The sequence below is a fragment of the Mustelus asterias genome, chromosome 11 (assembly GCF_964213995.1).
Source record: "Mustelus asterias chromosome 11, sMusAst1.hap1.1, whole genome shotgun sequence".
Lineage (NCBI taxonomy): Eukaryota > Metazoa > Chordata > Chondrichthyes > Carcharhiniformes > Triakidae > Mustelus > Mustelus asterias.
Genome location: NC_135811.1, coordinates 43,531,950 through 43,676,128, shown reverse-complemented (window position 1 = coordinate 43,676,128; position 144,179 = coordinate 43,531,950). Strand labels below are relative to the sequence as shown.

The following is a 144,179-nucleotide window of genomic DNA, read 5'->3' as shown; positions in this document are numbered from 1 at the left end:
AAATCCCGCTGAAAAAACCAGCAGGATTTACTCCAGTTTTTACGTGAATTCGATACATAGAATCTTTTTGGGAGAATCTCACCTGCAGTTTGAAGTTGGGAGCCAAAGAGAATGAAATGGGAGAATAGAGTTCAAATGGTCAAAGGCTACACGTTAGTTCAGTGATACCTCTCTGGATATCCTGCTGGAGGCTGTGAGGAGCTTTGTTCCCATGTGTTAGCAGGAGGAAGCTGTTTGGAGACCTCAAGAAAGCATGGCAGTGGAGAAGGTCAACAGCAGGAATGCGAAGCCACCCCCATGGATACAATGCAGGAAACAGTTTAGTGATGTAAACAGGGCAGGAAAGATGTGTGATAGATTCACTTACATCCAGATGTGCATACGACCCCAACCCTCACACTTTCCCTTCTCAAGCCTGATGCACATCACAAACTTGCCTTGCAGCCCCTCAATCTATGCACCTCCTCACGTCTCCAACCATCCATCCACCACTGGCGCTCACCATTCTCCTTGTGCAACGCCATTGCTTTTCCCTCATAGTCCCCTTCAGCAAATGCTCACAATCCATCCATTCAACGCATTCCATTATTCTCACTCCTAAGTCTCCCCTTCCCCTCTTAACAGGAGTGGGCAGAGAACTGGGTGTGACCTATTAATGACCCCGCAGCCGACAAGTGAAGAGGAGGTGCTGAAAGTCAGTAGATTCCTGTCTTGCTTGTCCAGTGGAGATGAGGAGTCGGGAGTTCCTCGGCTACCTAGTAACAGAATTGAATATCAGACAGATGACGTACAGCACTCATTCATGCTGAGTTGATGCAAACAGTGAGTGAAATATCATGTGAATAACGTTGGCTCAACATTCAGACTTGGTAGTTCCAATTCATATCTTTAATCACCAATCAAGCCTTTAAAAGTCCCACAGGATGTAGATCAGGAGGATGATGCCAACTGCTCAGAAGAGTTCACTCACTCTAAGGCTGCATCAGCCTGGAGTTCATGCAGACGTAGCCCCAGCTTAGATACACACACTTCAGTGGAATCAGTAAGGCAGACAATTAGGTTTTCACAAGTAAACATTAGCAGATGGCAGCAAAAGAGACAACAGGAAGAGGAGAGTTCACCTCCCGGGCGACAGGACACTCCGTTCTGCTGAAGGTGGATGCTGAACTTCAGGAATAACTACTTCTGGAGAAGGATCAAAGAATGTTCCAAGTGCACTGTGCAGGCTTGCAGGGAGATTGAAGAGAATCCCATCTCCAAGTTTATGTGGAATCATGATGCAGGCTTTTACAATGATGTCTTCATCCATGGGAAAATTGGCCAGCAGCATGGAGGATCACAGCTTGTAGGAAGGGACTAAAGAAGGAAATTAGAAGAGCCAGAAGGGGTCACGAGAAGGCCCTGGCAGGTAGGATTAAGGAGAACCCTAAGGTGTTCTATAAATATGTGAAGAGTAAAAGCATGAGACGTGACGGAATAGGGCCTATAAAAGGTGAAGACGGGAAGGTCTGTACGGAACCAGTAGAAATGGCAGAGGTGCTCAATGAGTATTTTGCCTCGGTTTTCACAGAGGAGAAGAACCTGGGTGGATGTACTGCGGGCGTGCGGTGGACTGAAAGGATTGAGTATGTGGATTTTAAGAAAGAGGTTGTGCTGGAATCTTTGAATGGCATCAAGATAGATAAGTCGCCAGGTCCGGATGGGATGTACTCCAGGTTACTGTGGGAGGCGAGGGAAGAGATTGCAGAGCCTCTGGCGATGATCTTTGCGTCGTCGATGGAGATGGGAAAGGTGCCGGAGGATTGGAGGATTGCGGATGTGGTTCCTATTTTCAAGAAGGGGAATAGGGATAGCACAGGTAATTACAGACCAGTGAGTCTAACCTCAGTGGTTGGTAAACTGATGGAGAAGATCCTGAGGGACAGGATATATGAGCATTTAGAGAGGTTTAGTATGTTCAAGAATACTCAGCATGGCTTTGTCAAGGGCAAATCGTGCCTTACGAGCCTGGTGGAGTTCTTCGAAAATGTGACTAAACACATTGACGAAGGGAAGACGGTAGATGTGGTTTATATGGATTTTAGCAAGGCGTTCGATAAGGTCCCCCATGCAAGACTTCTAGGAAAAGTGAGAGGGCATGGGATCCAAGGGGCTGCTGCCCGGTGGATCCAGAACTGGCTTGCCCAAAGGAGGCAGAGTGGGTATAGATGGGTCTTTTTCTAAATGGAGGTCGGTCACCAGTGGTATGCCCCAGGGATCTGTTCTGAGACCCTTGCTGTTTGTCATTTTCATAAATGACATGGATGAGGAAGCGGAGGGATGGGTTGGTAAGTTTGCCGACGACACGAAGGTTGGTGGGGTTGTGGATAGTCTGGAGGGATGTCAGAAGTTACAGAGGGACATAGATAGGATGCAAGACTGGGTGGACAAGTGGCAGATGGACTTCAACCCAGATAAATGCGTCGTGGTCCATTTTGGTAGGTCCAATGGGATGAAGGAGTACAATATAAAGGGAAAGACTCTTAGTACTGTAGAGGATCAGAAGGACCTTGGGATCCGGGTCCATAGGACTCCGAAATCGGCCCCGCAGGTGGAGGAGGTGGTTAAGAAGGCGTATGGTGTGCTGGCCTTTATCAATCGAGGGATTGAGTTTAGGAGTCCGGGGATAATGATGCAGCTATATAAGACCCTCGTCAGACCCCACTTGGAGTACTGTGCTCAGTTCTGGTCGCCTCATTACAGGGAGGATGTGGAAAAGATTGAAAGGGTGCAGAGGAGATTTACAAGGACGTTGCCTGGATTGAGTGGCATGCCTTATGAGGATAGGCTGAGGGAGCTCGGTCTTTTCTCCTTGGAGAGACGAAGGATGAGAGGAGACCTAATAGAGGTGTATAAGATGTTGAGAGGCATAGATCGGGTGGACTCTCAGAGGCTTTTTCCCAGGGTGGAAATGTCTGCTACGAGAAGACACAGGTTTAAGGTGCTGGGGGGTAGGTACAGGGGAGATGTCAGGGGTAAGTTTTTCACAGAGGGTGGTGGGCGAGTGGAATCGGCTGCCGTAGGTGGTGGAGGCGAGCTCAATAGGGTCTTTTAAGAGACTCCTGGATGAGTGCATGGAGCTTAATAGGATGGAGGGTTATAGGTAGGTCTAGAAGGTAGGGATGTGTTCGGCACAACTTGTGGGCCAAAGGGCCTGTTTGTGCTATAGTTTTTCTATGTTTCTGTCAAACACAGCAATCAAAGTGTATGCGAGCCTCGCCCAATGAATGCCAATTACAACAGGATGAATGAAACCCTAGCCTTGGCCATTCATCACCTCACTGCTCTGCAGCAAACCCCCCTCTGGCTCATTATGAGCAGGGAAGTGTGGCTGGGCCATTGTTAGGGGTGATGTGAAAGGATGTAAGTGGAGACTCAGCTGGGCCTGCTTCCACTTTTTGAATATTGCCCCCGACCCAGTTGGTACCCGATATGTTGCCTTCATGCTCCATTAGCTGAGTCTGCCCCTTGTGCAAGTGACATAGTCCTTGATGGAGCCCTCACAAGCTCCAAAAGGATATTGGCCAAGGGTACCTGAGCAGAGTCCTATCTCCATCACTGCTGATGCCACAAGGATTGCACGAGGTAACAATTCTAGGAAGAGTCAAGATTTTTATTGCACAAAGATATGCATGTGGGTGAGTTGTGTAATAGAATGTTTAGCATGTGTTTTATCTGTGAACCAATTAAATATTATTCTTTATCACCACTTTCCCATCTTACCCATTCTTGGTTGCTAATTAGCAAATGATTCTTTCAACTGTGCAATAATGAATGGGAAGATGTGGTTGTTGACACAAAATGGAGGCCTGTGAAATGGAGGCTTGGTTGTTTGTACAGCTACTTGTTTCAGTGGCTGTGGAGGGGAGAGGGATGCAAATGTCCTTTTCCATGTGGTTGTCAGATGGGTGCATTGGTGGAACCTGAGTAAACCTCATGATGATGATAAGGGAATCCAGGCTGCAATGTGCACTACTGGCTGTGCCCAGAGGATAATCAGCCTCCCCTGCTCTTCCTCACCCACATCATCTATCTCCTCCTCCTCAGAGACACTCCGACATCTCAGCACCTTGTTTCCCCCTACAGGCTAAAATCTCATTGCTGTGTAATGTTATTCAAACCCCAGCGCACCATGACTACTCTTGGAGACTCTGGCTGGTGTGTACCGAAGAGGCACCTTCAGATCTGGCCTGGCACCTGAAGCCCACCTTCAGCATGCCAATGGCTTGTTCAAAACACATCTGGTGCTCTAGTATCACCCCGAGCCTTATTTATCAGGTTTCCAAGAGATGTCACCAGCCACGTTTTAAGTGGATATCCCTCGTGTCCAAGCAGTCAGCCAGTAACATTGTTTTGAAGCATGACGAGATCAGGGATGGCGACTGTTGCAAGATGAAAAGCTGTGACAACTGCCTGGGAATCTTTGTACACCTGTACAAAGATCTGTTGGGGTTGTACACCAGTTGCACTTTGGCGTGGCAGCTCTAGTCGTTACTGAACCATCCTGGGAAATTGATGGGTGCCTGAATGGCCACGTGTGCAGTCAGTGCCACCCTTTACCAGTGAGAGGCCCATCAGTGCCTCAAACCTGAGCATCTACTCATTCCGACTAACATCGTTGGCTCTGGAATTGAAGGTATTAGGCTGTCATCTTGTAAATTTTGTATGCTGTTGACTTGAGAGTCCGGCACACAACTCTGGCAAAGCCCTAGAGGGATCCCGAGGCTAAAAGGTTAGTGTGGTGGTGTATTTGACAGCCACTGGTCAAGCATGGCCACAGGGTGCAGTTGCCAGTAGCTCTTGTTTCAGGACGTCCTGTTGCTAATGCTGAGGACCAAAGTAACACCGTGTACACAGTCACCCATTCTGATCCGATAGATCCAACCTCCAAATTACAGATTACATCTCAGAAAAGTGTAGATCACAGCTTCAAAGTGTGTAAGGTCACCACTCAGCAGAAGTACCGTGAACCAGCTCTTTCACATAAGCAGGTAAGAAAACTGCTGTGAATACTCAGTGCTCGTTTGCACATTTCCCTGCCATGGCTTCAGATCCCTCCAATTGCCAGTGTCATCTTGCCTTGCTTTCACTGGCAAGTTCCAGGAAACCTGGGGAACCAGGAAACTGCAAAACCAATGCTAATATTGCTCTAATTGAGCAATTAACATACTGAAATTGGCAATCCTCCGGGAATTGCACTGCAGTGAAATGCGGAAGTTGGCAAGTTGGAGTCTGTGATCACATTTTTTCCTGAATTTCACCACTTACCTGCACTCAAACCCTCGTACGCATCCGTTAAAATTCCTAATGCTCTGTTGCTTAAGTGAGTAGATGGTGAACGATGATCTGTGGATGGCAATAACCTTGGCTTAATACTGCATTTCTAAGGATGAATCTATCTTTTAAAATTTTAATTGTTCTCCGGGTACCCCTTGCATTATATTACCCACTGCTAATTGCCCTGACAAGGGGTGAAATCTTGAGCCTGCGTTTGCTGTCTGCGAGGTTGTTGGCCAAGGAGAGGGGTTGATAGTTGCTGGGGGGGGGGGGGGGGGGAGAGAGGAGAGAGGGAGCCAATGATTGCAGGGGGGGGAAAGAGAGGGAGCTGATGTTCAGAGAGGGTGTGGGGGAGAAGGGGCCGAAGATCGCTGGGTGGTGGGTAGAATGGGCCAATGATCATGTGGGAGGTGGAGGGAAGGGGCCGATGTTAATGGGGGGGATGGTTAGAGTGAATGCTGCCTCCAGTCGGGAGTGAGGAGGCCTTAGTGGTGGGGTGGAGGGACGTTTATTGCAGTTCTGATCGGTTTGCCCTTTAAATATAGCACCCCGATCTCTCAGCACCCAGGTTTTGCCGGTGTGTTTGAGTTCCGCTCCCCTCAATGACAGCGTGAATCATGCCCCGTGATTATTTTAGGCAGTGTGTGGTAGAATCTGGAGAGAAAACTGACCGGTTTTCCCGCCAGAGAGAATGGATTTTTTTTTTGGTGAGAAATCGTCCGAAGTTGTCCACATGGTAATAATATTCACGCAATAGGGTTGGGCAGGCCATTCCAAGGTATCAGCCTCGTTGCAATGAAGGAACGGCAGTTTTTGGCCAAGTTAGGATAGTATGTGACATGGAGAGGAACAATAGGACGATGATTACTGTGTGCTAGGTAAATCTAAATTGCAAAATCCTTAATAAAAAAGACATTTGCTGCACCTTGGAGTAAATACGCTTGGATTTCTGTTTGATTATCTTTGGGAACCAGGGAATATTTATACAGACCTCTGCCTCAGGAAGATTGAAAGCATGGCGTATAGTTCATGATGGGATGACTTGTACATGGCCTGTGGAAGAAATTGGGTATTTTCCCATTCCGTGATTGCAATGGTGATGTTTTCCTCCGACAGTCCTAACAAATGATAAAAGCCATTTAAATTCCTGATCAGCAAATGCTTGCAAAATAATTCAAATCCATACTGAATGATAATGGACTAATCTATTGTCTTTCAGTTGGTAGCATTATCGTGGTATTAACATGAAGTGATCGTTGGTAACTCAAAACCAGGGTGTTGCGCTAAATTTGTAATCATATAGCAACAAAACTTTCTACACCAGCGTTTACACACATTATTTAATTATCCTCCATCAAATAAGCCGATTTCACAGAATTATTAAAATTTTTCTCAATTTTGTACCTTTATCTCTGCCTGTTAAAATAAGCTAATAGCACACAGCTATGAACAAATGATCACCACTGGTAATGGCAGGAGGTAATACACATGCATAATGACAGATCCTGCTCAAAATTTCAATTACATTTTATGAGAGGCTTAAAGTATATCACTGAGAGTGTGAATAATGTGCTTCCCAAAATGATTAAAGGAGTACATTATGACACTTAAAAGTTTTATAAGCGTATGATTTTTTTGCTGAAATGATTTGCCTGAATTATACAATTTACTGCTTCATGAGAGAAATTGCACCCTGTAAAACACAAATGCTGTATTATTCACAGGTAGAAAGGCAGAACTCTACCATTTTTAAGCCGTCGTGTTCTCTCTAACAATAAAAGTGTGTCATTTAACAAACCAGAATAAAGATCTCCCATTGTTCAAGCTATTATTTACTTTTGTAGGTGAAGATTTTCTGTATCATGATTAATTTAAATTCACTGAGTATTAATACATTATCCAAGCAATTGAAGGTAGAAAGCACGTTGTATTGATTGCAGAATGTAATGTCTTTAACATTATAAAACCTCACGAGGCACTTCTTACAGAGACTTTGTAAAGCAAACTATGACACTGAGCCTCATAAGGTGCCATTAGGGCAGATGACAAGTTTGGTCAAAGAGATAGGTTTTAATGAGTGCCTTAAAGGAGAGTACAATAGGAAGGCGCTTCTTGCCTAAGCATGGCCACCAATGATGCAGCAATTAAAATTTGTAGATGCTCAAGAAGCTGGAATCAGAGGAGACCTTGGCTGGAATCTTGCCACCTTTCACGCTGGCAGGATTTTTCCATCTCGCCACAGACAACCGAGATTTTCTGACCTCGCTGCAGTGGGAGCGTGGCGTGAACGGCAGGTAAGATCGAGTCACTTTTATCTTGGAGGGCTGTGCAGCTGGAGGAGATGACAGGGAGGGTCAAAGCCTGGAGGGGTGGCATTGCGTAACTGGGAGCCAATGTAGGTTAGTTAGCACACATAGCTGATGGATGAATGGGATTTGGTGCAAATTAGGAGAGTTTTGGATGACTTCAAGTTTACAGAAGGTAGAATGTTGGAGACCAGCCAGAAAAGCATTTGAAAAACCAAGTCCGGAAACAAAGGCCTGGAGGAAGGTTTATTTATTTAATATTTATGCTGTATTGGAAAAAAATATTTAATTGGTGGAATTAATAAAAATGAAGGTGGAAAATTGAATGTTGGTGAAGACACAGACATAACCACACAAGTCAAGAACAATTAGTTCTTTGATTCCTCCTTGTTGTAATTGTGAACTGCCCAAATCAAAATGAAGAAGTCCCTTACAATGTCAATAAAATGACACCGAACCAATTCAGCATTTAGTTCTTTCATTGAAACAGAATTCCCGTTTTTGTGATTAGTCTTACTTTTTGTTTCATTAAGACTCTGAAAATACGCAGAGAGAAATTTCAGGCCAATAGATTAAACATTTGTGTACTAACATCCCGCGGCAGGATTTTAGAATCAATTCATTATTTATCCAATGTGCCAATACAAAATGTGCTGTTATGTTGTTTACACTTGGAGCAGTCTAAAACCAATGCATAAATCAATATAGCTTGCGAGTAAAAACTGCCGCATTGTCTGCTACAATGTTAGTCCCAAAAGTACCGGCCAGAGAGGGCATTTACTGATTTGAGTTTCCCCCATTTATATAAATTTGTGTTTCCCACATTATAGCGTCTAAGTACCCTTTAAAAGATTTCTAGGGTTGTGTTTCCATTACCTACTTTGGTCAGTGTTTGCGAAGAGAAGTGCTTCCTGACAGTCAGGAATGTTCCTTTTTCAGGTTTGTACCTATATCCCAGGCAGATCTTTCAACCTGACAAAAAATTTGGAATTAATTGATGTAAAGATGGCATCAAGCATGGCTCAGTTGCTTTCTCTCTCGCCTCTCATACAGTAGGTTATGTGTTTAAATACCACTCCAAAGACTTGAGCAACAAATCAAAAATATGCTAAGCTGAGGCCCTATTTGCCCCCGTAGTTATGTGTAAAAGATTCCATCCTGCTATTTTGAAGAAGAGCAAGGGAGTTCTCCCCAGGGTCTTAGCCAATACTTATCCTTCAACCACCATCGCTGAAAGAGATGATCTGCTCATTATCGTACTGTTGCTTGTGAGATCTTTCTGTGCATGAATTGGCTGCCATGTTTTCTACACTACGCAGTCACTGCAATTCAAAAGCATTTCATTGGCTGTCAGGTACTTTGTGAACACTGTCACCTTCAGAAGTTGGCCTGATTCCATCAGAATTGCAGGGGATTTGGGGGGTGGGTGGAGACAGTGGGGAGGGGTGATGTCCTAGCCGCGCAATGGAGTCAGCAAGGGTGGGAATGCTGCATGCAGGCTCATGACCAAGAAATTTCCCCACTTCACTAAAGATGGTGCCAGGAATGGGGGTGAGACTTCAGTGTACTGGACCCACCTGACTCTCTTTCAGCTCCTCCTGCTCAGGTCTACCCTGCGTCAGAATGGGAAAATCCATTTGTGTTGAGGCCTGGTGAAGGTAGGCCTGAGAGAATTGCTGCTGCAGTTCCCTAATCTTTCATTTGACAATTAAATTGTACACTAGAAGTCGTCATTTCTATCCTATTTAGTATCTTCTATATCTTATAACTTTCCCTTTTGTTCATTTCCTCTAGTATTGGAAAGGGTTTCTACCTTCTCGTGATCTTTTCCTCTGAGACTGAGGATATGTCAAATAGCTGGTCTATGTATTGCCTCCAGCGCACAAGTCTTGCTGACCTCAATGGTAAGCTAAGGACACAGGGCCATGTTGTCAAAATAAGCGGTAAATGTATAAAGGACAATATTAGGGAGCACCTGACATGTCAAGATTTATCATAATGTGGAATTGTCTTTACAAGTGACAATCAATGCTATTAAGGAATGTGCCGGATGATTACTTGAGGACTGAGAATATTTTGGCGGAAAACAGAAAAATGTGATTGTATGAATCCAGTCCCTGAGTGGATCCTTAGTTCAACGATGGCAAGAAAAGTGATCACCTCCTGGGCAAATACTTCCAAATTCCTATCGAACGGTACATGATGCTCTGGGGTAATGCTCTGGGTGATTGTATCATAATGACAAGCCACCTCTCACTGCCATCTAAGAACACCCACTATCAATACGCAAGAAACATTGATATAATAACTGGGAGTTCAGAATACCCCTGAAGTTTACTTGCATACTTTAGGGTTTGATTGAAATCTCTCATTTCTATTCTTGTAGCACACACCAACAGTTTTCCAATACATAATCCAAATTTATTTTGTTGAGGTGAATATACTTACTTTAGCGTTTGAAAAGATCTTTCTTACACTCATTGACAGCCATAGCAAACATTAACTGCAATGAATTAACAATAACACACTTGAGAGCAGGCAAAAGGTGGACCCTGATGTAGTCAGCACCATCTAGTTGAGCAGGAGAAATTGTTTGGAAGTTAGAAATTGAAGTTGTTCCCTTTTGATTTTTTTTTTTAAATGCTGTCGAATTTTTAATAAGTTAAGCTTTGTCATTTGTTAGTTATATTTAAACTGTGTTATTAAATAAAGATTGATTTTTACTATAAATGTTCCCTAATTTATTAACAAAATTTACTCCCTTGAGTGAAGAATCCTACCCTTGCATTTATGCCAAAATAGAAAATCTGCTGGGGTCTAGTCTGGCTTTATTATGTACCTTGGGGTTCAGTTCAAGTGCCCTAACAAATGGTAAATTAGGGCAAAATATGAAAAGGAGACCAAAAGCTTCTATAAGTATGTGAAGAGGAAGAGAGTAGCTAAAGTGAATGTTGGTCCCTTGGAAAACAAGGCTGGGGAATTAATGGTGGGGATCACAGGAATGGCTGAGACACTAAATCAATATTTTGCCTTGGTTTCCATAGCGAAGGACACAAATACCATCCCAATAGTACCAGGTAATGCAGCCATTATAGAAGGGGAGGAACCTAGAATTATCATCATCATCACTTGGTAAAAGGTACTGAGCAAACTATTGGGATTGAAGGCTAATAAGTCCCCAGGGCCTGATGGCTGACATCCTAGAGTCTTGGAGGAAGTGGCATTGGAGATAGTGGATCCATTGGTTACAATATTCCAAAATTCTTTACATGTGAGAATGGTTCTGATAGATTAGAAAAATGATAATGTCCTTGTTCAAAAAGGAAGAGAGGCAAAATGTAGGAAACTATAGGCCAATTAGTTTAACATCGGTCATTTGAGAAATTGTTAGAATCCATTATAAAGAAAGTAATAAAGTAAAAAGACTTAGTCAAAAATGCAATCCATCAGAATCGGTATGGTTTTATGAAGAGTAAATCATATTTGACTAATTTGCTAGAGTTCTTCAAAGATGTAACAAGCAAAGTGGATAATGGTGATCCTGTAGATGTAGTATATCTGGACTTCCAGAAGACATTTGACAAGATGTCGCACAAGATTAGTTCATAATGGATTAAGAGTAATTTATTAGCTTTGATAGAGGATTGGCTAAACAGAAGGCAGAGAATCGGGATAAATAGTCTTTTTTTTGGGTTGGCAAGATATAACTATTGGAGTGCCACAGGGTTGAGTACTCAGACACCAACTATTTACAATTTATATTAATGACCTGGATGCAAGGATAGTAGGTACCATGGCCAAACATGTAGATGACACTCAAATAGGTGGGATAGTAACTTGTGATAGTGAAATAAGAAATTTACAAATGGATATGGATGGGTTAAGTGAATGGGACAAAATTTGGCAGATGCAGTTTAACGTGGATATGTGTGAGGTTATCCATTTTGGCAGAAAAAATACAAAGACATTCTCTCTAAAGAGAGAGAAACTTTGGAGTGCTTCAGTGCAAAAGGGATCTGGGCGTCTTCCTGAATGTATTGCTGAAAAGTAGTATGCAGGTAATAAGGAAGACAAATGAATCTTGGCGTTTATATTCTATTCTTTTAGCAGTAAAAATAGTGAAGTGTTGCTGCTGCTGTACAAAGCATGAGTGAGACTGCACTTAAAATATTGAGTATAGTTTTGGTTTCCCTTGAGGAGGGATGTAGTTGGATTGGAGGCAGTTCAGAAGAGGTTCATTAGATTGACTCCAGAGATGAGGGGTTTGTCTTACGATGAGAGATTGGACAGTTTAGGCCGACACTCCCTGGAGTTTCGAAGGATGAGGAGATCAAATTGAAGTATGTAAGATGATAAAGGAATTGACAAAGCAACTGTGGAGTGTATGTTTCCTCTCGTAGGGCAATCTAGAACGAGAGGTCATTGGTTTTAGGATAAGGGGCGGCAGATTTAAAACTGAGATGAGGAGAAATTATTGCTTTCAAAGGGTAGTGAGTCTGTGGAATTCACTATCCCAGAGTGTGGTGGATGCTGGGACATTGAGTAAATTTAAGGAAGAGATGTACAGATTTTTAATGAGCAACAGGTCTGAAGGGCTATGGTGAAAAGGCAGGAAAGTGGAGTTGAGGCCCAGATGAGATCAGCCATGATCACATTAGATAATGGATCAGGCTCAAGGGGCTAAATTACCTACTCATACTCCTAGTTCTTCTTAAATATAAAAACAGTGTGAGTTTCTACAGATATTTAGAAAGGAAAATAGTAAGTAAAATGAACATTGGTCCACAGTGAGTGAGAATGGGGAATTACTAATGGAAAATAAGAAAATGGCAGATGAATTGAAGAGATTTGGGTCTGTCTTCACTTGTAGTGGATACAAATAACATCCCAGAAATAATTGTGAATCAGAAGAACTTTTAAAAAATTACAATCACCTGGGAAAGGGTACTGAGAAAATTATTGGGACTAAAAGCTGACCAGTCCCCAGGTCCTGATGGACTCTATCCTCGTGTCCCAAAAGAAGTGGCTGCTGGTTAGTAAGTGCATTGGTCTTAATTTTCCTAGACTCGGGCAAACATGACTCCTCTATTCAAGAAAGGCAGGAGACAAAGTAAGAAACTGCAGGCCAGTTAGTTTAACATCTGTGACAGGGAAGTGCTGCAATCTATTATTAAGGAGGTTATAGTACAGCAGTTCAAAAAATTTGAAGATTGGCTAGCCAAGTGGGGATAAATGGGTCTCTTTTGGGTTGGCAAAATGTGAAGAGTGGAGTGCCACAGAAATCAGTGCTGGGGCCTCCACTATTTACAATTTGTATCAATGACTTGAATGAAAGAATATTCTTGCTAAGTTTGCTAATGAAACATAGATAAGTAGGAAAGGTGGTTGTGAAGAGGACATAATGGCAAAATTCTCCAATCTCGTTCACCCCGCCACCTCTGCCAGCAAGACCCGGTGAGGGGGTGTGTTAATAAAATATATATAAATCCAGTTCATTCCATTATGGACGTGGACCTGATAATATCACTGAGGAGTGGAGAATGTCCAAAATCGTGATCTCGCTGGCAAAATCTGCGACTTCCAGATCTTAAACCCATCACGACATTCCCACAGACAGCGGGAGTGGGCTAAAGATTGCCCCTGTAAATTCAAACAAACACAATAGGTTTTATTAAAGAGCTGCTCTCTGCTCTGCACAGAATGTAAAACAGCAACCTGAGCACACAGTCGAATGACATCACCATCGAATCATGTGATCAGCTCTTAAAGCAACCTGCACCCTTTTTAAATATGTAGCAGAGAGGTGATCTTATTGAAACATAAAGATCCTGAGGGAACTTGACAGGGTGGATGCTGAAAGGGTGCTTCCTTTTGTTGGAGAGACTAGAACTAGGAGACATGGTTTAAAAATAAGACAAATTTAAGTCGGGTGAGAATATTTTTTTTTCTCTTGAAGGGATGTAAATAATTGGAACTCTCTTCTCCAGAGAGCAGCGGAAACCGGGTCAATGAATATTTTTTAATATAGATGAAATTCGCCAGAGGACCATAGGCTGCTCTCCCCTTTGATTTAACTTGAAGATCACCACACCTCAGGCATGGAACAAGTTTGTGGATAACCTTTATGGATAACCACAGCTGGTATGGGAATGGAACTGTTGGCGTCACTTCACATCACAATCCAGCCAACTGAGCTAACCAGTCCACTCTTTAATATGGTTATATGGATTTACAAATCTCTGACTGAGTCAAAGGCTATTGCACAGAATGTGGAGTTGAGGCCGCAATCGGGTCAACCATGAACTATTGAATGGTACAGCAGGCCGGAAGTGCCAAATGGCTTCCTCCTGATTTGCATGTCCATATGCATTTACAATGATGCATAATATTTGTAGCTCACTTAATAATCAAAAAATCCTCTGTGCATTATTACCTCACTTCCCATACTGCAGAATTGAGCATTAACTATAATTAGCCTGTGATGTGGTAAATCATTTTTAACAAAGGAATACTTTTTATGTCTTTTACAGACACGAGGGAAACTGGAAATCTGACTCTTAGAACCACATGGGGACACATTCTGCAATACTAAGATTCCCGTTATAAATAAATTAGTTCTATGGTCAGAAGCACAGATACAAGTGAAGGAGTCTCATGAAAACAAAAAAAAAACAACTTGGCTAACCATTCCCCACAGTTGATATTAATACTTTTGGTAATGATGATGATCAAGATAATATAACTCAAAGGGAAGAAGCTAACTAGCGCAGTGTCCATTCACGTTCCCTCTGAATGAAAATATACTTCCATTATACAGCCTGTTAAAAATGCTAAAAGTCAAATGTATGCGCACTCTCTTTCAAATTGTTGTAATTTAATGCTTTAATCAGATAATAACAAAATTATATTCTTCCTCACTCTTTGAACAGTGTAAGAATTGGACCAGTAACTCAACCAACTGTGAATTTAATGATGAAGATCATTAATTCCATCAGAATTTTTATGGGATAACTTGGACGAAAGAATAGGGAGTTGCAGGTTAGATAAAGTAACCATAAAGGAACAGTAAGTTGTGTAGATGAAAGCAAAAAAAAGTCATAACGGGCCAAAGACAGACTAAGTGAGTGAGTAAAATTGAGATAGATGGAGTTCATTGTGAGGTCATCCTCTTTGGATCTAAACGAAAGATGAACTGGAACATTTTCTTAATGTTGACAGAGTAGAAAGTGTGGAAGAGGAAAGGGATTTGAGCATTCAAAGGCAGGGATCACTAAAAGCTAGTGCACAAGTACAAAACATAATCAGAAGGGTTAATGGAACGTTGACCTTTCTTGCAAGAGGATTGGAAAACAAAGGGGAGCAAGTTGTGTTTCACTTGAAAAGAGCTTTGATCTGATCACATCTGAAGTGTTTCAATCAGCTCTGGGCACCACACCTCAAAAAGGATGTATTAGCCTTGGAGGCGATGCAAAGCGGCATTGCCAGAATTATAGCCATCCCAAAAGGTTATGAGGGCAGGTTGCATAAACTGGGTTTGTGTTCCCTGGAGCTTAAAAAGTTGTGGAGTGATATAATTGAGTTGTTTAGCAGGATAATTGCCTCCTAATGTGTTCCCTTTCCTCCTGGCTTCGCAAAAGCATTAGCATTTAACCTTCTGTTGTACCATTACGTTTACTAGCATCTGCAGGTACTTCACCAATTAGGCAAATGGCAAAATGGCACCAAGCTTCTTTGAACATCACAAGACTCCAATTTGCATAGATTAATGAAATTCCCACCTGATTCAGAAAGGCATCTGGGTGCCCTAGCTGACAGCTTCGGGGGAAATGGCAGTGGAGTGAGAACGGAGCGATGTGTATAACACTTACATTTTAACTCCACTACCTCCCCATAGCCATGGAACAAAAGGTGTCACATTTCCTCTTGTTCCTAGTTATAGAAAAAGGTAAATCTAAACTATCGGTGCTCTATAAATAATCTGATTTTATTACTCTGAATAAACAACTGTCGAGTTATACAACACATCCAGTGTCTAAAATAATCTTTCTCTGACAAGCCCACTTAAAAGTTATCATTTTTTCCAAGTCTAAAAGCTGGCATTAGCTAAACGTGCTTGCAAAAATCAAAAACACTCTCAAACACTGAAAAGGTAACATAACATGCATTGGGTGAACCCTTCAGAAATTAAATCATTAGACATTTCAACAGTTATTCATATTACCAAAGAATTGTCAATTAAAATTCATCAAATGGCTTGGGAATAATTAAAGAAATTGTTGGGATAATTACTGCATTTCTTCCCGACCAGTTTTAATGAAATGCTGTCATTAAATCACAGGCCCGGAAGCTGTATTTAGTAGTTTCTGCTATGAATTTAACTACTCTTTTTTTAAAATTGTGATGGCCCTTACAAAAGGGAAGTTTTGAACTTTGAAGTGCACACAGATGCCTGTGCGGACATTAAAGACGCAAGCCTGCAGTTCCTACTAGGAAGGGCTGATCATCCAGGATATGAAAGGTAGCGGCACAACATGGGAGCCTAAATGTTACTGTTCGCAATACTGAGAGTCAAGTGTGTAACACATCAGGGTGACATGCCTCTGTGTCTCAGTCCATTGCAGGCGTTAACCCATTCTTTTTCAATGAAAAGTCTCTCAACACCAGATTAAAGTCCAACAGATTTATTTGGAATCACGAACTCCGATAGCTGTGCCCACCCCCAGTCCAACTCTGGCATCTCCACATCACGGTTTTTCAATGAAACCCACTTACCTTAACATTGCTGTTTAAACAGCAGACAAATGAGAATTTGCACCTAGCGATATGGCTACCAGGCTCATGTATTTTAATTCTGATACTCTTCATCTGAACTTTATCAGTGCAGATTTTTTTAAAGCACTTTCCCTTCTGGCAGAAAATCTTGCTGATGTTCATAACCCATCTGCTAAAGCAACACAGCTACCTATTTTAGTCTGTTGGGAACACCAATTAGACCTACCTCTCTACTCCCACACATGGAGGAGTTTTGCACTCGAATCCAATTTATTCCAGGATCATCTATCCCAGGAGTTGAAATTGGATGATTTCCAGATGGGGCTTATTGTGTCTCTTGTCTCCTCGCTCTTTCCCCTGTTTCTCCAGTCGATCAGTTTTGTGCTGGTGGTTTGTTCACAGTCTAATGTCAGCTCCTCTCCCTCCTCCTCCCCACCAGTTTTGCAAGCGTTCAGTTTTCTTCCCATCGTGACAGCAATTACGAGAACAATTAGTTTATGAACACGAGTTAGTTTATGCATAAGTGCATTAATTCTCAGCTACCCATCATTTTTACTAGCCTACTCCAATATTTTGGTACCTTTTCAATCTTCCTTTGCAATTGTTAGTCACAGATCCATCATTTGCAATTTGGTTCCTGTCCAACAAAACAGTTATCTGTCCCTCCCGTGTAACTGTATTGCAGGCCTTTTTGCAGTCTTTCTCCAGATCACAACAGTTTATTGGCTCTGAAGTGCTTTGGGACGTCCTGGCGTTAAAAGGGACGCGTGCAAATTATTTCTTTCATTCAAAATGTACTTTCTATATAATGAGATGCTGGCTTTGGATTGGGGTGGGCACAGTAAGAAGTCTCAACGCCAAGTTGAGGTCCAAAGGGTTTATTTAGAATCACAATCTTTCAGAGTGCTGTTCCTTCATCAGGTGAGTCTGTACAATTGTTCAAGTTCTAGACTTTTAACCAGTTCAGTTGAATCCATTTCCATCTTAAGTTGTCACATTGAATGTGGTGAGTTGCTGCCACTCCTGCTGCAAAGGCTGAAAGACTTTCCGACTGAAAATATATCATGATTGACGTTCAATATGAAATGAAGCATAAATTGAAGGGAGTTCTTTTCGCAAATGCCATAATTTTGATCATCATATTCTGTGTATTTTAAGTTAATTATACAGGAACAGTAAAACCTTTCACTAAGGAGCTGCACGCGAATGTCAGCTCGGAAAGCTAATAACAGCCCTAATTTAGGTGATGAGGTTGTCATTTTCCGATAGCAATAAATATCATCCAATTCCATGGGGAGCTTGATTCTAAATACAGAAAAGGGGAACAGATTCTACACGTTGCTTCAGGGAAGGCTCCAGAGAGCTTCTCAAGACAACAGACTGGATGGAAAGTATAGAACAAATCCAGAGTTTTTGTGAAAGTAACTCGTATACCCTGCTGCATAACTGCTAGCATTGTGAGATCTGTCCTTTCCTGCCTAGATAGTCCCAAAATAGGGAAAGGTGCATAGATTTGCTGACTTGTCAGAGATTACCTGGAGGGCGAGGGGAGACATGGCTGAAATGATAGAATGCCTACGATGCAGAAGGAGGCCATTTGGCCCATCAAGTCTGCACCGACCACAATCCCAACCAGGCCCTATTCCCGTAACCCCACATACTTATCCTGCTAATCCCCCTGACACTAAGGTCAATTTAGCATGGCCAATCAACCTAACCCGCACATCTTTGGACTATTGGAGGAAACCGGAGCACCCGGAGGCAACCCATGCAGACACAAGAACAGTAAGAAGTCTCACAACACCAGGTTAAAGTCCAACAGGTTTATTTGGTAGCAAATACCATAAGCTTTCAGAGCTTGCTGCTCCTTCGTCAGATGGAGTGGTCTCCATCTGACGAAAGGGCAGCGCTCCGAAAGCTTATGGTATTTGCTACCAAATAAACCTGTTGGACTTTAACCTGGTGTTGTGAGACTTCTTACTGTGCTTACCCCAGTCCAACGCCGGCATCTCCACATCATGACACAAGAACATGCAGACTCGGCACAGACAGTGACCTGAGGGTAGTGCTAACCACTGTGCCGCCCAGTGAGGGGGAAGTGGGGGGAGGTGGAGTAACCAAAATGTGAATTGCTCACCAGCCTGATCTGTTCATCGAGCTCCCTCAAAAACCCAAGTTAGCTTTTTTCCGATTAACAATTCCATTTAAGATTTCATTGAAATGCAGAGGCCACCAATTCTTTAAAAAAATCTCTCCCTCAGTAAGTTTGGACCAACCTTCGGACTTGCGTTTTTTTTTCTACCAACCAGGAAGCCACTTTTAATAAATACACTGGGCTAAGGAAGTTAAGAACAGTAACTTCAGAGAGCAGGTAACATGAAAGATTACAGTGGCAGTGTGTGGGATTTTCACCCTTGAGACAGGCTGCCGGAGTTGGGAAATTTCTCAGCTTGGTATGCCAGCCCTAGGAGAAATTGCCTGTTAGGGTTGGAATTTCATTGCGAGGGTTCATGTGCAAACTAAAGTCAGGCCTGCCACCCCTAGAAAGAGTTTTGAGGTGGCTACAGGGGCTGCTGGGTGCCAAGTCAGGCTGGTTAAAAGGTTCACCTTGGTGCTCTGCATCTGCATCCCAATTGTAATAATAGTAAAATGAAAATGGCCCTTACCACTCATGCCCCTTCATCCCCATTCTCCATCTGTGCCAATTCATGCACCTCAACTGACCCCACGTGGTCCCTCACATCCTCCCTGCCAGTCTACCTCCGTTATACACTCTAGGATGAGAGTTCAGTCAACCATTAGTCTCTTGAAACAGCTGTGCCCCAGGGAAAACACCGTTTGATTAACAGCTCTTTATCATCTATTTCTCAATTGCACAATATTTATTTACACCAGATAAGAGTGTCAAGTACTTGCAGTTTCTACAATTGACACTTTAAAGCATTTGGGTGGCTGCACTTTTATAAGGCTGTAGTAAAAGCATCTTTTTAAGAAAGTTGAAAGAATGAATGACATTTTTAAAAAGAAAAGTCTTTCCACACGTTATTGTTACTATAGGGTTCATTGGTTCTGCATGCTGGATGAATGTTCATGGAAGTGCTATACCTTGGCATGTAGGGCATGAGGGTCTATGGGGCTGGGTAAAGTGGTATAGCCTGCCATGGGGAGGAGCATGGGTATGAACGTAATGAGCTTACCTCATCCAAACTTTGGTTCATAACACCTCTGGGGTGGGGGCGTGAACCACAATTCTTTGAAAAGCTGACCCAATTCCCCACACATTGTGAAGGGCTTGGCCTATTTCTGTAATGGAGTCTGCCAGGTCAGTGGTGCATGATGTGGGCATGTGGCCTGTACCAACCCATACCCTGGACCAACCTTGGTGAAAAGTGGGGGTGCCATGAATGGGAATTCAGAATAGGGCCCTGGCTGCCATTTTTTTTAAAGATACCCAGCGTTTCCCCATTGCAGCGAAAACCCACTGAGCGGGACAGACCAAATCAGGCCGGGAAGAGGGGAGAACCAGCCAGCCTATTTCCAAATGTGGGGGTATTGTGCTGATTGAGTGGGGGTTTTTGGGCTTAAAGTGGCAGGGTTTAATTAACGTATTAGGATGGGAGATTGATGTTGGTTGTATGCATTCTGGTTTGATGAGGCAGGTGGAATTGTGTTTTGCAATTGCTGTCAGTTATTAAGAAGAAACCTGTAAATCACCAGAAGCTTTAATTCAGCATGCCAACCTCAATGGTAAAAAATGGCCAACATTTTGATTGCCTCATTAAAGATCTTGATTAATTTTCAATGGGAAAATGCCTTACAAGCTAAACTTTCTGAACATCTTTACCGTTCCATTTTTGACCTGCTGTTGGGACTTTGTAAGGAATGATTTCCTGAGTCACTTACAACCACAAAAAAATTGCTTTCAAAAATTGATTGGGGGTGGGGAAAAAAACTGCATGAATTTGTATGGCTGAATTTCTTGATTGGTGAAGGGGATCGAAGTTTGCAGGGAAAAGGCAGGAGAATGGAATTGAGAAACTTGTCAGCCATGATTGAATGGTGGAGCAAACTTGATGGGCCGAATGGCCTAATTCTGCTCTGATGTCTTTTGGTCCTATGCATTTCTCCCACTTTGAGAGTAAGTGCAGTGGTGGAGCAGAGGGAAAGCACAACAAATTTTTTGGTCCTGACCTCAATAATTATGCATGTGGGTATTTTACATTGTATTCAGTGGTGGAGCAGACCTGGCTGGCACTGAGTCCGCCATTGTTTCTGGGCAGGTTACACGCCCAATGTCACCCTACTATTGAAAGAAGATGAAGCTCCTGAAAATGAAGATGGATCTCCAGGGGCACTCTGAAGATGGACCCCTTCTAGAACACCAAATATGGAAGGTATACCTGCAGGTGTTCACCCCACCCTCTACTGTGGTGCTCCACGGTTGCCGATATCCTCCTCCTGAACTTTGCAGGCAGCCCCAGTCATTGTTCAGATAGTTCCCAATAGCTGAATGCCACATTGCACCAAACATGTTTCAGGCTAGCGTGTTTAACCGCTGGCATTCATAGAGAATCTGGTATGGGTGGAGTCCGGCCTTCATCTGCATCTCATTAATGGAATGCAAATATTCATGCTGGCCTCTGGTGAGTTTTTCAACCCACCATAGCTGAGCACCAAAGAAGGATCCCACTGTAAACTCGCCGCATGGAACCAACTTTGGGCCTCCTCGTATATTCTCCCTCCATGCCTGCCATCGAACCCGCCAATGGGGCTTAGGAGAATTTCACCTGTATTCTTTCCCTTTGGTTGTAACATTGGGTCATTTTTACCACATTAAATACAAGTTGTTGTGTCCCAGTATCTCATTGTATCTTTTTTGATTCTATCATTTAAATATGATCAATTGATTTTAGACTGCATGGGCGTGGTGGGGTGGCCAGTAAGATGCGGCGAGCCGTACAGATGTCCGTTGACTTTGGCGGAAACGGAAAATTCTGCCAGCAGGAGCGGCCACCAAATTGCCCTATGTAACAATTCTGTCAGGCTAACTATTCACTTCTGAGCTGATGGGAAAATGTGATGTACAAATTTTTAAAATGCATTTGAGATGTGGGCGTCTCTGGCTAGACAAGCATTTATTGCTCCATTCCTAATTGCCCTTGAGGAGGTGGTGGTGAGCTGCTTTCTTGAACCACTGCAGTCCATGTGGTGAAGGTACACCCACCGTGCTATTAGGGAGGGAGTTCCAGGATTTTAACCCAACGACAGTGAAGGAACAGTGATATATTTCCCAGCCAGGATGGTGAGTGACTTGAAGGGGAATGTGCTGCTCTTGTCCATCTAGGTAGCAGTAGTCATGGGTTTGGAATGCTTTGTCAAACTGGCTTTGGTGAGTTCCTGCAGAGCATCTTGTAGATGACACCCACTGCTAATGTTCACTAGCGGTGGAGGGAGGGAATATTTGTGGATGGGGTGTCAATCAAGCAGGCTGCTTTATCCTGGAAAGGATCAAGTTTCTTGAGTGCTGTTGGACACACACACCCTCTGTATTCTCCCATTTTAAAAAAAAAAGCAATTTCCCACAATTTGAGATTAATTATTGAATCTGGCCAAATTCAGGACAAAAAACAAACTGGTTTTGTTTCAAAAGGCCTGCTTGACTGTCATCAAGCTGTGAACGTGAGAAAAAGGGAAACGGGGTGACTGTAAAGAGTTACAAAGCTCGAGTTCTTAAAGTGCCAGCTAGGGTTCATAATCTACTGGTCCACTTGTTCTAGAACATTTGCTATTGCCTTTTTGTCTAAATGTTTTTTAACCATTCCTGAATTAGATGAGGGTGAACCTCTGAAATTCCTTTGTGATTAGGTTTTAGAACCATAGAATCCCTACACCGCAGAAGAAGGCAATTCAGCCCATCTAATCTGCATCAACTCTCTGAAAGAGCATCCTGCCCCCACCCTGCCCCTCTATCCCTGTAACCCCGCACATTTACCACGTCTAATCCAGCTAATCTGCACATCTTTGGACACTATGGGGCAATTTAGCATGGCCAATCCACGTAACCTGCACATCTTTGTTCCCCATTTACTCCAGTTTCAGGCTAATGAGAATTGGAATTATTTCTAAGCCTATCGGAGCATCAGTGAAGTTTAACTTAGCTGAAGAAATTGCTGCTGACACTTCCTTTTTATTCTTAATCCATGCGATGTGGATTTGCTGGTAAGGCCAGCAATTATTGACAATCCCACATAACTCTTGACAAGATGATAGTGAGCTGTCTTCTTTGAACCACTGCAGTTCCGTATGCTATAGATACCCCCACAGAACTGTTAGGTGGGGACTTCCAGCAATTCAGCCCAGTGACAATGAAAGAATCATACAGTGGTCATAGCACAGAAGGAGGCCATTCAGCCCACCATATCTATGCTGACTCTCTGGAAGAGCAACTCATCCGGCCTCACTCTCCTGCCTTTTCCGTGTGGCCCTGCAAATTATTTTGCTTTGGATAATTATCCTTGGCCTCTCCGCCAATGGGAATGCTATCTTTCTCCCCACTCTGTCCAGACCCCTCATGATTCTGAACACCTCCATCAAATCTCCTCCTAATCTTCTCTTCTCCAAAGTGAACCTCCCCAACTTCAAAAGTTCCTCATCCCTGGAGCCATTCTTCTGAATCTTTTCAGCACTTATGTCTGCATCTCCTTCCAAAAGCCTTACCCTAAATTGGATACAATACACCAGCTGAACCTGAACCCATAGCTTCCTTGCTTTTGTACCCTATGCCCCATTTATAAGGTCGAGAATGCAGTGTGTTTTATTAATTGTTTTGTCAACCTGCACTACCGCCTTCAATGATTTGTAAGCGTGTACCCCCAGTTTCTGCAACCGCTTTACAATTGTACACTCTTTTTTTTTTGTTTGTATCTCATCTACTCATTCTTACGACCAAGGAATGAGCTTATGGGCGGGATTTTCTGCATGGCCCTGTGGTGGTGGATGTGGCCCAACATCGACTGTCAACGGGGCTTCCCATTCTACGCACCACCAAGCCTACCGCCGAGAAAGCAAAGGTGAGGGTTCGCCATTGGCAGGACCGAATGAGTCCACTGGCAAGAACACCCAAAAAATTCCGGCCTTTATTTCCAGATCGGGATGCTGTGTGATTGGAGGTGAACTTGCAAGTGGTGGTGTTTCCAGACAGCTGCTGCCCTTGTCATTTAGATGGGTGAGGTCACAGATTGGAAGCTCTGCAGAATACCCAGCCTCTGACCAGCTCTTGTATCCACGGTATTTGTGGCTGGTCCAGTTAAGTTTCTGGTCAATGGTAACCCAGAGGCTATTGATGGCAAGGGATTGGGCAATTGCCATTCTGTTAAATACTTATGGGGAGACGTTTAGACGCTCTTGTTGGTGGTGATCATTATTGGCACTTGTGCGACGCAGATGTTATGTGCCTGAATTGGAGTTCTTTGCTGACTCAAATTGAAACCAATATTGTTTGTTTTTATATAACACAGCAGCAGACTCGATATTTAATTAAGTCCCACATAATGCTGAGCTGTTTCCACCTACACTGTTAACTAAAGTTGATGCTCAGGAAATTGAAGGCAAATGATTGATCTAGTTCAGAAATTGGCTGAACAGCAAGAGGCACAAATGAGGGCTAATGAATAGGTATTCTAATTGGCAGGATGTGATTGGTTATGCTGAGATTTACGTTGAGACCTCCGTTATTCATGGTATTAACAACTTGGATGATGGGATAAAAAGCCACATATCCAGATTTTGCGATGACACAAAGATAAGAGGCATTGTAAATGGAGCAGATGGAAAGCATAAAATTAAAAAGTAAAGATAATAAATTTAACTGGGCAAAACAATGGCTAATCCATTTCAATGTTGGTGAACATGATGATGTACAATTAGACCAGAGTACTTTCTCAATGGTGAAAAGCTAGAAACAGTGGAGATTTAAGGAGACTAAATGATCCCAGTAAGTAGATCATTAAAATGTCATGAATAGTACAGAAAATGATCAAAGAGGCTAATGGAATGCTGGCCTTTACATCTAGAAGATGAGAATATAAGAGAGAAGAAGTCTCATTAGATCACACCTGGGGTACTATGAGCAGTTCTGGGCATCACACCTTGAAGGGTGTGCAGTGTAGATTTACCAGCATGAATCCTGGACTCAGGATTAAGTGATAACTACTGTTGCAGTCCCTGGAATGTAAAGGGTTGATTTGATCACACATTTTCAAGATATTAAGGGGAACTGATGGGCTGGATGGAGATAAACTATGGGGTGAATTGTATGGCTCCCTGCTGGGGTATTTGAAGGTGGGGAGAAAGTAACATAAAGAGAGTGGCCAGCCCACCACCCTTCCACCCATCCTGACCCCCATCTTCCGCGGGCTGGTTAAGGCATCAGGCAGGCTACCCAGCCTTCAGTTTACTGAGGCCTTTAAGTAGCCAATTAATGGCCATTTAAATACCTCATTCCATGTGGTTTTGGAAGGTGAGGAGGTTACACATACATGGGAACACCACCACCTGCAAGTTCCCCTCCAAGCCACTCACCATCCTGACTTGGAAATATATCGCCATTCCTTCACAGTTGCTGGGTCAAAATCCTGGAACTTCCTCCCGAACAGCACTGTGGGTCAACCCACAGCACATGGACTGCAGCAAGACGGTGGCTCACCACCACCTTCTCAAGGGCAACTAGGGATGGGCAATAAATGCTGGCCAGCCAGCAACACCCGTGTCCCCCAAATGAATTTTTTAAAAAAGGGTTCCTGCTCACCATCAGCCCATACAGTGAAATGGGATGATGGCTCCTTTTGGAGGGGCAGCCAATTCCAGCCCCCCCCCCCCCTTCTTTCAAGATCATATCCCATCTTTGTTCTTCCTCCTGACCTCTAACACTTTCCCCGCCCCCTTTCGCTCGGGTCACAAAAGTGTCCCTGATCAAAATATCCATACTTACCCAAAGTCTTCAGTTCTTCTCGGGACTTCTTGTAGTCTCAGCAGTGGCCACTATTGTGTTCTGAGGCTGCAAGGATTGCAGAGCTACTGGCCAATCAGATTGGCTGGCAGCTCTCGAGGGTGGATCACCCTGACGGGCAGAAGTCCAATTCCTGACATCAAAAGTTATTGCAGAGCATAAAAGCTGAGGGTGTAGAGGATAACGTGGATAGAAGATTGGCTGGCTGGCTGCAGAAAACAGAGTATGCATAAATGAGTCTTTTTCTGATTGTAAAATGTTGAGACACATCACATCCTGCCAATTTATATCAATGACTTTGAGTGGAGCAAAGGCATGGTAGCTAAATTTGCAGATCTTTCGTTGTATGTTGTGAAGAGGATATAAGGAGGTTGCAAATAGATATAGTTAAGCTGAGTGAGTGGTCAAAAATCTGGCAGATGGAGTATAATGTGGAAAATATGAAGTTCTTTGGCAGGAAGAATAAAAAAGCAGAGTATTTGCTTAAATGGAGAATGGCTTCAGAATTCTGAAGCCACAGATGGACCTAGGTGTTCTCGTGCATGAGTCATGAAGTTAGTATGCAGGAATGGCAAGTAGTTAAGAAAGCTAATGGAATGTTATCCTTTATTGTGAGAGAAATTGAATATAAAAGTAAGGATGCCAAATTTCAGTTATACAGGGCATTGCTGAGACCACATCTCAAATAAGGTGCACAGTTTTTGTCTCTTATTTAAGGAAGGTTGAAAATGCTTTGGAGGTGGTTCAGAGGAGGTTTGCTCGATTGATAACCTGGAATGAGTAATGAATGAATTTTAAATCTGAGACAGACAGAGATTTTTGTTAACTGAAAGTATTAAGGTCAATGGGGCAAAGGCAGGTGTACAGAGTTGGGCCGAATCTCATTGTATGGTGGAATAGGCTCGAGGAGCTAAATGCCCTCCTTCCTGGTCTTCCTCTTATCAGTACTAAAATCCTCCCACCTTTGGCTGCCTCCAGTTTAATTCATGACAATGCAACACCAGCATCAACAATGTCCTTCACACATGCGTCAACAAGACACAATTTAACACCTTCATTGCACTGTTTGCAGAGTTCATTGCATTCTTGATATGTTTCTATTTCTGTGCTGAAAGTGGTGGTCTCCATTTTAAAAAAATTCATAGAACCCCAACAGATGAATAAGTCTTTAATGCCTCAATAACAGCTTTGTGACTGTAACAATGGAAGAGTGTTGTATGTTGGTTGTGACTGGCTAAGATGACAGCTGAGCGTTATGTCTGAACTATGACTGTTTGTTTTACTAGATAGACATAACTATAGATATACCTGACTAGGTGCTACTCATTTTAAGCCATGGAGCATTCTTCCTCTCAACTCTTGATCGTGTGTCTCTTACATTATCACATGGGTGGTTAGGTTTCTCCAGTCCCATACATTAACCTTTTCAACGCTTATCACCCAAATACAGGTTGCAATAAATATCTACAATTACCTAGGGTGATATGTGCCATCCTATGGGATGGAGGAACAATGAGTAGAGTTCCACTTGTGATCAATGCATTTCTGTTTTGCATGGTTGTTCCTCACTTAGGTGGGGAGCTTGGCATTGGTGAGAAATTCCTTGGTGAAATTCCTTGGCGGCACAGTGGTTAGCACTGCTGCCTCACAGCACCAGGGACCCAGGTTCGATTCCCAGCTTGGGTCATTGTCTGTGTGAAGTTTGGACCTTCTCCCCATATCTGCATGTGTTTCCTCTGGGTGCTCCTGTTTTTGGACTGCTCCAGTCCAAAGATGTGCAGGTTAGGTGGATTGGCCATGCTAAATTGCCCCTTAGTGTCAGGGGGACTAGCTAGAGTAAATGCATGGGATTATGGTGATGGGGCCTGGGTTGGATTGTAGTCAGTGCAGACTCGAAGGGCCGAATAGCCTCCTTCTGTGCTGTAGGGAAAAAGAAGGAAAAAAAAAGAAACCGGGGGAAGAAAAGAGAAATATTGCATCCAGAACATCATTTGAGGCCCAATGAAGACACTCACGAAGGCAAAATACGGTGGATGCTGGAAATACTCATCAGGTCTCTGGGGAGAGAAACAGGGTTAACGTTTCAGGTTGATGTCCTTTTGCCAGAACTGAAAAACATTAGGGATGTACCAGGTTTTAACCAGTACAACAGTAGGGAAAGAGCAGAAAAGAACAAAAGGGAAGGCCTGCGATAGGCTTGATAACAGGAAAGATTCAACGGCGAATAGAATGATGCTGTGAGGAGATGATTAAAGGACAAGGTTAAATAAAAAAACAGAAGTTTGGTCTAAGGGAAGTGTATGTGGGAAAATTGTTACCAACAGTTGTCATCACAGGAAATGGGAGTAGTGGTTATAATCTGAATTTGACGAACTCAGCATCAAGTCCAGTGTCTAATCAGCAGATGAGATGTTGTTCCTCAAGGTTAAGTTGAGTATCATTGGAACGGTGGAGCACACCAAGGGCAAGAAAGTCAGAGTGGAGCAGAAAATTGACAATGCAATTGGAAGCTCAGGGTCACTCTTGCACACTGGGGGTGTCTTGCAAAGGAGTTGCCCAATTTGCATTTGACTTCCCCAAAGTAGGGGAGACTGCACATTGAGTAGCAAATACTGTATACTGAATCGAAAGAAGGCCTAGGAAATTGTTGTTTCATTTGGAGAGAATGTTTGGAGCCCTGGACGATGGGATGGGAGGAGATAGAAATGCAGGGCTGGCATCTCTGGGAAGGAATGGAGGCGATAGTGGCATGAACCAGGCTGTCACAGAGGGATTGGTCGTGATGGAATGCTGAGAGCAAAGAGCAAGGTTTGATTGTTGCAACATAGTGGAGGTGCTGGAAATGGCACAGGATGATCCACTGAGTGTGGAGGTGAGGAAAACATCAACAGTGTATATTTATGTTATCGCCTTTAACATAATGAAATGTCCCAATGTGATTCACGGGAGTGAGATACAGCATTATTAGACACTGAGCCACACGGCAGATGGCCAAAAGCTAGGTCAATCATAACCTTTATGGAGCATCAGAAAGGAAGAAACTGATCTCCAGATTCAGAGAGGTTCAGGCCTAGACAGCTGAAAGCACAGCCACCAATGCAGGAGCAATTAAAATCAGGCTTGCTCAAGAGACTAGAATTTGATGAGCACAGATATCTTGTGGGACTGGGGGAAATAGAGATGGGATGAGCTGGGGGGGTGGGGAAGTTTGGGAGTTTGGAGTGAGACCAAAAACAATGGCTTCAGTCTTCCCAATATTTAATTGTAGGAAAATTCTACTTATCCAGCACTGAAAGGCAGGTAAGGTGTCTGATTAATTAGCAACAGTGGTGGGTGGGGTGGGCCTTCAACAGAGTGGCTGCTGAGGTGGAGCCGGGTGTTGTCAGCGTATGTGTTAATACTAACAGTATTGTTTCAGATGAGTGAAGGGCGGCATGTAGATGAAAAGTAGGGAGGAGCCACGGACAAATCCTCGAGGGATACCAGAGATGATTGTGCAGGAACAGAGAGAGAAGCAATATAGGGAGATGCTCCTATCTCAAGGTGAGTGCAGTCCCACCTCTGCTGGAAACAGTGGAGAGGTATTGGAGGAGGATGAAATTGTCAACCATAGGAAAGGCTGTAGGCAGGTTAAGAATGACAAGGAGGATTGGTTTACTCTTGTCGCAGTTACATAGGATGTTGAAGTTGTTCGGAAGTATTAAACAAGAGATTACATGAGTAGATGGAGAAATCCAGAGTCTAACTCTGATGGGGTTCTCTCTTTCTCTCTCTCTCTTCAATCCTCAAAGCAGCTCCTTTCCATAGATTCATAGAAACCCTACAGTGCAGAAAGAGGCCATTTGGCCCATCGGGTCTGCACCGACCACAATCCCACCCAGGCCCTACCCCCATATCCCTACACATTTACCCACTAATCCCTCTAACCTACGCATCTCAGGACACTAAGGGGCAATTTTAGCATGGCCAATCAACCTAACCCGCACATCTTTGGACTGTGGGAGGAAACCGGAGCACCCGGAGGAAACCCACACAGACACGAGGAGAACATGCAAACTCCACACAGACAGTGACCCAAGCCGGGAATCGAACCCAGGTCCCTGGAGCTGTGAAGCAGCAGTGCTAACCACTGTGCTACCGTGCCGCCCAGGATGTACTATAATAGGGGCAGGAACCTGATACGTTTGCTCCAATTCACACTGGCACAGGTATAATTGGCCTCCTCCTTAACTGTAAAGCGTACAATGCATGTCATGACAGAAACACTCCATCGACTCAATTAACAAGTAATAAACTTTTAGTCATGAATACCAGCTGTCAATCTATGGATGCCTGTAGCATTTCTAAATTAGATTTCTGTTTCACGAGCAAGATCTTGCCTGGCAAGATGCAGTCACTGCCCAGGTCAACTTCAGTTCAATGATTACAAGGAGCAAGCGAAGGTTCAAACTTCTTCTTAAACAACATAACAAGGATGAGGAAAGAAAATAAGTTTGTTACTGTAGAAAAGAATGGCATACATGGCAAATTAAGTTTTTTTTGGTTTTACTTTTCAGACCTAGTTAAAACACAGTCTTAACATAAATAGTGATGATCTTTTTTTTAATTTGCACAGCTCTTGGGTTTAAAGGTAAAATATTGCAGAAAACAGGGTGATAGTGCTGGATTGTACCAGGGAAAATATTTGGCAACATAGGAGCTGCGTGTACTCTTGAGAGAAAATGTGGAAAGCCTGGGTCCTCGAGAGGCTGAGAATTCATGTGGACTATCTTGCGTGTACCATACTATTTCTGTGTTCTCTGTTATGCACCATATGTCAAATGAAGCATTTGTTTATTGACATGTTAATAATTAATGTCATTAAAAAAAAGCTGCCCTCACATGCTAATTATACACACCAGCTTCAGGCTTTGTGAAAGGCAGACAAAGTACCAAATAAGTAAGTAGACTTGGCCACTAATAAAACCCCTTCAACTTCCTTCAGATTAGTGGGAAACCAGTGGTTTTCAGAAAGCAGGCTAACAGGAGCGTTCACTACCTCGGCAGCCTCTTGCTTCCTAAAAACAGCAGCCCAATTGACATAACGCATCTATTATTTAGAGCCACAGATGAAACGGCTCCGGATGAATCGCAGATCAGTGGTACTGAAGGTTTAGAGATGGTGGCTGCTGAGGGGCCAGCAGTTATAAAGGAAATGAATTGGCATACCAAACCCTCATTATGCATTGTTATTAGCTCGCAGAGATTACTAGGACAGCTTTCCAAATGAGGCTGTAATGCGTGGGCTGCAATGAGTAGGCCCTTGATTCCATACCTGTGATAGTGCAAAGTTTGGACAAAATGTCATCCACGCTGTAACTTGACAGCGTGCAAGCAGCATCGCCAGTTCCACTGAAATAGTGATTGCAGTAACAATCGTCTCCCACTGCTCCCTTCAGATATTTGATCTAAGAGGCAATCACGGTGGCTATGAATAAAGACAATCATAAGAACATGACTCAGACCTCATGAAAAGCAGAAAGCAATTACTCCTCGGTGACCTTTGTACAGGGAGCCCTTGGCCCTGTGATCTAGATGCAGGGTTCGAGGCAAATTTAGTTGAAGGGGTTTCTGATTTGTCGGCATGTCTGCAGTTATTCTGAGTTTGAACATTACTTTCTCCTAAGGCAGCATTTAGGAATGCATTGCATGCACAATTACCATGTAAAGGTGCACCATCTGAGTGTGGCTTCAGCCTGTGGACAGGGATAATCCTTGATGGTTCTGAGGGAGCATTGTCAGCGTGTGATTATGCACAGTGGCAAGAAAGGATATTATTAAACTAGAAAGAGTGCAGAAAAGATTTACTAGGATGCTACCGGGACTTGATGGATTGAGCTATAAGGAGAGGCTGGATAAACTGGAACTTTTTTCTCTGGAGCCTAGGAGGCTGAGGGATGATCTTATAGAGGTCTATAAAATAATGAGGGGCACAGATCAGCTAGATAGTTAATATCTTTTCCCAAAGGTAGGGGAGTCTAAAACTAGAGGACATAAGTTTAAGGGGAGAGATACAAAAGTGTCCAGAGGGGCAATGTTTTCACACACAGGGTGGTGAGTGTCTGGAACAAGCTGCTAGAGGTAGTAGTAGAGGCGGGTACAATTTTGTCTTTTAAAAAGCATTTAGATAGTTACATGGGTAAGATGGGTAGAGAGGGATATGGGCCAAATGCGGGCAATTGGGATTAGCTTAGGGGTTTTAAAAAAAGAAAGGGCGGCATGGGCAAGTTGGGCCGAAGGGCCTGTTTCCACGCTGTAAACCTCTGAGTCTATAAGAGAAATTTCCTCAAAGTATCTTTTTTCCAAGCATTTTGGCGGTTCCATTTTTCCTTTAGTTAGTTTGGGGCCTATCACATTAAATCCACATGGTCAGCTTGATGTGACTGCACTTTGGAGCCAGTCACTGCTTCACCTCCAATACATAAGCAACTCTGGGGCCGGGAAAGTTGGCTCGGGAACCAAATCTATCAAGAGTGGAACTCCTGCCCTGACGCAGCCATCCAATTGGAAACGTTAAGCCGTGAACTCCGTATCTGAAATCACAGCAGAAAAATGCTGGAAGTGCTCAGCCATCTATGGAGATTGAAGCTAGTTACAGTTTCAAGTTGATGGTGGAATTTTAAAAGTTAGTGATGTAGCAGGTTTTCAAAACTACAGAGGTAGGGAAGGGCTGTATTGGGGGAGAAAGCAGGATAGATTTGATGAGAAAATATATGACCGTACAAAGCACGTGGGGGATGGTAGTGAGATAAATATAGAAACAAAAGACGGGTGTAGAGGAGGTTCTAAATGTGACAGAATCATCACCAACAACTGTTGTCTGAAAAAAATGGGAGCAGAAGTTATGATTTGAACCTTGTTGAACTGAATGTTGAGTTTGAAAGGCAGCGAGGTGTCTAATCAAAATATGATGTGCTCTTCCTCAAGCTCACATTGTTCCAATGAGACTCAATGTAGCGGGTCAAGGATAGAGAGGGCAGAGTGGGTATGGAGAAGGGAATTAAAATCGGAGACAACCAGGAGCTCAAGGGTTATGCTTCTGAACTGAATGGAGGTACACAAGGTGATCTCCAGTCTGCATTTGGTCTCCCCAGTGTAGAGGAGACCACATTGTGAGCAGAGAATAATCTACTATAAAAAAGAACAAGTGACTCACTGTTTCACAGGGATTCACTGTTTCACATGTTTGGGGACCATGGATAGTGGGAAGGGAGGAAGTAAAAGGGCACGTTTTCACAGCAACTTCATTGCAGTGTTAATGTAAACCTACTTGTGACACTAATAAATAGACTTTAAACTTTAGGTGCCGCATCTCCCTGTGCTTTCATGGGAAAATATCTATACTAATTGTGGTGTCTGTTTCTTGAAGACAGCACAGCAGAAGAGGATCACCTGGCTTGAGGGACAATGGGAACTGGAAGAGAGTGATCACCCCAGAGGGTGGAGTCCTCTCTGGGGCAGAATACATCTAGAAGCCATGTAGTAAGCATGTAAGGACTGGAGCAACGTAGGGCTGCAAACCCCTGTACCAAGTTTCTATTTATCAATAAATAACTTTTGTTCCTAACAAAACCTGAAATCTCTTAATGATGCCAGAATGTCACAGAAAGCAAAGTGGACCAGGCTGTCGTGGAGGGAATGGCCCCTTAGAATGCTAAAAGGGGAAGATTAAAGATGTATTTGGTGGTGGTATCACACTGGAGTTGGCAGAAATGATGGAGGATGATTGTTGAATATGGAGGCAGATGAGGTGGAAGTTGAGGACACCATACCATTGTGAGTTTCAACCACAGCAACAAGTTGCATTTATATAGTACCTTTAATGTAATAAAATGTCCCAAGGTGCTTCACAGTAACATCATAAAAACCATGACATTTGAGGGAATATTATTAGATCTGCTGACCAAAAGCTTTCTTATTGAGGCAGATATTAAGAAGCTTCTTAAAGGAGGAAACGCAAATGGAGAGACATCAGAGGTATCAGAACCAAATAACAAAATTAAAGACCAGAGCCTAGCACAGCCACCAGGGAGCAATTGGAGGGGTGGTTAGCACTGCTGCCTCATAGCACCAGGGACCTGGGTTCGATTCCCAGCTTGGATCACTGTCTGTGTGGGGTTTGTGTATTCTCCTCGTGTCTGCATCTGTTTCCTCCGGGTGCTCCAGTTTCCTCCCACAGTCCTAAGATGTGCGGGTTAGGTGGATTGGCCATGCTAAATTGAACCTGAGTGTCAGGGGACTAGCTATGATAAATGCATGGGGTTATGGGGATTGGGCCTGGGTGGGATTGTTGTCGGAGCAGACTCGATGGGCCGAATGGCCTCCTTCTGCACTGTAGGGATTCTATGATGGAATTGAAATTGAGGACGATCAAGTGGCCAGAATTAGAGGAGCACAGGTATCTCTGGAGGTTGGATATGGAGAAAGAGGCTATGGAGGAATTATGAGAATTTTAAAATAATGGCATGTACTGGGAGCTAGTGTAGGCCAGCAAGCACAGGAATGACTGGTGATTTACTGAGAGTTAAGTTTTGGGCAGCAGAATTTTGGATAACTCTCAGTTTGTTCAGGCTCGAACGTAGGAAACCAGCCAGGAGTGTGCTGGCATTGTCAAGGCAGGTAAGGATTGAGGTTTCAGAAGCAGAAGAGCTGAGGCAAAGCCAGGCAATGAAATGGAAGTGAAATTAGGCAGTCTTCATGCTGGCACAGGTATGTGGTTGAAAACTCACCTTTGAGTCAAATGTGACATTAAAATCAAGAATAGCCTCAAGAACATTGTCAGGGAGAGGGATGGAGTTGAAAGCCGAGACCAGAAATTCCGTCTTCCCAGTGTTTAATTGGAGGAAATTTCTGCCCAACCAGTCCCGGATGTCAGACATGTAGCCTGATAGCTTAGAGTGAAGTGATCAAGAGTAGCGGTGGTACAGTCGAGCTGTGTATCGTCAGCATACTTGTGAAAACTGATGATGTGCTTTCCAATGATGTAGATAAGAAATGGGAGGTGGTCAATGATAGATCCTTAAAGGACACCAGAAGTAGCTGTGTGAGGATGGGAAGAGAAGCCCTGAATAGTGATTCTCTAGCTATGATTAGATAGGTAAGAATGAAGTCAGGTGAGTGCAGTGGCATCTGGCTAGACAATATTTGAGAGGTTTTGGAGGAGAATGGTGAGGTAAACTTTCTCAAAGACTATGGGCAGGTTGAGAAGGGGCGAGGGGAGGTAGTTTATCTTTGTCACAGCGGCAAAGCATTTTGATCTTTGAAAAAAGCTGTTTTGGCACAACTTGATCAAGGTTAATTGCAAGACAGTCTCTTGTGATACATTAAATGGAAGGTCAAAGATTTCCTTTCCTCTTTTCCTCTATGAAAATATAGTGCAGGAGAACATTCATCTCGAATGACTGGTCTCGTAGAAGTACAGATGTGTTGCTCGAAATCTGGAACCAGATTGAAACAGGACTGAAAAGCAAAACTTGAAGAGCACAACATGGTGATCCTCCTTATCAGCAGCACTTTGCTCGCTGGCTGGTTGGGCAGTTTGTTTATTGATAAGTTTCTGAATCATTATGTTCTTTTTAAAATCACTGAGGTATGCGAAGGGCTGCTGAGTCTTGGAAAATGAAGAAAATAACTTAAATATAAGTGTTGTCATTAAAAATGTGAATATGGTTTGTTAGTTCCTACATGATATTATTTTACTGCAGTTAATAAACTTATCTTTGCTAGTTCGTACACCTGACTGATCATTAATGTCCTTTTGGGGAAGGAAATCTGCCATCCTTGCTTGGTCTGGCCCACATGTGACACCAGACCCACAGCTCTTAAAACATACTCTGAAGTGGCCTAGCAAGTCACTCGGAGAATTAGGGATGGACAATAAATGCTGGTCCAGCCAATGATGCCTACATCTCATGTGCGGGAAAAAAAAAGTAAAATATGTACTCTGGGGTAGAATTCAATGTTTCTCACGATTGTCGGAGTTGGCCGAGTCATAAAGGATAAAGCTGCTAGACTGGGTTTGCAGCAGGTGGTGCGAGAACCAATGATAGGGAATACATACTTGAACTCGTTCTCACCAATCTACCTGTCGCAGATACATCTGCCTATAGTAGCATTGTTAGGAGTGACCACCGCACAGTCCTTGTGGAGACAAAGTCCCGTTTCCATATTGAGGATACCTTCCATCATGTTGTGTAGCACTCCACGGTGTTAAATGGGATAGATTTTGAACAGAGCTAGCAACTCCAAACTGGGCATCCATGAGCTGCTTTGGGCCATCAGCAGCACTAGAATTGTATACAACCACAATGGGTAACCTCGTGGCCCAGCATATCCCCAACTCCTGCCATCAAGCAGGGCGAATCAACCCTAGTTCAATGAAGGGGGCAGGAGGACATGCCAGGAGCAACACTAGGCATACCTAGTAGTGAGGTGTCAACTTGATGAAGCTACAGAACAAGATTACTTGCCAAATCATGTGAAAGGCAGAGCTAAGGGATCCCACAACCAACGAATCAGATCTGCAGTCCTACCACAACCAGTCGTGAATGGTGGTGGACAACTAAACAACTCACTAGAGGAGGAGGCTACACAAATATCCCCATCCTCAATGATGAAGGAGCCCAGTGCATCAGTGCAAAACACAAGGCTGAAGCATTTGCAATAATCTTCAGCCTAAGTGGATGAGCCAACATCATAATCTTCAGCCAATTCAATTCATTCCATGTGATATCAAGAAATAGCTGAAGGAAATGGATACTGCAAAGGCTATGGGCGTTGACGATGTTCCAGCAACACTAGCGTACCACTAGCCAAGTTGTCCCAGTACAGCGACAATGCAGAGAATGGCCCTGGTAAGTCCATAGAAACCATAGAAACCCTACAGTGCAGAAGGAAGCCATTCGGCCCATCGAGTCTGCACCGACCACAATCCCACCCAGGCCCTACCCCCACATATTTACCCACTAATCCCTCTAACCTACGCATCTCAGGACTCTAAGGGGCAATTTTTTTAACCTGGCCAATCAACCTAACCCGCACATCTTTGGACTGTGGGAGGAAACCGGAGCACCCGGAGGAAACCCACGCAGACACGAGGAGAATGTGCAAACTCCACGCAGATAGTGACCCGAGCCGGGAATCGAACCCGGGACCCTGGAGCTGTGAAGCAGCAGTGTTAATCACTGTGCTACCGTACCGCCCCCTAAACACAAAAATCAGGACAAACCCAAATTGGCAAATTACCGCCCCATATGTCTACTTTTGAATATCAAAGTGATGGAAGCTGTTGTCCACATTGCTATCAAGTGAAAATTGGTCAGAACTAAACTGCTCAGGGCCACTCAGCTCCTCATTACAGCCTTAATCCAAGCATGGGTAAAAGAACTGAATTCGAGAGGCGAGTGGCTGCAGCTTTTGACCGGGTGTGGCATCAAGGAGCCCAATCAAAACTGAGTCATGGGGCTTTTCACCTGATTCCCAATCATTTGGAGACATGCCTAACACAAAGGAAGATGGTTGTTGGAGATCAATCATCTGTCCCAGGACATCACTGAAGGGGCTCCTCAGGGTAGTGTCCTAGACCCAACCATCTTTAGCTGCTGCTTCAATGACCTTCCACCCATCATAAGGACAGAAGTGGTGACAACATTCACCACTATTCATGACTCCTCAGATACTGAAGGAGTCCGTATTTGCGTACAGCAAGACCTGGACAACATCGTGCTTGGGCTGATAAGTACAAGTTACGTTCAGACTGCACAAATATGAAGCGATGACCATCTCCAACAGGAGAGAACCCAACCATCTCCTTTGACATTCAGCGTCATTGCCACCATTGAATCTCCCATTATCAGCTTTCTGCGGGTTGCCATTGACCATAAATTGAACTGGGCCAGCCAGGCTGATATTGTGGCTATAAGAACAAGTCGATATGGTGGCACAGTGGTTAGCACTGCTGCCTCACAGCTCCCTCCCTAACAGCACTGTGGGTGTCCCTATACCATATGATCTGTCGCAGTTCAAGACAGAAGCTCACCACCGCCTTCCCAAGGGCAATTAGGGATGGGCAACAAATGCTGGTCTAGCCAGTCTCCTCTCACAGTCCGAAAGACGTCCTGTCTAGGTGCATTGGTCGTACTAAATTCGCCCCCAGTGTACCTGAACAGGCACCGGAGTGTGGCGCTTGTTTGGGTACACTGTAGCTTCATTGCAGTGTTAATGTAAGCCTCCTTGTGACACTAATAAATAAACTTTTAAACTTTAAATTTTAGGTCAGAGTCTGGGAATTCTGCTGTGAGTAACCTCCTTGCTCCCGAAAGCCTGCCTACCCTCTACAAAGCACAAGTCAGGAGTGTGATGGAATACTCTCCACTTGCCTTGATGAGTGCAGCTCCAACAACACTCCAGAAGCTTGACACCATCCTGGCAAAAACAATCTACCATCCACCCCATTAAACCTTTACTCCCTCTGCCACTGATGCTCAATGCAGCAGTGTGTACAAGCTACAAGACACACTTTAGCAACTCACCAAGGCTCCTTTAACAACACCCTCCAAACACACAACCGCCCCCATCACGTAGGAGGACCAGGGCAGCAGAGACATGGAAACACAGCCACCTGCAAGATCTCCTCCAAACCACACACCTTCCCGACTTGGAACTATATCGCTGGGTGAAAATCCTGGAACTCCCTTGCTAACAGCATTGTGATTGTACCTATGCCATATAAATACTCACGGTTCAAAAGGGCAGCTCACCACCACCTTCCCAAGGGCAATTGGGGGTGGGCAATAAATGCTGGTCTCGCCAGTGACGCCCACATCCTGTGAAGAAGCCTAGGTGCATGGGATGACTGTAAAAGCAGATGAAACATGCGATGCAAACAGGAGGAGAGTGTTTGGAAAAAGAGAATGCAAGGAAAAATACCTGGAAAACATACTCGAGGAAGACCCAAGATGGCCTGGATGGATAAAATGAGAACATGGACTGGCCGCTCAATGGGATAGGCAGTGAGCACAGTAAGAAGTCTCACAACACCAGGTTAAAGTCCAACAGGTTTATTTGGTAGCACGAGCCACAAGCTTTCGGAGCGCTGCTCCTTATCAGGTGAGTGGGATTTCAGTTCACAAACAGGGCATAAAAAGACACACACTCAATTTACAAAATAATGTAATTAATATAATGTAATACAATATAGGCAGTGAGGGCAGCAGAAAATAGAAATCGGTGGAGGAAAATTGTTCATAGTGCAGCCAACAAGGAGAAATGAAAGACCAGAGGTCAGATTAGAGACAAGACACGCAAAGCCCAGGTGTTTCAGCTCCATTGCTACATTCTGCTTCTTTATGAATACAATTATTCTTTGTTACTGGCCAAGCCAGCCATCAAATTACACCAGACCCGATGGTGAAACCGTCTCAGTTGTTCATGTTTTCTTTCCACGTACCTGTATAATTGCACCTGCAGAGAACTCCGTTTCAATTCTACAGAAATCTTAGTAAAAAGACATCAACCAGACTAACCCGGTTATGAGTTAAGTGCAAAGCAACAGTTTTTGCATTAAGTGATCAATAAGACGAAATTAGTACTCTCTGAAACAGTTTAGCATCAGGAACTATATTACAGTGCTAAATTCTGCATATGGTTCATTTGCCTGCAATCCAAATGTAACAAATGAGTCCCATAAATGAAAGGCTGATGCTTTAAAGTGTGTTTGCATTTAATACAAATGCAATTATTGCTTCATTCTAATTCTGTCTCTGATAACATAAAGCTATATTTCTACAAGAGCACACACGCAAGTTCAAAGAGTCTCCGTGCCGTGTCAAATCAGGAAAGCACCACTATTGTTGATGTACATATGGGCTGACAGATTTAAATGCAGGACTTAATTGGTTGGTTTCTATGTACTCTGTGCCAGTTAGATATTTATCAACTACAGACAGTTTCTCATTCTAAATGTCAGGAGGCAGATCTGCATGGATAAACCATAATGAAGTAATACATTTTCAGGGGTTTATGTTTCCTATTTCTGTTCAAAAAAAAACATTCAGCATACGAAGGCAACAGGTTTTGGCAACCAAATCCATTAAGAAGATTGTAATTAATTATCTTGCATTTGAAACAATGCTTGTTGGACCAAACATACAAATGGATTAATTCCTACAGCTTCACCAAAACAATAGCAAGCATGCTTCCAATTTGAAGTTCATCTGGTTTTTTTTCCCCTGAATGTTCATTTTTCTTATTTTTCCATCATGAGACAAACATTGATTTTTTTTTTTTTTGCTGCTTACCTTTTTCCATTTATTTGCAAGTCAACCTAATTTTCCTGTAAGACAAATGTTTGAATGCTGCTTCTCTGGACTTTGCCCTCCTGGATTGTGTAGCTAATAAACTAGGACTCTGGTTATGCGGTGTGTGGCACCTGTTTAATTAAACATGCATTCCTTTTCAATTATCCATTCTTGTTTTGTGCCATCCTAAGCAACGGAGGAATTTAACCGCGGATGAGCAGGTGGGTTTGGGTACGGTTCGAGGATGAAATCCTGGAAACAAGTCAGGAAGCAAGATCCGAGCCATCCTTTCCAAAGTCAGCCGTAGCATGTCAGGTGGCATGTGAGTGACCTCCACAGGAGAGGCCAATTTCAATATGTTAATTGCTCCATTACAGCAATATTGATCTGGGTTGGTGATTTTAATTTTGGCTCCACAGGTATTACAGGCTGACTGGAACTTGCTAGCAAAGCAAGAAGGCATCTGAGGTGCCTGAAGCCAGGAAAATATGTTAATAAGTACCGAGGATTCACAGCTGCTTTCTCACCTGCTTGTGTGAAAAGGTTTGTTCACAGCACTTCTGAGGTGACTTGACACAATTTGGAGGTGATTTTACACGCTTTGAAGATGTCATCTGCATTCTGAAGGCCCTGAGATGTGATTTGACATTTTGTGCTCTGATCTATCAGCTCTGAATGGGTGTTGATTGTTTTGTGCTATTTTGGTCCTCGGATGATGCTCAAAGAACAGTAAGAAGTCTCACAACACCAGGATTCCAAATAAACGTATTGGACTTTAACCTGGTGTTGTCAGACTACTTACTGTGCCCACCTCAGTCCAAAGCCGGCATCTCCACAGAAAGAGCAGTAGCAGGACTGAGCACCAGCAATAGCCAGCAGCTCACAGAGCTATGACTGTACAGGAGAGCGGAGAGCAGCAGAACACCATACCTGGCATCCAGGGTTTACAATGATAGGCTTCTTGGTATGTTAGGACATATCATAGTTGATGTCACAGGAAACCCATGGTGTTGATTCCGGTGGTGGCAGACACTTGCAACCTGCTGAGAAAACAAAAGCTGTTCACTTCTGGACCTGGTAGTCACTCATTTGATGTGGAGATGCCGGCGTTGGACTGGGGTAAACACGGTAAGATCTTCTTGCTGTGTTTACCCCAGTCCAACGCCGGCATCTCCACATCATGGCTCCCATCGACACCGCAAACTGCCGGCTCCAAGTGGAGAGGATCTCCAAGAAGATTGCGCACTTCTTAGTAGTCACTCATTTACCAGTGATCTGTCAATGACACTGCCACCCTGAACCTTTTAGCCTCTGGATCCCCCCAGGTCTCTGCCAGAGTTATCTGTAGGACTCGCAGTCGCAATATACAAATGTATAAGATGAGGGGCTAGTAGCTCCCTTTCCAGGGCCAATGATATGAAACTGGCCAGTGATGATATCAGTCAGATTGAATGGATGCTCAGGTTTAAGGCTCTGATTGGCTTCCCCCTGGAAAAGGGTGTCATTGACTGCACACATGTGGCCATTCAGGCACCCATCCGTCTCCCAGGATGGTTCAGCAACATCAGGAGTTTCCACTCAAAGTGCAACTGGTCTGCAACCGCAAAAGATGATTATGCAGGTGTGTGGAAGATTCCCAGGGTATCTGCCATGATGTTTTCATTGTGCAGCATTCCACCCTCCCTGACCTCACCACACTTCAAAGCAATGTTACTGGCTGACTGCTCAGAGACCAAGAATATCCACTTAAAACGTGGCTGTTAACATCTCCTGCAAATCTGAGGAATGAGGTTCGGGGTGATACAGTGAATGCCAAATGAGTACCAGATGTTTACTGAACCATGGGCACATTGAAGGTGGGCTTCAGGTGCCTGGACAGATTTAAGGCCCCCTTCAGTACACTAGCCAGAATCTCAAAAATGATCCTTCCATAATGCCAAGGTTTGGATCTGCAGGAAGAACAAAGCACAAAGCTCCGAGCGTCTTATAATGGTGCAGAGAAGAGGGAGGACGTAGTGGAAGCTATTGATGGTCACGTACCGCTAGTAGCTCGCTTTGATCCCTGGTATGCCAACATTACTGTGAGGTTCACTTAGATTCCACCAGTGCACCGATCTATCAGCCACATTCAAAAGCCTCTATTCTGCAAACCCACTAACCCAAAGTAGGTCTGCAAACAACCTATTCTCCAATTCATAGACCCACATTGCTTGCACATCCGTGCATTCATCATCATAATGAAAATAGTCATTTGCCAGTTTGCACCAAAAATGATCAACACATGAAAGTGGTGCAAAATAATATTCAGGAAGCTTGCAAATAAAACAAACATTTAAACATTCTGACATATCCGTGCAATGCTGTGTCTTCAGCAGTGATAGAAGCTGCTCAGATTTCTGCATTGACTCCAGATGCTCTTGGAAAATATCTTCTGGATTTTGGATCCTGTGAGCATCAAAGACTGAGCTCCATACGTGCAAAGGCAGACTCGGCCATTGAGACATGAGGCGGCATATTGGGTGTTTTCTCAGGGTGAGGAGAAAAATAATAGGGAAGTGGAAACACTTCCAGCCAAATCCTCACTTCCATGTGCCCTTTCACTATGATTACAGTCACTTCCTTGTGAGTAATGCACTTGCTGCAGATCAGTGGAACACTGGCCAAAGCCATGATCCACCCTGTTTAAGGTTGGGAGTCAGGGTGTGCAAGTCATTGGTGGATCCCTGCATACACTATTTGATTGTTGCAGGGGAAACGATGGCCTAGTGGTATTATCGCCAGACTACTAATCCGGAATCTCACTTCATGTTCTGGGAACCTGGGTTCAAATCCTGCCATGGCAGACGGTGGAATTTGAATTCAATATAAAAAAAAAATCTGGAGTTAAGAATCTATTAATGACCATGAAACCATTAAGATTGTCAGGAAAAACCCATCTGCTTCAGTAATGTCCTTTAGGGAAGGAAATCTGCTGTCCTTACCTGGTCTGGCCTACATGTGACTGCAGAGCCACAGAAATATGGTTGACTCTCCAACTGCCCTTCGGCAACTAGTGATGGGCAATAAATTTTGGCCAGCCAGCGATGCCCATGTCCCACGAATGAATAAAAGAAATTGATGCTGCATTGCTGATAGCCATTCTCTCCACAGACAAATACCTCATTGCAAAAACATGCAACATGATGCCACTCATGCTTAAGATGCATTCTTCCAATCTCTCCACAAGCCTGCACAGTGCAGTTATACTGCCTGTCAGTGAATCACACGTTTTCAGCTACTGTTCCAAAAGTATCCTGCTCGTCAATGGCCTGAGGTGCAACATCTGCATCCAGCTCTGCAGAGCTTGCAATGTCCTGTGGTCTCTGATGCAGGCTGTCCCCTGCTGCACCCCCCCCCCCCCCTCCCCCATTTCCACCATCTGCTCATGCTCACTTTGTGATATGAGCGTCACCAGGTGAAAACCCAAACCGTCTGCCATACTGATTCCAGCAAGGCATAAATACCATGGCTGCTCCACAATCTGTGACGGTTTATCCTCAGTGGAAGTGGCCTGTCCTGAGGAGATGTCACTGCCGGCAAGTCAGCGCTTGTCCTGCAGGATGTGTGATGCCCTAGTGGGAATAAAAGATGTGAATGAGTACATTCAGGTCAGGCAGTTTGACATTCCCATTATGCACATGGTCACGTTTCACTTGCTGTTGACATCAAGTCAGCATGCTTGAATGTTGTTTGCCAAGTGACAGTCGTCTGATATTTAAATCTGTCACCAGATTGGGAGCCCCTCCTGTCTTCCCATCTCTACTGGCCAGGCAAAGTGAGGCTGCACTCATCTCCAGCGCCTCTTCCTCAGAGCTTGTTAGCTGAGAGCTCTGTCCCTTATCTTCTGTGCTCTCCTCTCCTGGAAGGAGGAGAATTAGAGAGCATACCAGCATGAGTTAAGATGGGGATATGGGGAAATGCAGAGCCAAGAGGGGAATGGGTATACTGCAAGGTCATAGAGGTTTATAGCATGGAAACAGGCCCTTCAGCCTAACTTGTCCACGCCGCCCAGCTTTTACTATTAAGCTAGTCCCAATTGCCCGCATTTGGCCCATATCCCTCTGTACCATCCTACCCATGTAACTGTCCAAATGCTTTTTAAAAGACAAAATTGTACCCCTCTCTACTACTACCTCTGGCAGCTCATTCCAGACACTCACCACCCTCTGTGTGGGGAAAACATTGCCCCTCTGGACCCTTTTGCGTCTCTCACCTCTCACTTTAAACCTATGCCCACTAGCTTTGGACTCCCCTACCTTTTGGGAAAAGATGTTGACTAGGTTGATGTTGATTTAAGTAAGTTTATGCGATGAGTATTGAGCCAGGGTAGACTCAAAGAGCCACAGTGGGGTGATAGACCCAGCACAGTCTTGCTGCTAACTTCCACCAGTACTTTCAACCATACCCAAGTGGCTTCTTTCTCCCATTGCAATGAGGAGATCTACTACTTTGTGTCCTCACAACCCCCACAACACATTGAGAAATGTGCCACCACTCAGTCCTTCACCTTCTGCACTCCATGCTCCTACTCCTTTCTGATTGGATCCCATGTATGTCTGTGTCAGAATTATTACTAATACTAGTTTTTTTTAAGTATTGCATGGTACAGAGGAAGGGGGGAGGAGAGATTCCCCCCTTTGCACATCTCCCTGATACACACCCTATTAGAGGTAGATTACAGAGGCTGCATGTGATGGATTGGAGAGTGGGTGGAAGGTGCCTGGATAGTTCCGGAGGTCTTACAAATGGATGGGATGTTGAGCCTCTTGATATCTATCTTTTTGAATAAGCTTTAGTTCACATCTCCTCATGTCTGCTTCTTTGGATCAGCATTCTTGTGCCTCCATCATATGCTTGGTTTGTTTTTCTTTGGTATTTTCTTGTACGACTACAAGTTGTTCTTATTGAACCTAATTATGTTCCTATCTGTTAGTTTATGCCATCCATCCACTAATTCACTGCAAAAGCACCTGAACGTATAATTTACAAAAAAGGGTCCTGAGAGATCTTGAAGGCCTTACCTTTGGATCATAGTTTAGGAAATAAGAACAAGTGGTTCAGGAATAGCACTACCACATCAATTCAGTGTCATTCCCAAATGCCACCTTTCTTCTAAACTGAGCATTTATGGACTTAAATGGTTTTCATTTAATATTGCACATAGCATTCTGCTCCTCCTCCTACTTTAGGTACCATGCCCTCAGAGGTCATTGTCAACCATGAATGCCTATGTGACTGGTCAATGCCTACACTTGGCAAAGTCCTGCAGTGGTTTGCTGTTGCCTTTTGCAGTGGAGCTGACCAGAAGCTCTCCCACTCTTACCGCCTGCCATCAGGTGCGTTGGAAGGATTTACAGGGTGATGATCAATCTGTTTGGCCATGTCATGAACCTTCCATGGCCAGTAAGTCCCAAAGTGAGACTTGAACACAATGCTCTGAGCCCAGAGGTAGAGATGTTACCAGTGCATCACAAGACATCCTCCTTCATGTAGCATCATTGCATTTAAGAAGAAGCTAAATAATTGCAATGAGGAGGAAAAAGAATGGAATGGGCCAATAGAGGAATGAAGGTGGAATGAAGCATGTGTGGAATATTAACACGACTATAGAGCAATTGGGCCCAATTGCCTATGTCTATACTGCACATTCAAAGTCTTGTGTAAACAGATGTGGAAATATTTTGGTGAAGAGAAATGGGATAATTAAAGATAAGTACAATACATTTCTGTTAGAGGGCCAACAATCCATAATTCACAAATTTCGTGTGGTTCTTCTGCTCCCAAGGTGCAGTCTTTTCTCTTGTCTTCAAATTCCCCGGAATATAATTCCCCTTTTTATTTTTGCTTAGCTGAGTCAGTGTTGGTCTGATCTAATACTGGCTGTTGCTGACTGGTGAAGTCCCAGGAATTGTGCGGACAGCACCGAGAAATGGGGGCAGACCTTGGGAAATGACTTCCTGTGAAGAGGTAAAGGAACAGTGAGGAGTGCAGTTCAAGAAGAAGCTAGAGATGGTGAATTAAACATATGCAGTAAAAATAAGATTGTGCGTCATGGTAAATTTTATTGAGAGTAATCGAAATAATATTCGGGATAAGGAAGACAAATCAAAAACAGCAAACTTTTTGGGTAGCATGAGTACACGGCTGGCTGAAGGCTATGCCTTGAGTGCATTGAATTTTTTTTGTTGCAAGCATCAATTTTCCTGCCAACATGAAGTCAAACGTATTCCCTCTTCACCGATACTGCTTCAGTGATGTGAATTATGGGGAATTGTGCACAGCAGATCAACTGCAAACAGCAAGGGGTGTGACTTGAAGCTTGGCTGGAACTCTGAGTCTCGGAATGTGTGCTGCTGGCTAGGAAATTAGGAACAGTTTTACCTTGACGGAGTGCCATTGACTGATGATGTATAACTCTCGCGTCACTGGACACCAATGACCCCCATCCCCTGAGAGCCAGTGGCAGTGACTAATCTTTTTTTTTACATACAATTTATTTTTCAGGCTCTTCAGCTTTGAAAGATGGGCCACCCCAATGAGCTCTGGCCTGATCAGCACGGATGCTGTCAGTCAGTTGTATAAGCTGGAAGGCACAACTTTATAACAGAATGCATGCAGATCTCCTCTAAAATTAAGCAATTAGACAAAAGGGACAAGGGGTATTTAAAAATCGGTCAGCTCTGTTCAGGTATTTTACAATACACACATCACAAGGGCTTCCAACGTGACACACAATCCTATTTTATCACCAATATCAACGGAATACAATCACAATGAGGTACACAAATGCCAAATGTACAGAACATGCACTTGGTTTGTTAAAATAGGATGCAAAATGATCAATCTCGGAGTGCAGTAATGTGAAAATTTGACAGGAAATATTAGCTACATAGCTAATCAGAGAGACAACTAAATTTACAGCAGTTGGGTGTGAACTAAAAGCTTAGCTATTTAGAGGCCAGAGTCCCAAAGCTCTTGATAGGAAATGGTGAGTCCGTATTGGCAAGAGATGTTTGTGACCTCATTGCACGTCACTCCAGTCAAGGAGATTTACTGGACCTATTGCCCTGGGGATACCCACTTATCCAGTGAAGAGGTGAGGGAAAGGTTCAAGGACCCACTTCACAAGGTTTTAGTTCCATTCATATGGCACAAGACCTCGTTTGGGGGATGGGGGGGTTACAACCTTGTTATTATTTGTTCCCTTCCTACCACATGTATCTGTTTTCTGATTCTTTGCTTTAGGTAGTTTTTGAATTTTGTGGTTCCGAGCATTTGCTCTCATTGTTGAATGGTAACATTTCCAGACTGTTCAGTTCTGATTTGTTGATTCTTTTTTTTTAATGAATATGAAATTTGAGTTATGGAATTGGTTCCTCTGATGTTTGAATTGTGATAGACCAAATCATACACTATAAAGGCTTTCAGAGAGAAAATGTATGGAAGGAAATGTCGAATGAATTCAAGATAAAGCCGCATACAAAGCTGAAGATATGCCAAGTGAGCAATTCTGCCCAAATTAATTTGGTCTTTGGTCAACAGATTTCAGGACTTATGTGAAGTTCCAATCTTGGATTTACATCTTCGCAAATTGATCTTGTGTTTTTGACAGGTCCTGAAATGTTATCAACCACTGCTTGAGTTCTCTTTGTACCTGTTAACAAACTTAGCAAAATGATTCAGCTAATACTATTGCTGTGATTCATTTACCAGTAACTCCAGTTCTTGGTAATACTGATGTAACATATGTCACTCGATAATTTTAACGTGAATTTTGATAAATATCATGAGGTGTCCAACTGTTCTCCATTATGTCTTGGCCATTGAGCAAGTAAATGATCTGTTTTGGGGTGCCACAGTGGTTAGCACTGCAGCCTCACAGCGCCAGGGACCCGGGTTCGATTCCAGCCTTGGGTCACCGTCCGTGTGGAGTTTGCACATTCTCCCCGTGTCTGTGTGGATTTTCTTCGGGTGCTCCGGTTTCCTCCCACACTCCAAAGATGTGCAGGTCAGTTTGATTGGCCATGTTAAATTGTCCCTTGGTGTCAGAGGGATTAGCAGGGTAATATGTGGGGTTAAGGGGATAAGGCTGTGTGGAATTGTTGTTGGTGCAGGCTCGATGGGCCGAAGGGCCTCCTTCTGCACTTTAGGATTCTATGATAATTGGTTGGTCGTCAAAATCTATCTGGTTAAGAAAGTGACATCACAGGTAGATAGGGTAGTGAAGAAGGCGTTTGGCACATTTGCCTTCATCGGTCAGAGCATTGAGTACAGGAATTGGGACATTATGTTACAACTGTACAAGACATTGGTGAGGCCACATTTGGAGTACTGTGTACAATTCTGGTTGCCCTCTTTATAGGAAGGATGCTATTGAACTGAAAGGGTGAAAAAAAGGTTCATAAGGATGTTACCGGGACTGGAAGTTTGAATTATAAGGAGAGGCTGGATAGGCTGGGACTTTTCACCTGGAGTGTAGGAGGCTGAGGGGTGACCTTATAGAGGTTTATAAAATCATGAGGTACATAGATAATGTGAATAGCCAAGGTCTTTTCCCCAGGGTAGGGGAGTCCAAAACTAGAGGGCATAGGTTTAAGGTGAGAGGGGAAAGGTTTAAAAAGGACCTGAGGGCAACCTTTTTCACACAGGGTAGTGCGTATATGGAATTAGCTGCCACAGAAGGTGCTGGAGGCTGGTACAATTGCAACATTTAAAAGACATTTGGACAAGGATGTGGATGGGAAAGGTTGGGAGGGGTACGGGCCAAATACAGGAAAATGGGACTAGTTCAGTTTAGGAAACCTGACCAGCATGGAGGAGTTGGGCCAAAGGGCCTGTTTCCGTGCTGTATATCTCTGACTCTGTAACATTGTGTATTCATGCTGCAGCATCGTCTCTAAGATCAGGGACTTCTAAACTTGATCCAATAAGGTTTGGGATTTGTTCCAATGGTGTAGTTTAGTTCAATATAATGATCAATGGAGAGGTAAGACATTGTTCATAAAAATGCATGAGATATATTTTGAAATGTTCAGAAGTCTTCAAAGTGTGCTTCACTTCTTCCATTAACAAATGTAAGTATGTTGGAAAATTGGTATTTGAATCCGTATGCAAGTCTCTCAAAATGTAACGTTTAACAGCATGTACGTTATGATTCTGAATGCAAAATTGATGGTTTCTGAGTGGTCTCTCAATTAATCATCAAAGTATTCTTGCAACAGGGAAGTTTTAAAACCTCAAAGAATCGCTGTTTGCTTAAAGAGAGTTGTATTAAACTCCGAAGGCAATTTTAATAAATAACGTGAACTGATTGTTTTAGATGAAGCAAGAAAATGATACTGTCATGGACTATTTCAACTTTATCTCGTACAAAATATCCAATCTGTAATGTTCAAAATGATGTGTAGTTGAAGTGCACAAAAGAGGCAAGGTACAAGTCATTTTGCATTTAAAGTGTTTTACATTTTGTTTGAATGTCACTCATTCTGTTGATTTTTGTCTTTGGCAGATGCAGATCAAGGCAACTTTCCAAATTGCACTTCTTCGCGTGCTGTTACTTGCATCATTTCATCCGAGAGCGTTGACTGGCATTTGAGTGATAATAATCCGCTTCTGACCTTCTTGCTAAGTGAGCACAGCTTCTCCCCATGGCCTACTTACTGGTGGGGGCTCTCCTTTTGGTAGCCCAAGCAGACCAGGTACGCTCAGGGAGCTCTCAGCAGAGGGAAGGGACATTGCTTCCGTCATTGAGGCACCGAGGTGGGTCAGAAAGCAATGAATCAGAATATCACTCGCCACAATCACTATCTTCCATTGCCAACCAAATTATTCCACAGACCATCATCATTGGCGTGCGAAAAGGGGGGACCAGGGCTCTGCTGGAGATGTTGGACATTCACCCTGACATTGTGGTTGCTGCCACTGAAGTCCACTTCTTTGACTGGGATGAGAATTATGCAAAAGGCTTAGAATGGTACAGGAAGCTGATGCCTTTCTCTTATCCACATCAAACAACAATTGAGAAAACCCCAGGCTATTTCACTTCGATTAAGACGCCAGAACGGATCCATGACATGAACAGTTCTACCAAATTACTGTTAATTCTGAGAGATCCGACAGAGAGAGTGATATCGGACTACACCCAGGTATACTACAACCGTTTGGAAAACCACAAACCTGTCCAACCTATTGAAGAAATGGTCATTAAAAATGGAGCGCTAAACACAAAATACAAAGCCATTCAGAGAAGTCTGTATGACATTCACATGAATAACTGGCTGAGGTACTTTCCACTGGACCAAATACACATTGTGGATGGTGGCACTCTTATAAGGAACCCTCTGGAAGAATTGCAGAAAGTGGAAAGGTTTCTTAACATTCCTGCCAGGATAATGACTTCAAATTTCTATTTTAATCAAACCAAGGGTTTCTACTGTCTTCGGAGCGACGGCAAAGAAAGATGTTTACACGAATCTAAGGGTCGCCCCCATCCAATTGTGAATAGTACTGTACTGAAGGAGCTACATGCTTACTTTAGAGAACACAATGAGAGATTTTTCAGCATGGTCAAGCAATCCTTCAACTGGCATTAAAGCTTTGTGGAACCTCTGTGTGTTGGCTTTAATCCTAGCTGAATCAAAACTGTTTTGTGATTTTGTAGCGTCATCCTTTTTAATTCACCAATACGTTAGCCCAGGATATATGTGGATTGCAATTGCAGAAGGGGAGTGGGGACAGTGCATGTCCACAGAGTTATGGACACCTTTACACACAATAAAATCATCAGCAATGGCTTATTGGAGTTAGCAAACCTATCGTTGCTAATCTAAAATAAAAACAGAATTGTGTTCAGCGATGATTTAATCTTTGATGGGAATAGGAAAACATAATTAACAAGATATTTCAAATGTAATGACACTTCTGGTCTGTTCACATGGTATGAATTTAGATGAGAATTATTGACAACTCTTGTCAATTATTCTTTGTTTAATTGGCTAGTATCTGTTTTTGTCCTGCTGATTGTTGCTTGCCTAACCAGATGACCTAAAGCCACATAACCGTCTTAAATAGAATGTATAAATGCCTATTACTAACCTTCTCAAATAAATATGTTTTGCATGCTTGAAAATGCATGTGGTTATTTCTATTTAAAAATTCAAATGTAATATTTCAGGACAGAAAGTGACAAATGGACTGTATGTTCCTATATTCTAAACACTACATATTGTAAACTGTTAGATTAAAAAATTGATGATTTGTGATCTTATTACTCATACTTGCTCTTATGGAACATAAAGCTGCAATGTTTATCTTGTTCTCTGCTGTCCATGTGCTATTTATATAGAAATTAAATATAATATTTTTTTACATATTTTGTTTCAAAATTAATGTGCATATTTGCTGCTTCCTCCTGATATTTAGGACACCACTAAGTTCAGTGTTGCAAGATGCATTTCAGATTTAGTCTTGACATGTATACAGTACTGCAGAAGAATAAAATTGTAAAGGAGATGCATAAGCATATTACCGCACATTTAAGCCAAGCTATTCATTAAAAACACTTTCTGAAAATATTCAATTGACAATATATTAATGTTTTTAATCTGCACTTTCTGAAGCATTTCATTGCCCTGACACTGAGTGTATTATACAATATAAGACAAAGGGTCATCCAGACGCGAAAAATTGGCTCTATTGTCTCTCCACAGATGCTGTCAGACCCCTGCTGAGATTTTCCAGCACTTTCTGTTTTTGGTACAATGTAAATACTTCACTATTGGTGGAATTTTCCAGCGGCGCTCACCCCAAGACCAAAAAATCCTGCCCGAGGTCAACGGACCTTTGCATGGTCGATGCCCCTCCTGCTTCGATCCCCGTGATGGGCGGTTGGGGAAAATCCACCCTATGTTTTTGGAAGAGTTTCACTTTTGATAAGTTAGCAGTAGTTTCCTTTAATGGTTAAACATTTCAACTTTTTTTGCAGCTTTGCAAACATAATGCTTCTATCAACAAGCGTTTAGCAAAAATGGGATTTACTACAAAGTTTAATATATAGATGTAGATATATAAAGCGAAATTAAAGCACACCCTTCAAATCTCACTTAATTAACACCGACCCTTGTAAAATGGAGAAATTCAATCCTTTTTAATTTTTGACACAGCACTCCCATAGGTGTAAAGGGTGAACGGCACATAAATTTGCTCCATTGGTTTTATCTTCTGTCAGTTGTAATCGTGCATTGCAACTCATTCATCATCTCAACTTTCAAGGATTTTGCAGGTTGTCTGACAGCTGAATTCATATCTTCCATTCTCCTGATGAATCACTGCAACCTTCACCAAATGTCTAACAGACACAAAATACCAGTTCAAACCTGTCAATAATTCCCGAGTTTCTTTTTCACGTTACAGCACCAACACTAGTGCTGTAAAAATTCTCACTGCTTTCTGAGCTGTGTGTGTTTGCTTTCAAGTTTTCCCCCACTTCCACAGATTGTGCTTTGTTGTTGAATCTTCGGAAAGGGAAGCAGCCTATGAATGTTCATATATTTCATCGTCCTCATGTATTCCCCTTTTTGCCTACATTTTGCAAACATTAATCCTTGGCCTGTTAACTAAATTGATATTATGTTGGTATAAAATTTTACTTAGTTCACTATCGTTTCCATGGGTGCAATTCTCCCGTTTTGAGACTAATATTTAAGATTTATAGATGAGATTTATCCCTTAAGATTAATATTCATGTCAACCAGACCCTTGCATATTTTCAGGGAGATGTAAGTGATTCTTTATTTGGTGTGTATGATAGATGAATTCTCAATCTTTAGTCCTCCCGTGGCTCTAATGGCTGAGGAGGACTCGTCAGCTGTGTGACTCTCTGTGCATCTGGGTTTCCTAACTGATAGGCCCGTAACTTCTGCAGAGTAGCAATCTCCATCAGATTACCACTCTTGATAGACTCACCCATGCTGGGATTCTGAAGCTCCTGTCTCGTCCAAACTTCCTCATTCAGGCTGGGTGAGACAGGAGCTGTGCAACGCACCCCTGTGGAGTAACTGGGCTCCGAAAGCTAATGGTATTTGCTACCAGATAAACCTGTTGGACTTTAACCTGGTGTTGTTAAAACTCTTACCGGCGTTGGACTGGGGTGAACACAGTATCTCCACATCATGAGTAACTAGGCCGCAGAGAATGAAAGAACAGCAGTTTTTTTTAAACAGCAGTAGCTACCATAAAGGAAATGTTTAAAGGGACAAAGGAACAGGTAAGTTTCAACAGTAAATGGTTTACCAGGAGGAGGGCGGGGGAGAGAGACTGGGTGTTTTTGATGGGGGGCTGGAGGCAGGTGTTGCTGTGCTGGGCTTGATGGAGCGAAGGGGTTATCAGAGCAGAGGATGGGTTGGTGTGGGGGGTGTCCCATGTGAGGCTGGGTATGGGTATTTAAATAGTTACTCTGGAGTTAGAAGTGATTTTTCTTTTTCCTTCTAATTCTTTCACAGTAATTATTTGGGTAAAACGGGCAGATCCATCCAAAGTTAGCACAATTGAACAGAGGAAGTTTGCGCTTCTGGGCAATTGTCGAGTAAACCCTTACGTGGGAACTTCCTAGAGGGATGTCCTGGTGCATCAATGGGGTATCCCCCCAAATCAGACATTGGGGAACCAGGAAGTTATGGATCATCATGTCTGAAACCAAGATATGCACCTTAAGATGAGAGCCTGCATTTCCTTCATGGCAGCATTTGCTTCTTTGCATGGAATAGGAAGTGTCTAGCCTCGACTCACGTCACTGTACTTCCTTGTTGGACTTCCACAGCTAAGATCTAACCCAAGTGTGGATATAGGACCTGCTCTCTCAGTGATGGCTTGGAGGGTGCCAGTCTTCCGATGGTGGTTCTTTGTTTTACTCGGGTATCACGGGCACACCTCACACATCTCCCCTCCTCCATGACATCGGCGAGCTCATGTTTCCCTCCGCATCCCCCTGGACTTCCTGCACCTCATCTTTATCCTCTGAAGGGGGGCTCTTCCTCTTCCAGTTCCCCCTCTGTCAGGGCCTCACCTTCCTGCACAGCCAGGTTGTGAAAGGGACGGCAAACTGTGATCATGCATAAACCCTCTCTGATGCGTTTTGCAGAGAGTCACCTGAGCAGCCCAGGCATCTGAATCACATCTATCGCAGTCCTATGGTCTCTCGGGGAGCTATGAATACACATGCATGATTCCCTTTCAATGGTCAGGAACCAATTGCACATTGATGGAATGGAAACCCTTGTGATTGATGAACATCACTGGTTGCTGCCAGGGAGCCCATATAGCCACATGAGTGCAGCCTCTTTCTCCCTGCACTCTTGGGAACCCAGAGATAGCTGCAAAGCCAGTGAATCTCTCAGCCTGGCTATCCTGGTCCAGAGCAAAGTTCACATAAATATGGGCTCTCCTGTAAAGGGTATTGATCATCTCCTGAATGCATTGATGTGTTGCTCTCTCTGAAATGTTGCACAGGTCCCCTGTTGACCTCTGGAATGACCCAGAGGCAAAGAAATTGAGTGCTGCCAACACCTTCAGTGCCACTGACAGGGGGAAGCCTCCAAACCCAAGTGGCATCAGGTCTTCTGAGAGCATGTGGCATATGTGGTGGACCAGATCTCTGGACAATTGCAACCTTGTCCTGCACTGTCTCTCACTCATTTATTAAAAGGAAACTCATGGACGATAGACCCTCCGGGTTGTCAGTCACTTCCGCAGTCTGGGTCTTTGCTCCTCAGCCTCCTGTCGATGCTCGGGCTCCCCTGTGGCCATGTCACCCATACAGTGCCTCCTGCTGGAGCTGTGCGCACAGACACCTTTCCCCCCTCCACCCCCTGCATCGAATGAGGATTCGTCTTAAAGCTCCCTGGACCACTGGATCCAATCTCACTTTTGCCTCCTCTCTGAAAAGATATATTGAAGACCAGAATGGTTAAAGGGTGCTGAGTACAAAGTTGTGAATGAGGGACCTATGGGAGAAGTGGGGTAACTAAGCTTTGGCAGCTTAGATTGCATTGTTCCTCGTGCTAATTTACCCCTGGGACTCTAGCACGCACATAGAGGTCAGCAGCGTTCCATTCCACAGATGGGCGGCACGGTAGCACAGTGGTTAGCACTGCTGCTTCATAGCTCCAGGGACCCGGGTTCGATTCCCGGCTTGGGTCACTGTCTGTGTGGAGTTTGCACATTCTCCCCGTGTCTGCGTGGGTTTCCTCCGGGTGCTCCGGTTTCCTCCCACAGTCCAAAGATGTGCGGGTTAGGTTGATTGGCCATGCTAAAAATTGCCCCTTAGTGTTCTGGGATGCGTAGGTTAGAGGGATTACTGGGTAAAATATGTAGGGATATGGGGATAGGGCCTGGGTGGGATTGTGGTCGGTGCAGACTCGATGGGCTGAATGGCCTCTTTCTGTGCTGTAGGGATTCTAAGATGTAATATTGGGAGCCCAGTGGGAGGTGAGAACTTGTGAATTACATCATTGGACCAATGTGGCTCTGAACTCCACTCATTTGCTTAGTATAACTATGAGCTTCCATTTGTTCATGGCAAAAGAATGGAATCTGTTTAGCCATTGATGAGTAGCATTAATCGTTAACCTGTGTCTCCCCTTCCCTGGGGGGATGGCACAGTTGATGCAAGTGTGCCCCCTTCCCTATAGCCTTCACTCTCCAAGGCGACAGTCCTGTACTCTGTTATGTAGCTTTTCCAATTTTGACCCGAGGTTATTTAGTTGTGTCTATCCCTTTAAAAGCGTAAATTTAGAAATGTAGCTTTTTGCTTCCATGAATGTCTGTGTTCTGTATAATTTACCTGGACCCTGTCAGCTGTAGTGGCACCAACAAGTAAGTATGCATTCCAAGAAGGAAGCCCAGAGCCAGCTTAGCAGTCCTCCCACACGTCTAACACCCGCCTGTGAGGTCCACATAGCCCTGGATCAGTTGTCAGCTGTGATTGCTTTCCATTTTGCAGCAGTCACTCTCTGGTTCCTGTCTGCCAGCCCCTGGACTTAGATCCCGTTTCCGAAAACAGTAAGCTTTACAAGCCACTGCAGCCCTGACTTGTTTAATATTGATGCGAAACTTCCCTAATGTGCCACCCTAAAAGGCCCCCACCCCATAATCTTCATGCATCCCCTTCAATAACATGTGCTATCTATTTGATCCCCTTGTTTGTGAGGTTTTCATGTAGCCTTGTCAGGGTTCAGCTTCCCTCCCCTCAGTCTTCCCTCTGCCTTCCATTGGTTGTCATCTTCATCCACCTCCTTGCCTCTCTGCCCTCCATCGTGAGCTGTCACCCTCCCCCCACTCCCACCTTGCACAGCCCTTCTTCCACATTGCTTCCCCCTTTGTCTTCATCAGGCCAACTCCCCAACCAGCCTCACTTTGCACTCCAACCCACATTAAACTTCAGATCTTTGTTGCGGTGGCTGCTTGAGTCCCGCAGCGCAGTGCTGTCCAGATAGACACTGAGGTATGGCATTGGGGAGGCGGTCCCTATACTTCCGAGCCCCCAACCCAGAACTGAACCAGGACAGTGACTCGGGAGGGCCTCCAGCAGCATGATGCTGTCCATGAAGACCATCTTGGCATAAAGATGGAGGGCGGACCCTGGCAGAGTGGTGTTCTGCACATCAACAGCAATGCAGCACTATGGCAAGTAGCCCTTGTTGGATTCACCCCGAAATCTCTGGTGAGCTGAGGTTGCCTAGTGCATGCCACTCTTTATTAATCGGATTAGATGCCAACATGTTTTCCCATTGGCGTGACACAGGAGTGGAAGGCCTGATGGGTTCCAACAGGCAGTTGTTTTAATGAACATTCATGAGATGCAAATGATTACAAATTAGGTTCATGCCATCAGACAGCAGCACGACCGACCATCATTGGGAGAATTGTAACAAGATCTTGCGCTGACAGGTTTCTGACTTTTTGACTCTCACCAAATTCTCCTCACCCACCCACCACCAAACCTACCATGGGCCAGTTGGGAGAATTCCACCCTCCATCTGATCATGTTTATTCTTGTTAATGTTACTTCGGGGTGCTTGGAGCTCAGACATGACAAGGTTTGACATGAGCTCAAGATTCTGAGCTTCTTTCATCCGCTACTTCATGTTCCCTTGTTAGAATAAATATTCCACACCTCAATGCAGCAGGTACAGAGAGCATCAAGGCAGCAATCAATGCTTTCTCATCAGTCAAAATATTTTCACACTTTTAAGGTCAGACCATGACTTTGCTCAGAGCGTTTCTGTAATGATAAATGGTGGTTTTACCTCAAGAAATCAGTGCATTTTACACATGCTCAAACTTGGAAACAATGAATAAATGTATGAATATATTTACAGTGTACACCAAAAACTTTTCAGCAAACAATACGAACCTACAAACATATGAATTAGGAGCAGGAGTGGGCCACTCTGCCCCTCGAGCCTGCTCCACCATCCAATAAGATCAGGGCTGTAACCTTAACTCTACATTCCTGACAAACCCAATAACCGTTCACCCTCCTGTTAATTAAGAATTAAAGAAAATTAACACTCCCAGAGCAGTTAGTGGTAAGAGGGAACACTGCGGCGTGTTACTGGAAAATGAAAGCCCAATTTTAACCAGGAGCATAAAAGCTGGGTGATTTCAACACATTTTACCAAAACAATGGAAAGGGACTTAGAGTATTGTGTTCAATTCTGGTTGCCACATTACAGGAAGGATGTGGAGGCTTTGGTGAGGGTGCAAAAGAGGTTTACCAGGATGCTGCCTGGATTAGAGGGTATGACCTATAAGGAGAGACTGAACAAACTAGGGTTGTTTTATCTGGAGCAGCAGAGGGGAGACCTGATAGAAGTCTATAAAATTATGGGAGGCATAGAAAGGGTTCACAGTCAGAATCTTTTCCCCAGAGTTGAAATGTCTAATACTAGGGGGCATGCACTTAAAGTAAGAGAGGGGGGGAAGTTCAAAGGAGATGTGAGGGGCAAGTTTTTTACAGAGAGTGGTAGGTGGCTGTAATGCGTTGCCAGGGTGGTGGTGCAGGCAGATACGATAGTGGCGTTTAAGGGGCTTTTAGATAAGCACATGCATTTGCAAGGAATAGAGGAATATGGACCAAGGACAGGCAGAAAGGATTAGTTTAATTTAGCGTCATGTTCGGCATAACATCGTGGGCCGAAGGGCCTGTTCCTGTGCTGTAGTGTTCTATGTTGTTCTGTGACTGGTCTGAGGGTGTGAGCAGAATGCCTCAAAAGCAGAAGGCTGTCATGTGGTAACAAAGAACCAGTCAGCTGCAGGAAGGTAAGTCCTGGGGTGATATTTACAGGAGGGAATGAAGGAGAGTCTCGGGCAGCGGCAGTCCAAAATGTTTATACTAACACAGCGGATCAGTACAAAATGGTGGAAGGTGGGATCAGGAATTCTCAAACCTTGGCAAATAATTGGGGGAAATCCCAAAGAAGCATTAAGTGCCTACCCTCTCTGGGAATTTCTTAATTGTCTTGTAAAGGATGAAACATGCATTCACCTCTTCCGAGGCCAATTACCAAACGGAAGCAGGAAATTCCTACACTGATTTCCTGTTCCCAAGGCTCGCTAGGGATCCATTTTGCAACCGGAATGCTAAGAAAAAATAAGACATGCCGCCCTCCCCAGACATTTGAGCCCCTGAAGACAACAAGCCACGATCATAATGGATGGTGGAGCAGTCTCGAAGGGCCGAATGGCGTCCTCCTGCTCTATTTTCTGTGTTTCTATGTTTCTCTGAGAGGCTGATGGAGCAGTGGCTGCAGAGAGGGCTAACTCCACGCCATTTCCTCTTCCAACTCAGAACTGGGCTCCTCCATTTGTCAGGAGGTTGGGCCGGCCCAGTGGCTGGAATTTTCCGGCCATTCATGCCGGCAGGATTCTCTAGTTCAGCTGGAATGAACGGAGTTTTGGCTGAGCGCCAAACCTTCCATTCACACTTGCAGCGGCAGTGAGGTGTGGTGTGAATGGCCAGGGAATTCCAGCCAGCATCTCAGTATGTCTGCTCATTCAGTGCTCTCCTGTATGTCGCTGCATCAACGTTCCCATCCGGCGCTCTGCAGTTGTACTAGTCTGTCTGTCACCCCGTCCTCTGGCTAATAACCGTCCTTTCATCCAGGACATTTTTGCAGCTCACTCATGCCCAGTGACTCACCATGTACTGATCCCAACTCTACACCAGCCTCCAAGGGAAACTAAGTGCCAGTGTCTGAGCTGGTAGCTGTGAGTGTCAGGTCAAGTGACAGGATTACTTCCTCAGTGCAACACTGTCGCTGGGTCTTTCCTCCACTTGGAGGTGCTGCAGCTCTCCGGCAGGGGAACCAGCAGCTCTTGGGGTATCTGAAAGCAGCAACTCAGAGGGGAAAGTTTGTTGGAAAGGATGGGGAGGGTGAGGTGGAAAACAAGAGGTCCATGGTCACACCATCAGCAGCTTATTCATCATGCCAGATGGCAAGATGAAAGTGTCTGGGAGTTCATAAAGGACATGACGTAGGAAGATGTCATTTTTGACAATGATCTCAGAGCTGCAGACTCTGCAGCTGAGCACTGATATTCAGAGTGATCTCTTCCATTGGGCTTGGTAGATTCAGGCATCTTTGTTCTCCCCATCTTTCCTGCAAGAGAGAGGGAAGAATGTGGGTGAGTGTGTTGCACTGTGTTTGGGTGATGTGCCTGTCATAGCTGAACAGTTGGAGCAATGTGTGAGGCCATGTGGCAGGGAGTGCCACTGAATGAGTCGTGGGGCATGGTGCATTTAGAGTGAGAGCAAGTATAGGAGGCATTATGTAAAGGTGCACTGGTGCCATGTCCAGACTCCCGTAGTCAATCTTTCTGGTAATCTGTTCTCACTACCTGCTGAGGGTAATCGATGGAGGACTCCTGCCTTTGCCCATGTTTATCCTCCTCTCTTCCTGCACCACAAATATCACCAGTGCTGCAGCTATTGCCATAGATTCTATCTTCCCTGATTTTCAATTTCCACAAATTTATTTTGCTCTTTGTTGAAATAAGCCTGAGGGCTATCATTATAATATTATTACTGCTTGACTGCTTCCACAACCTATTATTATCACAGAGCGGATCCTCTAAATTCACAGTTTGATTGACAGCTCCAAGTGGTTATTAAGGGATTAACTGACTTTGATGTGGGCCTATGACTATAAATGTTTGATATATATGGGATGAAGTACTTGAAGGGATTTAAATGTACTCAATAGGCTTTTATCAATTAGTGTTTTTTTTATATTGTGAAGTGCATAATAGTTGCTTATAACTTTATTTTATTTCATCTCAGCATGGCTCCTGAGGTCTACCCATGGTGCATGATGGGTAAATTGGCACGGAGGGTGTAAGGGTAAAGGGTCTTGAGTGGGGGATGGTTCATCTTGGGTTTATTTAGGGTTTGTCTGTTACACTAAGAATGCCACCGAGGACTGTTATTCATGGAAATTACTCAAGTTTATCTACAGATCTCTATACATCTCAGTAGTCTACATGAGGTTATACTTCTGCTCCTGTCATGTGACATTACATCACTGTTACATCAGCAGTTACATCAGTATCAGGTGCTCTTTATGTTAATCCTTTATTCTAGATCTCCCCACAAGTCTTTATCCCAACTATATACATACATATACAATGGAGCATCAGTTGGCCTGAATTGGTGCTAAGTTGGTATAGGGGCTAAATTGGCTAGAGGGGCAGAGTTTGGCATGGAGAGAATGAGGGGCCATCGGGAGGTGGTGTGGTGGGTGAGGCCTGAGGTGGGCCTGGGTGTAGCATGGAGAGTGGCTATGAGAGCTGGAGGGCCTAACTAACCCTATTACAACTGGTATGAAGTCCCAGTGCACCAAGGTGGGTCTGTTAATCAAATCGCCTCGGCACTTAGAAGTCCCTGTGGCTGCCTCCACACCATTTCTGACAATGGTGGGTCAGACTCCAGTCCACACCTGTCCACTACCAGAAAGAAAATCTGGATATTCGAGGGAGTTACACCAGAGGCCAGTATGCTGAGCAGTATATTTCCCTGACTCTACCGACCTGCCAAAGAAGCCAAAATCCTGGCAATTGTTCTTCTCTTTGCCTTATCAAAACTCTTCAGAAAAAATCTCCATTAAATGTCCTCTTAGCCTTCAATGCCACAGTATTAAATATCCCAGATTCTCCGTAACTATAGTTTTCCATCTCCAGCATAACACTGGTTAAACTACTTTGTCTCTACAGAATCAAAATTCAGCCAGGTAACAGTGTCTCTAGAATCGATGCCTCAGGCTGGTAATGATATCAATGGAGATTGTGCAGAGACCATGCAGTTAGTGAGCCATGAGTTGTCTTCACATCCCACCACTCCCTCTGCACCCCACACCCCACAACTCCCCGGGTAATTGATGCAGGTCTGTGTGGGACTTCCTAAAATGACGCCATACAAAAACGCTTCTCCCAAGACCCTAATATCATTTCTATAATGGGTCATCCAAAACTGCAAACAGTGGCCCAATTCTTGCCTTGTACAAATGTTCATTCATGCTGCCTTTGCCCTATTAATAAAATGTAGAATGCTGCTTTTTTTTTGACCTACAGTCCTTTGAGGGAGTGAAACCGGTTAATCTGCTGCCTGGGTGTTAATCCAGTGATGCGCGACAATCAAGCACGAGGTACAAGGCTTCAGCGATTGAAGGCTTTTATTGACAAACAATGGAACTATCTAAACACGAGTACACCATTCCAGACTGGAGGGGTCCCGCCTGAGCAGAGGGTCTTATACCTCTCCCAGGAGGCGGGGCCCGACTGGGATGTGCCATAACAGCATCCACCACAGGTATATTAATCCCACAGTGTAAACACCCTAACCCAACAACAACATTATAACAACCCCACAGTGTCAACACCCTAACCCAACAGCCACATTGGAATAACCCCACAGTGGTAACCAACGATGGTTCACCACATTCACCCCTCCTTTGAAAACAAAGGCCGGCGGGGTGCGAAAACAGACTACATATATACAAAAAATCTACAAGTCCAGACGGTCTGGAGGACCGCACCGTCGCTGTGACCTCCTCAACACCGGTTGTGACACCGGAGCAGGTGCTTGCGGTGGCGTTCTCTCCAAAACAGCGTCCGGCTGTCCCCTCGAGGACTCACGGGCCGGTTGACCCTGGTGAAGCGGTGGTGCAGGGGATCCCGGTACCTTCTGTGGTGGCGCCGATCTCGGAGTCTCAGGCAAGCTGTACATGGGAGTATAACTGTTATGCACTGGTCCCGGTGCTGACCGCGCCACGTCCGGGGAAGAAAGAAGTGATAGGGGATTCGTGACAGGGGGTATAGGAGCGACAGGAGTTGCTACGTCCCCTGCGGGCGCCAGGTCTCGAATCGAGACTGTGTCCTCTCGCCCGTCAGGATATGCCACATAGGCATACTGAGGGTTGGCGTGGAGGAGTTGGACCGGTTCGACCAAGGGGTCGGACTTGCGGGCCCTTACATGTCGCCGCAGAAGGACGGGTCCTGGGTACGTCAACCAGGCTGGTAAAGATATCCCCGAGGACGACTTCCGAGGGAATGAGAACATCCTCTCGTGGGGAGTAGCATTGGTTGCCGTACACAGGAGGGAGCGAATGGAATGAAGCGCGTTTGGAAGGACCTCCTGCCAACGGGAGACTGGAAGGCCCCTGGACTCCAGCGCCAATAGGACAGCCTTCCAGACTGTAGCATTCTCTCTCTCCACCTGTCCGTTGCCCCTAGGGTTGTAACTCGTGGTTCTACTAGAGGCAATCCCGTATGAGAGCAGGAATTGCCTCAAGTCGTTACTCATGAACGACGAGCCCCTGTCGCTATGTATGTAGCAGGGGTACCCGAACAGGGTAAAAAGATCACGGAATGCCTTGATCACCGTGGCAGTCGACATGTCCGCACAGGGGACAACAAACGGGAACCGGGAGTACTCATCTATGATATTGAGAAAGTACACGTTCCGGTCCGTTGAGGGAAGGTGGCCCTTAAAATCCACACTCAGCCTCTCGAAGGGGCGAGTGGCCTTGACCAATTGTGCCCGGTCAGGTCGGTAAAAGTGCGGTTTGCATTCCGCGCAAATCCGACAGCTTCTTGTTACTGACCTGACATCCTCCACCGAGTAGGGCAGGTTGCGGGCTTTGATGAAGTGGTAGAGCCGAGTGACCCCAGGATGGCACAGGTCATTATGGAGGGCGTTCAAGCGGTCCTCCTGCATGGTAGCGCATGTTCCGCGCGAGAGGGCATCCGAGGGCTCATTGAGTTTCCCTGGACGATACATAATATCGTAATTATAGGTGGAGAGCTCAATTCTCCACCCCAAGATCTTGTCATTCTTGATCTTGCCCCTCTGCGTATTACTGAACATAAACGCCACGGATCGCTGATCCGTGATCAGGGTGAACCGCTTCCCCGCCAGGTAATGGCGCCAGTGTCTGATGGCCTCCACAATAGCCTGGGCCTCCTTCTCCACCGCTGAATGCCGACGGGCCTGCCTGCCTGGTTTAGTGTGGCGGCCAGGGCGAAATCCGATGCATCACTTTCCACCTGAAAAGGGATGGATTCATCCACCGCGTGCATCGTGGCTTTCGCAATGTCACTTTTCAAAGCCTTGAAGGCCAATTGGGCCTCCGGCGTGAGTGGGAAAGTCGTGGACTTGATGAGCGGACGGGCTTTGTCCGCGTAGTTGGGGACCCACTGCGCATAATAAGAGAAGAAACCGAGGCATCTCCTCAGTGCTTTTGCGCTAGTGGGCAAGGGAAGTTCAGTAAGGGGGCGCATACGGTCTGGATCAGGGCCAATGACCCCGTTTTCCACCACGTATCCCAGGATAGCTAACCTGCGCGTACGGAATACACACTTCTCCCTGTTATAGGTCAGATTCAGGCGAGACGCAGTGCGCAAAAAGTTCTGGAGGTTTGTGTCATGGTCCTGCTGGTCATGGCCGCAGATGGTGACGTTATCCAGGTACGGGAAGGTAGCCCGCAACCCGTTCTGGTCCACCATTCGGTCCATAGCACGCTGGAAGACCGAGACCCCATTGGTGACACCAAATGGAACCCTAAGAAACTGATACAGACGACCATCCGCCTCAAAAGCCGTATATTGTCGGTCCTCTGGGCGGATGGGGAGTTGGTGGTAGGCGGACTTAAGGTCTATGGTGGAGAACACCCGGTACTGTGCAATCTGATTGACCATATCAGAAATGCGCGGGAGAGGATACGCACCCAGCTGCGTATAACGATTAATGGTCTGACTGTAGTCGATGACCATCCGGGGTTTGTTCCCGCTTTTAACCACCACGACCTGTGCTGTCCACGGACTAACGCTGGACTGTATGATCCCTTCTTTGAGGAGCCGCTGAACCTCAGATCTGATGAAGATCCGGTCTTCAGTGCTGTAACGCCTACTTTTAGTAGCGATGGGCTTGCAGCCTGGTACCAGATTCTTAAATAAAGAGGGTGTGGTGATCTTTAGTGTGGAAAGATTGCATGCGGGGCACTTTGGACGATTTGGAGGCTGCGGCTGATTCCCTACTGCCAGCGAAGGGAGTGGCCCACCGTACTGTAGGATCACACTCTTCATGTGGACCATAAAGTTTAGTCCGAGGAGAATTGGCGTGCAAAGATGCGGCAACACAAGGAGCCTGTATCGCTCGTAAATTGTGCCCTGCACCTCCAGAGTTACCACACAACGTCCTTGGATCGGTACAGACCGGGACCGTGATGCCATAGAAATTGTCTGTTTGGCAGGTAGAACCCGGAGTCCACACCTCTTTGCAGTGTCAGGGTGATTAAAACTCTCGGTGCTCCCACTGTCAAACAGACAATACACAGTACGATCATTTACCTTGATGTTCATCATTGAACAGTCAAGCCTGTGATGCTTAGCCTGGTCCAGGGTGATCGACGCCACCGTTGGCCCTTGGACGTCACTGCAGGCAGCCGAGGTTGATGCTGAGGACCCCTGCTGGTCGCTCCTGGTCGTCGTCGACCAAGATGGCCACCCCCATGAATCGCACGTGGGTGAGGGCGCCAAGCGTAGCGACTCCTGGTGGTCATCCTCCTCCTCCGCCAGCCACAATGGCATCATCCTGGGCTCGCACGTGGTCGGACCTCGTGGGTACTGCAACGCCGATGGAGATTGTCTCCGTTCTGGAGGGTCACAGGCTGCACTGCCGTTCTTGGGCTTCGATCTGCAGACTTTCGCGTAGTGCCCCTTTTTACCGCACTGACTGCAGATCACCATTTTAGCTGGACACTGTTGCCGTGGATGCTTGGCTCCTCCGCAAAAATAGCACCGCGGGCCGCCTGGGGCTGCCGCCGTCGTCGGGTCGATATGGGAGCGCGAGCCCGTGGGGCGAGGAGGGATTTGTGACTGCTCCTGCCACGTTGTCTCCACGTGGTCTTCTGGATACAGGGCCAAGCTTTTCGACGCCGCCTCCAGCATCTCAGCCATTTCCATCGCTTGGGTCAGGTTGAGATTCCCTTTCTCCAACAGCTTGAGCCGGATGTACGAAGACCCTACCCCTGCCACAAACGCATCTCGGGCGAGGTCGTACATGTACTGCTCAGCCGACACAGCTTTGCAGTCGCAGCCCCTGGCAAGCTGCAAGAGCTCATTGGCGTAGTCCTCCATGGTTTCGCCCGACTGCCGACGTCGTGTAGCGAGGAGGTAACGAGCGTGAATCTCGTTGGGTGGTCTCGTGTATCGCTTTTTCAAGAGCTCGAGGGCCCTCGGGTAAGTGGTGGCCGCACGAATCGCGAGGTAGACAGTGTCGCTTACCCTCGCATGGAGGACCTGGAGTCTGTCGTTATCCGTAGTAACTGCTGCAGAGGCTGCCAGGTAGTCCTCGAAACACTTCAGCCAGTGGTCGAAGGTGTTAGAGGCGCCGACCGCACGTGGGTCCAGCGTCAGACGCTCTGGTTTCAGCATTTGCTCCATACTCTCTTTACTGTCAAGAGTTTCGTGTTTGTCAATAAAATTGATGCGCGACAATCAAGCACGAGGTACAAGGCTTCAGCGATTGAAGGCTTTTATTGACAAACAATGGAACTATCTAAACACGAGTACACCATTCCAGACTGGAGGGGTCCCGCCTGAGCAGAGGGTCTTATACCTCTCCCAGGAGGCGGGGCCCGACTGGGATGTGCCATAACAGCATCCACCACAGGTATATTAATCCCACAGTGTAAACACCCTAACCCAACAACAACATTATAACAACCCCACAGTGTCAACACCCTAACCCAACAGCCACATTGGAATAACCCCACAGTGGTAACCAACGATGGTTCACCACATCCAGGAATGCCTCTTCCAGAGGCCATCCTTTCACAATCCGTGTAAGGGAACCCCGGACATCCAAGTGAGCTGAATCCCTGCTCCATGATTGACTCCAACCTTGCTCTTCCTGAAAGTTGAAACCCAACAGAGCCGTTCTTTGGAATTTGAGCCTGGATTTGCAACAGTGTTTGTCAGACTCTGCTGTCGCAGCCTTTATTATTCAGGTCAACGTTGCAGATATCCCTTGTACGGTGTTCAGTGATGGATTCCAATATAAACCTATCTTTCACCATCATGTGCCTGGAGACTCACCATGGTTCACAGGACCAATTCGTGGTGCGTTGTGTACATTGGGCGGGAGGTGGTGAAGCAATCAGAATGCCCACTTGATGGCACCAGAGAGTGGCTCAAACAATCTGAAAGTCATGCCCCATTTGTATTGTAGCACCAGGTTGCCCGCACAGTCGCACATTGATTGGCAGCTTACAGATTTTGGGGCTGGGATATAAAAGCGAATCCAGGGCCTATTTAAAGTTTTCACTTCTAATGGCACAGGTATCTTCTTATTTTTCAACTCCTTCTGCTGCAAATTAGGAACTTTTGGTAAGAACAAATATAAACAGCATTCTGCTTTTCCCTGGTAACAAATAGAATGCATTTCACTGTTTTGCTAACTGGTTTCACATTTCCTTACTGGAACCATGCGTTTTCTTCCACATAAACATCTCTCCACCTTGCACGTAACTTATTGCTTCTCCCTCCTTGCCGTGCCCACTCTATGAAGTTCCCACGTAAATCTTCCCAAGAACCACACTATTCTTTGCAGGAGAAGCTGGTTCACAGCAACTTGAAGAGGGTTTCAATGAGGTGAATGGGGATGCACAGGTTCCCATCTCACAATGAGTGTATGTCTGTTCCCATGCCATCCCTCCATCCAATGCCCAGACCAGAGGTTGCCAACCACAAGCAGGGCGGAAGCCCTCATCTTAGCATCAGCAGCATTCCGTCCTCACATTCTGAAGACCTGTGGTTTTTAGAAGAATAGGCAAAAAGACAAATAAGAAGGATATATTGGACTATCATCTATGAGATCAAGAGTAGGCAACGATGTAGTGGTATTGTCACTGGACTGGTAGTCCAGAGACCCAGGGTAATTCTCTGACCTGGGTTCAAATCCCACCATGGCAGATGGTGATATTTGAATTCAATAAAAATCTGGAATTAAAAGTCTAATGATGACCATGAAAACATTGCCGATTGTTGTAAAAACCCACCTGGTTTATTAATGTCCTTTAGGGAAGAAAATCTGCTGTCCTTACCCAATCTGGCCCACATGTGACTCCAGGTCCACAGCAATGAGGTTGACTCTTAAATGTCCTCAGGGATAGGCAATAAATGCTGGCCCAGCCAGCGACACCTATATCGCATTAACGAATAAAAAGAAACAGATTATTTAGTCATTTATCATATTGCAGTTTGTGGAGTTGGGTTGTTCTACACAAATTGGCTACTGTCTTTCCTAAATTACTGCATTTAAGTAGAGAAAGTAGAAACAAAACACGAAAGGAGACCATTCAGCCCATCAAGTCTGCATCAACCAAAGAAGAGCTTCCAGCCCAATCGCATTTTCCAGCTCTTGCTCCATAGACCTGATGGTTACGACATTCCAAGTGCATATCCAAATAATTGTTAAATGGAATGACCCTTTCAGCAGTGGCACCACCTTTTGTAGAAATAAAAATGTCCTCAGTTCCCCTCTAATCCTCTGCCAATTACTCTGCTGCACCTATAGGGAATTCAGAGGAAATCTCTTCACTCAGAGAGTGGTAAAAACGTGGAACTGAATGCAACAGGAAGTGATTGAAGTGAATAATAGAGATGGGGGAGGCTAAACAAGCCAATGAGGGAGAAGGGAATAGGTGGTTACAATGGTAGATTTAAATGGAAGAAGGTGGGAGGAGTCTCAAAAAGAAGTATAATCACCAGCATGGACGAGTTGGCCTGAATGGCCTGTTTCTGTGCCATATATCCTGTGGAAGACTTTACATTTTCACTGTCGCTGTGACCTGTTTTATGCAAGGATTCCCTTTCACATCAGCCCCATTCACTCACTACTGATACATACCTTGACATCTTCGCCCACGAACAATCTGTCAGTATCAATCTGGAAATGTTCATTTGAGCTTGTATACCCTTGGGAGGATCAGAATTCCGGGTTTCCCCCTTACCCTTTGTGTAATAAAGTGCTTTGTGATTTCATTCCTGAATTTTAACATCACATCCCCTTGTTCCGAATTCTGGACTGGCCAATCTATTTTCTTGCCTTGACATTTCCATCAAGCATTGGGTTCTCCTTACTTGCTGAAGACAGATGAGACATTATAAGGAATATTTTACAAGGCTCCGCTGGCAGCTCGGAAGCTTGCTGTGTGCGTGAGTAGGATGTAGGATCAGTTGCATACCATTCTGCATTTTGTGACCTGGGAATTAGATGGGGGCAAAAAGAAATGACATTTGCAGCAAACGCAAAACGTGCATCAATAGCATTATGTTAAGTTGATCTCTCAGGGACGTTCACCAGGCTCCAGAAAAGTCTGCTTCCAATTCACCCTCAGGGAGTAGGCTTTTGACAGTTTCATGGGCCTTGCTTGCCTCAGACTGATCCTTAAAGCAAGCTTGCTGCTACTGGAGTTGATGAAAAACAGTTATCTACTACACCGACCATTCGTAACTTTCTTACTGGGAAGAAACTAATAGCTAGCTGTCAGGGCACAGAACCTATGCCAGTTGGGGTGGCTCCCTAGAGTCCAGGGTGTTCCAGTTGGTATAGACGAACCCACCAAGATTGCACATGTAGACTTCAATTCAGACACGGACAGGAAGGGATTCCACAAAGGAAATGGCATTTAAACATCAATGCCTATTACCCTGGCTGTTCTCATCATTCCATGGTGCACACATTACTTATGGGTTGCAAGAAAATGAATAGATGGCAACCTTGGTCTGGAGGTAAACACAATATATGAAGATATTAGAAATCCCTAGCAGAACACAAACTCTCAGTACATCTCCCTCCATGTGGAAGGGCATCACGAAGCAATGTGAAGTTGATATGTAAATGGTACAAGTGAACCTCACTAAAGCTTTGTCCTACAGTTTTAGCAGGTCAGAAGTTATCACCATGCTTCATAATGCTATTGCTATGATTGTCCAAGAGCTGAATACTTAAATTTGTGCCATGCCTACTAGACCCAGTTGTAACAACGTGTGCAAAGGTGAATACTTTTACTTTGCACTTCTCTATATGTCAGTGAAATTCTTCTGGTCTGCTCCGAGAGCTAATGAACCTGGAAGTCAGCATCAGCTCTCTGCATTACCTGCACCCATATATGTGCTCTAAAACAAGAAGGCTTTCTCTTCTGTAAAGAACCACATTCCTTTGCTACACCTCGGCATCGAGATCTCCAATTCCTCCTTCAATAATGAGGAAATCATTCTCACTGTCTTCGTTGCGCATGTGTTGGACAACTCTCCATACTGGCAAAAGGTGCAATACTACCTCTGCTGCCATGTAATTGGTAAGCGGAAAACCCCTTCTATTTGACAGGAAATATCAGCTTTATAAGAACAACAGCCTACCCAATTTTTGTGATGGTCTTGTAATGGAATCCATGGTTTCAAAGCTTGTGTCTTTTGAGACAGACCCTAACTAAAAAGGGAAAGTGAGAAAGTTTGTAAAGAAAGTATGACTGAAATGGAGATCAGAAATCATATCTTCCCCTAAGTTGAAGGGTCAGTCATGAGGGGACATAGGTTCAAGGTGAAGGGCCGGAGATTTAGGGGGGATATAAGGAAAAGCTTTTTTACCCAAAGAGTGGTGACAGTTTGGAATGTGCTACCTGGGAGTGATAGAGGCGGGATGCCTCACATCCTTTAAAAGGTACCTGGATGAGCACTTGGCACATCATTCAGGCTATGGACCAAGTGCTGGCAGCTGGGATTAGGTGGGAATTCAAGTGTTTCTAATGTGCAAGTGCGGACTCGATGGGTTGAAGGGCCTCTTCTGTGCTGTGTGGTTCTACGATTCTATGAACTTCTGATTAGGAATTTACTCAAGATAGAATTTAGTGTTTGCTTTGTTTGCTTGTGTAGCAAAATTTCTTTTGTTTTGAACTGTGGAATATTACTTTGTGGCTTCATTATTTCAGGAAGTGACTGGGATTTCAGATGTCGTTTATTTTTTAAGAAAAATGTCACTAGTCTTGACCAAGATCACAACACCATTCCCCATTCAGTCATGCACAGACAGCGGACAGAAACAAAGAAAGGAGCTTACGCCACCAAATTCGACACAACTGCCCAATGCTATTGTAGATAGAACCAAGCTACAAGGAAGCATGGGCATAATGTGTCTGCCCTGAATGAAATCAGGTTTTATAAATATGCAATCTGTTGGGGTACAGTTTTACCATGCACGATCATACACTTAGACAACCAATGTACACCAATGTAACATGTGTAAATCACAGCCTGTCTAATTAAGGTACCACACCTCAGTCAGTTGACATGCCTCTCCAACCTTCTTGTTGAATAAATCAACTGCTTCCTCTTCACATTCTGTGAGAGGTTTGCTGACTATTTCAATTCACTTCCCTCTGATAACTGACATGTGAGATTTTCCTTTAAACATGATTGTAGTGTGGATTTGCACAGCATGATTCAACTCATGGAAACTCTTTCGATATATTGTCTTTCATCATGGCATACACCATTTAATTTGCATAAGCCTATTATTTCCACTTGTATCACTTTCCTTGCTGCACCTTTCTTATTTTTTCTAGGATGTGTATGGCATTTTGTGTAAGGTGAATTAGATGGACTGGCCATGGTAAAATTGCCCTTTGGTGTCCCAAGATGTGCAGGTTGGGTGGATTTGGATTAGCGATGGTAAATGGGTGCAGTTATGGGGATAGGGCATGGGGGGGAAGAGTATGATACCCTGTCAGAGAGTCGGTGCAGACTTGATGGGCTGAATGGCCGCCTTCTGCACTGTAGGGATTCTATGATTGACACATGTTATAGGCTATCCTAATATTACTCTCTATATCATGTTGCTTCTTTACATTAATATTTAAATGTATATGGGGAGGTGATGGGCTAGTGATATTATCACTTGACTATTCAACTAATAATTCAACTAATAATTCATGATGAAGGGGATAGATAGAGTGAACGTTCAAAGACTATTTCCTCGGGTGGATGGAGCTATTACAAGGGGGCATAACTATAGGGTTCGTGGTGGGAGATACAGGACGGATATCAGAGGTAGGTTCTTTACGCAGAGAGTGGTTGGGGTGTGGAATGGACTGCCTGCAGTGATAGTGGAGTCAGAGACTTTAGAAACATTTAAGCGGTTATTGGATAGGCACATGGAGCACACCAGGATGATAGGGAGTGGGATAGCTTGATCTTGGTTTCAGATAAAGCTCGGCACAACATCGTGGGCCGAAGGGCCTGTTCTGTGCTGTACTGTTCTATGTTCTATGTTCAACTATTCAACTCAACTAATGTTCTGGGGACCTGGTTCGACTCCTGCCCCAGCAGATGGTGGAATTTGAATTCAATAAAAAAAATCTGGAATTGAGAATCTATTGTTGACCATGAAACCATTGTCGATTGTTGGAAAAACCCATCTGGTTCACTAATGTCTTTAGGGAAGGAAATCTGCCATCCTTACCAGGTCTGGCCTACATGTGATTCCAGAGCTACAGCAATATGGTTGACTCTCAACTGCCCTCTGTAATAAGTCTGCGGAGGCGGAGGTCCCTTCACCAAAATCCCTTTATTTACAACACTAACAGTAGTACACAGAGTGTTAGTGGTTAGCAGTCGACCTCCGGGGGTGTCAGAGGAACTGACACTCCCAGTTAAATACAAGGCAAAGACTCCCTGATTGGCCCATCAATTGGATCCTTAATTAGGGACATCCTTTTGTGGGATCCTTAATCAGGGAGTTCATACTCCAATCAGCCAACCTCAATAGCCTGATTGAAGTCACCACACCCTCCAAGGGCAACTAGGGATGGGCAATAAATGCTGGCCAGCCAGCAATGCCCATGTCCCACAAATTAATTTTTAAAAATACACTTAAAAATGATCCCTGTGGCAACAGGAACTTACCTTTGCATCTTATATTTAAATTATGCACCTACTTCCACAGTAGCTGTCTTCCTCTGAGTGAAGGAAAATGGGATTTAAATTTAACAATCTTGTGCAATTTAAAACAATGATAATTGTAGCGTTGAGATGGTTTGGGCACATGAGGGACATGCACCTACGTTCCAGTCACTGCGGCATCAGGCTTTATTCTCATTCAAGCAGACATGGTAGCTTTCGAAAGTTAGCGCAGGCTTCACCTCAAATTTGAAACAAGGCTCCTCTGATGCTGCTTTCCAGACCTGTTCCTGACATTGGGGAAAGGCAATCAGTGCTCCCATTGGTACAGGCTCCAATTACTTCATCTGTTTCTACAGCGGTGTAATCAGCTGTCCTTGAGCCTGGAGCTATATTTTATCAAATGTATCTAATGTGAAGCTAGGATGAGAGGAATGCTGTGGCTGCTGCTGGCCCACTTTTGGTCCCTTCCAATCGCCACCCACCCTATCGATTCATCTGTTACCATAGTCAGCTTGCCATCTGCACTGACTAAAACTCAAAGGCGCTCGGATCCTAGGATGATATGGCACGAGGACACATTTCACCGGTTCATCATGTTTCACCTTTTTGCCACATTTGACTTGGGTCACGTTCAGTTTTGAGAACTGCCATGGACAAAATTTATGTATTTTCTTAGTCTCTGTTTTTTGACAGGAAAAACATGGCGAGACAATATAACGCAAGGGGAAAATTCTAAAATGGGTGCAGGAGTAGATGGTCCTGGGTATATATTTGCATAGATCATTGAAGGTGGCAGGACAGATGTGAATAAAGCATACAGTATTCTGGGCTTTATTAATAGGGACATAGGATTCAAGAGCAAGGGGAATATGCTGAACTTATACACAACACTGTTAGGAGGTCTTGTGATGCAATGGATAGAGTCCCTGTCTCTGAGCCAGAAGCTCCGGGTTCAAGTCCCATCCCAGGACTTGATGGCCAAGGAAGGTGCTTTCATAACTCAGTCAAGCAGGTTGAGTGTCAACCTGCAATTCCTTCCAAACATGCCGACGGGTTGGCAGTAAGAGCAGAAGAGAATCCTGGTCAGCCACACTTGATATGGAGTGACGCATTCAAGCTATAAGCCTCTGGCGACAGACTAGCAAGTTGTTCCGGGAATTACTAACTATGGAAACAGATAAAAGTCTACCTCAATGCATCACTAGGTACGGGAAGAAAATTGGAATTGGAATACAGGACACTAGTTAGATCTCAGCTGGAATATTTTATACAGTTCTGGCCACCACACTATTGAAAGAATGTGAAAGCATTGGAGAGAGTCCAGAAGAGATTTACAAGAATGTTTAAAGTGATGAGCAACTTCAGTTATGAGGATAAATTGGAGCTGTTGGGACTGTTCTCTTTGGAGAGAAGAAGACTGAGAGGAAATTTTTCAGAGATGTTCAAAATCATGAGGGGGCTCGGCAAAGTTGATAGGGAGAAACTGCTTCGCCTTGTAAAAGTATCAAGAACAAGAGGGCACAGATTTAAGATAATTGGCAAAAGAAGCAACTGTGATATGAGAGAAACTTTTTCAGACGAGTGTTTCGGTTCTGGAATGCACTGCCTGGAAGTGTGGAGGAGGCAGGTACAACTAAAGCATTCAAAAGGGCATTAGATTATTACTTGAATAGAAACAATGTGCAGGGGCACGGGGAAAAGGCAGGAGAATGGGCACTAAGTCATGATGCTTGCTTGGAGAGCTGGTGCAGACAATGAGCAGGACAGCCTCCTTCTGCACCGTAACAATTCTGTGATGTTTGATTTGAGTTGATATATTATTGTCACATGTATTAGTATACAGTGGAAAGTATTGTTTCTTGTGCACTATACAGCCAAAGCATACCGTACATAGAGAAGGAAAGGAGAGGGTGCAGAATATAATGTTACAGTCATAGCTAGGTTGTAGAGAAACATCAACTTAATATGAGGTCAGCCCATTCAAAAGTCTGATGGCAGCAGGGAAGAAATCATAGAATCCGACAGTGCACAAGGAGGCCATTTGGCCCATCGAGTCTGCATCGACCACTATCCCACCCAAACCCTATCCCCATAACCCCGGGCATTTATCCAAGCCAGTCCCCCTGACACTAAGGGGCAATTTAGCATGGCCAATCCACCTAACCTGCACATCTTTGGACTGTGGGAGGAAACCGGAGCACCGGGAGGAAACGCACGCAGACACGGGGAGAGTATGCAAACTCACCCTTAACAACTCCTTATGGGTTTCAGGCCTTGTCTGCAGCTGATACTGCCAAAGACACTTGATGACAAGTCAGCCATCTTAAAACCTGTTTTTAAAAATTTTTAAATACAGCTTTAAAATGTATTTTAATTTTAATTTTTATTCATTCTTGGGACATGGGTGTTGCTGGCTGGCTAGCAGTTGTTTTGTTGGCCATTCCTAGTTGCCTTTAGAGGGCAGTTGAGAGTCAACCACATTGCTGTGGCTCTGGAGTTACATGTAGGCCAAACCAGGTAAGGACGGCAGATTCCCTTCCCTAAAGGACATTAGTGATGGGTTTTTCCAACAATCGGCAATGGTTTCACGGTCATCATTAGATTCTTAATTCCAGATTTTTTTTATTGAATTCAAATTTCACCATCTGCTGTGGCAGGTTTCAAACCAAGGTCACCAGATCATTAGCTGAGTTTCTGGATTAATAGTCTAGTGATAATACCACTAGGCCATCACCCTCCCCATACTCATGTCTGTACTAGGCACGACATAATACAGCTCCACAGAATTCACATTCTGAACGCTGTACTTTCAAGTCCTCTTTATTTTGACGAAGCAGGGCATCCTTGTGCATTGAAAATTCTTGCCACTTCTCAGTGAAACAGTCCCCTGAAACACACAATGTTTTTATTTTTTGTCATTCAGCCATTCCACAACTGTAACACTCTGCACAGCTGGATTAATCATCGTTCTGTCATCTATACCAATTACTTGGCTCCTTAGCTGTTTGGAAAATATGAACAGCTCATTATTGCTGATAAATTGTGATTGGCTGAATTTTAGTTGCTCCCCCCCAATAAATATTATAAAATCAAACATTGCAAAAGGGTACATTCCTGCCACATATTAATAGCTCATAAAATAACAATGGTAAAAGTAGAAAAGAAGAAAATATAACCCCTAGCCACATTTTAACATGGATTATAAAAAAATAAGAACTAAGAGTAGGAGGCCATTTTCTCCCTCGAGCCTGCTCCACCATTTAATAAGATCATGGCTGATCTGATAGTAACCTTAACTCCACTCTTCTGCCTGTCCCCCGTAACTCTTGACTCCCTTGTCTCTCAAACTTCTGTCTAACACGGCCTTGATTAAACTCAATGCCCCAGCCTCCACTGCTCTCTGGGGAAGAGGATTCCAAACATTAAGACCATAAGACCATAAGATATAGGAGCAGAATTAGGCCATTCGGCCCATCAGGCCTGCTCCGCCATTCAATCATGGTTGATATGATTCTCATCCCCATTCTCCTGCCTTCCCCCCCGGAACCCTTGATCCCCTTATTGATCAAGAACCTATCTATCTTTGTCTTAAAGACACTCAATGACCTGGTCTGCACAGCCCTCTGTGGCAATAAGTTCTACAGATTCACCACACTCTGGCTGAAGAAATTCCTCTTCATCCCAGTTTTAAAGGAGTGTCCCTTCACTCTGAGGGTGTGCCCTCGAGTTCTAGTCTCTCCCACTGGTGGAAACATTCTCTCCATGTCCATTCTATCTGGGCCTCTCAGTATTCTGTAATTTTCAATTAGATCCTTCCTCATCCTTCTAAACTCCTTCGAGTGTAGACCCAGAGTCCTCAATCGCTCCATAACATCCCTCTGAGAGAAGTAATTCCTCCTCACCTCCATTGTAAATGGGAGACCCCTTAATTTGAAACTGTATTGCCTAGTTCTAGATTTCTCCATGAGGGGAAACATCTCCTCACCATTTACCCTGTCAAGACACCTCAAGATCTTATACAAAAGCAAATTACTGCAGATGCTGGAATCTGAAACAAAAACAGAAAATGCTGGAAAATCTCAGCAGGTCTGACAACATCTGTGGAGAGAGAATAGAGCTAATGTTTCGAGTCTGGATGACCCTGAAATGTAAGCTTTATTTTCTCTCCACGGATGTTGACAGACCTGCTGAGATTTCCCAGCATTTTCAGACTCTTATGTTTCAATAAGATATATGTTGGCATGGTGGCACTGCTGCCTCACAGAGCCGGGTTCAATTCCGGCCCTGGGGTCACTGACTGTGTGGAGTTTGTACGTTCTCCCCGTGCCTGCGTGGATTCCCTCCAGGTGCTCTGGTTTCCTCCCACAGTCCAAAAATGTGCGGGTTAGGTTGATTGGCCGTGCTAAATTGACCCTAGTGTCAGGGAATTAGCAGGGTAAATATATGGGGTTATGGGAATAGGGCCTGGGTGGGATTGTTGTCGGTGCAGACTCGATGGGCCAAATGACCTCCTTCTGCACTGTAGGTATTCTATGATTCTATGAAGCTAACCTCGCATTCTTCCAATGAATATAAGCCCAACCTGCTCAACAATGTGCACTCTACATAAATCGCTGTTTTTTTTATTTCAATATATATTTGACCGCACCATTAGTTTTGTGCAACATTTAATGAACTAACCAATGCAGCTAGCTTCAGTGAAAGTTCAATCTGTTTTTTTTCAATCATTTATGGGATGTGGGTGTCACTGACTAGACCAGCATTTATTGCCCATCCCTAGTTGTCATTGAGAAGATGGTGGTGAGCTGCTTTCTTGAACAGCTGTTAATCAGATAAAATGGGTGATGTTGGAGGAATTGTTATGGTATATTTATTTCAAATGAAGGTAATTAGCAGATGATCCATTTTGCAAACAAATCCAGATTTAACTTCAAATACACAAAAATTACTTTCATTTATATCACACTTCAACTTACTTTGCACACAATTAATTCCTTTGAATCGTAACGACAGTGGACAAATGGATATCCATCTTCTACAAACAGCAAACTAGCTCATGTGTTTCTGTTGCTAGGGATTGAGGGCAAAATGTTGACTAAGACAGCAGAATTCCCGATTTTTTTTCCAAATAGTACCGTGGAATCATTAATGTGCATCTGAGTTACTGTGACAGGAGAATGGAACCTGATTTTAATATTTCATATGAAATGGCCAAGAAGTGAAAGGTGCGGGAGGAGAAAGAGGAGGACGGAGGAAGTCTTCATTTCTCAACAAGGGCAGTGGGCAGAAAGATACATTCCCAAATCAGGCGCATTCCCTACATCCAGAGAGGGCTTGTCAGGCGTGATGAAGTCCGGTAATGTCATCATGCCAGTTTTGTATAAAACGAAAGTCGGGCACATTTAAAAGTCAGAACCCTACCCACATTAAACCCCACCCATGCCAATTAATAGTGTTTTTAAGACCGTTAACAACCCAGAATGACTGTCATAATACAGCATGAACACTATAATATGCTTTTAGAGTCAGATTAATGCCTTGTGCAGTTCCTGTTTTCTTAAGGAGCATTTGAAAGGATGGGTTTAAAAGCTACAACTGAACCTTGATTCTCATCAGCTGAGTGGTTCGTAGATCTGTTACTGCTGAGAGCTTATCTAAACCAACAGAATATCCATTTTAGAATCATATGAGTTAGAGGTCTTTTCCTGGTTGCTGAGTGTTATTCTGAGTGTTATATTTTGTTCCTGATCCTCTCCCATAACTATAAAGTATCTGAGGGAGATGGGCACTGTGATCTTGCTTCCCCTGAAAAGGAGTGTAAGAGTGCACTCATTAACATTTCCAGGCTATTTTATGGCATGCTACCTGCCCATTCTTAGCTGAATACGTGCCAGCCAGGATGCTGTGCTCATCCGTCATATGCTCATTCTGCCAACCACCCGATAACTAGACTAAAGCTTTCAATTCACAATGACATTGATGAAGACAGCTGTGTCCTTGTTGAATCATGCTGCCTTTGAGGTCCAGCCAAACTGATTTTCCTCCTGCGTTCGCATGTTTGTCCTCTGGCGTACTGGCACAAGGTTGTACATACTGAGGCCTTACTCATCCTGGCCACCCTCATTCGGTCATTAAGCCTTTTCTGGCATTGAGACTGTTTCTTTTTGACCAGCCTAACCCTGCTGACCTTCTGGGTCAATTCCTCCCAGGCTTGACTTGCTGGGCCTTGCTTCCTCCTCTTACCAGGGGTAGGCATTAGTTGTTCACATTTGTTGAACGTAGGAGGGCACTGAGGGAGTCCTCATTGAATCTAAGGGCTGGTTTGGCCCTTCCCTCCTCATCTCTCCCCTTGCTACAATTGCATAACCATTTCTGTAGGGGAACATGCAACAACTAGAAAGCAACTCTATGTGAATAAGTGGTTAACTTGTTCAGGTTAAAAAAGAATGCCACTCCGATCAGTGTCACGTCAGCACTGGTTTGGAGACAGCTTAACTCAAAATAAAATGCATTTACCTCAGAAGCCTGCAAACTGCACAATGACCCTGTGGACTTTGTAGTGATCATGCATTTGCTCGGTCCATTGGACTGTCCCTTGTCGGGTGCTCTGTAAATTATGGGCTGTGACCTCATTTCTAGGAACTTGGAAGCCAGTCCCCACAAATGGAAACATCTTCTCTGCATTTACCTAATAAATTCCTTCATAATCTTAAACGTCTCCATCAGGTCACCCGTGATCTGCCAATCCAAAAGGTTTTCACTGGAACAGCTGGCATGCCACCTAATACACACTCTACCAGTGGTGGAATTCGAACCAACATCTCAGCAAAGACTGGATTCTTAGCCCAGTGCTTTATTGCACTCAGCCACGCTACCATGATAACAGAAACTTCAAAAGGGTCCAAAGAAAAAAAGATCTCAACTCAGGAATTTATCACCTTGATGAGGGTTCAAGTGATATCCGGTGACTTAACATAATAATTGTACATATTTTACTGATTCACTTGTGTTTGTTCAAATTAAATAAATTGCAAAACATTTGTTGAACTGTCAGTCATAAAGCGGTGGAAATATTGACGACTTGTTTCTTTGCATATGAGTAGCGATCCTACATTCTTACCATAACGTTTGAGAAGCTCAAATGCAAGACATTCTACCAATGTGGATTTCAAAATAGCAGAAGACATAGAGGACGTTGCTGTAGAATTTAGGGCTTCATAATCAATAAATATCTAATGTTACTGTTCCATAAATCCAACACAGATAGATATACAGACTAATAAAATTTATTATCCAAACTGTGTCAGCAAATTTCTTGACATGAATTTTATTTGGCTTTCATTGTGATTTAGTAGCAGGAATGCAAAGAACACTTGAAGCAGGAGTTTTAATTGTATCCTGAGGAATGACCCCTAAATGGAAAACTCACTATGGCATTAATAAATAGTGGATAATAAATGAAGATAATGGGATGTACTTTGCCATCAAAATAACGACAAGGCTAAAGGCATTTGCACCGTTATTTAAAGGCAAATGCTGCAGAAAATTCAGGCTATCTCTATAGTTCCAATTTAAGCAATATCCCCACAGACATAAATCCCTCTTCAGAATCAGTTAGCACAAAAACATACAGGGATGGATTTTCCCGTCCCGCCCGCCACAGGAATTGGAGCATGTGAGGGGCAGACCATGGAAAGGTCCGTTGAGCTCGGGTAGGATTTTTCAGTTTTGGGATGGGGGAGGCCAGAAAATCCCACCCATAGGCTCACATGGGTGTTAGGTTTCCAGCCTTTTAACCCCTCTGGACAGAGATACAGAAAGACACCTGCCTTCTGACTCCCATACAGTAGCCTCCAGATAAATATTTATCTTCAAACAGCAGATTTTCTGAGAAAGTGACCTATCTTTTGGCAGATCCCAGGCTCCAAATCCAGAAAGAGACAGTGAAACACAGAGCGATGCTTCTCTCTAACAATGCCCAGCAGCATCTTTCCTGGTTTCTTTGTGGTCCTGCTCAGTCACATGATTTTCCTGTCACTCAACTTAATCAAGCCCCATTCTGAAAGACCCCAGGGGAAAACGCTAAAATAACAATACTGCATTAGCCCAGATTAAAACAAACATTCCAGCAATTTGGATCAAATCTAGAGGGCGTGGCAAGTTCTGGAGCACAATTCTTCAGGAATCTCATTCCTTCAGATTTTAATTGTAGTTGGACACATTGATAATGTAAATTCACTTTTACTTAGACTTTTTTTTCCTTTCCATTTTGGTCATCCTTCATCCAATGTTTCATTCCCTCTCTTCGGACTAGGCATGAAGACAGGAAAGAGAGGTATTTGAGAACGGAAAATTTGGCATTCCAGCCAAAACTCCCTTCACTTTCAGCGGAACTGGAAAATCCCAGCCATGAACGAGGACAGAAGATTTCAGGCCATATGCTTATATTTACTTTATTCTTTCTGGCAAAGCCAACATTTATTGCCCATTCCTAGTTGCTCTTCAACTGTGCATGCACATTGCTCTGGGTTTGGAGTTACATGTAGGCCAGACCGGGTAAGGCTGGCAGATTCCCTGCCTTAAAGGACTTAGTGAACCAGGTAGGTCTGTGCAGCAATTGGTGACAGTTTCATGGTCACCATTTATTAATTTAATCCAAATTCCACCAGCTTCCTTAGTGGGTTTCGAACCCATGTTCTCAGAGCATTAGCCTGGGCCTCTGGATTGTTAGTCCAGTGACTGTACCATTACGCCATGATCTCTCCTTGGAATAGAGATATTAGCCACAATTTTACCAGCTTGCCCACCACGGGAATCAGAGCGAGGGGCGGAACATGGGAAGGTCCGTTGATCTCGGGCAGGATTTTACAGATTCAGGATGAGTGAGGCCGTAAAGTCCCGCCCATAATTATTGTTTTAAATTGCTCAAATACTTCATTTTCATTATTATTCACCGGATTATGTTGAACATAATTATCCCAAGCTACGTGTTAGTTTAAGTTTATTTATTATTGTCACAAGTAGGCTTATATTAATACTGCAATGAAGTTACTGTGAAAGTACCCTAGTCACCAGTGCCTGTTTGGGTACACTGAGGTAGAATTTAGCCTGGCCAATGCACCTATGATGTGGAGATGCCGGCGTTGGACTGGGGTAAACGCAGTAAGAAGTCTCACAACACCAGGTTAAAGTCCAACAGGTTTATTTGGTAGCACAAGCCACTAGCTTTCGGAGCACTGCTCCTTCATCAGGTGAGTGGGATTTCAGTTCACAAACAGGGCATACAAAGACACAAACTCAATTTACAAAATAATGAGAAACTGCTCCATCAGGTGAGCCGGCTCCAAGTGGAGAGGATCTCCAAGAAGATCGCGCATATTGACACAGACATCAAGTTTCTCATTATTTTGTAAATTGAGTGAGTGTCTTTATATGCCCTGTTTGTGAACTGAAATCCCACTCACCCAATGAAGGGGCAGCACTCCGAAAGCTAGTGGCTTGTGCTACCAAATAAACCTGTTGGACTTTAACCTGGTGTTGTGAGACTTCTTACAATGCACCTAACCAGCACGTCTTTCGGACTGTGGGAGGAAACCAGAGCTCCCGGAGGAAACCCACGCAGACACGGGGAGAACATGCAGAATCCGCACAGACAGTGACCCAAGCCGGGAATCGAACCCGGGTCGCTGGTGCTGTGAGGCAGCAGTGCGAACCACTGTGCCACCGTGCCATCATTAGGCCAAGATAGTGAACTGAGGGCACTGGCAGGCTATCAGATGTTAAGGATGAAAATCAATAGACAGCTGGTACACTATGTGCTTCCTTACCATTAGTACTTAATAGTGCTCTCTTTCTACTTTGAAAGATATTTTGAAAAGGCCGATAACCACATACACTAAAAACAGAGATAGGGCCACAAAATAGCTAGGGGCTGGTGAATCAACACAGAGTTGACCATACTGCTGTCACCATGATAGATTACCCCATGGCAATAGAACCCCTCAGAAACTAATTGTTATTAAAACATGGACCACTGGCTGCTCATTTAATTGCACTCATGAACATTTCACACGAGTTTATTTGTGATGCTGGTGAAAAAGTTGCATCTGTGTTTCTTTGGAGTATTCTACAGTGCAAAGAATCTCACGAGGGGAAAAGAGCTAAGAACATTGTTCCTCCACCACATCCATAATTCAATTTTGCATTTGATTGAAAAATCATTCATTGTCATATTTTTAGCAAGCAGAAAATAAATTAACAATGCCTCAGCAAGAGTGAAGATTAGATTCTGTCGCCACATTCTCATTTCATTTGATTTCCACAAACACAGTAGATTTTTGATTTAGTATCTCAATTTAGACAAGTTAATACTTTCCCCCCTTTTCTTGTTTTAGAAACTGTATTGATTACAGCTGCTTCGCATTGTTGTTATCAAAATATTCAGCGTGGAGCATTGGTTTAATTCGCAGATTGTTGTAGAAGTAGAACAGGACTAGGCTGTTTAGCCCTTCGATCTTGTTCTGTCATTCAGACAGGCCATGGCTGATCTGTGACACAACTCCATGGGGGGGCGACTTTAAACCCGCGCTCTCTGTCTGCAGGAATGGTGATGCATGCTCAAAATCCGGAAAGCGAGATTCGCACTGGCAAGTTTCCAAGTTCTGATCTTACTGGCCCCTCGTGGATGGAGCAGAATGAAACATGCCACGCAGCAGCAAAAAGCCCATTTTAGTGCATTTGCATGTCAATTGTGAGGCGTTCTCTCCAGGATTTCCTCCTCGCCGGGTATTCAGCAGGCACCGGCGTACCAGCACGCTGGTGTCATTTACGACAGGTACACCTGATATGAAACTTTCGTGAGGATGGCGCTCCAAATCTGTGTGCAGCCGGGTTTTTTGCCTGTGTGTTGAGGCCCCCCTCCCCCCATCCCACATATGACGGTGTGAAACATGACCCCTTCAGGTTTTTTTTGACAGTGTCGTAAGATCTGGAGAGAAAACCGACCGGTTTCTCTGGAGAGAAACACAGTCCATTGACCTGCCCTCGACCACTGGAGCTTTAAGTTCAAACACAGAAGCGTCAGCCCTGCCAAAGACTAAACATTTACCTCAGTGATTACCATTGGATTTTTACACAATCTGATGATTGGTGTTGACTGACATTTTGATGAGGTAAGTGGGGGAGGCTCAAAGTGAGGGAGGCTTGAAATAGATAATCAGTACACTTTTAAGAAACTTCAAAGTGCAGTTTGGCTGTATATTTCATTCTCCCTTGTGGGAATGTGAATTCTCATGCTCTGAATGTTTAAATAAGGACTTGCGTCAAATGCAGTCAGGAACTATAGTGCAGGATGTTTGAGGAAAGGAAAACAAGCATGACTTAAAAATAATGTCTGGTTCATCTCCGTTGGGTGAGCAGTCAGGTAGCACAGTGGCAGGCATGGAATTGAGTGCATAATGGAGAGGCAGGGTCATATGGAGGTTGACCACATGCTTCTGGGTAACAACATTTAAATGAAAAGCAGGAGGCAATAATTTGGAGTAATCCATGCAGGGTAGGGAAGAGAAGTCATTAAAAAGAATTTTCTCACTATATAGGAACCGGTGGGAATAGAAATATAAAGTCATTGCATAGCAACGGCGAGCACTTTTAGAGTAGGAAGGCTTTTTGAGTTTAGTTTTAGCTGGAGGTCAGTGCAGTTGGAGATGGGTAGTGAGAGAGAAGGCGGCTCTCACAGCTCTGCTAGTAGCAGCTGGTTTAGAAGGCTAAAGTGGGAACATCTCTTTCAGCCTTGCTGGAAGAAAATGTATTCAAGAAGCGGCTAGATATCACACGTGGGGCATCTGGAATCAAAGGTTATGGGGAGAAGGCAGGATTAGGCTATTGAGTTGGACGATCAGCCATGATCTTGATGAATGGCGGAGCAGGCTGGAAGGGCCGAATGGCCTCCTCCTATTCCTATCTTCTATGTTTCTATGTTTCTAAAACCATAACATACAGTAATGGTTAAGACAACAGATGCTGGCAACTTAAAAATAGCTAGTTAAGGAAACTAGAGGAATGAAGAGAAGTTTCCAAGAGGGCTGAAGTTAAAAGAACAAAGAAGACCTGCCTTTTAGGGTACTGTTATGAAAGTTAAAGTCAGACGTGGGAAGAAAAGCTAATGAGGTTTGCTACAAATAAGCAATTGTAAGGTTGGGTATCCTTATTTCCAGTGTTTGAAGCAATAATGTTCTGTTGGGGACTGAATTTGGACAAAAGCATTTAAGATAAAGAAAACCTGAAAGACTAGGTGGAAAACCTGGAGTAGATTCCTTGTTAAAGGTAGAGTGGGAACTTTGTTTGACAGGATAGTTTGGAAAACATGGCATGGACTCAGCAAACAGCTGATGGAAAGCATTGTTTGAAAGAAGATTTTCGAGCATGTTTTTGTTGCGAGTGGTGTTTGGAAACCCTCATGTGACAATTATCCGGGGGGCGGAATTGTGAGAGAAATCTGTGGAAGATTGGTTGTGTGGCATCGACCATTTGGTTTCAGAGTGGGGTGTTACCTTTGAAAACTGGATACATTTGTGAAGTTAATGGAGGAGCAAAGGAATATTGTATTATAATCAAACTTGTCATGCTTAATAAATGTTTTTTTCTTGTTAAACTTAATTTGCGGTCCTATGACTCTGTTCCTCCATGTTTTCTTAAAAACAGTAAAAGTTACGCTCTTTTGAGTCAGGATTCTATTCTGAAATCTTCCTGTCCGGTAGTGCAAAGTGCCACAGGCCATTACATCCCCCTCCCCCATCCCCTGGACTTACCATTTTGACAAAGCCGTTATTCACTCCACAAAATATTGAACATTTATACCAATACTGATTTAGCTGTTTAGAAGGCGTTAAAGCATCATTCTTACAAATGCGTTATGATTTTCCAGAGTCCTTTTAATTTTGCTACTGAGTTGCATATCCGACGTGCCACCATAATCTGGACTTGGGTTTGTTACTCTATCGAAATGGGTCTAATTAACTTACTTATCGAAGAAGGAGAGCATGATTGCATGGGCTTGAAGGTTTATTGCAAAAACGGAATTGATTGAATCCCTCAAAGAAAGCTCCGAACTTCGACTTTAGCTAAGTTTCTAACTGGAAGCAAATTGTGCAGCTACATTAAGCAAAGCCAAATCCATCTCCAGAGCAGCGTGTCACTGCATTGCCACCGTGATTGATGACAATTCCAACAGTGAACAAATTAAATAGCAAGTTACAAACTTACTACCTTCTGTCAGAAGCTGAGAATGTATGACAATATAAGATTACTGAACAAGGACTCAAAACAAATCCTGACAAACCTTAATTCAAGTGACATAAAAGAGGGTCAAGGGTCTCGTTGATTCGTATCAGAACAGGCTGCAGTAGAAAAAAATAATAATGGCAGGGATACTGTAAATAATTTTAACATCCCCATAATAAAATACTTATTGAACCAGAATAAAAGCCTCAGTTCATGATTTCCGCACAGAGCTAATAATGTTTTCATTACACCTTTCTTTTTCCTTTTATTAAACCAGTACTTTAAGATGTAATCAAAAATTAATTTCTTACCTCAGTCAGGCAGATGATTGAAAAATGACTGGGGAGATGATTTCAGTGCAAGGCATCTTGTACATTAGATCCAAAGAATAATTCCTGTCATCTTTGGCCATCCCAAGAAACAGCCACAATGGACTGAGAATCAGGAGAGTTGAATAAAGGGTGGGCAATCTGACAGGTCACCATCTGAAGACAGAAATCTGTCCTGTTCTCTTCCTTGCAGTTTTTCCACTACGGGCCTCCCTTTACAGGCAAGTTTTACATCGTCTCACATCTTATAAAATGGTACCTACTAAAATTCTCTTGTCAATGCTTAATAACGTCAATATTAGCAAAGTGACAACGACAAATTGCAAGGGTGTTGTGCCTTTAACATGGTAAAACACCCCAAGGTGGTTCACATGTGATTGGTCAGACTACAGCTGGCACTGAGCCAAAGGAGGAGATATTGGGAGTGCTTGATCAAAGCAGGGGGTTTTACTGAGGGAGCTGGAAGTTCCAGAGATAGGGAATGGCCTTACAACCATTTCAACACAAATCTGAGAAGTTTAAAATGGAAGCATTGATGGACCAGAAGGTATGAGCGCAGGTTTATGGAGATTGCAAGATGGGAAGCCAGCCAGAAATGCATTGACTGCAATCTGGCGCCGTGTTAGCCATGGGCACAAATCCCGTAATGGCTGCTAAATCTCACGAGCGGCTAAAAGGGGAACTTGTGCCAGCAAGATCCCAGTTTGAGACCATTCCCACTCCCCCGCTGGTCACATAATCAAGTTCATGCCCAACAAGGATGTGAACCAGATTTCCATAAATTTAAATACATTACGGTATCATTAATGGACTTGATGCTGTAATATCCACTCATGATGTGTCTTCTTTCTTACCCCCCACCTCCCCGCACCCCCACCCCAGTGAGAATCACTACTGGCTTTCAAAAATGAAAATCATTTGTCATGACCACACCAGGAAGCACGGAGGTGCCTAAAGACCCAGGGGTTGAGGGACATGCCTGGGCATTGTCCCCTGGCACCCTGGCACTTCCAGGGGTACATGCAATAGGTGCTGCCAGGGGGCACAGCCATGGGGGCACATGGAGTGCACTGCCAAGGGTGCATTTGCAGGGGACACTGGCATGAGGCGCATGTGGGGTGGTTACCTTCTTCCATTGTGTATGGGGGGGGGGGTTCCCTTTTTCTGTGTGATGGGTTCGCCTTTTCCATGGGGGTAGGGGGGTATGCTTCTGAGTATGGGGTGGGGGGGGTTGTTCTCTTGTCTGCCTGGGGGGAGGTCCCAGTTTCTGTGGGGGGTGGGGCATGTCCATGTGAGAGTGAGTTCCAATATCTGTGGGGGTGGTGAGGGGATGTGTGTGGCATGGGGGGGCAGGGTGCCCAAATTTACCTTAGAGCTTGCGATCCTCGAATCTCGGCTTTGCCAGCATGTTTAGGCCCCTCCCCTCCAGCTGGCTGTGTGATCCTCGCCAGCACACTGAAATTGTACAGAGTGCCATTTACTCAGGTGAGGAAAGGCGGCTGAATGGTTTAGGGTTAGCATCGCATCTGTAGCAGTAAACTATGCAGCTACTTGGAATATAGTGTTCAATTCTGGTCGCCACACTACCAGAAGGATGTGGAGGCTTTGGAGAGGGTACAGAAAAGATTTACCAGGATGTTGCCTGGTATGGAGGGCATTAGCTATGAGGAGAGGTTGGAGAAACTTGGTTTGTTCTCACTGGAACGACGGAGATTGAGAGGCGACCTGATAGAAGTCTACAAGATTATGAGAGGCATGGACAGAATGGATAGTCAGAAGCTTTTTCCCAGGGTGGAAGAGTCAATTACTAGGAGGCACAGGTTTAAGGTGCGAGGGGCAAGGTTCAAAGGAGATGTACAAGGCTGATTTTTTACACAGAGAGTAGTGGGTGCCTGGAACTCGTTGCCTGGGAAGGTAGTGGAAGCGGATACCGTAGTGACTTTTAAGGGGCGTCTTGACAAATGCATGAATAGGATGGGAATAGAGGGATATGGTCCCTGGAAGGGTAGGGGGTTTTAGTTCAGTCGGGCAGCATAGTCGGTGCAGGCTTGGAGGGCCCGTTCCTGTGCTGTAATTTTCTTTGTACTTTGTTCTTTGTTCTTATGAACCTAGCTACAGTAGGTGATGCAAGTAAATTTTTTTTTAAGATTCTGATATTAGAACATGAAATGCAAGTTCAAGATTTAGCCAGCACAAACTGTCACAGATTTAGCCAGCACATACATAGTAACAGATCTGAAAGATTGTAATTTAATGGCAATTCTCAATAAATACGTCATGTCACAATGGCAATTCCCTAAGCGTAAGTTAGGACAAATCACTCAAGTAATAAAATGGAGTTTATAAATTCCAGGTTTAATTTCAAGGTATAAAGGCACAACGCACTGTACTATAAACTAAAACAATACCATGGGAAATCGCCACTTATCTAATTATCCATGAAAAACTCTGAAAGGTAGAGTTTTATTTTCCATGAGTCTTCAGGCTAGAAGGGGGGGAGCATTTGCATAAACATTTTACAGTAGCTCTGACTTCCTCTGGCCTCATTCTGTCAACACATCACATAATTTTGTGGTACCATGCCGAGATATGTTCTGGCAGAACACCGGAGAGTATTGCAGCATTTTCATTTCCTGCTGTCTGCCTCACTTTATTAATAACAGAAATAAATCCTACTGGCACAACCATAAGACCATTCAATATCACTTTCATTCAAAGCAAACTAATAAACAAATAAGTCACCACGCCAGGACAGAAATGTCCATTGGGAGAGAAATGGCCTGAAAGCCAAACTGCACCAAAGGAATCGAGGCTCAGCCACACATACAGCTTCTGGAGTTATTGTTTTGTAAGTCAGTGGGACGGGTTTTATATCAACAAATTGTCTTCCAATTTACAAAGGTGGAATTTTAGACAATCAATCGGGAATAAAATCGCTCTCATACTTTTGATGAAACTGAACCCCCTCCCCCGACAGATCATACCAGGGATACACTGACAATGTGGTAATCCTCCATTGGCCTGAAGAGTCCGCATCCCCACACTGAAAGCTACAGAAAACACCCCAACTTCAAGTTGGCATTTGAATGCCAGTATAAAGTGCTGCCAATCAACCTGATGCCAGCCCCCAGTGTTTTCAGTAAACATCTGTCACTACTGCCAACCTTGTTGAGGTAGAAAGAACGAAGGTGGGTGGTACAATTAGCACTGGCGGTGTTCAGGTGCGCAGGGAACGGGCATCGCCGGTGGTCCTGAACACCCCCCCAATCAAATACATGTTCTGTTCTGGGCTGTTCCCTTGTGCCAATCACTCTCACATCCTTTGAATAGAAGTCTTATTACGTTTTCACACAGTATGCTAACAAAAGCCTTTAGCAAGTCTAATTCATTTTCTGGTACTTGGACAGAAATCTCACCAGGTGGTACTCTTGCCCGCCATGGTCACATGTTAAACGTAAGCTGCGTGAAAGTCTAAGGAATATATTTTTGAAGTTTTATTGGATTTTTTAAAAATCAGGTAATATTTGAAGTCCATTTTTCACAAGGTTTTACATATCTTAGCATGAAGAAAATGCTAATCAGCCGAATCATTTTTACCACAGAAAAACAGAGTGTACGGGAATTCTCGCTGAAAGTTCTCCAGAACTGGAGGACCCTTAAGGTAATTGGAACTGGTAAAGTGTCTCCCTCCCCCAGTATCAATCCCCTTCCCACCTACGGGTGGACCATTGCCCCTAACTGGAAACACTCCAGCCACAGTATTTTGTGCTTTAAGTTTAACCTGATTAGAGAGGAACTGACTCGGAGTTCAGCAGTCACCACAGCTGGATAGGCCATACCCACCATGAAGCTACCCACCATATTGACAGACCCTCACACGCCAACATGACAAAAGGCAATTGAGAAACTGCCTGAATATGCGGGGAGTTATCTGCCAGTCATATGGGAGTTCCAGCTGCTGCCAGAGCATTAACCTCCACCACTGGAATATTACCATGAGTGACTTGCAAAGTTACCCACACAGACTCATGTTCTCAGTTTCCTTTTTGTTTAGTTTCATCATCCGCAGTTAATATGCTGCCCACATGCATGTGAACAACCAACTTATACATATATAGGCTCACATCTTACATACTCCTGGCCTGCTCTTGGGTACATTTCGATTTAGTTTGATTTATTATTGTCACATGTATTGGTATACAGTGCAAAGTATTGTTTCTTGCGTGTTATACAGACAAAGCATACCGTTCATAGAATACACCGGGGATTAGAAAAGGAGAGGGTGCAGAATGCAGTGTTACAGTCATAGTTAGGGTGTAGAGAAAGATCAACTTAATGTGAGGTAGGTCCATTCAAAAGTCTGATGGCAGCAGGGAAGAAGCTGTTCTTGAGTCGGTTGGTACGTGACATCAGACTTTTGTATCGTTTTTCTGACGGAAGAAGGTGGAAGAGAGTATGTCGGGGCTGGCTGCTTTTCTGTGATGGACGGGCTACATTCACAACCTTTTGTAGTTTCATGTGGTCTTGGGCAGAGGAGTGCTAACCACTCACATAATTGGCCCAAGTATCTTCTGTCCAGGAGTGCGCCTATGTTGCCCAAATAGAGGGGAGGTGTTGCCCAAGTAGGGGGAGACAGTGGTGTAGCGATATTATCTCTGGACTAGTAATCGAGAGTAATATCCTGGGGGCACAGGTTTGAGTCCCATGATGGCAGTTGGTAAAATTTGAATTCAATAACAATCTGGAACTGAAAGTCTAATGATGACCATCAAAGCCCTGTCGTAAAAACCCATCTGGTTCACTAATCTCCTTCAGGGAAGGCAATCTGCCGTCCTTACCTGGTCTGGTCTACATGTGACTCCAGATCCACATCAATGTGGTTGACTCTTAAATGCCCTCTGAAATGGCCTACCACATCACTTAGTTCAAGGGCCTCTAGGGATGGGCAATAAATGCTGTCACAGCCAATGATGCCCACATCCCCTAAATGAATAATAAAAATCTAATTATGCAATAACATCATCCTAGTGTGTGACAATAGTGCCACCTTGTGATTTGAATGGAACAGGATGTCACATGCACTTTTACAATCTTTTCAATGGTGGACTGAAACACTTTACTGAGACCAGGTCAGATCTGAGTCATAGGGTGGAATTTTACCAGCACGTCCGCCCGAGGTTCGTACGATCCCGCCGGAGGCCAACAGAGAATGCCGTTCTCTGAGCCTCGCCGGCCCCCAGAATTGGGACGGGCGTGCCCGTAAAATTCCCGTCATTGAGTTGTTTTATTTTACATACAGCAAGTCAATGTGTAGATTAATAGTTCAATGAAATACCAAATTGATTCAACCGACTACACGATGAACAAGAAAAATCAATTTAAAAAATAGTCATGCAATCGAAAAAAAGTGACTCACCATTCTTCTTGGTCAAGCTTCTTGTTCTAACTGGATGTGGGTGTGAGATGGATGAGTTTCCCCATCACTGGGCCAGAATTCCTCTTCAGACTTAGCAGACAGACTGACTCTGTGTTTCCGTAGATTTTCTGACTTCAATGTGATAATGGGGCGGCACGGCGGCACAGCGGTTAGCACTGCTACCTCACAGCACTCGGGACCCGAGTTCAATTCCGGCCTCGGGTCACTGCCTGTGTGGAGTTTGCACCTTCTCCCCATGTCTGTGTGGGTTTCCTCCGGGTGCTCCGGTTTCCTCCCACAGTCCAAAGATGTGTACGGTTAGGTGGATTGGCCATGCTTAATTGCCCCTTAGTGTCAGGGAGACTGGCAGGGTAAATATGGGGGCGATAGGGGATGGGTGGGATTGTTATTGGTGCAGGCTCGATGGGCCAAATGGCCTGCTTCTACACAGTAGGAATTCTATGATTCTATGAGAAGGCCTGTCAACCAATTACCTGCCTCCTCTTCCAAGGACTAATTCTCCGGAGGCACTTTCCCTGTGCTCCTGTTTTTAGAAACATTCCCAACTTAATGGGTCTAAGCTAAGATTCCAACATTAACTTTCATTGCATAAAGAGCTCTGGTTCAGACCCTTCAGGGCCTTTTTTTTATTCGTTGGACATGAGCTTCGCTGGCTGGCCGGCCAGCATTTAATGCCCATGCCTAATTGTACGAGGGCAATTAAGAGTCAACCACATTGTTATGGGTCTGGAGATACATGTAGGCCAGACCAGGTAAGGAGGTAGATTTCCTTCCCCAAAGGATATTAGTGAATCAGGTGGATTTTTCTGACCATCGACAATGGTTTCATGGTCATCAGTAGATTCTTAATTCCAGATTTATAAATATTGAATTCAAATTCCACCATCTGCCTTACTGGGATTCGAACCCTGGTTCCCAGAACATTAGTTGAGTTTCTGGATTAATAGTCTAGTGATAATACCATTAGGCCATTTTATATTTCAAGTGCTCTGTCATTCTGTGAGTTTAATTCCTAGATTTCTGCAATTAACTTAATAGTAGCATTTCAGATATGAATTAGCCTAAGATCCCCTCACAATGGCATCATAGTCAGGAATTTGAAAATATGACAGCATTTATTTTGACTGATTCCCCATGACAAGCAATAAGCGCATGATATGCTGCCCAATATCATCACATTATTGTACTTCCCGATGTACAGCATATCTTTTACCAGGACAATGTATTGCTTGTAGTAATTGCCATCCTTTTTGCGAATAGAGAAGCGGTCTAGACAAGTCGATAGCTGATATGGCACATCAAATACCCTAGTTGCAACTCCTCCCAGAAATGGTGCATGGTTAAAGAGTTATACGCGGGTAGATTATGCTATGGTGTGTTCATGAGATCTTTGAAGATGTGAGTGCTTCAAAGTTTTCAATCGGAACTTACACTTACCTTGTGGGCATGCATAGTTTAGCAATGAAAGAACAAAGGTTTACTTGGGACATTGACATGGGATCGAGTAAACATACAGCTGCTTTCCTGAGGCAACTAATTGTGACACAGTGCTTTGAGGTGGAAAGGAAGATACAGGGCTGGTTCCTCAGGAATATGGATTAAGCGATGAAAATATGGCTGCTTGATGCGAATGGACACAATAATGTCCATTCATGGGCGTGGTCAAATTCAGACCCAAAACTCACTGAGCAGGCATTTGGGATGGTAAGACAGTTCTTGGACTTCTTAGGAGGGCTGTAAAATGAGAGCAGTGTGCTGCATGCTGTGCTGCATGAACTAGGCCTCACCATTATTTGGATGAGTAGCAACAGCCCAGCCATTGCTGCCAAAGATATAGGTGTGCACATATCTAATTACCCTAGTTCTTGCAGACATCAATGACCCTGCTGCAGATCTCTGCATCTGTCCATTCATTTGCCCATCTGTTGTTAGCCATACTGACCACGGAGACAGTGAGTCAAGAATGTAGCATGGATATTTCAAGCCTGTGTTAGTCTAAACAGTTGTCCATCTCAAACTGGTGTTGGTAAAATACCCTTGTCCTGAAACTACTTTATGGATATCAATTTTTCACTCACTTTCAAGTTCCCTGAAGCTAGTAATTACCATTATGTCAATCTTCATGATTTCAAGATGACCAAAGCTCTATCAGTTTCGCTGAACTATGTTTGGACATTGTCATTAATTATCACAGAGGAAAGCCTCAGTGCTGTTGCCAACATGGTGGAGGCTTTACACTGCTGGGATTAAGTCATTTTTCAAGGACCTCAGCTGGTCATCAGAGCAAGACTGTTTACTGTTCTGGAATGATGGATCCTTTGAGTATTTCGTTCTGTTAATATCCGAACCAAAGTTTCATTTTCTTCTTAATCTAGGACATGTTTCCATCAATGTTTGGAGAAGATTAAAATGCACTTCATATTCTGAATATTTTTGAGTAGTCACAACAGGCAGACAGCCTTTTCATGGCCCATGGTGCCAAACAAGCTATTGATTCCATGATTAGTTGCAAAGCAATGTGTGCCACTTTGTCTTCATGAGACAGACAGATTTGGAATAAATCATGTATTATGTGGAATTCAGCTGTACTCTGCCACCTTGTCAAGCAGTTTAGTTGTACTTTGATTTCCACCGAGCCAGATATATGACACTGGATCTTGTGAATAATGACCATGAAGTTGGCTACTGAATTGTGATTCTCTGGAGTATGTCAAACAAGATGTATGGTCTGAGTCAAGCCAGTACATGTTTTCATCATCCTGTTCTTCCACAACTTTCGCTGTTTTGCCATCACTGTTTTCAATAGTCATCTCAGTTGTCAAGTAATTGGAACAGATTCATTCATCCAAACAAAGGCAAAAAGGAAAAAGGGCCAACAGCTGTGCTCACCCTCTAATAGAACAACGTTTATCAGTGCTTATGCACAATAATTATCACTGGAGCATCCAGCGGGCTTTGGCAAGGAAATAACAACGTCAGCAATCATGGGCAAGTGTGAATTTGATGTATTGCTGATGCATTTGTCAGTGGTGAACAACATGAAAATGCCTTTAGCAGTCGCATTACAAGAAGTGCTTCATTTTTACAGTTAGAGTGGTTGAAATCGGGAAGGAATAATAGCATCATGCCACAAATGAACTGTTGAAAAATGTACAGAATTCATGCTATTAATCAAACTACCAAATAATAGATTTAGAAATGTGATGGAAGGTAACACAAAGCTTTTATGGCACAAATTGGTGTAACCAAAAAACAGTCATAGATCTTGTAGCGCAGTGGGCAGTGCCCCTGCCGCTGAACCTGAAGCCCCAGGTTCGAGTTCCACCCCGGGACTTGATGCCAAGGAAGGTGCGTTCATAACACAGTCAAACAAATTGAATGTTTCAACCTGCAAATCCTTCAAAACACACCAATGTCTGGCAGTAAGAGCAGGAGAGATGCCTGGTCAGCCACGCTTGATGTGGAGTAGCACCCCCCCAAGCTAGTCCTTGGTAACTTTTTGCCTTTGTTGGGATGAATGAATCTGTTCCAGTTAATTGACAATTGAGATGACTATTGAAAACAATGGCCTGTTCTGGAAATTACTAGCTATGGAAACAGATGAAAGTCTGCCTTAGTGCACCACTAGTTGCGGGAGAAGAATTGGAATTGGAATAAAATAGTCATAACACACACCAGTTTCTAGGACTGAGGGCCTGCACTCAATATGCATTAACGATTCTGGAAAAGCTTACTCTGGTCAGTTTATGTGACCACAGTGTGAGGGCCATGGAACAGTATGACCTAGTAATACTGAGCTGTCAAGGTAAAGCTCTAATTCATAGCTCAGTATTCACACTCTCTAGCCTCCTGCTTCTCTTCAATCATTGCACCTCACTTCACCTCTTTCTGGTCCTACTCACACTCTGCACCTCCTATTCTTCTGCAACTCTTAAATCTTCATACTGCATTTAGAAACATAGAAACATAGAAAACTACAGCACAAAACAGGCCCTTCGGCCCCACAAGTTGTGCCGAACATATCCCTACCTTTTAGGCCGACCTATAACCTTCCATCCTATTAAGTCCCATGTACTCATCCAGGAGTCTCATAAAAGACTCTATTGAGTTTGCCTCCACCACCACTGACGGCAGCCGATTCCACTCGCCCACCACCCTCTGTGTGAAAAACTTCCCCCTAACATCTCCCCTGTACCTATCCCCCAGCATCTTAAACCTGTGTCCTCTCGTAGCAAACATTTCCACCCTGGAAAAAAGCCTCTGAGAGTCCACCCGATCTATGCCTCTCAACATCTTATATACCTCTATTAGGTCTCCTCTCATCCTACGTCTCTCCAAGGAGAAAAGACCGAGCTCCCTCAGCCTATCCTCATAAGGCATGCCACTCAATCCAGGCAACATCCTTGTAAATCTCATCTGCACCCTTTCAATCTTTTCCACATCCTTCCTGTAATGAGGCGACCAGAACTTCTTGCACACCACACAATCCTGAGAGGAAAACAGCTCAGAGACTATCCAAACACACTCCCTTTTCTCTTAAAGGAAAAGGTGGCAAATACCTGAGGGAGATGTAACCAATGGGAGGCCATCAAAGCCTCCTGCTGACTCTAAAGGAACAGGAGCTGGAGGTGATGGCTAGGGGAAAGTCATGTCAATGGCACACGACATCACTGGAGGAGATGTCATGTAGTGTTTCTTCACACATTATTGTGGTTATTGTCCCTTTAAGGGCAACACAGCAGAAAAGGGTCACCTGGCTTGAGGAACCAATTGGGACTGAGAGTGGGTAATCACCCCGGGGTGGGGTGTGCTATGTTGGGCAGAAGACAGTCTGAAGACATTTAGAAGACATGTAGGGACTGGGGCAGGTGGGTATGTTGCTTTCGGGCACCAGCCAGCAGGAGTTGACTGCTACCCTCTGTGTAGATTTTCCTAGTTAATAAATACACTTTTTGTTCCTCAGAAGTCTGTGAAATGTGCATCATTACACTTCGCCTCTTTTTTCTTGCTTACTTCTCCCTCACTGGACAACACTCTGCAGCTTTCAACTCTGTCTGCTTACCATCGACACTGGAAAGTAACAACTGTCCATCTGTCTCAGTTCACGTGGGGAAAATGTAGAGGCATTCCATGGCAAATTAGGAAGAGTAGGGCAGCCTTCCTCAGGATGTGATACCACTTGAATTAACCTGAGCAAACGCCAGTTCAAACTGGCACCACAAGTACTTGGGTAAGAAAGGTGCTAAAGGAAGACCTCACATTATTTCACTAAAAGTGGCAACACAGATGGCCAAGGTGATTAAGAAGGCATATGGCAGCTTGCCTTCATCAGCCCGGGCATTGAGTATTAGAGCTGCAGCTATATAAAACCTTGGTTAGGCCGCATTTGGAGTATTGAGTGCAGTTCTGGTTGCCACACTACCAGAAGGACGTGGAAGCTTTGGAGAGAGTGCAAAGAAGGTTCACCAGGATGTTGTCTGGTCTCGTGGGCGTTGACTATCAGGAGAGGTTGAATAAACTTGGATTGTTTTCACTGGAAAGGTGGAGGCTGAGGGGAGCTGAGGGGAGACAGAGCGGATGGTCAGAGGCTTTTTCCCAGACTAGGGGATTTTCACTGTAACTTCATTGTAGTGTTAATGTAAGCCAACTTGTGACACTAATAAATAAACTTAAAACATTATTTCGATTTTCCAATGGCGTTAAACATATTATTTATTACACAAACAGCTTTGCATGAATCCGGCATGTGCTTTAGACACCTATGGGACACCCAACCTAATGTGGGGGCATTCAATTGTGTCATACCTATTGTCCAGGCATGATGCAGAAGGCTAGAACTCTAATTTGATGTCCAGTGCACCCAAGCAGGCCACAAGTGTACTACTTGCCAAATTGAATTTCCTGTCACCTGCTTCATACCTGAATAAAGGCATAGTGCGGTTAGATTTCTACACCAAAATGACTGAACTTTCCCTGTACAGCAATCAGAAGAATTCCTCCCCTACATACTCCACTCTATCAGTGGCATTCTTTCATATACTTCACACAAGTAATGAAAGGGACTTGATTTTGTATCTTTAAACTCAAGTTCCACAGTGACCATTAGGTTTCAGCTCATTTCTGAAGATTAGAAAATCTACTGTATCCGATGACTCGAACAGCCTTCCCTTTGAATTGATTCGGTATTTTACTGACTGCTTGGATGACAAATTATCATGGGACAATTGACATGTGTTCTCCATGTACAGCCGAACTACTTTCATATAAATATGCAATAAATCCCCTCAGAAAGCTCTGAATGCTGTCAGATGGAGCGTTTGTCTGTTTACCTTGCTATATATCAAGGTGACATACGTCTCCCACTGGAGACTTTCTGAGATCATTACTTCCAACAGTTTTGCTGAATCAATCCGTCAGTGCTGCCAGTGACACATTTGTCAATATCCAGCCGTTTTGATTAATCAATATCAAAATGATAATAAGGCTGATACTGGTGCTATTCAATGTAATCCATCCAACACTTTGATTAATCCACTGAACTGTGCTTTTCCTTTCATCGTGTGGTCAAAGAAAATCAACAAAAAAATACTTGATTCAACAAATAAGTAAACGCTTGACAAATCGAATAATTAAGCAATTAATTTTTTGCTGAACTTAAAATCCTGTGGAATCTAGCTCTGGGACCTTCTATTTTTAAAATTATAATTTGATGAGTAGTCAAGAGCGATGCGGCACGGTTGCATAGTGGTTAGCCTCACACCGCCAGGGACCCAGGTTCAATTCCGGCCTCGGGTCACTGTCTGTGTGGAGTCTGCACATTCTCCCCATGTCTGCATGGGTTTCCTCCGGGTGCTCCAGTTTCCTCCCACAGTCCAAAGATGTGTGGGTTAGGTTGATTGGCAATGCTTAATTGACCCTTGTGTCAGGTGATTAGCCGAGTAAATATGTGGGGTTACGGGAATAAGACCTGGGTGGGATTGTGGTCGGTGCAGGCTCGATGGGCCAAATGGCCTTCTTCTGTACTGTAGGGATTCTATGATTCTATTCTATGACTTCACAGTCAACTGGAGCAGTCTATCTGTAACAGGATGGCTAGCAGTAATCTGATTTTGAATTCTGTGATTATTGGCTACCCACTTTTTGTTCCTGAAAATACAAGACGAAAGGATGAAAAGTAATGCTTTTAGCTGACGACTCAGGTCTGAATAATTGTGTTTAGGAAAGTAGGAATGCAAGCTCATTGATATTGTCGCTAAACTTGGCCACTTCATTCTTTAACTACTTGGGAGGCCTTCAAGGACACTTTCCTCCAAGGGATGGGGGGACATGAAAACACATTCAAACGTAGAACTACCTTGAGTGGCTAAAGAAACTCATATTATAATGGAAGAGAAAGTAGAGGCTTATGATAAATGCCAGGGTCATAATCGAGCGACACGGTGACATTGTTGTCTCACAGCATCAGGGATCTGGGTTCAATTCTGGCCTTGGGTGACTGTCTGTGTGGAGTTTGCATCTGGGTTCAATTCTGGCCTTGGGTGACTGTCTGTGTGGAGTTTGTACATTCTCCCCGTGTCTGTGCAGGTTTCCTCTGGGTGCTTTGGAAAAATATATTTTCTTCTGAATTGCTGACAGGCTGACAGTTGGCAAGTATGTAGCAATTGCATGACACAAAATGTCTCATGAGCTTACTTATCTTTGCATCTATTGCCTGGGGTATTCAATGTAAATCTTATTCCTGCTCTCTGCCTTTAGGCTTTTGCCAAGTGATGTGTGCAGGAGAAGTAATGGTTCAGTCTGTGCCACTTCATAACAGATTGTATACTATATGTCACCTTCTCCCAGCGCTCGCATAGTTACCTGCACACCCTGGAGAATGCAGATAATGAATTTGATTGAGGTGCGCTGGGTGATACGCAATTCACAAATGGTAAGCTTATGGAAATGGTAGGAGAGAAGGAGGAAAAGTTCAGGGAAAGGTGCTTTCCCACAACATATATCTGCAGTATGGATAAGATTGGTATCCCACAGAGCCTCCATGAAACAAGAGCTTATGCAATCATACAAGCTTTAAATCCGCTACGTGCAGTCTGCAACCTCAGGCAGGTAATGTGTAGGAGCTCACATGATAGTTGGAAATACAGCACACCATCATGTGAACAAAATCTTTTTAGCTACCAGCAGGGCAGCCCAAGAGTACAGAGGAAGAGAGGACAGAGCAACTATTTCTGGGCGGCACAGTGGCACAGTGGTTAGCACTGCTGCCTCACAGCTCCAGGGACCTGGTTTTGATTCCCGGCTCAGGTCACTGTCTGTGTGGAGTTTGCACATTCTCCCTGTGTCCACATGCGTTTCCTCCGGGTGCTCCGGTTTCCTCCCACAGTACAAAGATGTGCAGGTTAGTTTGATTGGCCATACTAAATTGCCCCCTAGTGTCCCTGGATGTGTATGTTCGGGGGATTAGCGGGGTAAATGTGTGGGGTTGCGGTGATTGGCCCTGGGGTGGGATTGTTGTCAGTGCAGAGTTGATGGGCCGAATGGACTCCTTCTGAACTGTAGGGTTTCTATGATTCTATGGAATTCTGTAACCTCCATCACCAACACCTTGGGCACTCACTTCCTGAAGCTGTTACTGTCACTTTTGACCCCCAGGAGTGATCACTCGGAAAGAGCAATGAGAGGAACGCACATTAAAAATACCGTACAGAAAGCTCTCTTGTAAATTGGTATGGTTCCTGCTCTGACCAAATCCGCAAAAAACTACAAAGGGACATGAACGAAGTCCAGTCTATCACGCAAACCAGACTCCCATCCATTGACTCTATCTACACTTCTGCTGCCTCGGAAAAGAAGCCAGCATAATCAAGGACCCAACACATCCCGGGCACACTCTCTTCCACCTTCTTCCATTGGGAAAAAGATACAAAAGTATATTAAGCTGATTTTTCTCTATGTATAGAAATGCAAACGGCTAAAGTCTGTGATTGTGAAGTGTATTGAGTAAGGGGCATGTCATGCCATTGTCCAACTTTGGGTTTCTTCTATACAAACTCATATTATGCCATAGCTATGACTGTAACACTACATTCTGCATCCTCTCCTTTCCTTCTCCTCTGTGTACTCTATGAACTGTATGCTTTGTCTGTACAGCGTGCAAGAAACAATACTTTTCACTGTATACTAATACATGTGACAATAATAAATCAAATCAAATTATCCAGTTTGACAAAGTATCACCTGTGTTGACACAAGGAAAAAGCCAATTGTGGCACTCTGTGAAACACCTCAAAGTATTGATGAAAGGTCAAGAATGGGGAGAGTGTTGCATTTTTGATGTAGTTACAGCTGTCACGGGAATATGTCACAGACCACAGGCTCATGGTGAGTTCCATCTCTAAAGGATCAATGTCACGTACTCTTCCCACTCAGGGAGCACTTAAATACAACTCAGATCATGTACTGGAACCAACATAGCAAACGAAAATGCAGGCAATGGAATAAGAAAATACTTTGCATGAGGAGGATTAGCATATAAATATTGAATTTCTCCTTCAGACGGATAATAGAAGGGAAATGCATGTTGTAAAGAGCCACAACATGCCAATTTGCTTTCAGGAGAGGTCATCATGGCACAATATGAGTTTGGACAGAAGAAAGTTCATAGAATCATAGAATCATAGAAACCCTACAGTGCAGAAAGAGGCCATCTGGCCCATCGAGTCTGCACTGACCACAATCCCACCCAGGCCCTACCCCCGTATCCCTACACATTTACCCACTAATCCCTCTAACCTACGCACTTCAGGACACTAACGGGCAATTTTAGCATGGCCAGTCAACCTAACCCACACATCTTTGGACTGTGGGAGGAAACCGGAGCACCCGGAAGAAACCCACGCAGACACGAGGAGAATGTGCAAACTCCACACAGACAGTGACCCAAGCCGGGAATCGAACCCAGGTCCCTGGAGCTGTGAAGCAGCAGTACTAAGCACTGTTATACCGTGCCGCCCTAATGGGGGGCAATGGACAATGGCAAAACATGCCCCTCCCAATGCAGTTCCCAATCACAGGCTTCAGCCATTTGCATTTCTACATGTCCGTGTTCTCCATTTCATTCTTTTTCTCTTTCTCATATCGACCACCTGTCACATGGACCTCACCACTTCATGGATGGTATAATTTATTTATTTGTCACAAGTAGGCTTAGATTAACACTGCAATGAGGTTACCGTGAAAATCCCCTAGTCACCACATTCCGGCGCCTATTCGGGTACACTGAGGGAGAATTTAGCATGGCCAATGCACCTAACCAGCACGTCTTTCGGACTGTGGGAGGAAACCGGAGCACCCGGAGGAAACCCATGCAGACACGGGGAGAATGTGTAGACTCCGCACAGACAGTGACCCAAGCCTGGAATCGAACCCGGGACCCTGGCGTTGTGAGGCAGCAGTGCTAACCACTGTGCCACCGTGCCGCCCCTCAGGAAATGAAGCATGTGTTAGCTGGACTTTAGATCAGCAATCTCCCCGAATGCTCTTAACAATGAAATTTCAACTGCAGCATTCTTCTGGCATGTAACTTGTTGAGTCTGAATTGTGATTGATGAACAAGGTATCTGTATCTCTAATTGAACTGTACAGCTAGCAGCACAAGCATGCTCTCTGTTTGTCACATTTCCAATAGAAAGGAGACACCAGCTGGTCAGGACACAGTAACTTGTGTTCTGCTGCTGTGTGGGAGTTTCTCATTTCCATCATTAGCCTTGATTACAAAGAGTTTTCCTGGTCTCCCAGCAACAACTAACTCAGTTTTTTGGGATCATTAACTAATGCAGGCACTATGGGCTGGTGTAGAGTAAAAGCATGTTGCATTTTCCCTGAATATTGGCATTAAAGTGCAGGTTGACCACTGTGTAAACTACTGGCCCATGGAGTGAAGCTCCTTCCTGTTGGTATATATGTTCAAGATGCCATAAGAAACCCTGATCATCACAAGGGTTCTAAAGGAAATGCACTAGACTCTTGTGGGGGCAACTCACTGGCCCTGTCCGCTGCTGGTGGGAATCCCGATCGACCATTAAATGGGACTTCGGGCCTAAAATGGGATTCGCACCAAGCGTGAACCCATTTGGGATTCACCCAGCCTGCCTCACCAGCTTGCTCTGGGCAGGGACCCAATAATGATGTAAAACCTCTCACAGCAATCTCATCGGTGCGCTGGACCATTCAGCGACTTCCCACCATGCACCCACCTCCCCAGAGGGAAATGTGATGTGGAGATGCCGGTGTTGGACTGGGGTGGGCACAGTAAGTAGCCTCACAACACCAGGTTAAAGTTCAACAGGTTTATTTGGTAGCACGAGCTTTTGGAGCGCTGCCCTGCCGGTAGAGCACTGATAGAGGGAAATTCACAAGGCGGGCTTTGATGTTGGTCACGACCAATGTGGACCTGTCGTGTTGGACCCCGAGCACATAGAACATAGAACATTACAGCGCAGTACAGGCCCTTCGGCCCTCGATGTTGCGCCGACCAGTGGTACCAATCTAAACCCCTTCTAATCTACACTATTCCAACATCATCCATATGTTTATCCAATAACCACTTGAACGCTCTCAACGTTGACGAGTCCACCACTGCTGCAGGCAGGGCATTCCACGCCCTGAGAGGGGGTCAAGGAGATAGGTTGAGTACTCATGTGCCCCTCTGCCACTGCCAGGCCACAAAGGGAGGGTCCCCCAAGGGTCCTGGGGGTTGGGTGGATTCAGGTTGGGGACAAGGGGTTGACCTCACCACTCTCCCCCAGGATGGGGGGTTTCATGGCTACACTGCCCCCTCTGGCCCTGGGAAAAGTGTTGTCAGTTTCAGGATGGTGAATTCAGACACCATCCTGGGATAAAATACTCATTATCTTCTCTGTCCTCTAAAACCTTTGAAGTTCCCTGATTACTTAAATCTCCGTGCCCCCTGGACAGCTGGAAGGTTTACAATTCACCACAGCATTTCATTCAGCAGAAGGGATTCCCCTCTCTCTCCCTGGGAAACTGCAGGTGTGAGAAGATCCCTTTCACCTCCTCAAACTGACAGAAATCATTCACTTTCATTTTCCCTTCTCCAAAGTTGTTCGCTCAGCCCCATTGTTTTAACACAGTATTTATTTCAAGTTTCTGAGCCTTCATAGAAAGCTAACAGCCTTTGACATAGCTTTAAACTCTCTGAAAACCTTTGTTTCCATTCAATCTCAGCCCAGTGCGTTTAACTGTCCTTTGATTGACAGTTTACTGGTTTTTACTCAGCATGCAGTCAGCTGTGTTTATTCACCTTTCCCTTCATGCTTTAATGCATCTGAAGTACCTCTACTGTTCCTAACCGCGGTGCTTACACAAAAGAGGAGCCGAAAAGCACTTAGCTGCTTTGAAGTTGCTTGCAGCTGTGACCAGCGGCAGAGGCACATGGGCACTGGATCTGCCACTTTGACCCCCTTCAGGCTCCAAGGCACCAGGCCAGGGTGTCAGTGCCCAGGTGCCAGGGGGAGTGCACCACTGGCACTGCCATGGGGTGGGGCTTAAGTGGCCTGAGGGAGGGGGACTGAGTGGAGGGGGACGGGTCACTCTCGTGCTTGCATGGTCTGGGGGAGTGGCCTGTTATTTCAGTGGTGGGGGGAGGATGCTCCTCCTTGCTGAGGGGTTGGTGGTGCTCCCCTTGTCAGTGGTGGGGAGGGGGGTAGGTCACCATTTCTGTTTTGGCAGGAGGGGGGAAGTTGTTTGCGAATGCAGAGATTGTAGTGCCCTTTAAAAACGGCGACTGATCTCTGAACAGCCAGCTGGCCGATGTGTTTCACGAGATGCATAAATTAACATCAATCAAGTGGGTGAATCCCTCCCTGACGGGTGCTGCTAGCACCAGCAGCTGAAACATTCCGGTTTTCCCCGCGATGTGGGCACCAATTCGGGTGAATACAATTCTTTATAAAATAATTAATTTTCGACTGTTTTCCCTGATTCAGTAGTCTGGACTCTTCCCAATATTAGCAGCAGCTTATATTGCCGCTAATATTATAGAAGCCCAATTAATTTCCAATCTGCAAATGTGTTGATCGGCAATTAGCCTCAGGATAGATTATTCACAAATCCCACCCTCACTGCAACCCGCACCCTCCCCAATCTAGTGGACCTCAGCAGTGTCCTTAGAGGATTAGGGTGGCAAGTCAAAAATATTGCCATCTGATAATATGCGGCGAGGTGGCACAACGGTTAGCACTGCTGCCTCACAGTGCCAGGAACGTGGGTTCAATTCCGGCCTCGAGTCACTGTCTGTGCAGAGTTTGCACGTTCTCCCCATGTCTGCATGGGTTTCCTCCGGGTACTCCCGTTTCCTCCCACACTCCAAAGATGTGCGGGTTGGGTTGATTGGTTATGATAAATTGCACCTTCGTGACAAGGGGATTAACAGGGTGATATGTGGGGTTACAAGAATAGGGCCTGGGTAGGATTGTTGTCGGAGCAGACTCAAAGGGCTGAATGGCCTCCTTCTGCACTGTAGGGGTTCTATGATTCTATGATTCTGATCAGCAAAGCGTCTTAAATGTGCTCCAGAGCTCAGATCACTCAGAAGCAATATCACACGAGATCAGATAGTAACATGAAAGATTCGCTTGCGCACCATTGCACTTTGCTAAAATCCTAATGACAGCACTGAACTGGCTGATGTGATAGCTCACACATGACCCAGTATTTTTCCATCAAAGCGCGGCTCCAATTGTTAATTTCTCCACATACCTGTCAATGGAAAGAAATGGTCTGATTGCAGCCATTAAGGTGCTCTGCAGTGACCTAAGATTAGTAAAGCATTTTCATTTAGCATTACTGCGATTGATTGCTCATGAATGCTAAATTAATGACAACCTTGTATCCTCTGGCCCATTCTCCTCGATGTCATGTGTAATACTAACAGCCAAAGATAACTGAAGTGCGATACTGCTCACCACAAGTGAAAGATTTACATTTACATGTAGCATCTGTCATGCCCTCAGGACATCCCAAAGAGCTTTACAACCAACCCGCATATCTTTTGAAGTGTGGTCTCTGTTGGAATGTAGGAAACATGACAGCCAATTTGCACACAGCAAGCTCCCACAGAGAGCAATGTGATGTTGAATGGTTGCAGTACAGAAAGGAGACCATTCAGTCCAACATGTGCAACTCACTTAGTCCCACTCCCCCGCCTTATGCCTATAGCTCTGCAAAGCTTTTTCTCTTCAGATAATTATTCAATTTTCTTTTAAAGGCCTTGATTCAATCTGTCTCCACCACATTCTTAGCCAGATACAGACCACTCACTACATAAACAGGTTTATCCTCATGTTGCTGTTGCTTCTTCTGCCAAGTGGTGTCATTTCCTTCTGCCAATGGGAACTCTATCGCCCGATGTACTCTGTCCTGAACCCCTCCTGATTTTCCACACCTCTATCAAATCTCCTCTTAATCTTCTCTTGTCAAAGGAGAACTGTCCCCGCTTTGTCAATCTATCCATGGATCTAAAGTTCCTCATCCCTGGAACCATTCTCATGAATTTTTTCAGTGCCCTCTCCAGTATTTTCACATCCTCCCTAAAGCATGGTGCCCAGAACTTACACAATCCTTCAGTCAAAACCAAACCATTAGCTCAGATCTTCCAGTCTCTGGATAGATGGAGATCGGAGGTACCCCAGAAGGGGAGGCGATGGCCTCATGGTATTATCGCTGGACTATTAATCCAGAAACTCAGCGAATGTTCTGGGGACCCGGGTTTGAATCTCACAATGGCAGATAATGGAATTTGAATCCAAAAGTTTAAAGTTTATTTATTTGTCGCAAGTAGGCTTACATTAACACTGCAATTAAGCTACTGTGAAAATTCCCTAGTCACCACACTCTGGCGTCTGTTTAGGTACACTGAATGAGAATTTAGCACGGCCAATGCACCTAACCAGCATGTCTTTCGGACTGTGGGAGGAAAGTGGAGCACCCGGAGGAAACCCACGCAAACATGGGGAGAACGTGCAAACTCCTCACAGACAGTGACCCAAGCCAGGAATTGAATCTGGGTCCCTGAAGCTGTGAGGCTACAGTGCTAACCACCGTGCTACCGTGGAATTAGGAACCGACTGATAACCGTGAAACCATTGTCGATTGTCGGAAACACCCATCTGGTTCACTAATGTCCTTTAGGGAAGGAAATCTGCCATCCTTATCTGGTCTGGCCTACATGTGACTCCATAGCCACAGCAATGTGGTTGATTCTCAACTGCCGTCAGGTCTAGAAATCCACTCAATTGTTCAAGAAGGCAGCTCACCGCTACCTTCTCAGGGGCAACTAGGGATGGGCAATAAAAGCTGTGATGTTGAGATGCTGACATTGGACTGGGGTGGGCACAGTAAGAAGTCTCAAAACACCAAGTTAAAGTCCCAACAGGTTTATTTGATAACCGCAAACTGCTGGTTCCAAGTATGAAAGCTTGTGGCTTGTACTACCAAATAAACCTGTTGGACTTTAACCTGGTGTTGTGAGACTTCTTACAGCCAGTGATCCCCAAAGCCCAGAAATGAATAAAAAATATTTACATAGCACCCATTGGAATTCCTGACAAAAGCACATCCCTGGTACATACGTGGGAAGTTTAAACTACCAAATGCCAGTTTTACCATGTCTGCATTGCTCCATAATTGAACAGAACTACCCAGATTGGGCTGTTGCCCTATACCCCTGATGTTTATACAGATTGACTTATAGAGATTTTCATAGTAGGTATAAAAACAGTGAAATGACAAGTAAATCAGCTGGAGTGTCAAAGCAAGGTTCACTCTCTGCCCCAGACAGTGCCCACCCGCCCCCACCCTCCCCCACATGGACAGTGCTCAACCCCTACCCGTTCCACCCTCCCCACCAACCCCAGACAGTTCTCACATTCCTCTTCCCCTCCACTCTCCCAGACAGTGCTTATCTCACCCCACCTCCGCGACAGTGCTCACCTCTCCACCTCACCCGTCCTCACTCCCAGACAGTACTTACATACATCCCATTCCTTGGACAATGCTCGTACCCCTCTCCCCCACACTTCTGGATAGTGCTCAGACACCCTCCCATTCCTGGACAGTCCCAGTGCTCACTCCCAACAACCCCAATCTCCAGTCAGGGGCAGTGCTCATCCCCCCTCCTCCCCCCAGTCAGTATTCATCCCTCCTCCCCTGTTAGAAAACAGTGTTCACCCCCTCACAGCCTGGAACTCCTGACTCCTGTCCAGCCGATGTCAGAAGAGTCAGCATGGTCGGGGAATGAGGGGGGAAAGGGGTTGAGCATTCCTGTGGGGTGAGAGAAGGTGAAGCAGCCAGAACACTCATAGAGTCATAGAGGTTTACAGCATGGAAACATGCCATTCAGTCCATGGAACTTGTCCATGCCACCCTTTATTTTAAAGCCCTAAGCTAGTCCAAAGATGTGCGGGTTAGGTTGATTGGCCAGGTTAAAAATTGCCCCTTAGAGTCCTGAGATGCGTAGGTTAGAGGGATTAGCGGGTAAATGGGTGGGGGTGGGGGTGGGATTGTGGTCGGTGCAGACTCGATGGGCCGAATGGCCTCCTTCTGCACTGTAGGGTTTCTATGATGATTTCTATGAATTGTGTGCATTTGGCCCATATCCCTCTATACCCATCTTACCCATGTGACTGTCTAAATGCACTGTTGAGAGGGGGGGTGGCTGAGTGGGGTTGAACAATGTTGGGGGTGGTGAATACTGTCGGGGTGAGGGAGGGAGATGAGCAGTGGGATGAGGGAGACTTCACACTGTTAGAGGGGTGAGGCTCTGTACCCTTGGAGGTTGAAAGCTCCAGACAATCTTAAATCCAAGAGTTTTTCCCTCAGTCTCAGCCTGTTCAGTCAAAGAATTGCCAGTAATTTGATGCAGCAATGCCGACCAGGGATTGTTAATAATTGCTGATGCTGAAAATTACATTTTCTTGTTGAAACAGAGCTGGAAATTGCACAATTAACACAAGCTTTGGGACATTTAAACTCTGACTTCTCAGAATGTGGCAGCGAGTGCTGGAAAAAAGGGGGTGTAGCTTGGCTCCTCCTGAAGTGGGACTTGTTTGGTTTTCTACACTGGAGGCTTCAGGCAGCATCCAAAATCTGCCCTTAAAAATTGCTGGCTGGCTTCTTCACTGTGATTAGTACGGTCAGGTCTGTTGCAACTAGAACTAATTGGAAAATTTGGGCTATTGTTTTATACGAGTTCATCATAACTTCTTTGCTTTTATACAGTATGCCTCTATTTACCTGGTGTTGTGAGACTTCTTACTTTATTTATAAAGCCCAGGATCCTGTATGACTGAGTATCCCTTTCCTCAACCTGTCCTGCCACCTTCAGTCAATTGCGCACATTTGTCCTCAGATCTCTCTGTTCCTTTCGAATTGTACCCTTTATGTCATGCTGCCTCTCCTCACCCTTCCTACCAAACTGAATCTCTGCACGAAATTGTATCTGCCACCTGTCTGCCCATTCCCCCAGCCCATCTATTTCTTCTTGACGTCTATCACTCACCCCCTCGCGATACTTCCAAGTTTTGTATCATCACAAATTTTGAAATTGGGCCCTGTACACACAAGTCTGGGTCATTAATATGTGCGGGTTAGGTTGATTGGCCATGATAAATTGCCCCTTAGTGTCAGGGGGATTAGAAGGGTAAATATGCGGGGTTACGGGGATGGGCCCTGGGTGGGATTGTTGTTGGTGTAGGCTCGATGGACCAAATGGCCTCCTTTGCACTGTAGATTCTATGATTAAAAAGTAATCAAGAAATGCAAGGCTCTCAACACTGACCCCTGGGGAACTCCACTGTATATCTTCCTCCAATTGAAAACACAACCGTTTTGCACCACCCTCCGCTTTCTGTAAATGTGCTGACACTGTCTCTTTTATTCCATTGGCATTAACTTTGCTAATGGGCCTGTATTGTGACTGCGATAGCGCCCAGGACTTGCATAGGGAATCACCGATTGACCTTCCTTCAGGACTCGTTGAGTACGAGCTCCCTGGGGATTAGTAATTAACTCACCAGGTGGAGCACATATACCGAGCCCTGTATAAAGCAAGCCCCTGAGTGGTTCCATTACTGCATTGTCCTGGTGGGGACCAGTTGTGTTTACCACAGGCTTGTGGTTTTTGTCTTACTTCAGTTTGTGCAATAAAGCACTGTTCCTTTACAGTTGACTCCTGGGAGCTATTATAGTGACACTTTAGCAAGGCCTTTTGGAAGTCCATGGACACCACATCAACTATAGTACCCACATCAACCCTTTTTTTGTGTTGTGATGCTGATTGAGGGGCACCAGCAAAAGTTGGAATTGTGTTTGTAAAAAATGCAGCCGGTCATTTTTATTGACAGTGTTAACCTCTAATATTGGAAATGATTCAGAAATCCTCCCTAAAGAGAGTGTGTTTTATTATGTGGGTCGGGCTGGGAGATGCACAATGTCGGCCTTTTTCCGGGATTTGCTCATGCGCCGGGAATGCATGCGCATCTCCCAGAGCCGGAGGACAGTCGGAGTCCAGGCCACGCTGGAAACTGGCGGGAAGAGAGCTAAGTCATTTGAATCTTTTTTCAATGTAGTTTAAATATCTTTAGCATTTCATTATCGGGAACTTGCCGGTCCTGATGGAATCTCCCACCCGGCCAGGAGTACTTCATTCCGGCAGGGTTCAGACTAGCTCCCCATGTTCGGGGAACTAGCAAGAGACCCCGTCGGAATGAAGAGGGGGGCAATTGGGGCCCCCCAGGAGGCTGGGCGGCAGGGTGGTATCGCCTGGGCATGGGCACCTTGGCAGTGCCAGCCTGTGCCCCTGGCACAGCCCAAAGGACAAAGTGCCCATGCCCAGAGGGCACCTTGGTACTGCCCACCGGGCATCAGGCAGTGCCAAGGGGGCGGGGCCTATTGTGGGCGGTGGCTACGGGCAATCGGTGGTTGGAGGTGGGAGGTCCCGCTGCCATTCTGCATTGGGATCGGTCTGGGCTGGAGGACGGCCAGCGATCAGGGCCGGCTGGGGGGTGGTCTGCTGGGGGGGGGGGGCCTGCCTCTCGGTGGGGGGGGTCTGACCCCAGGGAGGGGTCGGGGGGGGGGAGAGTCAGCCGGGGTGAGGGGGGTGGGAATCGCCACTGCTGGATGCAGGGGGCTGGACATCGGGGTGCTCCAGCGTGGGGAGGGGGTCGGGACTGGCTCGGGAATTGCTGTGGGGGCCGTGATCTGACCACGGGGGGGCAGGCTGGAGGGGCAGCACTGCAGGGGTCCCAGGCTGGCCAGCGATCGAGCTGACCAGCAAAAGGGGAGTCTGACAGATCGGGGCCACTGCGCATGGGCAGAGTTCCAGAACTGTCAGACTCTGGCGTGAATAGGCCCCACCCCCCATGGGTTTTTAATGAGATTCACAATTGTGACCTCTGCATTGCACAGAGTGCGGAGATTCAGGTCTGAATCTGCACTGAGAAAACAGTCATGATCTAGACCAGTTTTCCCACCAATTCAGCACTTTTGGGAGAATCGGCCCCGTGATTTCTGGGGGGAAAAATCAGTGTTTAATTTAGAACTCTCACTGCAATTATTGACAGGGTCTAAATGAATCCCAGTCAATAACTGAGAGAGGTATTAACAGCTCTCATGTGGAAACATTAAATTAATCGGACTCATCGTTTACTGTGCTGGGTGCTGTAACGATTGCTGGATGTTAGAGATGGTTATATTTTAAACTGTGTCCTTTGATTCAAAGTAAAATGGAGCAGTATGGGTGGTGGAGGGTGGGGGTAAGGCTTCCACAGGATCTGCCCAGAGACAAGTCTCATTATGGAGACAGAAATTGAAACTTATCCAAATAAGGTTCAGATTTCATTATATTGATAGAAAGGAAGAACAGGCAAAGGGGAACACCTGCCAGAAGTAAGCGTTCCCCTCCAGGTCACTCACCATCCTGACTTGGAAATATATCACCATTGCTTCATGGTAGCGTTTCAGTCTGTCCTGCCACCTTCAGTCATTTGCGCACATATGCCCTCAGATCTCTCTGTTCCTTTCAAATTGTACCCTTCTGCACCACCTTCTCAAGGGCAATTAAGGATGGGCAATAAATGCTGGCCAGCCAGCGAGGTCCACATCTCTTGAATGAATACTTTTTTAAAAAACCGGCCATGCTATTGCCCAGACTCTGAGTCTCAGGTGCAGTCAGACTGAGAGCATGGTTGAAGAGGGGCCATAGCAAGTGTTGTTCTGTCAGGACTGCTTTTGGGGTGAACTACCAGGCGGGGCACTGGTGAGGACAGTACCCATGTTTGAGGAAACAATGATCGTTCAAGACCACACACTGACCAGAGGGTACCCAGTAATAGGAAGTCCAAAGTATTATGCTCAAAGTGCTGGGTGAAGGGAACTTTCATAGAATCGTAGAATCCCTACAATGCAGAAGGAGGCCATTTGTCCCATCATATCTGCACTGACAACAATCCCACCCAGGCCCTATCCCCATAACTCCGCATATTTACACTGCTAATCCCCCTGGCATTAAGGGACAATTTAGCATGGCCAATCCAAAAAACCTGCACATCTTTGGACTGGTGGGAGGAAACCGGAGCACCCGGAGGAAACCCACGCAGGTAGGGAGAGAACCTCACACAAAGAGTGACCCAAGGCCAGAATTGAACCCGGGTCCCGGGCATTGTAAGGCAGCAGTGCCACCGTATCTCTCCTTTAAAAGAGACACTGGATGATTTATCCTAATGTGGAGATGCCGGCGTTGGACTGGGGTAAACACAGTAAGAAGTTTAACAACACCAGGTTAAAGTCCAACAGGTTTATTTGGTAGCAAAAGCCACACAAGCTTTCGAAGCTCTAAGCCCCTTCTTCAGGTGAGTGGGAATTCTGTTCACAAACAGAACTTATAAAGACACAGACTCAATTTACATGAATAATGGTTGGAATGCGAATACTTACAACTAATCCAGTCTTTAAGAAACAAAACAATGGGAGTGGAGAGAGCATCAAGACAGGCTAAAAAGATGTGTATTGTCTCCAGACAAGACAGCCAGTGAAACCTGCAGAGTTTCACTGGCTGTCTTGTCTGGAGACAATACACATCTTTTTAGCCTGTCTTGATGCTCTCTCCACTCCCATTGTTTTGTTTCTTAAAGACTGGATTAGTTGTAAGTATTCGCATTCCAACCATTATTCATGTAAATTGAGTCTGTGTCTTTATAAGTTCTGTTTGTGAACAGAATTCCCACTCACCTGAAGAAGGGGCTTAGAGCTTCGAAAGCTTGTGTGGCTTTTGCTACCAAATAAACCTGTTGGACTTTAACCTGGTGTTGTTAAACTTCTTACTGATTTATCCTAGACATCCTGGGGAACGATTTCCAGGTTCATTATTGACAATAAAACTGTGAACAAATGTAAAGAAGCTATTTATTATTTCACTACAAATATGGGGCAGGGGAAAATCATCCCGAAAATAAGGAAAATCACCCCGAATCAGTGGCTCAGAATAACCTGCATTTGCCTGTGTGTTGCCTGCGTCTAGAAGCTGTGGGAATCTTTGATGCTATTGGTGTTAGAAGGAAAATATTATACTGTATCCTCCAACACGAAAATTCCTCAACACAAAAAAAATCACTAACACGCTTTCCATATAAATTTAGATAAAACGTCACAAATCCCAGAGAAAACTGATTTTCCCACAGAAGATTTTACTGAGGCCTTGAGGCTATTGTTTTTCCAGTCATGGCGAATGGTGGTTGTAGTGACCTTTTATTGTGTTGCTCTGTAAAACTTTGATTTGGATATTTAAAATGATTTCACTGCTGTTTTATCTTCAGCAAGCGAATGTGAAAGTTAAGCAAGTCAGATACTTTGATAATAGAGTCTTTGTGGTTAAAAATCCAACAGGATTTTTAGCATCAAAGATTCCCACAGCTTCTAGACGCAGGCAACACACAGGCAAATGCAGGTTATTCTGAGCCACTGATTCGGGGTGATTTTCCTTATTTTCGGGATGATTTTCCCCTGCCCCATATTTGTAGTGAAATAATAAATAGCTTCTTTACATTTGTTCACAGTTTTATTGTCAATAATGAACCTGGAAATCGTTCCCCAGGATGTCTAGGATAAATCAGTAAGAAGTTTAACAACACCAGGTTAAAGTCCAACAGGTTTATTTGGTAGCAAAAGCCACACAAGCTTTCGAAGCTCTAAGCCCCTTCTTCAGGTGAGTGGGAATTCTGTTCACAGCCAATTTATGCTTTTCTTATCATCCCTGCAGTGTTTAAATGTTTTTTTTGGTATTTGAATCTGAGTAACCCCTCTTAAGATGTAACTACATTGTGTTACATGTGTTAATCTCAGCCTTACTCAAACAAGTAAGTTGTTGAACCGAGCCAGACCACCTCCGCCTTTTTGTGAGCACTTGTGGTTCTCACTTCAGATACACTATCCATAGCTAATCCTCTTCAAAATAGCTTTGTATTCTCAACCAACTATTTTGTGTTTCAATGAAACTATGCCTGCTACAGACATCAAGGTCAGCGTCTCTGAGAACAGACAATGCTACTGTTTGTCCCTTTCCAAGCACAGAGATAAATGGAGAAAGTCTTTGACAATGCACAGTTTAGTAATACAGTGTTGCATGTGAAGAAGAAACAAACCCAGAGTGATTGAGCAAGGTTCTGAGAGGCTATCATTTTCGACATGTCGAGGGTGATTTTCATCTTCCTGATTTCACATTGAAAAACAAGGCATCAGGCAGCCAGATGTGTTTTTGTTTTAATAAATCCAATAGCTGGCCAAAGCCCATCCAATTCAATGTTTGCATCCAATTCAATGTTTGCATCCAATTCAATGTTTGAGTAGGCTTTAAAACAGGTGGATCAGTCTTAAACAAGACTTATATGGAATAGAAGAATATGATCCTTGCAGTGCAGAAGGAGGCCATTTGGCCCATCGAGACTGCACCAACAACAATCCCACCCAGGCCCTATTCCCGTAATCCCATGCATTTACCCTGCTAGTCCCCCTGACACTAAGGGTCAATTTAGCATGGCCAATCAACCTAACCCGCACATCTTTGAACTGCGGGAGGAAGCCGGAGCTCCTGGAGGAAACCGATGCAGACACAGGGAGAATGTGCAAACTCCACACAGACAATGACCCGAGGCCAGAATTGAACCTGGCTCCCTGGTGCTGTGAGGCAGCAGTGCTAACCACTGCTTATTTAAATGGACTTATTTAAATAGTGCCAATGGGTACATGCTGTACACACTTGGCCCACCTGTATCGGATGTAGAACTGCCTAACCTATAGTTTTGTAGTGGGGTTGATGCAGGTTGGTCTGAAAAGAGGACCAAAACTTCCAGAACCTCTGAATTTTGTGGGGCCATCCTACCCACTGCCCCCACCCTCCCCCTCCCAGGACTGACTATCACTGGCTGGGTTGGGATCCGCAAAAGAGCCATGGAATTTCCCATCCACCAATCAAAAAGTTATTTGTCAAATTCAAGCTAAGTCTCACCACAAAAATTGTTCAGGTCTCTCTCCAAAGCCATAATTAAACATTGTAAATGAAAATTGTTCTTGTTGTCTGTGAGCTGAGCCCTCCATTGAGATCCACAATGTGTTGCCAGGTTAGGCAAGCTGAAATTCAAAAAGAAGCAAAAATATTTAGTTGAGAAGGAAAGTCATAGATAGATTTAGATTTATCTACACAAAGCACTATAAAACTGCTCGATGAAAGTGCACATTAAATAATAGCACTGTAATTATGCAGGGAGCACTACCATTGTTAATTGATTAACAGCGACCATTTGCAATCCAGCTAGCAGTTAAAAAGCTGAGGCAAATGAACAATAGATAGATGTGATTAGCTCAGTCCCCCAAACATTGAAACCCAGTGACCTCAGGATCAGGATTGACAATGATAACATTGTTCAAGAGGAAATAAATAGCTGCCACAGCTCACTAATGTGAAAGCTAACGTCACTAAATTCTCCTAGCCAAGCATGACCTTCACGAGACCATCACCCCCATGCCCTATCACACTGCACTGCATTCCCCCACTCAGTGATACTGGAGATTTGAGACAGTAATTGCCCATAAGGACTTTAGACTGAATTAAACTGCAACTCATGGATAAATGTTATGTCTGCTGCATACTTCATTCCAGCGATGGATCGTCTTATCTCTTGAGAATTTTTTCATTATGGTTTTGGCATGTACATCTATAAGACTTTAAGATATATATATATACACATATATATTATATATATATATTCTTGTACATCAAAATACTGTACCATAGGTTTTATGAAATTAAAAGGTTCACTGGGAAAAACAAATAAAGCATTTTTCATTTTCTTAAAGAAGACTTAATTTGAATATGGATACACTTTAGAAGCAAAACCTTCAAATATTTCAGTGGTCGTCATTCTGTAATATAATAGTATTTGTTATGCATCCCCATTAATAGTCTTGAATTTTTGTGACTCCTTTTCAGAGTCCTTGCAAATTAAACACTGTCTTTATTAAAAACAGACAGCATAAAATTTGCCTAACCTGGGAATAATTATTATCATGTCTAGTAAATCAAAATATATCATCAATATTTCACCTATATCAGTGGAATGTGTCATTGTTCCAAAATGTTTTCCACTGCTTTAGATTTAAATGTAATAAGCGATTGGGTGAGCACTATTTGCTTTGTTGTGAATTTGGAGACTAGATGGGCTTTCTTTAGGGTTTTCCTGTTACACTAAGAGTGCTACCATAGGCTGCTCATCGTAAAACCCATTCTTGTTTATTTATAGATCTCACTACTTTACATGAGACTGTAGTACTGCTTCCCACCAGATTTCAGTTACTTAAACATATGACATCGCATCATAATATTTGCATCAGTATCAGGTACTACTGATGTCAACCATTTATTCTTCATTGCCCTCCCAAGTCTTTATCCCAACGATATACATACTCCTGCATCTCTCCCTAAAGTCTCAGATTTCATAGGGTTAACCTTTATGGTGCATTGACAGCCTTGGCTGACTGTGTGAAGTCTGCACATTCTCCTCATGTCTGCGTGAGTTTCCTTTGGGTGCTCCAGTTTCCTCCCACAGCCCAAAGATGTGTAGGTTCGGTGGATTGGCCATGCTAAATTGCCACCTAGTGTCCAAAGATGTGTAGGTTAGGGGGACTCACAGGGTAAATGCATGGGGTTAAGGGAATGGGGCAGGGCGTAGGCCTGGGTGAGATGCTCTGTCAGTAGTCAGTGCAGACTCAATGGGCCGAATGACATCCTTCTGCACTGTAGGGACTCTCTAATTCTATGATTAAAAACTCAGAAGTTGTCAATGATTGTCAGCTGTTTTCTCTGCTCAAAGTATTGGGTTGTGAGGAGTATAATCCAACGATCCATTCTGGGTGTACTCTATTATTTAGATGTATTTGTCATCCTGCTGTTATGCTTGCCCAAACGCTTATAATCTCTTTCCTGTGGCTGAGAATTATTTATTAATGAGTATATGCTTCTGTTTCCTCAATGAAATTTAAATATTTCAGTTTGACCCCTTTACTGGTATTCTTAATAATGTGTCTACTGTTGTCTGGTACTTCCCTTGCACATACTCGGTAACAGAATCTCATCTCATAAGTCTGGGTCTAAAACATTGAATTCTAGGTGGCATTTTTGCAGTTTCCTTTGTGTTAAGAAGAGTAACCAAAGGTTTGTAGTCAGTTTAAATTTTGATCCTCAGTTCCATGGCATAATCAGCAAGCCCATGTGGCTGCTAATGCTTCTTTCTGGATGATTACAGACCTTTACCATGAGAGATCTTGAGGTGTAATAAACTAATCTTCCTTTTCAATCATTTTGAACTTGAACAGAAATGCACCCAAGTCTGTAGATGATGCATCTGTAGCTAAATTTGTTGGCAACCCAGGATCATAATGTGCTCGAATTTCTGGTGAAATTAGGATATTTCTGATCTTTTCAAAAGTATTTTGCTGGCCCACTTTCCAGCACCAGTGCTGATCTTGGGTGAGATCTTCTGGATGTTCACACCAGTGTGATCTTCCTACCGATGGTGCGCCCCTACCATAATTTTCCCAGTGGCGGGGGATGGATTCAATGGGAAATCCCATTGACAGCGACAGGACTGCAAGATCCCACTGCCGGCCATGGCATATAGGTCCCTGTTGCCAAGAAACATGTGGCGGGGAATGGGGGGCGGGGGGGGGGGGGTGGGGGGTGACAAAACATCTTGACCCTTATCTCAACAGCTGTCATATGGCTCAATAATTTCCACCAAGTTTGGTCGGAACTTGCCTACTTGGTTAATTCTCCCAGGGAATCTTTGTAATTCTGAGATGGTTCTAAGCTGGGAAGTCTCTGATCACCTTGGTTTCCTGCAGCTTGGTAATAATTCCTGAAGCTTGCACAGTGTGCCTTACGAATTTTATCACAGGATTTGAAAATTCACATTTGTCATTTAATGTCAAACTTGCTTCTTGATGACTGCCCTCATTCAGTGGTCATGTTTTTTCCCCAATGAACCTTGTACAAGAATATCATCCATATGGCATATTACACCTTTCTTGGTTTCCGTGGTTTGAGGTATCATTTTTTGGAATATGTCGGTGCATAAGGAATTCTAAATAGAAGCTGTTAAAACAATAATGACCAAATGGAGTGATAAAAGTAGTGATAAAGATTTGATTTGATTTATTATTGTCACATGTATTAACATACAGTGAAAAGTATTGTTTCTTGTGCGCTATACAACGCATACCATACATAGAGAAGGAAAGGAGAGGATGCAGAATGTTGTGTTACAGTTATAGCTAGGGTGTAGAGAAAGATCAACTTAATATAAAGTAGGTCCATTCAAAAGTCTGATGGCAGCAAGGAAAAAGCTGTTCTTGAGTTGGTTGGTACGTGACCTCAGACTTTTGTATATTTTTCCCGATGGAAGAAGATAGAGGAGAGTATGTCCAGGGTGTGTGGGGTCCTTGATTATGCAGACTGCTTTTCCGAGGCAGTGGGAAGTGTAGACAGAGTCAATGAATGGGAGGTTGGTTTGCATGATGGATTGGGCTACATTCACAACCCTTTATAGCTTCTTGCAGTCTTGGACAGAGCAGGAGACATACCAAGCTGTGGTACAACCAGAAAGAATGCTTTCAATGGAGCATCTGTAAAAGTTGGTGAGAGTCATAGTGGACATGCCAAATTTCTTTAGAAAGTAGAGGCATTGGTAGACTTTCTTAACTATAGCGTCGGCATGGAGGGACCAGGATAGGTTGTTAGTGATCTGGACACCTAGAAACTTGAAACTCTCGACCATTTCCACTTTGTCCCCGGTTGGTGCAGACAGGGGCATGTCCTTCACTTTGCTTCCTGAAGTTGATGACTATCTCCTTCATTTTGTTGACATTGAGGGACATATTATTGTCATCGTACCAATTCACTAAAATTTTCTATCTCTAAAGGGGTAATGGCCTGGTGGGATTATTGCGAGCCTATTAATCCAGAAACTCAGCTAATGTTCTGGGGACCTGGGTTCAAATTCCACCATGGCAGACGGTGGTAGACATGGCAGACAAACCTGTTAGAGTTCTTTGAAGAGATAACAAATAGGTTAGACCAAGGAGAGCCAATGGATGTTATCTATCTTGACTTCCAAAAGGCCTTTGACAAGGTGCCTCATGGGAGACTGCTGAGTAAAATAAGGGCCCATGGTATTCGAGGCAAGGTACTAACATGGATTGACGATTGGCTGTCAGACAGAAGGCAGAGAGTTGGGATAAAAGGTTCTTTCTCAGAATGGCAACCGGTGACAAGTGGTGTCCCGCAGGGTTCAGTGTTGGGGCCACAGCTGTTCTCTTTATATATTAACGATCTAGATGACGGGACTGGGGGCATTCTGGCCAAGTTTGCCGATGATACAAAGATAGGTGGAGGGGCAGGTACTATTGAGGAGGTGGGGAGGCTGCAGAAAGATTTAGACAGTTTAGGAGAGTGGTCCAAGAAGTGGCTGATGAAATTCAACGTGGGCAAGTGCGAGGTCTTGCACTTTGGAAAAAAGAATAGAGGCATGGACTATTTTCTAAACGGTGACAAAATTCATAATGCTAAAGTGCAAAGGGACTTGGGAGTCCTAGTCCAGGATTCTCTAAAGGTAAACTTGCAGGTTGAGTCCGTAATTAAGAAAGCAAATGTAATGTTGTCATTTATCTCAAGAGGCTTGGAATACAAAAGCAGGGATGTACTTCTGAGGCTTTATAAAGCACTGGTTAGGCTCCATTTGGAGTACTGTGAGCAATTTTGGGCCCCACACCTCAGGAAGGACATACTGGCACTGGAGCGGGTCCAGCGGAGATTCACACGGATGATCCCAGGAATGGTAGGCCTGACATACGATGAACGTCTGAGGATCGTGGGATTATATTCATTGGAGTTTAGGAGGTTGAGGGGAGACCTAATAGAAACTTACAAGATAATGAACGGCTTAGATAGGATGGACGTAGGGAAGTTGTTTCCATTACCAGGGGAGACTAGGACGCGGGGACACATCCTTAGAATAAAAGGGAGTCACTTTAGAACAGAGATGAGGAGAAATTTCTTCAGCCAGAGAGTGGTAGGTCTGTGGAATTCATTGCCACAGAGGGCTGTGGAGGCCGAGACGTTGAGCGTCTTCAAGACAGAAATTGATAAATTCTTGATTTCTCGAGGAATTAAGGGCTATGGGGAGAGAGCGGGTAAATGGAGTTGAAATCAACCATGATTGAATGGTGGAGTGGACTCGATGGGCCGAATGGCCTTACTTCCGCTCCTATGTCTTATGGTCTTATGGTCTTATTTGAATTCAATAAAATATATCTGGAATTAGGAATCTACTGATGACCATGAAACCATTGTCGGTTGTTGGAAAAAAACATCTAGTTCACTAATGTTCTTGAGGGAAGGAAATCTGGTCTGACCTACACATGACTCCAGACCCACAGCAATGTTGTTGACTCCCAACTGTCCTCAGGCAACTAGGTAATAAATGCTGGCCAGCCAGCGACACCCGTGTCCCATGAGTGAATTTTTAAAAAGTTAGCAATCTGGATTCTTTGTCGAAGTGTAAAATTAGCCACTGTTAGCATCCTATTTTGTGCAGAAGGTGCTTTTTGCTAATTTGATGAGACTTTCATTCACTGATGCCATCCGGTGGATCTTAGGTTCTGTTGACCTGTTTGATTGGGTCAAATCCATGCAGATTTGAATTGAACCTTTCGGCTTTGGTACGGTGACCATTCCAGAACACCACTTTGTCGGTACGGAGAGGTGACCCCTTGTTGTAACATGTGTTCAAACTCACTCTTGACTTTGCCTAAGAGAGGATGAGCACCTTTCTCATTGTGACGAGACATACGAGCTTAACATCTGCCCTTGGAGTCACATGATATTCTGTTTTTAGCTTTCCTAAGCCTGAAATTAGGGATGGAAATTCATTCCTGAATACATTACTGGTCTGCTCATCAGCAATTTCATCGACCTTGTAAGTCAGCCTCAACTTCATGCATTCTTTTCTGCTAGTTCTGTATAACAGACCGGGGTTTAATAATTTATTGATCATTATTTCTTAATCTCACCGAGTATGGACTATTACTTATAGCGTAGTCCCTCCTGGACCATGCGACTGGATGGAGGGTTGCTGCAATGTGATATTTTTAAGCCATTTTACTTCATCAGATAATACTGAAAACAACTGTCCCAGTATCTAGTTTGAATTCTGTGGTGTGGCCAGCTGGTTCTAATTTAATGCTAGAATAATTATTTTCCATTTTGATGACTTTTCCTAGGAAGGGGTTTTTTTCTCTGCCTCTTCCACTTCTTGAATTTCATTTGTCTTTGTTATCTTCTCTTTCTTCATGTGAGCTACTTGTACTTTAGATTGGCAGATATTTTTACAGTGCCCTAACTCCCCACAGTTGTGGCACTCAGTTCCCCTAGCTGGGCATTCTTCCCGCTTGTGTAGGGTTTTCTGCCAACTGAGCATCTCAAGATGGTGGCAGGCATGCTTTTTCACAATTTTATGGGCTTTTGCTTCACTGCACTTTCTCATTTTTATCCAACCTATTGAATGGCTTCACTCATTTTTTTTCCTCAAGGGACATCACTTTCCCCATGAACAACTGCTCTGCTTTGCTTCCTAAGCTCCGTCTGTCACGCTATTTGTATTTTGTTTGCAAAAGATCTGAAGGGGTTTCGTCTGAGACCCCAACTACTATACGATCACATACTTATTCATCTCTGAGGATCGCATAGTCGCAATTCTCCACAAATCTGTACAGGTCATTTGGAAATGAATCGAAGTACTCATCCAGTTTTTGTTTCCCCTTATTAAATTTCACACACTCGATGATCATTTTTTTGTTTGAACACTGAAATACGAATCAAATGCCTTTATTGCATGTGCTAGAAGCCTCACTAACTCCCTGTACTGCTAAGCAATAGCTCCTATTGCATAAACAACTCACCTGTTCGCTTTTTGTGTCATCTTATTCAAAACTGAAGCTGTTCTGGAGGCAGAGAATCCCTTCCTCCATTTGTTCCAGTGTTGACTCTGTCTTCAGCACTTCGGAAAGGCTCTGGAAGGGGCAATATCAAATCCATCCAACTCTGGATCATTTCTTGCTTCAATAGATTGGCTTGTAGATTTGTGATCTGTACTCACTGCTGCCTGGACTCTGGGTCTGAGTATCTGCTTGCATCCACAATGCTGCATTCTCCAGGTGAGTCTCTAGTCCCTTTTCTTCTTGTTCTTTTTCCAGGGATTTGTAGGCCTTTCAGATGTGCAGTCTTCACTTGGAGTTTGTTCTAGGTCTTTATGCACTGTCCGCTGCCACCCTGTTACATCTTGGGGTTGGTGTTGGGATGGGATTTCTTTAGGGTTTGCCTGTTATCCTAAGAATGCTGTCTTAGACTGTTATTGGTAAACACCGTGCTTGTTTACTTACACTATGTACATCCCAGTACTCAACACAGGGTTGTACTCTGCTTCTCACCAGATCTCAGTCACTTAAGCATGTGACATTGCATCATAGGTACATCAATAGTTACATCAGTATTAAGTGCTCCTGATGTTAATCTTTTACTCTACATGATTTATAAATGTGAAAATATTCATTTGAAATATGCATGGAAATATTCAGCACACGTGGCGGGGTCTGCTGCTCTCTGGAAATTTGTATCTAGACTTCGTCATTCTCTTTCCCCCTGCTCTGCTGTCTAAGACACTGCTCAAGTCTTACCTCCTTGACCAATTAAGTCTTCGGTCACTATCCATCTTCTCCTTTGCTGAGCCTCAACTTTATTTGTCTAGTTAAGCAGCTGAGAAACCAACTGGACCATTCTGCAAGGCAAAAGATGCTTCAAATTGTCAATTCCACGTGCTGACGTTAACTTCTGAAAGGTTGGTTCTGAGCAGATGTGACTGACGGGAAAAGTAGAAGACTCTGACCGTTTTTGAAAGAAACTGCACAAGTGTTGAAGTAAATATAGAAAGTTCGGAACAGGCACAAAAGCATGGATGGATGAAAAGGAAAGTCTGGGAACAGAACAACTCAGCAGGAGAAATGAAAGTAACTGCACCAGCCAAGGTAAGGTGACCCGGCAACCCAGCTAAAGCAAATGAAGAGAGATGCAGCAGCTGTTGTGAGCGTGTACTGACAGTTGCGAAAGCATTAGGAGCGAGTACAGATTTGGAAGGGTAACGATGCATAGATTTTGATTCCTCCCTGTGCCAAAGACAGCAGATACTTCCAACTGCGCTACAGAACATGAACTCACTTTCAATAGGACTGATGACAATACCACCAAGCATTTGGGCGTCAAAGAACGTCAGGTTTGTTTATTAATATATAGCCTATGAACTGTTTCCCGGAGCTAGAATTTTTGCAGCATGCCTGTATTTTGTGATCATCGTGCAAGATTGCTGCGTCCGTTAACAATCAGGCTGCATTCAAAACTCAAGTGAAACTCCTCTGTTAACAGAAAATAGAAGGATACATGTTTTGTTTTCTCTCTCTAACCAGTAGTCCGGTGAGGAATTGGCTTTGAAACATGCAATTTCAATTCTGTTAGTGGGTTAATTAAAACTTGACTTTCAATCAATTAATAACAGAAATTTCATTCCCTGAAGTGATGCAGAGTGCTGCACATTGTTAAAGTTCCAATTATCTCGCGATAAACAATTACAAAATTAGCCTTGTGTGAGCACACATCAGGAATCCCAACAAAGATCTGGCTGAGCTTAAGGTGCAGAAATATTTTTTAAAAAGGATTTGATGCCATTCACTCGTGTTAAGAAATATTTAATGAGAAGCTGCATTGTATTAGTGCTGCATGAGGTGGTCTCTACTCAATTTTCTAGTTATAATTCACACTATTAAAAAAACAAAATGTAGGTAAGTGAGCACTTCCAGCAGGCACTGAACCTGACTGATGGGTCTGTGGGGATGTCTGGAAGGCCACTGTTGTCAAGAGAAGACAGCTTGCAATGCAAATTAGAGGAATACTCAGGACAGCATTAAAGATAAAAAGGCAAAATAAACTAGATTTACCAAAGATTCCACCTAGACTGCCAAGAACGCAGGATGTTTATTTCCCTCTTTGCCATTTTATTTAAACTTTCTATTTAACGGTTATTTAGAATTGCAATCCAAATGCGGTATATGGATATAAGCGGACCAAGAGAGACCAGCAGCAATGTGCATTTATCTGGCACTTTCTACATAAAAGAATGCCTCACGGTGCTCCACAGATAGGGATGAGGTGAATGAGAAAGTAAAATGAAATTAAATGGAGAGATTGAAGGCTTGGCCATAGCGATGGGCGGGATTTCCGGTCAATTCCGACACGGGACCACCTCACCCCAGTCGCCACCCCTTCCACAGACTCTGTCCCTCCCATCTGCCCCAGGACCCGAAATTCCCACCTGAAGTTAACGGACCTCTGGCTGGTCCGTCAAAGTTTCCATCCCACGCACGATTATTCCTGACCAGAAAATCCCAGCTGGGAAAAACCTTACAAATAAAAATTGCAAATGCCAAACGAGCAAGAAAGCGGGAGAGTTTCAGACTTGTTTTTTGGATGAGTTTGAAAAAAATGTCCCTCATGGACATTGGGAACCCCCACCATGGGCACCCCCTCCTCCTCCCCCCACAGAGTTGCCTCCCCCTCCCTCCCCCCAATTGCCACCCCTTCTGCAGAGTTTCCCCCACCCACCGCCAATCGCACCACTGACAGAGTTTCCCCCTTCCCACCCACCTGGCAGAGTTTCCCCCTTCCCTCCCACCCTGGCAGACTTTCCCCTGTCCCTCCCACCCTGGCAGACTTTCCCCCTTCCCTTCCACCCTGGCAGACTTTCCCCCTTCCCTCCCACCCTGGCAGAGTTTCCCCCCCCTTAGCACTGCCCCAGCACAGTTATGGTGCCCAATGGGCAGTGCAAGGGTGCCCAATGGGCCGTGTCAGGGTGCCAGGTGGGCAGTGACAGGCTGGCACTGCCCCATGGACACTGCCCAGCCCTGTCCCTGACCATCCATGGGCTCCAATTGCCTCCGGTCCCCACGGCAAGGCCATTATGTCTGGTCTTCGCTGATGAAGACCATACGTGATATTGTCGGGGAGAACCTCGGCTGGTGAGGTGGTAAATGTAAGTGAGCCCAAACGATAGCACCCGGTACTCATGAAGACTTGTTAACCCATGTCATTAATATTTATGTTTCTGTGCTGAACTGTTCTTTGTTCATTCTTGTTTATCCTTACAGGCACTTAGATAAATGCAACCCAAAGAAATTGGTGATGGGCCTTGAAATGGTGATTGAACCACATTGCACGGTCTGGTTGGTGCCGGTCAGCAAGGCTGGAAGACAAGATGCCCACTTTTCTTTACATTTCCATTAATATCTTGAAGTCGAGACTTCTAGCTGCTGCCTAAACAGCAGTCAGAAAGTCAGGGGATAATTTGCTCCAGCGCAATGTTCCATCCAACACAACTGGACAAAATTTAGTCTCAACAGGCACTGACTGGACCTGCACAGGTTTCCAGAGTGGGGTAAACTAATCTAATCTAGAAGCTTTAAAAAAGACTAGATTTGTCTTGAGAATAGTTATTCTTTCCAAATAATCAAAGGGACCTGGATACATAAATTAAACTGATGCAGCGTTAGGATTCTGCTCTGGATAATTTTCCCAAAATGGTTCTATGATCACTCATGTGCAATGAATGTTAACTTTGGGGCCTTGTTCTGCCAGCGCTAATATTCAGCCAGTGGTGGGTGAGGCAGGCACCATGTGGGAAGCCATTAAAACAAACTCTGATGGAGTAGATTGTGGGCTTCCAGGAGACTTCCTCGCTCACAGGCACTCAGAGCCTGATTAAGAGATCCATCATTGGGAAAGTGCAGGGATGGACCCGAGATCTGGATGCTCGAGCGATCTTAGGTGGGTGTATTACCCACAGTGGTCACCGGTGCCCTATGGCAGTGCCTGCGGCGCACAGTTACCACCATCTGATTGACCAGCAGCTCTCAGGGGAGTCAGGGGAGGGACCAATGCCCCAGGCTCCCCTTGATCCCGGGAGGGCCCACGGCTGGCCACTCGAGTGCCTTTCAGCCACTTAATTTGGTGGGCCTTGCCCAAAGGAGGCAGCGCAGAGCCCTCGTGGACTGTCCAGGCAGCGGGTAAGACCACCCACCCCCCCCCCCCCCCCCCCACCCCTCCCCACCTCCACTCTCCGTCGCCTACATTAGATACCACCCACAGTATTCAAAATCCAGGTTAGATAAAATGCGCGTCAAGTATTCTTCAATGGGGTGGCATTCATTTTGAAATTCACTCCATTGAGTTTGCCTGGGAATTTCCATCAGTCACTCGTCCTGGGCTGTCATTCCGATTGTTGGAATTTGAATAAGATGTGACTGTCGGGAACTATCAGGCCCGGATTTCTGTTGCAATCAATTAGAGTGTGTGGCTAAAGGGGGAGAGCAAGCTGTAGGGCTGAATGAGTTACTCAGAGTAGCAGGCTTAAATCACAAGTCCACCATGAGCTGCTCATGCAACACAAAGAATTATCCTTTTATGCAGTTATATATGGACTCCTTTGATATGGAATTTATTGCCATGCCATGCAGTGATGTAATGAGTCATAATAATGTACCATGCTTGAGCTTCAGTGTGTGTGCCAGTCTGTTCAGTAGTGGGGGTATCATAAATTATTTTGCATCAGCTGTCTAATAATGCAGAGAAGTTTACATATTCTGACTATAAATTAACTTTAAATTTGTTCTAATGTAACTTGAAAATTATTTCTGGGAACATGGTAGACAGATAGTTATAACCTGTAAAGAATTGAAACACTTAATCAAATTGATTTAGCTTTTTGAAATGGCTGGTATGTTTGTGGAATTGTTAAACTGAGTTTTAGGAATTCTATAAGCAAAATAAACTTTGTGCATCTTTGTTTTTCTCCCCCTACTTAGGGCTGATGGTGGAAAATAGAGATCTGTATTTTAAGATTTATTGTTACTGTTTCTTTTGCTGTTTCCCTCCTCAAGGTTTCTTGACCTTGTACGGCTCGACAGGTATTAGATGGAAATTAGGAGCAGAAGTAGGCAATTCAGCCCTTCGAGCCTGCTCCGCTATTCAATCAGATCATGGCTGATCCCTCCCTGGTCTCAAATCCACCTCCCCACCTGTCCCCACATCCCTTTACCTGTTTTTTAAAATCAGAATTATATCTATCTCCTTCCTGAAACCATTCAATGATTCAGACTCCACCGCGCTATGGGGCAGCAAGTTCCACAAATTCACCATCCTCTGCGAGGAGTAGTTCCTCCTCATTTCAGTTTTAAATCTATCACCTCTCAGCCTACACCTGTGACCTTTTGTTCGTGATTGTCCCACAAGGGGAAACATTCGATCTACGTTTATTTTATCGATCCCTTTTAGTATTTTATATACTTCGATGGTTTCCATACAAGTCACAATGGCTTTGATTTTTATTATAATGTAATCGATGACAACTTTGTATTGGATGTAATGTGACCAATGGTAACAAGCTGTAAGGGTCAGCTGACCCAGTGAACTATGGAACCAATCACACAATGATGTGATGGTCAGCTGATCAGCGGACTCACTATAAATAAGAACCTGTTGGGAAGTGTGGGGAGCTTGGAGTGGCCCAGGGTGAGGCCCCAAGTTTGGAGTAATGAAGTTTCTTTATTAAAACCTTTCTTTGATTTATAAGTTGGAGTAAGTTTTGTTCTATTTTTATTATCTGCATTTGAAGAGTTCCTTTTGAAGAAACAACTTTTACTTAGCTATTCAGCACAGAGTGCATCACTACTGCTAATCCTGCCACCAGCAATACTTATAATTCCAGCAGGAGGCACTGGATAACGATTATTAACAGGAGCCACAACAGACTTTGCCTCTCCAGTCCAGAAGGGCTACTGTCGATTGCATCAGTCCCACTGCTATCCCACTGTTACTGTCATTCGCTAATTCAGCACAAGAGTCAGGATTACACCTGAGATACTCCTGGCTTGTTCTGGCTGCACTATTAAGAAAATAAATATCAGACGGCATCAGGGGAGCTATGTCTTGGCTTTAAGTAGGTTTCATATTGGAATTGATAATCTAATTTGATTGTTTAAAAGCAAGATAATTACAAGGTGCCAAAGAGACAGCTCATGAAGGGAAGATGATAACATAACAGGAGATGGTAGAGTAACTCAATTATCCTCCTCTGTAGCCATAAAAACAAAATTACAGGACAGGAACTGCCTACACTTTGTGCAGCTCGGAGCAGGATGAATCACATTAGTTTTACAGCTTATGGAATTTGTTCAGCAGCCCGGGGAATTCACATTTTCTTTAATTGCAATAAATACGTCAGCCCAAATAAGCTGTTCAATTGGGACAAATTATAGATTTAATATCCATTCTTATGGCCCGTACACATTCAAGAACATCAGAGAGATATTTTATGAATGATCTATGTGATATGCAAATTAGTGTTGTGTTTTAATTTCCTTTGACAGCAGGAGATATTCTACTATTAAGTATATTCTTCTCTTTCTAATTAGTAACTCTTGTGATTTTGTTGATGGATTCTTTTAAAATTGTACTTCATGTGATTTTCTGCCGTTCTACCATTTTATCAAATCCTTTGTCTTCTGTGTATTTTCTGTTCTTGATTTTTTTCTTCAGTCTCCTTTTCATAAGAACATAAGAACTAGTGGGCCATTTGGCTCCTCAAGCCTGCTCCGCCATTCAATAAGATCATGGCTGATCTTTTCGTGGACTCAGCTCCACTTACCCACCCAGTCACCATAACCCTTAATCCCTTTACTGTTTAAAAATCTATCTATCTTTGCCTTAAAAACATTCAATGTGGTAGCCTCTTCACTAGGCAGAAAATTCCACAGATTCACAAATCTTTGGGTGAATAAGTTCCTTCTCAACTCAGTCCTAAATCTGCTTCCCCTTATTTTGAGGCCATGCCCCCTAGTTCTGGTTTCACCCACCAATGGAAACAACTTCCCTGCTTCTATCTCATCTATTCCCTTCACAATTTTATATGTTTCTATAAGATCCTCCCTCATTCTTCTGAATTCCAATGAGCATAGTCCCAGTCTACTCAGTCTCTCCTCATAAGCCAACCCTCTCAACTCTGGAATCAACCGAGTGAATCTCCTCTGCACCTCCTCCAGTGCAGTACATCCTTCCTCAAGTTCTCTCTCTTTCTGAAATGTCTCTTGCACTTTCTGCAGTTGTTATTCCAAAAATAACAGCAGGAATTCTCCGGTGGTTCACACCGGTGGGATTCTCCGGTTGCGCCAGCAGTGTGCACCAGCATTACACCATTGCCCGCATGTTTCCCATCAGCGTCATGGGGTGACATCAATGTGAATTCCCATTGACGGCAGTGGGACCAGAAAATCCCGCTGCTAGCAAACAACGCGCCACTCCCCACTGGCAGGAAACATGAAGCTGGGAGGCTGGGAGAATCCATGTATCTACATAGCGCCTTTAACATAGTTAAACATCTCGGAGCACATAACAAGAGCATTATCAATAAAAGATTTTGACATCAAGCCATAGATCCGATGATCAAAAGGTTGCTAGGTTTTAAGCAGCATCTTAAAGGAGGAGCGAGTGGTCGAGAGGTTTAGGGTAGGAATTCAATGGCTTTGGGCCAAAGCGAATGCACACATGGCCATTGATAATAAAGCAATTACAATCCAGGATGCAAAAGATGTCAGAATTGGAGGAGAATCGAGATCTCAAAGTCTTCTAGGTTGGGAAGAGGTCACAGAGATAGAGACGGGGAGAAGTCATGTAGGAATTTGTAAACAAGATTGATGAGTTGCAAACTGAGGCACCGTTGGATCAGGAGCCAGTGTGAGTCAGCAAGCACTGGGGGCGGGGGAATGGGACTTGGTGCAAGTTAAAATACAGGCAGCAGTTTCGGATGAGTACAAGTTTATGTCGGAAGGAAATTGGGAGGTCGGCTGTTGAAATAGTCAAGTCTAGAGGTAATAAAGGCAGGGATGAGGGCTTCAGCAGCAGATGGGCTGAGGCAGGTCAGAATTGGCCAATGTTTTGGACCAATGGTAATGGAGCGGTAGCATTGTCAACTGTGATTAATTGTATTCGGGAGGTTTCATCACATGACTTGCCATCCCCCCCGCCCCACTCTCCCACACACGCCCCCCCCCCCCCCCCCCCCCCCGGGCCAGGCTCCAGCTATTCATTGGGTCAATATATCCCAGGCTCCAGCTATTCATTGGGTCAATATATCCATCCTTGTGGTGTACTGCTTCTCTACACCAATTGATAAGCAAAAGGGCTCATTATCCAATTGGATGTGAGCCAAGCAGCCTTTTTTTTCTCTTAGTTTCAATATTTTCATATTTAGTAAAGAGGAACGTTCAAAGAAAGTTTAACATTTAGGGTGGGATTTTCCAGCCGCGCTCGCCCCAAGACTGGAAAATCCTGCCCGGGGTCAATGGACCTTTACATGGACCATGTCCCATCCACTACGATTCCTGTGGTAGGTGGGATGGAAAAATTCCACCCTTAACGTCCCTGTGATTTTTCGCCAGAATTGCACGCAGCTGTGTAGTAATCTTCAATTCCAGAGAACCCAGGCCAATCCTAGAGGGTTGGCAACACCATGAGCCAGATATGTGGCTGGAAGTTCATATCGAGGTCAAATTCAACCCCAAAAGTGCAAATGGGGTCTGTCTCAGATCCAGACAGTTGCCATTCTTATATTTTACTCTGTTTGAACTATTTGTTGGATTCCACATTTCTATCTCTTTATTCCTACCATGCCTCCTCCATACTCATGTTCCTTTCTGCACCTCCTTCCTTCTGTCCCATCTCTCATGCTTTTTTTCTGTTTCCTCACTGCATCTCCATCAATTTTTTTATTGCTGCTTTTGTCGTATTTTCTTCTGGCTCGTTGTCTGGCACAGACACAAAGCAGAAAGTAAAAGCAGGAAATGTAAATTACATTGCAATCATTGTAAAGTAAAATAAAGATTTATTCACACAAATTTAATTAAGTGAAAGACATGAAAGATGAAAACAGAAAACAAAAGATACGTTTTTAAATTTGCAACGGTAATTATTTTCTTGACAGACTGAAACTCCACACTTGTGGAGTGGCACAGTGGTTAGCACTGCTGCCTCACAGCGCCAGGGACCTGGATTCGATTCCCGGCTTGGGTCACTGTCTGTGCGGAGTTTGCACGTTTTCCCGGGTTTCCTCCGGGTGCTCCGGTTTCCTCCCACAGTCCGAAGATGTGCTGGTTAGGAGCATTGGCCATTCTAAATTCTTCCTCAGTGTACCCGAACAGGTGCCGGAGTGTGGCAACTCGGTGATTTTCACAGTAACTTCATTACAGTGTTAACGTAAGCCTACTTGTGACACTAATAAATAAACTTTTTTTTAAATTAACTTTTCATTGTCAGAGAGGTCATTCAACTGTAATTACTACTTACTCTGCCAGTATAAATTCAGTAGCTCCTTCTTATACAAGGCTTACATTTTTCACCGTCCTTTAGTGCAATTGTAATGGGTAATCAGGTTAAGTTAATGAAATGACAGTGACCTCTATGTAAATTAACAAAGTTTACCACCTGCAAAAGAACAGGGCATCACTTATAGCTGCTTTCAGATTTTCACAATCCGATTAGGGCGGCACAGTGGCACAGTGGTGAGCACTGCTAACTCACAGTGCCAGGAACATGGGTTCAATTCCAGCCTCAGGTGACTGTCTGTTTGGAGTTTGCACGTTTTCCCCAGGTCTGCGTTGGTTTCCCCCAGGTGCTCCGGTTTCTTCCCACACTCTAAAAATGTGTGGGTTAGGTTGATTAGCCATGATAAATTGCCCCTTAGTGTCAGAGGGATTAGCAGAGTAAATGCATGAGGTTTTTTTTATTCATTCGTGGGACATGGGCATCGCTGGCCAGCATTTATTGCCCATCCCTAGTTGCCCTTGAGAAGGTGGTGGTGAGCTGCCTTCTTTTTGAACAGTAAAGGAATTAAGGGTTATGGTGAGCGGGTGGGTAAGTGGAGCTGAGTCCACGAAAAGATCAGCCATGATCTTATTGAACTGCGGAGCAGGCTCGAGGGGCCTGATGGCCTACTCCTGCTCCTAGTTCTTATGTTCTTACGTTCTTGAATCGTTGCAGTCCATGCGCTGTGACTTGACCCACAATGCCGTTTGGGAGAGAATTCCATGGGGAGAGGGTCTGGTTGGGATTGTTGTGGGTGCAGGTTCGATGGGCCGAATGGCTTCCTTCTGCATGTAGGGATTCTATTCTATGATTGTGAGAAGTTGCTGTCAGTTTTACAAATGAACAATGTCAGGTACTGATGGCCTCACAGTTGTTAGGAGAGGGAATCCTAGGCTATTGGTTCCATCACACTTCATGTGAAGTTATGGTGACAGTGAGGATATAGCTCTGAGGAGGTCCCTACTCAGTGTTTCAACATGACTGACCCTGTTGTTGCAGCCTCTATGTGCATTAGCATGCCACATTCATAAGATGGCTGGCTAAATAAACTTCACCTGATGAGGGAACCTTACCTAAAATATAAGTTTTCTTTCTTAACAATGGCACAAAACAAAATGTGGAGATGCCGGCGTTGGACTGGGGTGAACACAGTAAGACTTTTAACAACACCAGGTTAAAGTCCAACAGGTTTATTTGCTACCAAATATGGTATTTGCTACCAAATAAACCTGTTGGACTTTAACCTGGTGTTGTTAAAAGTCTTACTACAAAACAAAATGCCAACTGGTCCTGAAGCTCCCTCTCCTTCACAAAGACAACACAAATTTTATTCCATGTAGGCATTTTAAATCACTATGCAGATCCATAAATCTGTAAAAAAAATATGTAGCGTATATAATGGAGATTCATCACAGTTAGTTAGCACTCTCCACACATATTGCACCAATGTTTACATACATGATTAACTTGCCACTCAGATTAACCAACAGAAGAGAACATAAGCCATCTGGTCCCCTCCAGCCGTTATTATGGAAAATCTGGGTGGGCTGAGAAAAGATGTCCTGTTGTGCTTGACCCAGTATTTCAGACAGTGACAGACACAAGAGAATCACTAACCTGGAGATATTCTCTTGTTACTTACAACATTTTCAAACCATCGGAAGAATTAAGGACATGGTAAATTTTATTTATAAATCAAAGACTAATGTTGTCATGGAATCATAGAATCCCTACAGTGCAGACAGTAGGAAGCCATTCAGCCCATCAAGTCTGCACTGACCACACTCCCACCCAGACCCTATCCTCATAACCCCACATACTTACCCCGCTAACCTAAGCATCCCGGGACACTAAGGGACAATTTAGCATGGCCGATCAATCTAAGCCGCGCACCTTTGGACCGTGGGAGGAAACCGGAGCACCCGGAGGAAACCCACGCAGACACGGGGAGAATGTGCAAACTCCACATTGACAGTGACCCAAGCCGGGAATCGAACCCAGGTCCTTGGAGTTGTGAGGCAGCAGTGCTAACCACTGTGCCACAATGTTGCAGCTGTCGCCACTTTAATAAAAGACCCTCTCAGGAACACAATCAGATTCAGCAAAGGAAAAGCACTCATCCACTGTGGAAAATAATTCCTTTTAAAGAACCCTGAAAATTGATGTTGTGGAAATTATTTTAATTTCCTATTTAATGCAAGGCCTGTGAACTAATACGGGATTAAATGCGGATGCCTGAAGTTCGAGTTGGTGTCCGACTACATCCAATCTCTGATTTGCAATGTAAATATAACAAAATGTTCAATCTGGGCATGATATTCACCAGTCTTAGGAAGACATTTCATCGAATCCTGACAGTGCAGAAGGAGGCCATTTGGTCCATAGAGCCTGCATTGACAACAATCCCACCCAGGCCCTATCCCCATAACCCCATACATTTACTCTGCTAATCCCCCTGTTACTAAGGGGCAATTTAGCATTGCCAATCAACCTAACCCACACACCTTTGGACTGTGGGAGGAAACTGAAGCACCTGGAGGAAGCCCACACAGACACAGGGAGAACGTGCAAACTCCACACAGACAGTGACCGGAGCCGGGAATTGAACCCGGGTCCCTGGTGCAGTGAGGCAGCAGTGCTAGCCACCGTGCCACCATTTTAAACCAGTTTGAAGGCAACACAATGGAAATGCTCCATGGATTATAGGATGTTGCATCACATCTGTTCCATACCAATTACGTTTAGTTCCACCCATTAGACTCCATTAGCCGTTTAAACTCAATGTGAGGAATAAGTTTGAAGGAGGAAATTTTCCAGAAAACCATATTCGTATCATCAAACATATTTTTATTGGACTAATTGGCACCACTCATAACGGGCCAACAATGCAGAGGGGCACCCCCGGATGGATATTCGATCGGGTCTCCCCCTGCACAGCTGAGAGACTCACGAATTTCAGAAACTGCGGGAGATCCCTAATCTGCCTAGCAACAGCCTGTAGCTGCATTTTAAACTGGTCAAGGACGATCAAGATCCCTATGAAACGAGACACAGAGTGGGTTATCAAAACCAAGCTATCACTGAAACATTACTAATTCGGCCAAGGCAGACATAAAAATCTGATAAACCAAGATATAAGAATAAAAGGTTAGAATGAAGTACTCCAGACATCCAACAAGACAGGATAACATTAACACTCAATCTCACAAGCAGGAAACACAGACACGGGACAATAGGATCAAATTCAAATAAGGGGACACATAAAGATGATAATGGGAAACGCATTTAGACACCGGGGCAGGACCAAGTAATCCCATTAACACGAACACACACCATACAAATGCAAATTGACAAGCCTCCCAGAGAACTTCCTGACCTGACAGACCACTTTATACATATTGTAAAAAGATGCATAATCAAATGTTCCCGCTCAAATTTGGAGCCCTATAAAGATCCAGGGCTGATGTAATCCAATTGAGATCAACGTGGCCAAGCCACTGTTTCTGAGCTGGCTACGGGGGTCTCCCTAGGATCCTAGTAAATTGTACAATAAAGACACGCTTTGAACCTTGATTTGCGACTCAACGTCTATTCTGCACTGGTAAGGGATATTTCCCTACAACAAAATGGCGTAGTCACGGCAGGATTTGATATCTGACTTCTGACTGATGGCCACAGTTTGAAAGTCGGGATCAAATTTAAACGAATCTGATACAAATCCAGAGCAGTCAGAGGCGAGTGCAGGTCTCCGTTCAAAGTGAGGTACCTTTAAGGGTTAGGGTTTGTCTGTTTTGAGTATTGTTGTCTTGTAGAACTGTATAATCTTGCCTAAGTTTTAAATTGAAACAGAAGTCCGCACTAAAGAGGTACAGGTCAGAACAACCGCGTGGAAGAAGGTAAGTAACTTTTAACTTTAATAGGAGTAAAGGACCAGAGGTAAAGATAACAGGTTTTGGGCTATTTGATAACAGGAATTAAGACTAATATAAAGATAAGAACCGCATGCAGAACTAATTGGTGTAACTAACCCAGGATTGTAAATGAAACCGCTGTCTGTGCCAAGGCAATAGGACAAGGGAGTGCTTGACTCAAGGTGCCCTACCCTAAACTGGACGTTAAGAGGAGAAATCTCCCACGCTAAGGTTGGGTTTTGAAGCGGGCGCTAAGAGGGACAGGCACTCAGGGTGCAAGGCACGGACAGTGTAAATCGGGTAACAACACTGACTCTGAAGGGACGAACAACCTCAGAGTCGATACAGTTACTAACTATAACAGGGGCTTTGATAACAGAGTACAGGTGTGTAAGTGTTGAGGAAAAGTGGACCCGATCCATCCTGACCAAGAGACACGACGACGGAGGATCCATTAGGGACCCGGGCGGAGTTTGATAACCTTGTTCGTCTGTAGGGAACACCACAGCCCATAGCAGGATACCCGGTTTTGGGGGGTAACGGATCAACCCTGCTAGTGGGGGTGGTGGCCGAGCGGGAGGCGTTGTACTTAGAGGGGCTGGGAACAGGGGCGGACAAACCCACTAAACAACCAGCACACATCCCAATAAGACAACACAAAATAGTCCAAGCGTGAGGTGTCAGGAATAGTTGGGGGAGCCCAGGGGAAAGAGACCCACTGGAACCTCACTACGAGGCTCTACAGCAATACAGACGGTGCTGGGGCAGTATCAGTGACAGGAGTTGAGGCACTTTTACTGTAGCAGCCAGCATACGGGGGTTGCAGGACTGCTAGACAGAAAAATGGCAGACCACGTTGTTAAGGGAGAAACTGCAGTAGCTCTCATTTTAAAGTATCTGTTAGCCAGAGAAGCGATTGTTGCAAAGATGAAACGGAACGGGTGGAACGCATCACAAACTTTAGAAGATCAAAGAAAGTGGGTAGACGGAGTTAAACGGGACAAAACAAAAGTAATGGGAGTAATATTAGTGACCCAGTTAGCTGGACTAATTGAGGAAGTAAATGCCTCCATGGAGGAGAGACACAAAGAGACAGAACAAATTAAAGTATTACAGGAGAGAGTGAGGGAGTTAGAATACAGAAACAACACTGCGGAGATAACGCAGAGATCAGAGGAAACGGACCCTCGGCGCCCATACGAGTCAGTGCAGAAACATACAGCCACTCCAGCATCAAAAGAAAACATAGACAATTATAATCTAGCGCCAGTCACGAGAGGAGGGACGTTAGCACAACCAAAGGCAACCTATAAGCCTTTTACGCCAGGGGAAAGGCAGCAGATGGATAGGAGAGATCTTAGTTTTTGTATTTCAGTGTGTTTGTGAGATCTGGTAGCTTGTCGAATGTAGGTGGTTGTTGTAGTAATTAGATTGAGAGCAGGGAGCTCTTTGTTCCTGTGGAATGTTTGCTACAGGCAGTAGGTGCAGTACATTGCACCTTGGTTTAGCCTCAGGGGGGCTGGGAGAGTGTTAAAACTGTAAAGATTCAAGTGATAGGATTTCTTGAATTTACTTCTGCTTTGAGTCAATTACAGTTTGGAAGAAAGAAGAATAAAAGCGATTGTCTTAATCAATGTTCAGTATTCTCTTTGAATGTTTTACACTCATCCCAGTCTGAAATGATAAGTTTGAATGAAAAAGGATGTACTGTGGAATGACTTTTGGAAGCTTCCATGTGTGTGTCTGTGTGTGTTTAAACAAAGTGGTTGCGTGGATGCTTTGTTGTTGTTTGTTTTAATGTTAAGAAAGGATTTAAACCTTGGAAGGAAGCATGTGCTCTTTCCTTTGTCTTGAAGTAGAAATTATAAGAGTTAGTTGAGGAGTTAAGAGAAGAAAATAAGTTATTTTGTGGAAAGGTAGAAAAGCAGGAACAAAAGACTGAGGTCTATGAATCAGTTTAAAGTGTATCAAGTCAGTGAAATACAGTATTAATCGCAGAATATCGCGATTTGCGAACGTCAGATAGTTTAGTATTCTGAACTAGTTAAAATTATGTACTGCCGTCGGAATTTCATGAGCCATCAAGGTTCAAGGTTTGCCAAATATAAAAGCACTGCAAAGCTTAAAACCTAGCCAGTTAAGAAACCAAAATGTTCCTAATCAAATAACTGGTATGTATTGTACCTGCTTTGATTTTGATTCGGCGCCTGTTACTTTTCCTAGAGTGCGGGGGTTTCGATCTGGAGCTCAGTTTAAAAAAAGAAACGGCTTAAATTAAAAGGGTTTGGATATCACGGGTACGATGTGTAAAGTGGTATGATACAACTGCCGCTTGATTATTTTTATTATACAGTATAGCACTGCCATATAGACACAAGAATAACATCAAATCCTGAAAAGCCTTAACCAACTTTGTATGATGTATTCATATACTATATTGAATATTGATAAAGACATAATTATTTTGTGAAGTACTGTGGTGCGGCACTTGCACGCAAACAAATGATCAAATTAGAGATGGTGTAAGAGTACATCATATAAAGATCGGAGCTGTATGGCATGTGATTTTAATGGGGAAAGCGATGTCTTTTGATAAGATTACAGACAAATGAATGGATGTCCAATTGCAGCCAAAAAAGGCCAGTACAAAGTGTTATTTAATTCACACTAAGCTTGCTATGGATGGGGGATGCCAATTCCAAGTTGATTCGGACCAGGGAACACATTTCACAGGAAAGGTTCTGAAAAACATTTGCCAACTATTAGGAATAAAACAAAATTTCACATCCCCTATCACCCACAAAGTTCCGGGATGGTGGAGAGGATGAATCGGACTCTAAAAATAACAATGGCAAAAGCAATGCAATCCTCAGGTAGAAATTGGACAGAAGTCCTACCTGCAGTTCTGATGAGGCTTAGGGCGACCACAAATCGAACTACCGGCTTGACTCCATACGAGCTGATGACCGGGCGAGCAATGCACTTACCCGAAAACATTATTACAGGCTGGACAGATGTGGGTCCGATAAAAGATAGGATCCGACAATACATCCGAGACCTTAGCACCCAATTGAAGGGGATGCGCCGGTCCGTAATTTCTAATCAGGCACAGGTCGACGCAGAGGGGGACTCAGAAATATTACCAGAAGTCCCAAAGGCCGGGAGCCGGGTATTAACAAAAGTGCTTCCTGCAAAACCAGGATTTGCCCCAAGATGGCACGGACCTTACGAGGTCATTATTAGCGGAGATACCTGTGCCTGTATAGATATAAGGGGACAAGGGGTCTGGAAACACTGGACCCAATTGAAACTATATGAGGACAAATGAACTAAAAAATACCGTTTTGCTCATTCAACTTCCACAGGAACCAGGACCAGATCTACTATCAAGACGTCGGAACCAACTACTTTTAATTTAATTGCCTGTTTATTTTCTGTATATACTGTAATTGTAAAATACTGTTGAAGAGAAAAAAAAAGAGCGATATGGGAACAGGGACATATCTGATAATAACCCTGACCATTGTAAATACACTCCAACATATGGGGGTTAGGGGAGCAGAACCACCAATCATGGAAGGAAACCTATTCCTGAAAACACACATCCAGATCTATGGGAATAGGACCGCTTGTTACCCCTCAGCGCGATCAGTAAACTCCCTATTCATCGCAACACCAGGGTGGCTCCCACAAGAGTTATTCACTATTGACACATCAGGGGCACCCTGCAAAGAACATATTGGGTACTTTAAGCAAGGGATACAAGGAAGGTGTGTAGAGCTCACTGAGCCGGGAATTCTAAGGGGGACGGGACCCCAACCGGAGGAGACACTTGGGAACTACCCACAATGTTTTAAGGGAGAGGGATGGGGGTGCGTGCATGCCTTTGTCCCTAAAAATGATTCGTGCGCTGAGGCACATTGTGCTCTCCAGGAGTGCCGGGTCCGGGAAGGACACTTCACCTGTGACTGCAAGCAACAGAAATGCATTGCAGTCACCGCGGGTAGGCAGCTTATGTGTGGCAAGTGCAACAGCACCCACGTCAGCTCAGCCTCAGGGACATATCCATTTGATTCTCACCAAGAGGTACAATCAAGTGGACAGTCCAGGGGGAGGGAAGGTTCCACAAGATGGGGCCATGCGGTCAAACGACCCCGGGGTAATGCATGTTATCGGGTTAAAGATGGGTACGTGTTTTTATTTAAAAATGTATATATGACGGCCACAGACAGGCCTCCAAGGTTCTTTTCCGTAGGGACAATCAGACCTCTCACGGTTCCATGCCCAAGTGAAGGGCATGTCCAGAAACGCATAGTGACCAGGGCCATCAGCGCAGAATTTTGCTCCGACTGGCAGGCCCCTGTCACACTAGGGTCTTCTTTAGGATATGGATTTCTGGGGACACTATCCCTGGGAGGCGCCGCAGGGGTGATCAGTGCCAGTAATAGGAACTTCTTCATATGTGGACTGACCATTTTAGGAAACAACACCCTACAAGCATTAGGCGCAATTGACCAAGAACTCGCAGAACTCAGACTATACACACAACAAACGAGATATGCGGTGGACTATCAGCTAGCCAGACAAGGGGGGGTATGCACCATCATCAAGGAAAAATGCATCACATACGTACACGACGAGACACTAAACATAACAGCAGCCATGTCCGGGATACAAAAGCAATTGGATAACTTTAAACAGGGGTTAACAGGGACTGATGGGTGGTTAGGATGGCTGTTTAACACAGTTTGGGGAGCATATATTATGAAGGGATTAATCCTAGTAGTAGCCATCCTGTTCACACTCTGCCTTGGCCTAACCTGTATTAAAGTGATATGTGCAAATATTACATCAAGAATGCTACCCACTGCCAGTATCCAGATGCAAGAACTTAACAACGACCCAGAAGAGGAGGAACAACGGCAAGGACAACAGCTGTACAAATCACTGTTCCTCTGAAGGTCGTCCATGGGGGGTCAGCCATGAATGGCACCCCCTGGACGAGAGGAGGGACTGAAGGAGGAAATTTTCCAGAAAACCATATTCGTATCATCAAACATATTTTTATTGGACTAATTGGCACCACTCATAACGGGCCAACAATGCAGAGGGGCACCCCCGGATGGATATTCGATCGGGTCTCCCCCTGCACAGCTGAGAGACTCACGAATTTCAGAAACTGCGGGAGATCCCTAATCTGCCTAGCAACAGCCTGTAGCTGCATTTTAAACTGGTCAAGGACGATCAAGATCCCTATGAAACGAGACACAGAGTGGGTTATCAAAACCAAGCTATCACTGAAACATTACTAATTCGGCCAAGGCAGACATAAAAATCTGATAAACCAAGATATAAGAATAAAAGGTTAGAATGAAGTACTCCAGACATCCAACAAGACAGGATAACATTAACACTCAATCTCACAAGCAGGAAACACAGACACGGGACAATAGGATCAAATTCAAATAAGGGGACACATAAAGATGATAATGGGAAACGCATTTAGACACCGGGGCAGGACCAAGTAATCCCATTAACACGAACACACACCATACAAATGCAAATTGACAAGCCTCCCAGAGAACTTCCTGACCTGACAGACCACTTTATACATATTGTAAAAAGATGCATAATCAAATGTTCCCGCTCAAATTTGGAGCCCTATAAAGATCCAGGGCTGATGTAATCCAATTGAGATCAACGTGGCCAAGCCACTGTTTCTGAGCTGGCTACGGGGGTCTCCCTAGGATCCTAGTAAATTGTACAATAAAGACACGCTTTGAACCTTGATTTGCGACTCAACGTCTATTCTGCACTGGTAAGGGATATTTCCCTACAACAAGTTAAATGAACTTATTCAAATTTGTGAAGTTCCCACAACTCAGGTGCACAGGATTTCTAATAACCAGAGAGCAACATTTTTGCGTCATGTTCTATAAACAAGATGTCAAAAAACATTAAGTGGCAAAGAGCCCTCAGAGTTCAGTATGGATAGGGCACTTCATCTTATCCCAGGAGATCAACCCAACATTGCAAACCGGACTACAGAGCAAAGGGAGTTACCAGGACCTCAATCAAAATGGTATTCAGCCACTGAAGGTGGGAAATGAGTGACACAATCTAATAAACCTGTATATTGAAGTATATTGTATATACTGTATATTGAAGAGGGTGGCACAGTGGCACAGTGATTAGCACTGCTGCCTCACAGTGCCAGGGACCCAGATTCAATTCCTGGCTTGGGTGACTGTCTGTGCGGAGTCTGCACATTCTCCCCGTGTCTGCATGGGTTTCCTCCGGGTGCTCCGGTTTCTTCCCACAGTCCAGGGGTTAGGTGCATTGGCCATGCTCAATTCTCCCTCAGTGTACCCGAACAGACGCTGGAGTGTGGCGACTAGGGGATTTTCATAGTAACTTCATTGCAGCGTTAATGTAAGCCTAATTGTTACACTAATAAAAAAACTTTGAATTTTATTAGCTTAATTCTCAGATATTAATGCAAAACAGAACATGCATAAACTGAAAACAGCACCATGTGCTGGTTAAGTCACTGTGACTGATGGTCATTCCAATGTGGCCCACATTAAAATGAGATTCTCTTTCTTTTTGGCTATTTGAGCTTTGGCTTAGTTGGCAACAAAGGGTCAAGGAAATCAGGAATGCTCTCTTCACCACAAACCTGTTGAGGCTAGTTCAGTTGAAAATATCAAAGTTTAACGATAGATCCTTACTAGGCTAGCACGTGTAGGAATCTGGAATCAGGAGCATAAATATAGGGCAGAGTTTTCCGATTTTTTCATGTTGTCTTGTGTGGGAAAAGCAGAGGGCGCCCACCAGCTGCCTAGCCGGCATTACCCATCGTATTTTTTGAGAAAAAAATTGGAAGCGCAGGTCCCACAATGTCTGATTAAACCTCCCCGCCGGCAACCTCAGTTTTTAAAAGATCGGAGGGATATTTAGTAAAAGTATCCCCTCCAACTCAGCACTGCCCAGACACTGCCCCCCCACACTCCCCTCCCCCACTCAGCACTGCCCAGACACTGCCCCCCCACACTCCCCTCCCCCACTCAGCACTGCCCAGACACTGCCCCCCCACACTCCCCCCCCCCCAACTCAGCAATGCCCAGACACTCCACCCCCGACACTCCCCTCCCCCACTCAGCACTGCCCAGACACTTCCTCCCCCCCCAACTCAGCACTGCCCAGACACTCCCCCCCTCTCAGCAATGCCCAGACACTCCCCTCCCCCACTCAGCATTGCCCAGACACTCCCTCCCCCCCCCCACTCAGCACTGCCCAGACACTCCCACCCCCCCCACTTAGCACTGCCCAGACACTCCCACCCCAACCCCCCACTCAGCACTGCCCAGTCACTCCCTCACCCCCCCGCCACTCAGCACTGCACAGACACTCCCCCCACTCAGCACTGCCCAGTCACTCCCTCACCCCCCCGCCACTCAGCACTGCACAGACGCTCCCTCCACTCAGCACTGCCCAGACACTCCCTCCCCCCATTCAGCACTGCCCAGACACTCCCTCCACCCCCAGTCAGCACTGTCCAGACACTCCTTCCCCCCCACTCAGCACTGCCCAGACATTCCTTCCACCCGCACTCAACACTGCCCTGACACTCCCTCACCCCCCCCCCCCCCCCCAGTCAGCATTGCCCAGACACTCCCTCCGTCCCTCCACTCAGCACTGCCCAGACACCCCCACCACCCTCTCACTCAACACTGTCCAGACACTCCCCCTGGCACTGCCCAGACACCCCCCCCCCCCCGACACTGCCCAGATACTCCCCCTGACACTGCCCAGGCATTCCTCCGGCACTGCCCCTTGCCAGGGCCAATATGAACGGGCAATCCAACACCGGATCAGCTTGGTCAATCAGATGTAAATGAGAATCCCGACTTTTAAAGCAGGATCCCTATTACATCATTGGTGGGTGGATGGGGACAATGAAGCAGAGAAATGCCACCGTTGTAAGCAAGTTTTGGGTCTCCCGCTGAATTCTCCACCCCGTCTGCCAAACCCACCCCTGAAAACAAGGAGGGGGGAGGGACACTCCCCCCCCGCCCATGGCTCAGATCAGATCAACCACAATCTAATTGAGTGGTGGAACAGGATTGAGGGGCTGAAGTATTCAATATTTCTCTTTCTGTTTGCCGCACTCTCACCTCATGGGGAACTCAGGCTCCAGCTTAAGAATTGAGCCCACAATTTACAGAGTGTATGAAGGGTATCTGTCTCATTGAAGGCACAGTTCTTCAGGTAACATATTAATATAAGTTTCTGTTGTGGGAAGCTAAAAAATGGTGTCGCGTTATTGCAAAGATTTTGGAGTGTCCGACAAACATTCCTCCCCCAAAAACAAGCACCAAAATGAACTGGTCATTCACCTCATTGCTGTTTGTAGTAAGTTCCTTTGTTAAATACGGCAAAAATAATCACATTGGAGTACATATCGACACATTCCTGGAGGGCTTTTGGACACTGAAATGGTGAAAATAAGCGCATGATAAAAAATTCCACTTAAGAGCCACTGTGTTACTTGGCTGGAGAACCTTATTTAAGATTGAACCAGCAATTATAAAATGTCAAAGGTGGACAAAGATCTCAATGCACACTTCTGCTGACAAGCAGAGTAAAATAGCAAGCGAGTCAGTTTGGCAGGAGAGTGCCACTTTAACTTTGAGTCCCAGCTTAATACTTCCCTTTCCCCCATTATTCAATGCTTGTTTTGTTGCCAGCGCTGATGAAGGTTTAGACCCCGTGGAGCTAAGGATACTGTCG

The 144,179-nt window shown here is 44.5% G+C and overlaps 1 protein-coding gene across 1 annotated transcript; it reads left to right on the top strand.

The window, feature by feature from the left end:
- Nucleotides 1-49,423: 49,423 nt before the first annotated feature.
- Nucleotides 49,424-50,368, top strand: hs3st1l1 (heparan sulfate (glucosamine) 3-O-sulfotransferase 1-like1). The gene has a single exon (XM_078224400.1). It carries the CDS (start codon nt 49,424-49,426, stop codon nt 50,366-50,368), a length of 945 nt encoding a protein of 314 aa, XP_078080526.1.
- Nucleotides 50,369-144,179: the final 93,811 nt, after the last annotated feature.

Excerpts from the sequence above, each read along its gene's own strand:
- hs3st1l1 (XM_078224400.1), top strand. The coding sequence starts at position 49,424 with ATGGCCTACTTACTGGTGGGGGCTCTCCTTTTGGTAGCCCAAGCAGAC.